This window comes from Anomaloglossus baeobatrachus, chromosome 3 (genome assembly GCF_048569485.1).
Source record: "Anomaloglossus baeobatrachus isolate aAnoBae1 chromosome 3, aAnoBae1.hap1, whole genome shotgun sequence".
NCBI classification, from domain to species: domain Eukaryota; kingdom Metazoa; phylum Chordata; class Amphibia; order Anura; family Aromobatidae; genus Anomaloglossus; species Anomaloglossus baeobatrachus.
The window spans coordinates 351,550,689-351,691,445 of NC_134355.1; the positions used below are offsets into that span (position 1 = coordinate 351,550,689).

General features: G+C 46.2%; 1 protein-coding gene across 1 annotated transcript; it reads right to left on the reverse strand.

Moving 5' to 3' along the window:
- Positions 1-19,585: 19,585 nt before the first annotated feature.
- FHL5 (four and a half LIM domains 5) lies at positions 19,586-121,090 on the reverse strand. Its single transcript, XM_075338398.1, has 6 exons — positions 120,985-121,090; positions 33,395-33,566; positions 31,770-31,944; positions 27,848-28,017; positions 26,298-26,484; positions 19,586-23,029 (listed from the first exon to the last, which is right to left on the reverse strand). The coding sequence occupies exons 2-6, from the start codon at positions 33,551-33,553 to the stop codon at positions 22,878-22,880; spliced, it is 843 nt and encodes a 280-aa protein (XP_075194513.1). The 5' UTR covers positions 33,554-33,566; positions 120,985-121,090; the 3' UTR covers positions 19,586-22,877.
- Between the last annotated feature and the right edge of the window lie 19,667 nt (positions 121,091-140,757).

Sequence of the window (140,757 nt, forward strand, 5' to 3'; positions counted from 1 at the left end):
CGGTCGCTGCGGCTGAGGGGCCCGGCCTGCGCCCGCTCACCCTCCTGCTTCCCCCGCCATCCATACCGGCTGCTGTTGCCCCTCCGCTCGGTCCGCTACCCCCAACACCGGTAGCGGAAGCCAACCCGTCCGCCCTAGAGGACCGGCCTGGGGGCATTGTTCGGGAATGGCCTGTGTCCTTTTCGCTACCGTGGAAGGCCCCGCGGGAAGTAGCCGTCTGCGACAAGGAGCCATCGGCCCCGGAAGTGGCCCCACCTGAAGCCATCCCGGCTCCGGCAGTCCGCCCGACCGTGGAAGAACCGGCCGCTGCTGGCCCGCAGGCTCAACCAGTGAGGTCAGCTAACCCTGAGTCCCCCGCCTCGGCTGAGGCTGCGCCGGGCCACAACTGCAAAGCCGCAGTCCAGGCCATGTCACCGCAGGACCCCCCACGAAAGAGAACCGGTAGTGGCCGGTGTGGGTGCGGTCCAGCGGGGCCCGACCCGGGTGCAGGGGTCTGCCGATGCCCCCTACTGGGATAGGGAACCGAACCCGTTGGGCCGGGAGATTGCCGCCAGAGAGCAGCAGAGGGCCGAAGTGATGGCGAGGGTGATCCGAGAGAAAGATGCACTCCGTCATGCCACCTTTCGGGTGCGGGGCCCGGTCTACGAGGGTCAAGTCCAGCAGTTCGACCAACGGAGGGGGTTTGGCTTCATCTATGAGCTGGGCCTGGAGGCCGAAGTATTCGTGGCCCGCCGTGATGTCAATTCATACCTCCCCACGGGTCACCCAGGTCGTGATCTACTGCCGGGCGACCTAGTGACTTACACCCGCCACTGCGGGGAGAGGGGCTGGTTCTCCCTGGATGTAAAGCAGAGGAAGAGCCGCAGTGAGCAGACACGGCCCCAGCCCCCTCTTCCACCAAGCCGTCTGGATGTGGAGCAAGAAGAGGTCCTGGAGGAGTATGACCTTAAGTAGAGGCAGCGGTCCACCGTTGCAAGCAGTTGTCCCACGTTGGGACCCTCAGCAGTTTGAATAAATGACTTTAATGAACCGTGAACCTTCATCTGATTGTCCATGTGATTACTCCGGCCGTTGCTGGCAAGTTGTCCCCGGAGGGACCCTGTGTGTTTGTACCACCTACATGAAAGACTACTCATGGACATGGCCGAGAACTGGCAGGCCACCCACGAACTGGTGGGCTTGTAAATAGTTTTATGGGATGGAAACCGTTGCCACCTCCGGAGAGGCAGATTGGAGGAAGGGCCCGCAGCAGAGCAGGCTAGGGCCCGGCCACCACCAGGACCGGTGGCCATCCTCCGGGGGTCATGGGTCCCCCAAGGACGTGGGGTCCCCTGAAGTGACAGCCGGGTGCGAGTAACCGTACCCGTTCCTGCTCAGGCAGCCTGAACCTGGACTGGGGTCAAGGGGTGCTGCCCACTTCTTAGGGGCAGCATCAGGGCTAGGTTGCTTGGGTGGGAGAGCGGAAGACATCCGTCCGTCCGTCCGTTATTATTAAGAATGTTTTATATATGTGCAACGTTCAAGTGTCCTAACCAAAAATGTTTGAAGATGTTTACATGTTATTTATAGCTTTACAGTTTTTGAAAAAAAAATAAAACCGATGATGGATGGGCAGCCCGCGGATGGTCTGCATTTCATCAAGGGGGAATGTGGCGCCCTGGCCTAGCCAGGTCGTCACAGAAAACATACAAACACCCCCCACCCCCATTAGACAGGGACACCAGCCAAACAAAAATCCTAGTTGCCTCCCTCCAGGGTCTGATGTCCACACCAGGTGGGGCGGGGCTAAGCGGTTGGCTTCACCCACCGAGGAGTTCACAGTCCTGGAGGCGGGAAAAGTAAGAGTTGAGTTGGAGAGTTCGAAGTGAGAGGAGCAAACACTTGGGTGTCTGGGTTTGTGGCCCAGGCACTGACAGCAAGGTTGGCAGACGGTGGTGGCCGTCTGCAGGAGTGGTGGAGCAACGCGGAACCATAGGACCGGGGATGGGCGACGGCCCGCCGGTACCGACCGGGGAGCGAAGTGAAGCCAGCACACACAGGCAGGGACATCGGACCCCGACCAGGCTTGGAGCTGCCGTCAATAGTCAGATCCGAATGTGACTGGAACCCCAGGGGTTTCACAACAGCAAAAGTCCCGATTGAAGGCAACAGCCCACACCGTGAGGGTAAACAGCTACCGCCTAAGGCTAGAGACCCAAGGGCCAGCGCCTGCGGGCAAACGGGCTCCTCCGGTACCCATACACCGGGGAGCGGACTACCGTTGGGAATCCATAGTAGTCAGCAGAAGAACATCAAGGTGCAGGGAAAGACAGCCACCATCACCTGTCCGGGGAGAGACACTGCAGCCGGCTGCGGGACCCGTCCATCCAGCCGTTTGGTTTGCCGAGGACTTTGTACCTTTCTTGCTGAGAGAGTACACCCGTGCCATCCGTCACCACACCGCGCTGCCCCTGCAACCCTGCACCTCACCGACCCTGCCTCCCCGTCACATCACCGGGCCCTGAGACCACCGACCCCTACCCACGGAGGGGGAAAACAACATCCCAGCTGCTCCCTACCAATGCTCCCGGGATCCCCGTCGCCAGCAGCGGTGGTGCCTATCTTCACCACGACCCGTGGGTGGCGTCATGGACTAAATTCCCCAAACCAACCACCCATTTCACTCACGGGCGAGGAGCGCCGCTCGAGTCCCCGGATCCGGCCCACCGCTCGAGCCACCAAGCAGCCGCAGCAGCGCCGGACCCGAGCGTAAGCGAGAGCGCAGCAGCGACGGCGTCCTCCCCGCCCACAACACCTCACACTAATTGGTTGAAGACAGAGATAGTGACACCTTCTGTCACCAATGTGTTCAGTGCTTTCTGCATCCTGTGGTTACACATGGCGGTGACATTGGGAAGCAGGCGGCGGGGGAGGGTATGGTGGGGCCCACGGGTCACTGTTTTCAGCCCTTCAGTTGTCTCACAGCCAGAGGGCTGAATGTGGCCCGCGAGCTGCAGTTTTTTCCTAGCCCTGCTTTACATTATACGAAATGGAACAGCACATTATTGTTTTTCAATAGACTGGAAATCTGCAATATTTCATTGAAGCCAAGCATCTATTAATTCTTCACCATTGCTGCTACCTAGTGGCCAAAAGCGGAATATTTTATTTCTGGTTTGTGCTTTTGAATTATTATTTTACTGGAGATGAACATATCAGATAAAATTTACATTTACCTGTTTGTGCAGATTTTCTTGGGAAATTCTATGTGTGATCTAAGTACCCGTTAATTAAGTGCATAACACATCTATGTCACATTAAGATGATTATGCTTAAGGACCACTACTTTATCAGTTGAAAGGAGAACTCTGATTTGTCTTTTTTTTCTTTTTGGTAGCAATAATGTACACCATCTGCAGAATTATTAGGCAAGTTGTATTTTAGAGGATTTTTTTTCATTAGTGATCAACAACTATGTTCTCAATCTGCCCAAAATACTCATAAATATCAAAGCTTAATATTCTTGGAAGTTGGAGTGGGTTTTTTTTTAGATTTGGCTATCTTAGGAGGATATCTGTTTGTGCCGGTAACTATTACTGTGCAGAATTATTAGGCAACTTAATAAAAATTTCGATCTCACTTGTTTATTTTAACTAGTAAACACAAAATTTAGAAATAAACATTTCTGACATGCAAAAACAAAACACCAAAAATAGTGACCAATATAGCCATCTTTCTTTATGAGGACACTCAACAGCCTACCATTCATACAGTAGATTCTGTCAGTTGCTTGATCTGTTTACTATCAACATTGCATGCAGCAGCCACCACAGCCTCACAGACACTATTCCGAGAAGTGTACTGTTTTCCCTCCCTGTAGATCTCACATTTTATAAGGGACTAAAGGTTCTCTATGGGGTTCAGATCAGGTGAACAAGGGGGCCATGTCATTATTTTTTCATCTTTTAGTCCTTTACTGGCCAGCCACGCTGTGGAGTAGTTGGATGCATGTGAGTGAGCATTGTCCTGCATGAAAATCATGTTTTTCTTGAACGATACCGACTTCTTCCTGTACCACTGCTTGAAAAAGTGGTCTTCCAGAAACTGTCAGTAGGTCTGGGAGTTGAGCTTCATTCCATCCTCAACCCGAAAAGGTCCCACAAGTTCATCTTTGATGATACCAGCTCATACCAGTACCCCACCTCCACCATGCTGGCGTCTGAGTCGGACGGAGTGGAGCTCTTTGCCCTTTACTGATCCAGCCTCTGGCCCATCCATCTGGCCCATCAAGAGTCACTCTCATTTCATTAGTCCATAAAACCTTTGAAAAATCAGTCTTAAGGTATTTCTTGGCCCAGACTTGACATTTTATCTTATGTTTCTTGTTTAAAGGTGGTTGTTTTTCAGCCTTCCTTACCTTGGCCATGTCCTTGAGCATGGCACACCTTGTGCTTTTTGATACTCCAGTAACGTTGCAGCTCTGAAATATGGACAAACTGGTGGCAAATGGCATCTTGGCAGCTTCACACTTATTCAGTTATTTTGCGCCTTTTTTTCCCAACACACTTCTTACAACCCTGTTGGCTATTTGTCATGAAACGCTTGATTTTTTGGTGATCAAGCTTCAAAAGTTTGGCAATTTCAAGACTGCTGCATCCTTCTGCAAGACATGTCACAATTTTGGACTTTTCAGATCCCATCAAATCTCTCTTCTGACCCATTTTGCCAAAGGAAAGGAAGTTGCCTAATAATTCAGCACACCTTATGTAGGGTGTTGATGTCATTACACCACACCCCTCCTCATTACAGAGATGCACATCACCTGATTTACTTAATTGGTAGTTGGCTCTCAAGCCTAAACAGCTTGGCGTAGGACAACATGTATAAAAAGTATCATGTGAACATAATACTCATTTGCCTAATAATTCTGTACACAGTGTATGTGTGTAATGAGTGCAGTAACATACCTACTGGACTCCATCTTGTACCATTGTCAGTAGCACTCTGGTTGGCTTCAGCGCCATGTGACTGCAGTTGTAACCTGCTGAATTACGCAGTTTCGCTGTGTGGAGCCAAGGTCAGTTTTTACATTTTCTCAATGCAAGTCTATGAGTATCAGGATGAGGCTGTTTTGTTCTTAGTCTCGTAGACTTGCATTGAAAAAATAACTGCCGCACCACAGAGTAGATAGTGTAATCCGGCAGGTTACAAACTGAAAATGGCAGAAGGCGGGTCCGGTGAGCATGTTACTGCACGCGTTACACATACAAGTGCATCTCAATAAATTAGAATATAATCAAATAGTTAATTTATTTCAGTAATTCAATACAAAAAGTGAAACGCATATAATGTATAGAGTCACTACAGAGTGATCTATTTCAAGTGTTTATTTCTGTTAATGTTGATGATTATGGCTTACAGCCAATGAAAACCCCAAAGTCATTATCTCAGAAAATTAGAATATTTTATAAGACCAACTGAAAAAATTATTTTAAACTCAGAAATGTTTACCTATTGAAAAGTCTGTACAGTAAATGCACTCAATACTTGGTCGGGGCTCCTTTTGCATGAATTACTGCATCGATGCGACGTGGCATGGAGGCGATCAGCCTGTGGCACTGCTGAGGTGTTATGGAAGCTCAGGTTGCTTTGATAGCAGCTTTCAGCTCATCTGCATTGTTGGGTTTGTCATCTTTCCTCTTCCTCTTAACAAGGTCAGGCAAGTTTGCTGGCCATTCAAGCCCAGTGATACTGTGGTTAGTAAACTAGGTATTGGTACTTTTGGCAGTGTGGACAGGAGCCAAGTCCTGCTGAAAAATAAAATTTTCATCTCCAAAGAGCTTGTCGGCATGAAGTGCTCTAAAATTTCTTGGTAGACGGCTGCGCTGACTTTGGTCTTGATAAAATACAGTGGACCTACACCAGCAGATGACATGGTTCCCCAAACCATCACTGATTGTGGAAACTTCACACTAGACCTCAAGCAGCTTGGATTGTGGCCTCTCCACTCTTCCTCCACACTCTTGGACCTTGATTTCCAAATGAAATGCAAAATTTACTTTCATCTGAAATCAACACCTTGGACCACTGAGCAACAATCCAGTTCTTTTTCTCCTTGGCCCAGGTAAGACGCTTCTGGCATTGTCTATTGGTCATCAGTGGCTGGACACAAAGAATATGATAGTTGTAGCCCATGTCCTGGATACGTCTGTGTGTGGTGGCTCTTGAAGCACTGACTCCAGCAGCGTCCACTCCTTTTGAATCTCCCCCAAATTTCTGAGTGGCCTATTCTTAACAATCCTATCAAGGCTGCGGTTATCCTGATTGCTTGTGCACCTTTTTCCACCAAACATTTTCCTTCCACTCAACTTTTCATTAATATGCTTGGATACAGCACTCTGTAAACAGCCAACTTCTTTAGCAGTGACCTTTTGTGGCTTACCCTCCTTGTGGAATGTGTCAATGACTGCCTTCTGAACATCTGTCAAGTCAGCAGTCTTCCCCATGATTGTGTAGCCCACGAACAAGACTAAGGGACAATTTTAAACGCTTAGGAAGCCTTTGCAGGTGTTTTGTGGTAATTATTCTAATTTTCTGAGATAATGACTTTTGGGTTTTCATTGGCTGTAAGCCATAATCATCAACATTAACAGCAATAAACACTTGAAATAGATCACTCTGTGTGTAATGACTCTGTATAATATATGTGTTTCCTTTTTTGTATTGAATTACTGAAAAAAATTAACTTTTTGCCGGTATTCTAATTAATTGAGATGCACTTGTATATACATCATTGCTATCAGAGAAATAATATAAAAAATCACCAGAATCCTCATTTAATAAAGTGTAAAACAGAAAATCAGAATAACCATGTGGACTGGTTGATATTTATGTAATAACATTGTTATATCTATATTTGCTCTATTAGTAAAAGGCCTTCATATAACAACACAGATATTACATTGCAAACTGGAGAAATGAAAATGTAAAAAACCTGGAGGGAAAAATTCATAGCCTCCATTCCAGATTCAATGGGACAGTCCTGATTTGAGGGAGCAGACCTGCTCCCAACAGGTCAAGCTGTGTCCCGTCTTCCACTCACTCTCTGAGCTATGGCTCCACTCATTAGCTCCCCCTTCTGGGAGGGCAGATTTTCTGCATTTCCTCCTTATTTGATGCACTTTTGGTGCATAATGAAATCCACATTAAAAATGCTATTTTACGTTTGCACCACAAAAAGTATCAAATACAAGGGAAAAGGCATGAAAAATGCAGCAACAATGCAATAATCATAGAAGATCGTTATTGTTGTATGGCCTCATAGGCACAAAATTGCAAAATGTCATTCAGTGAAACTTACCTAAAAATGAGAAAGTTCTGGCTCCTACAACTATGAATAAATGAACAAAAAATAAATCCACAGGTCCCTGCTAGAGGTGAGCAGCATACACAGATGATGTTGTGCCAGATTAGACTAAGGCCGATTTCAGACGTCCGTTTTTAATCAGGTACAAGTGACAAGCATTGTCATGGTCATACATGTAAACAAGGGGGAGGGGTGCACAGCCTAGGGTAACCAATTGAGTACTGCCCTATGTGTGCTTTTTCTCTTTTTTGTGCATGGTCATACGTGCGTCACACGTTTGACATCCGTGTTTGCATATGTGCCACCCCGGCGCAGACCGGTGTGCTCGGATCTGGGGTGGTCGTGGCTTTGAGGGGTCCAGACCCAGGATCGGCACTTGCTCCGATCCTTGAAAGGGGATTATTTACAGGGGAGAAGTTCGTGACGCCACCTGCGGGTTGCGGTAATGAGAGTACCACCGCTGCTAGAAGAAGTAACGGGGCAGATGGTGGGGAGCAGCAAGGTGTCAGTCCCTCCGCAGGAAGGAAAGGCCCCAGCTTCTGGGGTATTGGTGATTATTTGGGAGCGCAGGGTGCAGGGGACCAGAGTACTCACTGTGGGTAGTCGTGGTGCTGGATGAGTATTATAAAGTAGACACTCACACGGAAGATAAACAATAGTCTCTGAGCATCACAGTCACTACAGGGGAGCCCGTCCAGGTGTCCGCTCCCACCGGTGTCACTTGGTAATCCGGAGCCGCGTCCGTGCACTCTATTGTGGCCCCTTGCCTTGAAGTTGTTGGGGCCCCGCTCACTATATTTTAGTGTAGCTGTGCTCTTGATGGCTGGCACTTGGAATTAGTGGGCCACTTTACTGCAAAGCCCTATCCCACGTGGTGTGCTGTCGCCGTCAATCTCTGAGCTCTTAGGGAAGTTGATAAAGAGACTCTCCCTCCCAGCTTAATTATCAGGACGTTGAACCGGCTCCTGACCTAGGGTCCTGTACCCCGTCGTGCTCGGTACCGGTCAGTTCTTTTGAATTTCTGATGCCGACAGTCCTCCTAGACTATGTCCGTCACACCCTTTCCAATGTCTCTGCCACCGGTCCCCGACTCCTCTGATCCCGGACCACCGTCTGCGACCCAACCTTGGTCTAGCTCCCCGGGAGCTACTACTTCAGCTCCTCATTCCTTGAGGGCTCTCACTACTCTCCTCCTTTCTCTCTCCCACCAGTCTGCCTGACCCCTAGGTGGGTGGCATTATTCCGCTTTACCAACCCACTGGTGTGTCTGACAGATCATAATGTGAGATGTGATTGGGATTTGTGCTGATGGTAGTGACACCTGTTTCTTAGGAACTTGGAACCATGGGAGGTAGGCCCTGCACCCTGGTTATGGATTGCAGTACCCTGTGGCACCCTGATATATTCAGGGGCACCACATATATGTGTGACAGGTACCGGATAAAATACGAGTCTGTGAAATAAAAAGATTTTCCATATTTACCTGCTTTCTTTGGGTCTGCTGCCTCCCACTCCTGACCACAGGTCATTATATTTATTGATTATTCACCTCACTCAGGACCTGGAAACCAGAGCACCGCCGAGGACAGCACAGCGGGGACAGGTGAGTATTCTGCAAGCACAGTGACATCCAGGAGGTCATTGGAGTTCCCAATGAACTCTGATGACATCCTGATGACCCCCCGTGACACCCGCGCTACAGCTTCACGGGTTCATCAGAGTTCATTGGCAACTGTGATGAGTCCCCGATGCTGTCCCCGCGATGCTCCGGCTTCCAGGTTCTCACTACACACACACACACACACACACAAACACACGTACAGTCTGGCCCAGAAATATTTGGACAGTGACACAAGTTTTGTTATTTTAGCTGTTTACAAAAACATGTTCAGAAATACAATTATATATATAATATGGGCTGAAAGTGCACACTCCCAGCTGCAATATGAGAGTTTTCACATCCAAATCGGAGAAAGGGTTTAGGAATCATAGCTCTGTAATGCATAGCCTCCTCTTTTTCAAGGGACCAAAAGTAATTGGACAAGGGACTCTAAGGGCTGCAATTAACTCTGAAGGCGTCTCCCTCGTTAACCTGTAATCAATGAAGTAGTTAAAAGGTCTGGGGTTGATTACAGGTGTGTGGTCTTGCACTTGGAAGCTGTTGCTGTGACCAGACAACATGCGGTCTAAGGAACTCTCAATTGAGGTGAAGCAGAACATCCTGAGGCTGAAAAAAAAGAAAAAATCCATCAGAGAGATAGCAGACATGCTTGGAGTAGCAAAATCAACAGTCGGGTACATTCTGAGAAAACAGGAATTGACTGGTGAGCTTGGGAACTCAAAAAGGCCTGGGCGTCCACGGATGACAACAGTGGTGGATGATCGCCGCATACTTTCTTTGGTGAAGAAGAACCCGTTCACAACATCAACTGAAGTCCAGAACACTCTCAGTGAAGTAGGTGTATCTGTCTCTAAGTCAACAGTAAAGAGAAGACTCCATGAAAGTAAATACAAAGGGTTCACATCTAGATGCAAACCATTCATCAATTCCAAAAATAGACAGGCCAGAGTTAAATTTGCTGAAAAACACCTCATGAAGCCAGCTCAGTTCTGGAAAAGTATTCTATGGACAGATGAGACAAAGATCAACCTGTACCAGAATGATGGGAAGAAAAAAGTTTGGAGAAGAAAGGGAACGGCACATGATTCAAGGCACACCACATCCTCTGTAAAACATGGTGGAGGCAACGTGATGGCATGGGCATGCATGGCTTTCAATGGCACTGGGTCACTTGTGTTTATTGATGACATAACAGCAGACAAGAGTAGCCGGATGAATTCTGAAGTGTACCGGGATATACTTTCAGAACAGATTCAGCCAAATGCCGCAAAGTTGATCGGACGGCGCTTCATAGTACAGATGGACAATGACCCCAAGCATACAGCCAAAGCTACCCAGGAGTTCATGAGTGCAAAAAAGTGGAATATTCTGCAATGGCCAAGTCAATCACCAGATCTTAACCCAATTGAGCATGCATTTCACTTGCTCAAATCCAGACTTAAGACGGAAAGACCCACAAACAAGCAAGACCTGAAGGCTGCGGCTGTAAAGGCCTGGCAAAGCATTAAGAAGGAGGAAACCCAGCGTTTGGTGATGTCCATGGGTTCCAGACTTAAGGCAGTGATTGCCTCCAAAGGATTCGCAACAAAATATTGAAAATAAAAATATTTTGTTTGGATTTGGTTTATTTGTCCAATTACTTTTGACCTCCTAAAATGTGGAGTGTTTGTAAAGAAATGTGTACAATTCCTACAATTTCTATCCGATATTTTTGTTCAAACCTTCAAATTAAACGTTACAATCTGCACTTGAATTCTGTTGTAGAGGTTTCATTTCAAATCTAATGTGGTGGCATGCAGAGCCCAACTCGCGAAAATTGTGTCACTGTCCAAATATTTCTGGACCTAACTGTATACACTGAGCACATATACACACATATGTATACACACATAGCAGACACACAAGGATACACCGAGCATATACATACACATAGCGCACATGCAGGTATACACTGAACATACACGCACACACATACACACTCTGCTGTATACTCACCCAGCGATGCGGTCCCCGACACTGAAGTCCCCAGCGATGCTCCAGCTTTCAGCTCCACAGGGCACTGACTATTCAGTGAGCATAATGAGTGGGGGTCAAGAGTGGGAGACAGCAGAGTCAGGGACAGCACCGCTGGATACAGGTAAATATAGATATGATTTTTATTAAAAAGACCCATGTTTTCTCCGGTACGTGTCACACTGATGTCACACGGATCACATCAGTGTGCGATCCGTGTGACACCCGTGCTGCCGGAGAAAAAACAGACATGTCTCCATGTGTGCGTGCAGGGCCACAAGGGGTCACACGGTCTGTGTAAGTAACAGCAAATAATAACATGGGTACGTGTGGCATCCGTGTTAAAAACGGATGTCACAAGTACCTGAAACACGGACGTCTGTAACCAGCCTAATAGCGTAAAGAGAACTTGACAGCAAAGTCATGCAGCTCTAATCACAGGCAACATGATTTACTGGCAGGTGCCACTCTCCTATCTCCTCCTGCCAAATCCATTTTACTATAGACAATGAGGGTTAATTTTTTGTGGGACTTTTTTTTTGTAATGGCACCATTTCATTTACGAGAAACGGAAAAATATTTTTAAAAAATCATTTTAGGATAGAAGGAAAAAAAAAATTTTAAACTTTTTTTTTTTTTTTAAAGCATCAAGTCAGGTGCAAATGATTATATAAACTGCACTTGCCTGTAACTGCAGCCACCAGAGCTAGTGCTGATTGCCACAGTTTAACCCCATAGGTATTGTAGTTAGTTGTCAACCATGACTTCCAAGCAGAGGTTGATCCCCTTTGTCACTATTATACGCTCCCAGTGATGCAAGCGCAAACTGCCAAGATTGCAAACAGGGGCCTTACAATACACAGCGTTATAGAAGTATTGCTATGTAATAGAAAAACTAAAGCTGAAAAATAGCAGTGGTGGAAAGACTTATGGTTTGGCTGAAAACGGATCCATTGGTACTAACCTCAATTCTGTAGAGCAATACTGGGTAATGGGGAACTAGAACTATTAAAAGTCTGGAATATGTAGTCAAATGAGTCTATGCTTCTGTATGAACAGAATATTAACAAAAACTGTAGAGGACAGAATGCCATAAGGGTTCGCTCACATTAGTGGACTAGCGCAAGTTTAATCTAATAACAAATCACATTGCACTCAGACCTATGTTATTCAATGAGCCAGTGCTCATCGGCAATATTTTCCTCAGCTGTATTCGGCCTGAGGATAAAATTTCAATGTCCTGTTTATGCCGCATAAAACGTCTGAGACTCTCCAATGCAAGTCAATGGGTGCGAGAAAAAAAGGCGTCATACTCACAATTCATATGCCATCTAATTTTTACAGATACATCACATTTTGTAGCACAGAACACTGTAAATGATATAGTAGCATCTGAGGAAGAAAAGCGCATGTCATATGGCCAATATTTGGATGACACTCGTCAAATGTTTCTAGATGAAAATCTGTCCAATTTTTTTAAACACTAGTGTGAGCGCAAATCGAGTACCGAGTATAATGGAAGTCAATGGGGAACTCAAGCATTATGCCAGAAGATGTTCTAGAAAAATTATTGAGTTCCCCATTGGCTTCTATTATACTCAGTACTCGAGTACTGAGTACATCCGAGCATCCAACTGCTCGTTAAGAGTACGGAGCCCGGAGCATGGTAGTCCTCACTCATCACCAAAGGTAACATATCATCTCATTCCAGAAACTCTGTGTGCAGGTGTGTATATATATATATATATATATATATATATTTCATTTTGACTATGACAGAAAATGTTATCACCGTAGTAAACTGGTATGAGATTTACTTCAGGAAAGTTTTATTGTAGCCCTGTCACAGGTGTGTTGCAGGTGACAGACAGTCATGTGGTTTCTCGCAATGCAAGGTCATAGTACAGTGTTTGGCTGCGCAAAATGCTTTTTGCCTTCCATCCAGCTGCTATCAGTATTCTTTTTGTGCATATGTGGCGCCCCTGGGCTTCAGGCGCCACAGGGTATTACAACACTTTTAAGGGGTAATATCCATCCCGGGTTAGGAGGGGGTTAACAGCTGGTGCCTTCACAAAACCACACACAAAACAATAAGGTGCTTTCCCAAAGGGGGGTGGACTAGGGCAGACAGGGTGGTTAGTCATCACGAAGCATGGGACTTCCCCAGTCGCTAGGACAACCACTGGGGGGCGGGCACCACTTGGGGTAAGAAGTAGGCGCAACCACCTCCCCAGAGCAGACTTTCCCGGGCACAGTTTAGGATAACATCTGACGCAGACAACAGGAGTTGAGCGTTCCTCTCTCTACCTGGGCCCGTGGCTTGGAGCTGGAGGCTTGGCCCGGGTTTCAGATAGCAACTGATGAACACTTCACTAGAAAGACTTTCACGGGCATCGGCGGTGACCGTCGACTATCCGGGATCGACTGGAGCCCATCGTGGCAGAGACCAGTACTCTGGGGCAGCGCTTGAACTACCTGTGAGTACCTGGAACCGCAACCCCTGCCTCTGCCTCTCATTTGCCAGCGCCGTCGCCCAGCGCTGCAGCGCCAACGGGGACTACGACCATCCCCGTCCGTCCTCCATCATCCTCCCCAGGGTAACCACGCTCTGCCTGTGGAGAGCAACACCGTCCCAGCTGTGTCCTTCACAATCAGCACCGGAGAGCAGCACCTGCAGCGGCGGCCCATCTCTGGCCGTGGACCACAGGTGGTGTCACGATCGAAAAAGACTTTCCTCACCATCACTACCATCCCAATCCTCTATCCTTCATCCCATCCAGCACCTTCCCTCCCTTCTATACGTCTCGGGGTCACGAAACCGGGCCAGGCCAGCCTGTGATGACGCAGAGGACCTGCACCCCCGGCCCGGCGATGTATCGGGTGAAAACCCCTCGACCCCTGGTGTTACACATAAATACACCCATCTTCCTTGGACTGGTGCTAGTGATATTATTCAGTTCATTCAAGCTATGGGTGCAAGCAGGTGGCTTGTACTCATCTGTGATATCGTTGCTGAAGCCTTGCTGAACTTCTACCTGAGTCATCGGGGGATAAGTAGTTCATGCATTTTTCCCGTTTGTCCTCTTTCTGTCTTCCTTTAGCATTTAGTGGGGTTGATGAAGAGCTCATCCCATCCATTTCCTATTTATGGTCATGCACTATGGATAACTAGGGTCGGGTATCCAGCTCGGAGCATAGATAGTGTGGTGAGGGACCCCAGGGACCAGCGGTAGGTTTGGTCAGGGGTCACCACGTCCCCCTTTTCTAGACACAGGGTTTCTCTTACCTTACCTTTTGTCGCTCACTTGGTACTTCTCCATACCTAGCGTGAGAAGCCCACAAATAATGTGCACCACTGTAATAATATAGTAAAATAACATGATATCAAATAGATACTTACTGAAATTTATTTTATTTGGGGTTTTTTTATATTCAGATATGATTTTAACTGTTTATAACCACCAAAAGATCACATCAAGATTGCACAAAGTGATAAAAAAAATAGATGCAAAAACCAAATACATTTATTCAATGACAGTTGTGGCAAACAGTTTTGAGACACACAAATCTTGTTTTTCACACACTTTGCTGCTCAGAGTTTTTAGATTCTGTAGTCAAATGTTTCAATGGTTATTGAGGTACAGTTATAGCATTGAGAAAAAGAAACAATCTGCTGATGAAGCTCTGTAGCTAAGTAAGGCAGTTATCCTGGTGCAGGAGATCCTGTTGAAAATGACTGGGTGGCAAGGATCCACTATGAGCGATATACAGTTGAAACCAGAAGTTTACATACAGTCCCTGACAGAAGTTCTGTCGCTTATCCATGTTATGTAAATAAAAGCTTATAACCTGACTTTAAATTCATCCATTGGTTTCATAAATTACTCTTTTGAAAGCTGAAACCCTCTCAAATTTAGTTTAGGTTATGAAAAAAAAGTTGCTGCAAAGCTGAAATATTGATCATTTAATGAGCACAGAAAGGTCAGATTTTGGCAAGACAAAAATTTTGTCACCTTGTCATATAATGCACCCAATCCTAGTTTACACCCTCACCTGTGCTCACTGAATGATCGGTTAATTAGCGCGTGTGTATAAAAAGAAACTCAGCACCCCAGACCTTTAGTTGAACTGCAACTTGACCTCTGACAACATTCCAAAACTCCACCCTGTGATCAAAGCCTTGATTCAAGAGGTAGAAGAACAGATCCACTGCAGAGGTGGCTGGCACCTTTAATGTGTCTCAGAGTCAACTACAAAGAATTAAAAAAAGATTTGAAGAGACTGGAGATGTTTTTCACAAACCCAGGTCCGGCAGACCCCACAAAACAACTGCTCAGGAGGAACGTTTGTTGGTTAGAAAATCCAAAGCCAGACCCTCTTCCACTGCAGCAGAGCTCCAAAAGGCCTGGTTACCTCAAGACCCTGTGTCAGCTAGAACAGTTTGTAGGATTCTGTTTCGAAATGGCATTAAAATACATTCATAGGTGTGTCTCTAATTAACTCAGATGTTGCTAATAAACCTATCAGAAGCTTCCAAAGACATGACATCACCATATGGGCTCTCCCATATTATTTAAAGGCATAGCACTCTTAATGATGTAAACTTTTGACTTTGCAGAAAGTGATAAAAATACCCTAAAATATTCTCTCGCTCTTTTTTTTGGCATTTGGCAAATATAAATAATTTTGTTAATCCTAAAACGGGAAAGGTTTATTCTGATTTCATGTCAGATAGTGAGGAAAACAAGCATATGTGTCTTTTTAAATAGTGTATTTAACCTTTGATTTAAATCATAAAAAAAGTATATTATTTATTCTAAAAAATTGAAACATTGAAATGCATAATGTTATTACATGTTTCAACATATTTCCAAGTGCATCAAGTTGTTGTGCACTGAGCACGACATCAGATTACTTTTCCTCTAGTTTCATTCATCTCTGATATCATGATGGGTGATGGCTACTGATGAGTGAGCTCTACCATGTTCGGGTGCTTGGTACTCTTAACGATCATTTTGAAACTCAAGCATTTTTCCCCAAAATCTTCCAAAAAATGCATGAGTTCACAATAGACTTCCATTACACTCGGTAAATGAGTCTAGCCCGTCCGAGCATCAAAATGCTTGTTATGAGAACCAAGCACCTGATCACGGTACTGCTCGCTCATCACTAGTGAGGGGGAATCAGATCAGGACTGGTCAGGAGCAGGGCCAAAAAGGAGACTCAGGAGTATCCCTGAGATTAGGGATAGCATAGGGTCTCATAACTTGAGGGACAGTTTAGGAGCCCTGTTTCCCCGCTATCCCCTAGTCATCGTGACACCCGTTCTATGCTGTAGGTCAGTGCTCTCTGGCTGTGGACAGGAGCTGCGAAAATTTTCTAATCTTCTTGTTTTCCTGGCAAGGCATTTGATTCGCCAAAATGATGTGATCATCATCTCTGCAGCGTGTGGCACACAGGTGACAATTAGTGATGAGCAAGCACTAAAATGCTTGGGTGCTTTTTACCCAAGTCGAGCAGGTCAGGCTTGAGATGAGTAATGAGTATAATGGAAGTCAATGATTGGACAGTCCAGCTCTCTGCCCAAATGCAGCCAGGCATAAATAGAGCACTTCCAGTGGGAGGGTAAGTAGGCTGTGGGGGTTTTTTTTGGGGGGGGGGGTTTACACACTCAGTCAAACACGTTGCTTTTACCCCCAGTGAGAGCCATTTAGAGACTGCAAGTAGCTCTTACTGAGGTGCCAACTCCCATCATTCAGTGAAGGAGCCCGCATTTGGTTTGGATCTTTCATGAATGACACATCCAAGAACCCGCGATACTCGGCTGAGAACCTAGAGTACTCGAGCACCCTGATACTCGATTGAGTATTGATCAGTTGTGAGCACGTTGGCTCTTCACTAGTGACAATGCCCCAGTCCGTAAAAAAAAAACCTTGCGGGTAAGTAAATTTGTGTTGCTCCTGCCCAACGCCAGAGAGTACTGACCTGGACTGTGGTTATGTGAAACGATCCACTCATCTCTACTTCTGCGTGAAATTCTCACTGATGACAACCCATTCTTGCCTCATTAATGCTTAAAATTTAACACAATTTCTGTGTTTCTGTTGTTTATCCACCCACTTTTTGAGGATTGAACACAGGTTCCTACTTAATTATACTACTTATCCATTGAACTATCTTGGGGGTTTAGCAATTCATTGTATTATTTGTGTCACCATTGATTGAGATTTTGCAAACAGATTTGTGTTATATGGTTTTAGTATTTAATAGTTTTTATAACAGTTTATAATTTTTGCAAATTGCTTTTATTAACATAAATATCTTTACAAAAAACTGCAAAGTGAATGAAATTAACAAAAAAAGAAATCTAAATCAATCAATATTTGGTGTGAGCACCCGTAGCCTTCAAAACAGTCTTAAAGCTTCACTTCATCTAGGTACACTTGCACATAGTCTTTGCAGGTAGGTTATTCCAAACCTCTTTGGAGAAATAACCACAGATCATCTTGCACAAATCCTGTCTTTTCATGTAATCACAAAAAGACTTGGTGAAGTTGAGATCAGGGCTCTGTGGGGGCTGTATTGTCACTTTCAGGACTCCATGTAATTATTTACTCTAAAGATCGTTTTAAATGACATTTGCTGTAAGTTTGAGGGCATGATCCTACTGCAGAATAAATTTGAAAGCAATCATGTTTCCCAGATGATGTTACATGATGGCTAAGTATTTGCTTGTTTTGTGCAATATTGAGGACACAAGGAAAAATGCCAATGTAGATGTAGTGGTTGGATAGAAGAGTCAGTAAAGCAAAGGTACTAAACAATTGTGGTCACAATTAAAATGTAACTTTTAATATCTAAGTTAAAAAATTTTCTTATACCACACAACATAAACGGTTGTAGAACCAACCAAAAATTGGAGCTAATGTTTAGGCTCCTATCATTACCCGGTTAAGGACACTGTATATCCGGTAGTAATAACCCTACCGGAATAACACCCGTTGAGACAAAGGAGAAAACTGTCCCATATATGATGTATATGTTAGTGATCCACAGCACGAATATACATTCAGCAGGAGTAATCCCACCAAAATAACAATAATTGAGACCAGAGTGTTACTGTCTCATAAATAGTATGTACAATCTATAATCCACAGCGATAAATAACCATAATAAGGTCTCACTGTAAAGAATGAAGCAAAAAATTAGTTGTCCAGTAACGGGGGGGGGGGGGGACAATCAGCCTCACAATACCCCTTAGCTGGCAACAATCTGACCTGATACTTTCTTAGACCTCCCGACACGTGTCTTAATTTATCTTAATCCTCAGGGGACTGTGGTCAAGAAATTACAGCTGTAAAGATAAACAGTATAATCAGACTAAAACAATGCAAAGATTCACTAAAGAGTTCGCAGAGCATTCTCAAAAGGATCTCCTACCTACCTTCATTAAGAAGACGGACATCCAACATTCTGTGTCCGGGCTGGCATAAAGCACTAGGCTTTCAAACTTGCCGCCCTTAAATATCCTGTGGGCGGAACGCCCCACTTATCATAATTACCACCCCCAGAAGAAGGGCAGCATCCCCCTACCAAGACTGATCGGCCGTGGGCCAATGATCAGAGAGGTGTGACGCCCACCAAGGTGTCTAACCACAACAGGTGGTGGACGTCACACAAGCCTCGCCCTTAGGGACCAATCAGCGCCACAGACGGAGAGCCGTCCCTCAAGGACCGGTCATGTGATACGGAGATGGGCGGTGCCTTAGTGACGTCCTGGTTCGGTGCTGTGTCATGTGCCCGGATGTACGCCGGGTAATTCCGCGCGGTTCCGGTCACGTGGCGCTGTGGTAAAAGACAGGATGGGTGATGCCGGCTTGTTGTCACATGAGCGGATCACATGACCGCTATGTGCGCCGGGTAATTCTGTGTAGTTCCGGTCACATGGCACTATGAGCAATAATGAGATGGGCGGTGCCGACATGATGTCATGGATCACATGATCGCCATATGCGGGGACGTCACTGAGGGACGGCTCTCCGTCTGTGGCGCTGATTTAGTGAATCTTTGCATTGTTTTAGTCTGATTATACTGTTTATCTTTGCAGCTGTAATTTCTTGACCACAGTCCCCTGAGGATTAAGATAAATTAAGAAACGCGTCGGGAGGTCTAAGAAAGTATCAGGTCAGATTGTTCCCAGCTAAGGGGTATTGTGAGGCTGATTGGCCCCCCCCTGTTACTGGACAACTAATTTTTTGCTTCATTCTTTACAGTGAGACCTTATTATGGTTATTTATCGCTGTGGATTATAGATTGTACATACTATTTATGAGACAGTAACACTCTGGTCTCAATTATTGTTATTTTGGTGGGATTACTCCTGCGGAATGTATATTCGTGCTGTGGATCACTAACATATACATCATATATGGGACAGTTTTCTCCTTTGTCTCAACGGGTGTTATTCCGGTAGGGTTATTACTACCGGATATACAGTGTCCTTAACCGGGTAATGATAGGAGCCTAAACATTAGCTCCAATTTTTGGTTGGTTCTACAACCGTTTATGCTGTGTGGTATAAGAAAATTTTTTAACTTAGATATTAAAAGTTACATTTTAATTGTGACCACAATTGTTTAGTACCTTTGCTTTGCTGACTATCTGATTAATTGGTAAGCAACGACACATCCTTATTCTAGATGTAGTGGTTGGCCAACTTAAATTAGTGCAAGAAATAAAGGACACATAATGCTTACTTTGAAATTAAAATGTCCATCAGGACTATCAGTTCAGAACTGGTAGCAACCAGTTTGACACAACTACAACCATCTAGAATTCAATATATTGTGACCATATATGTTTTTCAGGGAAGGATTGTGGCCACTGTAAAAAAAAGGCCAAGTAGAACCATAGAATCACAGAATGTAAGAGTTGGAAGGGACCTACAGGGCAATTTTTTACAACCCTCTGCTCAATGCAGAATTCACTAAATTATCTCAGACAGATGTCTGTTCAGCCTTTGCTTGAAGACTTCCATTGAAGATCTAACCACCCCTTGTGGCAACCTGTTCCACTCATTGATCACGCTCACTGTAAAAAAGTTTTTTCTAATATCTAATCTGTATCTTCTCCCTTTTAGTTTCATTCCATTGCTTCTCATGTTTCCAAGTGGAAATGAGAATAATGATCCCTCTACGCTGTGACATCCTTTCAGATCTTTGTAGAACGCTAGTAAGTCTCCTTTTAGCCTTCTGTTTTGCAAGCTAAACATTCCCAGATCCTTTAACCATTCCTAGTAGGACATAGTTTGCACTCCTCTCACCATCATGGTAGCTCTTCTCTGAATTTGCTCCAGTTTTTCAACATCTTTTTTTAAAATGTGGTGCCCAAAACTGGAGGTGAGGGGGATAATTATTTCACGTGATCTAGACTCTATACTTCTCTTAATACATCCCAGAACTGTATTTGCCTTTTGCTGCTGTTTCACAATGTTGACTCATGTACAGTCTGTGATCTATTAGTATATTAAAGTCTTTTTTCACTTGCTGTTGCTTAGTTTTGTTCCTCCAATTCGCTAGATGTTACTTTTGTTCTTCTTGCCCAGATGAAAAATGTTGCCTTTCTCCCTGTTAGATACCTTTCTATTAGTCGCTGCCCATTGTTCCAGCTTCTCCTGATCTTTCTGAATCTATCTTCTCTACTGTTAGTCATACCTCCTAGCTTTGCGAGTGCTCTTTCTATACTTGACATGAGAACTGTGGGCAGTGGATTCAGTTGAACTTATGAGCTACCATGAGGTCTCATGACACTTGGTGTGAACACCGTGAGCAGTGAACTCAGTTGAACTCATGATGTCACTGCTCATCCCTGCCTACTGTGTGACCCGCTGCTGTAATCTGGGGTGACCTCATGATGTCATCTTAGTTCGCTGAAGTGGTTCTCACACAGATCAGTGGGTGAGGCTGCAGTGGCTGCTCTCCCAGCCTATAAAGGAACGTTCTGTTCTTCATAAGCTGGGACAGGGAGTATGGGATCATTATGGGACCTCCTTATTGAATTATGGCGGACCTAGATTAGGGATTTTGCAGGAAATAAATTTGTGAATGAGAGTATTGTGGCGACCTGGACTAGCCAGGTCGTCAACACACCCCCACCCTGAGACAGGCACATCAGCCAGACACAAAACCCTTGTTGCCTCCCTCTAGGGGCTGATGTCCACACCAGGTGGGGTGGAGCCAGGCGGTTGGCCCCACCCACTGAGGAGTTCACAGTCCTGGAGGCGGGAAAAGGAAGTCAGAGTAGTTGAGGAGAGAGTAGCGTTCAGTTAGGAAAGTGGTAGGAGAGGAGCAAACTGATCGTGTCCGGGTGTGTGGCCCGGGCACTAAGAGCAAGGTTGGCAGACGGTGGTGGCCGTCTGCAGGAGAGGCAGATCGACGCGGAACCGTGGGACCGGGGACGGGCGATGGCCCGCTGGTACCGAACCGGGGAGCGAAGTGAAGCCGGCACACACAGGCAGGGCCTACGGACCCCGGCCAGGCTTGGAGTCGCCATTAGAGGTCAAATCCGTCAGGAAACCCCTGGGGTTCCGGTCACTAACAGCCAAGACCCGATAGAAGGCAACCGTCCGACCAGCAAAAGGAAATACAGCTACCGCCACAGCTAGAGTTCCAAGGGCCAGAGCCTGCGGTCAAAAGGGCTCCTCCGGCATATATACACGCTGGGGAGCGGGTTACCGGTGGGCATCCATCAGAGCCGAACATACACAAAGGTGCAGGGAAAGGCAGCCACCACTAACCGTCCGGGAGAAGTCACAGCAGCCGGCTGCGGGACCCGTCCATCCAGCCGTTTGGTTTACCAGAGACTTTGCGTACATTTGTGGCTGAGTGAGTACCACCGTGCCGTCCCGTGGGTGGCGTCACGGACCAAATCCCCCAACCAAACTACCCCCCTTTCACTCACGGGCGAGGAGCGCCGCTCGAGTCCCTGGATCTGGCCCACCGCTCGAGCCACCGAGCAGCCATCGCAGCAGCGCCGGACCCGAGCGTTAGCGAGCGCAGCGGCGCCCTCCCCGCCCGCGACAGTATCTCTTGTCTTTATTTCTTTACTAGTTTTTACATTTAATGTCTTTCAGGTTCACCTTTGGGGATTGTCATGGGACCTCACTATGGATTACACTGGACCTTTTTTTTGCTAAAATTGTAAATTAATTAGTGAATGAGAGCTGCAGTCAGGGAGTGTTTGTTGAAATTATTTTTTTTCTCTATTTCAAACTACTGGATTAGTAATGCAGGTGTCTTATTGACACTCCCCCATTACTAATACCAGGGCTTGATGCCAGCTGGCAATTCACAGCTGGCATCAACCTGATTTATTACCCCATGTTTTTCATGTTAGGGGACCTATATAATGTTAGACATGTTTTTAATGTTTTGGGACCTATATAATATTAGATGTGTTTTTAATATTATGGCTGATTGGTGTACCTATTACAAGTATTTTCAAAGTAAATATGTCTAAAAATTACTTTCTATGTGAGTTCTAAGCTAGAAAGAACATACTTTATTACTACCAAGGCAGTTACGTAAATCGGCCATGTCACCAGGCTCTAGTATAGATGCTGGCGCATGGCATATGCTGGGTGCATACAGGGCACGAAGAGCAGGCAAATGCCAAATGAGATGCTTTCATTCTTCACTTCAGTGACAACCATGACCTATAGGATCCGACAGCAATAAAACACAAATGTTATGTAATATATATAGATAATAAATGCATTATTTCTTTGCCATACGTTCTCTGCATATCGAGGTTCACATTAAACACATTAAGCCGTGTACAGGATTACTTTTAGCAATATTTCAGGTAAAAAATGCCCTATTAATTGTCGGATCCATCTATCTACATGTCCTGACCACACTCGGTGCAGAATACTTGGCTTTGCTGTGAGAGGAATTTTTGGCCAATAAGGGAAACTTTGCACTTGGAACAGGCGAAGCAATCACTGTGCCACTGACAGTCCTCAAATGAGATGTACTCGCCACCTTCTTGACCTGGGAAGAAAGGAGACAGATGAGAATGTGAGAAAGAACACATTAACACAAGCAAAGTCCCACCTGACATCAGAATAGCTCCTTATCCACATAACAGCATGACGAGGCCTCTATCTTAATTTGTGTGCAAAATAAATAGCTGTTACATAGCAACTACCATAATATTTGGCTCCAGGCTCGTTTTAGCATCGGCACTGAGTCACAAGGAAACATGACCCCCAGCCGTGATAAGAGCCTTCCTTCAATCAAGACTCATGGGCCAAACGTTTTATGGCGATAAGAATACAGGTGTAGCAAAGGCGTTACAGCAGATATTACACATGTGAAGTTTCCACATGCAATTCTCAATTTTTATTAAATGTGAAATTGATCTTATGCAAAAATACAGACTCGGCCCTATATATTATAGCTTATTTACAGTACATGCTAATTTCTGCTATCATTTTCTAGTTATAATAGAATGATTTTTTATGTATGTACATATTATTTATTATTTGAATTGGCCAACAAACCTATCACACGGGGTTTAACTCAAACCGCACCAAATGTCAGGGCAGCATCTGACCCTGTTCACACAGCAGAGTCTGACACTGTAAACTAAGGGGTGCTTCACACACAGCGAGCTCGCTGCCGAGATCGCTGCTGAGTCACGCTTTTTGTGACGCAGCAGTGACCTCATTAGCGATCTCGCTGTGTGTGACAATGAGCAGCGATCTGGCCCCTGCTGCGAGATCGCTGCTCGTTACACACAGCCCTGGTTCGTTTTCTTCAAAGGCGCTCTCCCACTGTGACACACAGATCGCTGTGTGTGACAGCGAGAGAGCGACAAATGAAGCGAGCAGGGGAGCAGGAGCCGGCGTCTGACAGCTGAGGTAAGCTTGTAACCAAGATAAACATCGGGTAACCAAGGTGGTTACCCGATATTTACCTTAGTTACCAGCCTCTGCAGCTCTCACGCTGCCTGTGCTGCCGGCTCTCTGCACATGTAGCTGCTGTACACATCGGGTTAATTAACCCGATGTGTACAGCAGCTAGGAGAGCAAGGAGCCAGCGCTAAGCAGTGTGCGCGGCTCCCTGCTCTCTGCACATGTAGCTGCATTACACATCGGGTTAATTAACCCGATGTGTACTGTAGCTAGGAGAGCAAGGAGCCAGCGCTCAGTGTGCGCGGCTCCCTGCTCCCTGCACACACAGCTAAGCGGTGTGCGCTGGTAACTAATGTAAACATCGGGTAACCATACCCGATGTTTACCTTAGTTACCAGTCTCCGCAGCTTCCAGACGGCAGCTCCGTGCAAGCGCAGCGTCGCTTGCACGTCGCTGCTGGCTGGGGGCTGTTCACTGGTCGCTGGTGGATCTGCCTGTTTGACAGCTCACCAGCGACCATGTAGCGATGCAGCAGCGATGCTGACCAGGTCAGATCGCTGGTCGGATCGCTGCTGCATCGCTAAGTGTGAAGGTACCCTAAGTCTCTTGTTAAGCTATTGAGTTTGTGTGACTGGCTCGGGCATTGACCGAGCTGTGTTCTCTTTGGTTCAAGCTTGCAGGAGTTAAGTTCTGCTAGTCTGGTGATTGTCTCTGGAGTCACATGTTGTGAGAGACCTATCACAGCTACTCACTTCCCTTTTTAAGATGGTGGATTTGATTCTCCGACGCCTATTATAGCTTTTGCGATACCGATCCTTGTGCTGTGGTGTTCCAGTCTCTGAAGATCTTCTGTGCATTTTTTGGTGTGTTGTGGAAATATTCTTGTTGTCTATTTCCTCTCTGTTCTGTATTTGCTCCTGAGCATGTATTATCTGTACATCTGTGTGTGCTTGCTGTGTGACAGACTTTTGGTTTTCCCTGTTTGTCTTTTTGTGTTGGATTAATTATTCTTTTCACAGCTCTCACCAGGGGTAATAAAGCAGGGCTGTCCAGGAGCAGGGCTAAGCTGGTAGTTCAGACCTCTTCACCAATCCCATGATCCCAACATATTATTACTCCTTTATAAATCACTCGTAAGACCACATCTTGAATATAGGATCTAATTTTGGGCTCCACTTTTTAAAAAGGAAATTGGAAACTGGGAGTAAGTTCCAAGGCAGGCAACTAGGTTCTAAAATGTGATGGAAGGTCTCTCCTATGATGAGAGGTTTGAAAAGTTGCACATGTTTAGCTTAGAAAGAACACATCTCAGAAGAGATCTCATTTATATGTATAAATGCATGTGTGGTCAATACAAAAGATTGGTGTCATGATCCAGGCCGGTATCTGCTGCTGTGGTTTTACCCAGCTCAACTTGATAATGTCAGGGGTTAATTACTCCCTGCCTCATTCTGGTTCCAGGACGCTATATCTTGGCGCTGCCCCTCCAGTTTGGCACCAGTGATAGTTTATGCTCTGCAGTGTGTATTACTGTCTTTGGTGAGTTTCCCGATCTGTCCTGCTTCCCTGCTACCTGGTTCTGACCTGTACCCTCCTCCATTCGTCCGTCTGTCCAGGTCCCTGACTACCCACTCCTGTCTACTGTGTATCCTTCCCTGTCATATCCCAGTCCTGACCTGTTTGTCCTCTTCCTTTGTTTATACTTGGACTTCCCGGCATCTGACCTGTATCCACGATCTTGATCCCGACCTCCGTCTCTCCCTTCAGGTGTATCTGTGACTTCTCGGCTTTTGACTCTCGGCTATCACTTGACTACGATTTGTCTATCCCTGTGCTGTTGACGAGATCTCCTGCTGCTGACTCGGTATTATAACTACTCTATTGGCCTCTGGTGATTTACCTGCTAACTGCACTCTGAAGTTACATTGCTTGTAACTTCAGCTTCCCCTAGTGCAGTGTGACAATTGGTACATGACTTGTTTGTTAATAAGTACCAGGGGGAATTCATTACGTGTGGAGAAAAGGGGATTTTGGCAGCTAAATAGGAAGGGGTTCTTTACAGTTAGAGCAGTCAGACTGTTGAATGCCCTAGCACATGAGACAGTAATGGTAGACACTATACCAGCATTCACACAACAAACAGCAGCATGGGTTATAAATAATCTACTAATAGAGATTATATAACTGGTGGAGAAAGATTAACTCGATGGAGCTTTGTCATTTTCAACCTATATAACTATGTAACGATGTATCTATATAATTTTACATAGGTTAAAAAAGACACAGATCTATAATTTTTTGCTCACTAGTCAGTCTTAAATCTTAATATCCTTTTGCTGTACACTGAGATAACCATCATATACCGGTAATTCTGTGCCTAAAGTACACAGTATAACACTTACCAGTGATAGGTTTTGCACAAGCGCTGCATTTTTGTGCAAAAAGATTACCAAAGCAATCCATGCAGTACGGCATATCATCCTGCGATGTGATCTTTTCTCCAGCCAGTTTCTTCTTACATCCGGTACATAAAAAGCATTCTCGGTGAAAAGGCTGTTCTTCAAAGGATATTCCGTCCTTGGTGATGCCCTGTTCAACATTACAGTATGAATGTGGGGTTTGACAAGTATACAATGCAGGTAACTAAAAAATAGTATTAAATAATACAGTACCAAACAGCAAAAAATAAAAACATATTAACAGGAAATAAACGGAAAACCTAACACTCACGTCTTATGTATTGACCTTTGGGGAATTCACAAGAAACCTTCAATTCGATTGACCCCCAAGAAATGACTAACATTTTAAACTCTTTTCCATAAAATCCATTACTTACAATTATATTATATTTTCCGTGACAAGTAGAATTTTTTTTAATTGGCATCCTACTTTCATGATTTAGTGTTTTGTACTTGTATTAGTTAATGGCTGCAACAGGTAGAATAATATCCTTGCATACATCATTTGCAAGAGAGACAGGACAGTGTTACTATCTTTGCATAATTCATTTAAAGGAAAATCCAGAAAGCCAGTATTATCTTTGCATACATCATATACAAGTATTGATAAGAAGCATTCACTTTCTCTGCATATATCAATTACAGAGAGACAGCAAAGCAGTACTATCTGTGTATGCGTATTTTAAAGGAAAAGAGAAGAAGGTTATACTAACTGTGCAAATATCATTTTCAGGGAGAGACAGGAAAAAACTATCATCTGTGCATGCATCATTTTCAGGAAGAGAAAGGAAGACAGTACTATCTTTGCATACATTATTTACAGGGAGAGACAGGAATACTGTACTATCTGTATATACATAATTTGTCATTAGAGAAAAGGAGGTGTTACTATCTGTGTCCACATTTTGTAGTGAGACACTACTACAGTATTTGTGTCTATATTGTGTACAGGGAAAGACAGGCAGTCATCACTATTTGTGTTGCAATATTTTAGAATAGGTAAGCAGGCACTGTTTTTTTGCCTATATCATTATATAGGAAAAGACATATATCTTGCCCTTACATTGCCAAGGCAGAAATATTCAGGCACTTGAGGAGGGAATGGGTGATAATATTCACACAAGCGATAGGAGGGAGTATTTTAAATTACGCTACCTTTTATTTAACCCTCTGCATTCTAAAATATATACATGGTTATATTAATAATTTACTGGCCGATTTGCTCCAAACAGCAAGATCTGTCATATAAACAGTATACAGCAATTTTTAACACTACCTGTCTTATTAACATACTGTATAATAACATGGCAAGACTTAAAATAGATGGAAGGTTATCCTATTATGCTTCATTGCTGTTCCAGAGGAAGGAAGGCTATGAACCTCCGATGTCATGGAACATTCATACTTCAGTATTATTCATTCTTTCATGTATGTAAAGATAAACTGTTAATGGATAATTAGTTAAAATTCTGCATAAATTGTATCTAAAGTACCTTTTTGCAGGCGGCACAGTGCTGTGCAAAGTCTTTCTCATAGCAAGCGACACAATAAAGGCTAGAGTGCTTGGGCACAAATGATTTGGATCCTAAAGGCTGCTGACAACCTTGGCATACAAAGCATGTCTCGTGCCAATTACAGCCCTTATACTCAATTTTACGAGAACCTGTAATATAAAGGAACATGTTGTAGATTTAAGGAGGGTTGGCATTTAACGAAAAAAAACAAAACCTAAAAAATCAAAACCGCTGTAAAAAAGAAATTGTATGTACACATCAATGAGTGAAGACTGGTCTGTATGAAAGAAACTTGTTGGATTTGATGTCTAGAGATTAGTCTGGAGCTCTGAGGCCCCAATTTATGAAAAAATAACCCACACGTGGCACGTTCCATTTTGTCCATCTGTGTTTAGCGTGTGTCATCCATGTGTTTTTAGTCAGTGCTGGAGAGGAAAAGTGGGGTTAATGCCAGCTGCCGCTGAAAGAAGAGATTGTTGATTATTAATAATATTCTTTATTTCATAGGTCTACACGTTTCAGGGCTGAAGGCCTCTTCTTCAGGACCAAATGAAGAAATCCACAATACATGTATGATGTATTGTTGATTCCTCCATTTGTTTCGATTTTTTTGTGTCACTACGCCATTTACCGATTAGAATAATTGATTTTATATTTTGATAGATCGTGCATTTCTAAACACGGCGATACCAAATGTGTGTATATTTTTTATTTTTTTAACCCTTTAATTTTCAATGGGGCAAATGTGGGGTAAGTCATGATAGTGACAGGAGTCATCACATGACTCTGTGCTACCATGACAATCATCGGATCCCTGTGATCGCATTATGGGATCTTCGATGCTGGCGGGGAAAGGCACAATTTAAGGGGTTAACAGACGCAGGTGGATTGCGGATCCACCTTTGCCTGCAAGGCACACATGTCAGCGGTGATCACTTCTTCATGATTTAGGACGTAACGTTATGTCCTAGGTAGTGAAGGGATTAAAGGGTTATTCCCAATATTATTATTATTATAACACCTACTACATATTGGGATAGGATCTTGGAGATGGGAATACCCCTTTAAGCACTTACCGTAAGGTAGCCATACACATTAAAATAGGGTCAGTCAGTCCCACTGACTTTGGGAGGATTGGCGGCCATCTAATGTGTATGGGAGCTTACAGAATCTAGTTTCCTGTGATAAATGATGTCAGAAAAGAGAAGGATTGGGCACTCTGTATTTAAATGCCCCATCTTTCCTGAGAATAAACTGTAAGGTTGCTGACAGTGAGGTACTCCCCTTTCCCCATGCAGAACATTATTCATGCTTGTCTGAATGTGAATGGCATCTTTAAAACACACAAAAGTGAATGAAAATGGAGATCTTCTTACGTAGTAGATAAATCTCTATGGCTAAGGGATTTGTACCACAGAAAAAGCCCCTAGTAAATGCTATAAAGAACGTAAGGCATGACAATTGACAGCACAGCTTAGATGTTCTGTAACCATTTTCTTTGGGTTTCTTTGTGCATTGCTCCCCATTGTGTTAGCAATAGTTGTGTGAGCAAATGAGTGGAGGTAAATGGCCCGAGAGTCAAGTACTGGGTGGAAGATAACAAGCATTGGGCCGTTCAGTCCTGAGATATATTGGTGCGTTGGTATAAAATAGCACCAGAAAGGGTTTTGGTAATTTTTGGTTTTGGTGATCAGTACAGACCAAAGGTTTGGACACACCTTCTCATCTCTAGAACAACTGTTAAGAGGAGACTTTGTGCAGCAGGCCTTCATGGTAAAATAGCTGCTAGGAAACCACTGATAAGGACAGGCAACAAGCAGAAGAGACTTGTTTGGGCTAAAGAACACAAGAAATGGACATTAGACCAGTGAAAATCTATGCTTTGGTCTGATGAGTCTGTCGCGGGCGGAGGAGGGGACGCCGCGCTCTCCCACTGCTCGGGTCCGGCTGCCGCGGCTGTTGCGGCCTGCTGCTGCTCGGTAGCTCGAGCGATGGGCCGGATCCCGGGGACTCTAGCGGCGCTCCTCGCCCGTAAGTGAAAGGGGGTTTGGTTGTGGGGATTGTTTATTGTCCGTGACGCCACCCACGGTTGTGGTGATTGAGTGTACACCACCGCTGCTCTGGCTGGGGATCCCGGGAGTGATGGTGTGGAGCAGCCAGTTGTTGTGTTGCCCCTCCGTGGGTAGGGGTTGGTGATCCCAGGGCCCAGTGATGGGGTTGGGATGGTGGACAGACGGGCTATGGGGCCTGTGGAGGTGCAGGGGCGCAGGGGCAGCGCTGTGCCGCACGGCACGAAGGTACTCACTCAGCCAGTAAACACGACACAGTTCTCGGTAAACAAACGGCTGGTTGGACGGGTCCCTCAGACGGTTGCGCTGCTGATATCCCCTGCAGTTGATGGTGACGGTCTCTTCCCTGCACCTATGTGTTGTTGTTTGGTAGCGATGGGTTCCCACCGGTAACCCGCTCCCCAGCTTAGATATGAGCCGGAGGAGCTTCACACTTGCCCGCAGGCGCTGGCCCTGGGAAACTGGTGCCTTGGCGGTGGCGGTGTCTCCCCTTAACGGTCGGACTGTTGCCTTCAATCGGGACTTGGTTGTTGGGAGACAGTCGTCCCCTTCACTGACGGATTTGGCAAATTATGGCGACTCCTAGCCTTGCCGGGATCCGAAAGGCCCCTGCCCTGGTGCTGACTAATCTTCGTATACCGCTCCGGTACCGCCGGGTCACCACCCGTCCACGGTCCTTTCGGCAACCTCCAATCAGTCTCGCCTGCAGACGGTCACCGCCGTCTGCCAACCTTGCTGTCTCAGTCCGGGGCACACACCCGGACTAACTTCAGGCTTCTTGCTGTCACTACTCCTACTTTCCTCCTTTACCACTTCACCAGCTTCACTTCACTTCCTTTCACTTTCCACTCTCAAGCTAATCCACTTGTTTACTCCTTCACTTCCCTAGCTTAACTGCCTGGTTTTCCCGCCTCCAGAGCTGTGAACTCCTCGGTGGGTGGAGCCAACCGCCTGGCCCACCCCCTGGTGTGGACACCAGCCCCTGGAGGAAGGCAACAAGGATTTGTGTTTTGACTTTGGTGTACCTGCAGGGAATGTGGGGTGCGTGTAGTGTTGTGACCTGTGACCCCTGGCTTGCCCAGGGCGTCACAAGTCCAAATTTGAGATCTTTGGATCCAACCACCGTGTCTTTCTAGAAAAGGTGAACAGATGGACTCTACATGGCTGGTTCCCACCGTGAAGCATGGAGGAGGAGGTGTGATGGTGTGGAGGTGCTTTGCTGGTGACACTGTTGGGGATTTATTCAAAATTTAAGGCATACAGAACCAGCATGGCTACCACAGCATCTTGCAGTGGCATGCTATTCCATCCAGTTTGCATTTAGTTGGACCATCATTTATTTTTCAACAGGACAATGACCCCAAACACACCCCCAGGCTGTGTAAGGGCTGTTTGACTAAGAAGGAGAGTGATGGGGTGCTACACCAGATGACCTGGTCTGCACAGTCATCAGACCTGAACCTAATCAAGATGGTTTTGGGTGAGCTGGACCGCAGAGTGAAGGCAAAAGGGCCAAGAAGTGCTAAGCATCTCTGGGAACTCCTTCAAGACTGTTGGAAAACCATTTCTGGTGACTACCTCTTGAAGCCCAGAATGCCAAGAGTGTGCAAAGTAGTAATGGAAAGCAAAAGGTGGCTACTTTGAAGAACCTAGAATATAAGACATGTTTTCAGTTGTTTCACACTTTTTTGACTATTTCATTCCACATGTGTTAATTCATAGATTTGAATCTACAATTTTCAGAGTCCTGATAATAAAGAAAACTCTTTGAATGAGAAGGTGTGTACTGTATATGGTTCTGCTTTAGTGATCGGCAGTCAGATGAGTCTTACCAGGCATTATGGAGGCTTTGCAGTTGAAACACTTTGCAGAATACTCATTAGAGTAGCAGTCAATACACAACAGGAGCTCATCCTTGGCAGCAAAAGGCTTCTCCACCAAAGAACACGTGCACTTGGCACATTTAAAGCAAGCTTCATGCCAGTGACTGTCTTTATAGGAGAGATCCTGGAAGAAAAATAATCCTTCATTAGGATATGTGCACACGTTGAGTATTTGCAGCAGATTTTCCTGCAGCAACCACTAAAGTGTTGGTAGGTAAAATGCTTTGTAAAATATACACATATTTGCGTGTATTTTTCTTGATTTTTTCGTGTGTGTGTTTTTTTCCCCTTACATTTCAATGAGTGAAAAAAACCACTGCAAAAACACTGATATAATTGATATGCTGCAGATTTGCAAAAAAAAACCCCTATTTGATAGTTCAAATCTGCAAGGAAACAGTAAGCAGAAATCTCATTCACATGTTTTTCAGTGGTAAAAATGTGCTGAAAAAAGCAGGAAAAACAGTGTGTGAATAAGCATAAACATTTCAAATAATATGACAAATGGAAACATTTCTGTTAAATACAATGCCATTGTCCAGAAGACATCACTGATACAGTAGACAGTGTTGATAAAGAAATGGTCCCCAAGTATTATATATTTCTTTATTTAAATACTTAAAAAGAAAGCCTCATGCAGTTCCTCTTAGTTTGATACATAGTCAAGATAAGCACACGGCTGGGGGCTGCAGCCGGTAGCTGTATGCTTTATCTGTGCTGAATATCATAATATCTGGGGACTCTACGCCAATTTTTTTTCTTTCTTTCTTTATTTTTACACCACTAGAGATGCACACACAGCGCCTCTGATTGCATTCAGATATGCAGGGATTGCCAGTGGGTGGGGGAAGTAGTGCATATGTATGAGGTTAATGAGCGGCCCCGGAAGTAGTATGAGGGGACCCAGAAGCAATGTACATCCATGAAAGAGACTCAACAAGTATAATGCACCTGCTTTCCTCTTTTTTATATTTTTCCTTTATTTTTTTAATTACTTAAGTTGCCAGATCCGGATCATTACCCAGACCTGGGGTTGGTGTATGGGTACTTTTGAACTGGCGCGGATCTGGACTTTTACAGTCTGAGTCTGCCCATCACTAACGATGTTATGTCTATAGTATTCTTACAAAAACACACTAAGGGCTCTTACACACAACCAATTGCAAACTATGGTATGGATTGATAGCACTTGGACCTATATGATAATCCATGGGGCTATGCAAGTGTGATTATTTCCTCGGACCAAGGCCATTGCTGCTTGCCACATGCCTGTCCATACAAATGCAGTATGGAACCACTGGGTACTTTATATCCAGGGTACTCAGAGTACTGAAATGTAAAGAAGCCATACCATATACTTCTTACAAATTCATAGAACATTAGTCCCCATCTCAGCTGTGGAAAAATTCACACTGAAAATCCCAATATTAAAAAAAAATAATAATAATAATTCCTTTACATGGATCAATATCTCAAATAAGTGGTCTTTTGGAGGGGTTTCACTGTGAACTGAACTACAACATTAAGAAACCCAAGGACTAATATCTCAATATCACTGGATTATCCCAATTTACCTTGGAATCACATTCAATGGGGTTTTTACATCCTTCACATCTATTTGCAAAAATGCTTTCAAAGCATGTGACACAGTATGGATCTTCTTCTCTCACAGTATATTTTTGACCATAAAGCGATTTCTTACAATGGCAGCAGTCAAAAGCTTTTTCATCCATGACAATAATTCAACTGAAAGACAAGAAAACAGAAAATTATCAAAAAAAATTAATGATGATGAAATGTTAGTAGAAGAACGGTAATCAACCGATACATTAAAATATTGAAATATTAACGCATACAAAGAAAAACCCATTTGATTTTCAAATTAAATTCTTGAAGAACCTTATGCGGAAAACCATATGAATGAAGGAGCACCCATAAGGCATACTGTGATAATGTACAGTAGATAAATAACTCCTATTAACATAAAATGCATACTGCGGGGTGAGACAAAGTGAAATAGATGAGGCCATTAAGTTCTGATCTACATACTGAACACCATTATAGAAATCCTCATAGACGAAACCACACAATCAATATTTACTGCGGAAACCCAATTTACAATACTTCTAGCCTTTATCTTTACCCTAACTCGTATTAACATACTAATGCTGCTGAATCTGTATCATATGATAAACCTATAATGCTGGAGGAAAAGTATATAAATCATTTCATTAATCAAAGGGCAGCCAAATACTCCACTGGATCACGAGCAGATTTGGATCAAGGCTGAGCAGGGAATGAATGAAGTGTAAAGGAATAATCCCTTCTTTACCCTTAACCTTGGCAAATTTCTATGTCTGTCCTCCTGACTGTTGCGAAAAGTGACTAGGAACCAGATATCCCAGAATGATGTATGGTGGGAGACTAATTAAACCTGGGGAAAACAGATATTCTTTAGGATAAAGAATATTTAGCAAGCCCTAATGTATTAGCATTGGGACTCAAGAGCAAAGCAGCGAGCAGAAGGAGAACATTGGGCACCGGAGAGTTGAGTTGGTCAGTTACCGTACATGTCTTGTTGTATCATGTGGCCAATAAATGCCCCCTCCTAGCATTAGTCTTGGAAGAAGAATGGAAGAAAATAAAAATTGGAAGAAATGGAAGAAAATTAAAAAATGGTGAATTAGTTAAAAATTTGATAAGACATGTTATAAATTCTTTTTTATTATAGTTTTGGAAATCTTTTCACTAGTCCAACAATAGTTGCCCTTCAGTAGAAGTACATCTTGTCTATGTCATTTTGTAGATGTAACATGATTTTTTTCATTGACTTCTATTACAATATGACTCACAAGAAGAGAAGCTGAATATGTAGGCCATTTCACATCAAGAAAATGGCCTACACCTGAAATATAATTGCCAATGTCTTCATCTGGCTCTGGTCCTAAGCTCCTACAGATTTATTCACAAATTATTGCTCACCCACAAAAAAGTGTCTGATCGCTGGATTTTCACCAACCACAAGAGGGTCCCGTGATTCCTGTTTGAGCAAAGCAGAACTTGTGTTTGCGTGCTGATGATCAGTTCACTGTCTGTAGAAATTATAGAATGAAGGTCCTCAAACACATTAGACAAATGTTGGCCAGACCCATCAATATTGATGGGTTCAGCTGACACTCTATTTATGGGAGCTCCGAAACAGTTACTGCCAGGAAAGATATTGATCTTGCATGCCGATCCTTTTGTTCTACCAGAGATAAACTGTCAATAGCTTTGTCATAGAGAGCACAGGAGCACTTGGACGACCTATTTGTGGGAGAACCAGCTGAGACAGCTGCCAGCCAAATGATCTGCCAAAGCATTGTTAGACTGAAGCCGTCTGATGTGTATGGTGGGCTGTGGCCAAGTCATTGCTTTGGTATCTCCGTCAGTTCCAGAGAACTTATATCTATAAGTGTGGCGCCCTAGGACCTGGTCGCCACAACGGCATTGCCCTCCTGAGGGTTAATGCTGAGCCTGGAGGTAATGGGGAAATCTACTGGCCAGTAAGTTAACATCCACCGCAGTTTCTCCCTCAGGCCAGTAGGGGGAGCTCTGAACCTGAAGTTTCAGGGAGCTTCCTTAAGCCTGACCTGGGGGAGGAGTTAGTTAGTCTGTAGGGAGCAGCAGAAGTGAACAGACACAGAGTGAGCTGTCCTGTGAATCTGGGGCCTAGAGCTGGAGCAGTTTGGCCCAGAGAAGCAGGAGTAGCTGAGAGGCAGCAGAGAGACTCGGACATCGGAGTCTGTGGTTGCCAGGGTATAAAATCCGTCCCTGGTAGCCGAATCCGAAGGGCAGGGGAGCTGCAAGCCCCTGGCCCAGACACATCCAAGGTACAGCTGCAGCATCAGGGCCCGGTGTGGACCCCAGCGGAGAAGCACCAGGGAGTGGGCCTGCGCAGCCACCTACAGAGGGAAGGGACGTGCTATTGGTCCCAGCAGCGAAGAGGGCCATTGCTGGATTTAGAGAAGCAGGGTCCTATCATCACCAAGAAAGGTACAGGAGTAGGCCTCATACTCAGCTGGCCAGAAAGATCACCCCAAGTACTTCCAGGCCGACCGGATCCCCATCACCACCTGTAACGGTCTCCCAGGACTGGACTGTTCCCAGAGTAAAAGAGGAAAAGGTAAAGAGACTGTTGTTTGTGCCTGGTTCTTTCCTCGCCTGTCGGCCCTGCACCGTGTTAGTCACACAGCACCATAGACTTTCACAAGCACCAACTGTGCCCCGGGCATTGCTCCACCTGTGGGGAGCAGTACCACCATAGCTGCCATCACATCATCCCGGTGGCCTCACACAGCAGCGGCGGCTTATTAGCCGCATACCACAGGTGGCGTCACGAACACAAACTTTAACTTAAGCCACATACTCTACTGACACCCACCAGGGCCACGGAGCCGGGCCCAGCCACCACTGACTACCACCGGACTAGTCCGGCCCGGCACCGGGTGTCCCATAGCCCTGGGGTGGGCGAGTCAACTTTGGCGTCACGAACAGGATTTCGTGCCCGGTCCCACCGGGTACTGTGCGCCTGCCGGAATTGTGCTTAAAAGACTGTGTACTGGCTGCAGACCACCGCCGCCATTAGCCTCGCCGAGCGCAGGAAGAAGGGGGGCGTGCCTGACAAAGAGCGCGAAGGGAGCGCGCCATCAGAGCAGAGCGCTGTTAACCCCGCGCGACCCGGAAGAAAATTTGAAAAGTGAACGGAGCCTGGTAAGGTTCACTAAGGGGGAGGAAGATGTCCGACTCAGAGGGAGGGCAGGTGGCTGCCATAGCCCGAGACGCCGCAGCACCAGCAGAAGCAATCCCAGTCGCCGTCGCCCCGGCCCCCACTGTAGCGCCGGTAATGCCGATCACCATGCCATACATACCGGGAGCAGAATGGCTGCCGCAATACTCCGGGGAGTCCCATACCTTGAGTGACTTCAGAGAAAGCCTGCACAGCTTATTCCGGGTGTATCCGCTGACTGAGAGCCAGAAGGTGGGCATATTAATGGGACAGCTAGCCGGCGCAGCCCAGCGTGAAGCGAAGTCATGGCCTGATACAGATAAAGGGACAGCAGCCCAGATACTGGCCAAGCTAAAGAGTACGTTTGACACTCGCACCGCAGCAGAGATAAAGATGAGATTCTTTGGGTGCAAGCAGCGGGCCACAGACAGCATAAGGGACTATGCCCTAAACCTGCAAGAGGCCCTGAAAGCAGTTAAACAGGTGGACCCAGAGAGTGTACGTGAAGAAGACAAACTCCTAACTGAGCAGTTCATAGAGGGGCTCCTGTCAGATGCCCACAGGACCCAGCTGCGTATCCTGGTCCTGCAGAACCCTGCTCTGGACTTTGCCAAGTTTAAGGACCAGGCCATCAGGGTACTGAGAGAATCTACACCGAATGACCCAGTACCCCTCCGGCCTCTTGCTATCACGTACCCCGGGGTGGTGCCTGCAACACGAGCCACTGCAGGGGCTGAGGCGCAGTCCCTGGATAAGGATCCCACTGCGGAGCTCAGACAACAGGTCCAGGAGCTGACCAAGACTGTGGCTGCCCTTGCCAAGACCGTGCAGTCTCTACAAATGACCCCCTCGCCTGCGAAAATCGAGTTGGCCTCCAGCCCAGAGGACGTCCCATGGATGCGACAGAGAAGGATTCCGCCGACCCGAGGCAGAGACACAGACCGGTACGATTCAACAGGACAACCGATCTGCCGCCGCTGCAGCCAGGCGGGCCACATTGCACGACGCTGTCCTTTAAATGGGCCGAGCCTGGGGCCAGGAGCCGACCCCCAGGTGTAAGGAAGCCCGGCTCAACCCCCAGCCGCAGCAAGTATGTGGGAGGACGACCGGTCCTTCCTATTGTGCTGGATGGAATCCCTTTGAATGCCCTCCTGGATACGGGGTCCCAGGTAACAACCATCCCCCACAAACTGTACAAAAGATATTGGGCCGATTCAGACATTGACCACGGCCCAGATGATGATTTAACAATTGTGGCCAGTAATGGTCAGCCCTTACCTCAGATTGGGTACAAAGAAGTAACCATTAAAGTGGGGCGGGTGGAATTGCCATGTCAGGGGATGATAATTGTAGATATTGATCGCAAAGAATCTGACCCACTGCTAACCCTTGGTACAAATGTGATAGAAAATTGTATTGCCGAAGTGATAATTTTGTTACAGCAGGCGTCTGAAACTGCCAGCTCCGGACAGCAGCGTGTCCTACAGAGGGAGATCCGAGCCCTGATGAGGAGGCAGCAGGTAGAGCTGGCCGGAGGAGAAATTGGCAGTGTGAGGGTAAGTGACCCCCTCCCCATTGTAATACCCCCAAGAAGTGAAATGTTGATATGGTGTCGGGCAGCAATAGGCCTCAAGGGTCAGGATTACCATGCCTTGGTAGAACCAATGTATTCAGACAGTAGGCCTGGAGTCCTGATAGCCAGAGGGGTAGCGGACGTCCGCAAGGGGAGAGTGCCCGTCCGTGTCCTGAATTGTGGGGAGGAGGAGGCCAAATTGCCCCGGTATGCCACTGTGGCAAAATTGTACACTGTCAGCAACAATACCATTAAAGCAGTGGAACCCTTGATCCCGTCCGACCAGGCGGAAGACAATGGCTCCAAGGGGCAGCCGGAAGACTGGTGCCAAAAATTACATGTGGGCACCGACTCCACCCCCTCACACCAAAAGCATGGGGTTTACCGGGTGGTACAGGAGTATGAGCGGGTCTTCAGCAAACACCCCCTAGATTTTGGGCAGGTGAAAGGGGTTCAACATCAAATCCCCACGGGTGATCATCATCCCATTAAAGAAAGATACCGCCCTGTACCCCCCGCACAGTATCAGTGTGCCAAGGAAATGTTACGGGAAATGAAGGAGGCTGGGGTTATCAGAGATAGTTGTAGCCCCTGGGCAGCTCCACTAGTGCTCGTAAAGAAAAAAGATGGTACAATGAGAATGTGTGTAGATTACAGGCAAATTAACCGCATTACACATAAAGATGCCTATCCACTACCCAGAATAGAGGAGTCACTAACAGCCTTAAAGTCAGCTAACTATTTCTCCACCTTGGATCTCACCAGTGGGTATTGGCAGGTTCCCGTGGCAGAGGCGGACAAGGAGAAGACTGCATTCACGACACCAATGGGTCTCTGTGAGTTCAATTGTATGCCATTCGGGCTCTGCAACGCCCCAGGGACATTCCAACGGTTGATGGAGTGCTGCTTGGGCCACCACAACTTCGAAACCGTGCTGCTGTACCTGGATGACGTAATAGTCTACTCCAAGACTTATGAGGACCACCTGAAGCACTTAGCAGAAGTGTTTGAGTCCTTGTCGAAATATGGCCTGAAGATCAAGCCGTCCAAATGTCACCTCTTGAAGCCAAAGGTACAGTACCTGGGTCATGTGGTCAGCGCAGAAGGCGTGGCACCTGATCCGGAGAAAGTCACGGTAATTAAGGACTGGCCAAGACCCACCACGGTGAAGGAGGTGCGGCAGTTCCTTGGACTGGTGGGCTACTACCGAAGGTTCATTGATGGGTTCACCAAGATAGCAGCGCCCCTTCAAGATCTCCTGGTGGGCCAGCCGAAGCAGGCTAAGAAGCAGAGCCCTCCATTTGAATGGGGCAGCCAACTGGAAACATCCTTTGTCCGGCTGAAAGGGGCTCTCACGGGAGAAGAAATTCTGGCCTACCCTGACTACAGCCAACCGTTTATACTGTACACAGACGCCAGCAACGTGGGACTGGGAGCAGTTCTGTCCCAGGTACAGGGAGGCAGAGAGAGGGTAATAGCGTACGCCAGTAGGAAGCTTCGGCCCACGGAAAGGAATCCAGAAAACTACAGTTCCTTCAAGCTGGAGTTCCTCGCTATTGTGTGGGCAGTGACTGAACGCTTCAAGCACTATCTGGCATCGGCCAAGTTTACCATCTTCACGGACAACAATCCGTTGACACACCTGGCAACAGCCAAGTTAGGTGCGATGGAACAGCGATGGATGGCCCGGCTGTCTAACTTTGACTTTACCATCAAGTATCGGGCTGGCAAGAAGAATAACAATGCTGATGCGCTGTCCAGAATGCCTCACTTACCCGAGTCTGGAGAAGACCTGGATGAACTCGAAGAGATAGAGTTACCGGCTTTCCATCACCAGGGTGTTTCACAGTGTGAGCATGCTGTGGGAGTGAAGCGCTTAAACCAGCACGAGGTCTCGGTCAATCCATTACTCCACCATAATTGGGAAGAAACACAGAATGGTGACCCGGCCGTGCGATTGGTCAAAGAGAAGTTAGCGCAAGCTGAGACCCATCTTGGCCCAGACGCTCCAGAGGAAGCCCAGCAGCTGTGGAAGGAGAGGGGACGACTGTTCACCTACCAGGGCAAGCTCTGCAAGAGATATGTCAACTATCGAACAAATGAACTTGTCTGGCAGATAGTGGTTCCGCAGAGGGATGCTCCAATGGTCCTAGCAGCGTATCATGATAACGCCGGGCACTTCGGGTGGAAGAAGTTGGAGGCCTTACTCCGTGATCGGTTCTACTGGGTGCACATGAGAAAGATGATCGAGAAATGGTGCCGAGACTGTGGCCCGTGTAACTTGAGGCGGAAGGATGATGCCAGCCAAAGGTCTCCCCTACAGCCAATTGTCACGAAGCAGCCCCTGGAGTTGGTGGCCCTGGACCACGTGAAGTTAACACCAAGCCGGTCAGGCTATGTGTACGCCCTCACCATTGTGGACCATTACTCTCGTTTCCTGGTAGTAGTGCCTGTGAAGGACCAGACAGCCAGGACGGCAGCTAGAGCGTTCCAGGCATCCTTTTGTCGACCGCACGGCTATCCGGAAAGGGTACTGACGGATCAGGGTCCTGCATTCGAGGCTGAAGTGTTCCAAGAGTTCTGTAACATGTACGGTTGTAAGAAAATTCGAACCACACCGTACCACCCCCAGACCAATGGACTGTGCGAGAAAATGAACCATGTGGTTATTGATATGCTGAAGACCCTCCCGCTGGAAGAGAGGAACCAATGGCCAGAAAAGTTGCCAGATCTGGTAGACTTGTACAACCACATCCCAGTGAATTCGACCAACTGCAGCCCCGCTTACCTGATGCGAGCCAGACCAGGCAAGTTGCCTGTAGACTTTGAGATGGGGACTGTGTCGCCTGAGGCGGTTCAAGAAATAGAGGATTGGGATGCAGAACGGCAGCAGCGGTACCGTAAGGTCCAGGAGTGCGTGGAAAGGAGCCTGTCTCAAGCAAGAACGAGACAAGAACAGCATTACAATCAAACAGCCCCAGCAACTCCCTTAGCACCTGGAGAACAAGTCCTCAAGAAGAAGCGGAAGACGCATAAGTTGGATGATCAGTGGGAAAACGAGCCCTACACCATTATCCCCTCCAACTTTGACAATAGTAAGGTATGCCTCATAAGCAAAGATGAAGGCAAGACCTGTCAAGCAATTTCCCGAGACCGCCTGAAAGCGTGCCCTGAACGGTGCCGAATCCAAAGAGAAATGGAAGGAGTACAAGGAAGTCCCCAAAGTCAAGAGAAAGAAGGGGAGATGATTCAAACCATCCTTGGGAAGTTCCCCAAAACTTGGACCCGAATCAACAATGCCATAGTGGTACCAGTTTTGGCGTTTCCGCAGTTGGTCGATCCAGAAACAGAAAAGGTTCCGGATCCACCTAAAGAATCGTCCGCTCCAGCACGAGATGACACGCCAGCAGTGGAACAGGAGGATCAACCCCCTGTCAGTGGTGAACCTGTCATACCCTTGGCGACTCCTGGACCACAAAGGCAACCATCACGCTTACCTATTGGGGTTAGGCCCACCTGTAGTGCTGAGATAGAAGACGTACCACGTAGTCAGGGGCAAACACCAGAGCTACGTAGGTCCCAGCGCAGCACTCGGGGACAACCCCCTCTAAGGTATAGGGAGTCTACTGTATAAAGTAAAGAGTACTTATTAGAGTGTAAATAGTTATGCAAAATGTCTGTCATGTTGTGCACAAAATGTTTTCTTTTTCTTTGATTGCGAAAATGGACAATTGGGCCACTGGACTATGGGTGGCCAACACCTAAATTGTTCATAGTTAGCACCAGTGTGCTCAAACACCCCTGAAGAAAAACCCGTCCGGCGTGCATAGAGTGGGGTCAACAATGCTCTGACGCACGCCCAGAGCCTACGTTGGGGGTTTGATCGCGGCGGGTCCCCCATGGAGCAGTGTAATGGACACCCGGCAGGGAGCCACACTGGACTCTTATAGAAATGTTTAAGATTGTAACGTTAAAGAGAATGTGCCTCCCATATTGGGATGAAATGTATGACATGTTATGTTTTGTTTCTTCAGTCCGGGAGTACTGAATTTAACTAAGGGGGAGTGTGGCGCCCTAGGACCTGGTCGCCACAACGGCATTGCCCTCCTGAGGGTTAATGCTGAGCCTGGAGGTAATGGGGAAATCTACTGGCCAGTAAGTTAACATCCACCGCAGTTTCTCCCTCAGGCCAGTAGGGGGAGCTCTGAACCTGAAGTTTCAGGGAGCTTCCTTAAGCCTGACCTGGGGGAGGAGTTAGTTAGTCTGTAGGGAGCAGCAGAAGTGAACAGACACAGAGTGAGCTGTCCTGTGAATCTGGGGCCTAGAGCTGGAGCAGTTTGGCCCAGAGAAGCAGGAGTAGCTGAGAGGCAGCAGAGAGACTCGGACATCGGAGTCTGTGGTTGCCAGGGTATAAAATCCGTCCCTGGTAGCCGAATCCGAAGGGCAGGGGAGCTGCAAGCCCCTGGCCCAGACACATCCAAGGTACAGCTGCAGCATCAGGGCCCGGTGTGGACCCCAGCGGAGAAGCACCAGGGAGTGGGCCTGCGCAGCCACCTACAGAGGGAAGGGACGTGCTATTGGTCCCAGCAGCGAAGAGGGCCATTGCTGGATTTAGAGAAGCAGGGTCCTATCATCACCAAGAAAGGTACAGGAGTAGGCCTCATACTCAGCTGGCCAGAAAGATCACCCCAAGTACTTCCAGGCCGACCGGATCCCCATCACCACCTGTAACGGTCTCCCAGGACTGGACTGTTCCCAGAGTAAAAGAGGAAAAGGTAAAGAGACTGTTGTTTGTGCCTGGTTCTTTCCTCGCCTGTCGGCCCTGCACCGTGTTAGTCACACAGCACCATAGACTTTCACAAGCACCAACTGTGCCCCGGGCATTGCTCCACCTGTGGGGAGCAGTACCACCATAGCTGCCATCACATCATCCCGGTGGCCTCACACAGCAGCGGCGGCTTATTAGCCGCATACCACAGGTGGCGTCACGAACACAAACTTTAACTTAAGCCACATACTCTACTGACACCCACCAGGGCCACGGAGCCGGGCCCAGCCACCACTGACTACCACCGGACTAGTCCGGCCCGGCACCGGGTGTCCCATAGCCCTGGGGTGGGCGAGTCATAAGCCATTCTTCCAAAGTGGTAACAAAGCCAACAGAATCACCAAGACCCCCTGAATATGGCCCTGATAAAAAATGGCAGTACTATAGGTACTAAAAACTGAAACATTATATGTGGTATTTATCTATCAAAGCCATAACTTATGATACTACATGGATTATATAAATTCTGCCAACAGTGGTGAAGGCTACATAAAATTTGAGGTGTCCTTTGTGAATGTGTAGTTGACATGTGGAATATGATAATGGATCCAGAACACAGCATACTTTCTCTTCTACATCAGATGTTTTTTTTCGTCCAAGGTGAATATACAATGGCACCGATTTGTCATTGCCTTTGCATCTGTTTTTGTCTAGTTTTGTGTGTGTTGCGCCTATTTTTTATTTGCACACAATTCATTATTCTACGTATTTTATAGGTGCTAGCCTGTTTTATTTTTTGTTATTGTATGTTTGGGGTTTTTTTGCTCTGTGGGTGGAGTGAAGTCAGATGTTTTCACCTGATTCATTAATTACATCTTTTTGAAAAGTTTCAAAATTTGGTGCATCTCCACTATCTCCCTCTTCTGCTCGATTTTTGGGTACTTCAATATTTCGTCATATTTTTTGTGACTTTTGGCACCCAAAATTTTAACACAGGAAAAAACTAAACTAAATCCACAAATCAATGTATTTTTTTTATGCTATTTGGTGACAAATACAGCAACGAATACCCCAAGGCAAAAATGGATAGTGACTTAAAAAACGGAAACGATTAATCAAAGACAATATATCTAATGTAGCCCTTATTAAAGGGGTTGTCAAGTTTAGAAAACCTATTTTCACATCCTCAGTACATAGAGATGGATCTTCAGTTTAGGAGACTAGAGAGAAGCTTCAAGAACATATCTCATTGTGAAGGACCTTTGCTGGCCTACAGTACACTGACAACTCAAAGATTACAATAGGAAATTTGCAAAGTGCTATTTGTCCTGTGGTGTCACTCAAGAAAAAGTGAACACTTGCTGCCCTCATTCTAAGATAACCCAAGCAAGAACACAATAATACTTATGCCTCAAGTCACCACTCATCAAAGTGATTTTTTTAAAAAAAAAAAGCTTAACGTGAACCTATCAGATACAATATGCACCCAGAACCACAAGCAGTTCTGGGTGCATATTGCTAATCCGTGTCTAATTGTCCCAGTATCTAGTAGCATAGATAAAGAGATCTTTTGAAAAAGATCTTTTATCATATGCTAATGAGGCCAGGGACTAGTCGCAAGGGCATTTCTTCCCTTGGCTAGTCGGCTCCCTTAGCAGATAAGTACACCCATAGTGGCATGCTAACATGCTAATAAATGCGCAGCATCAGAGGCATGGCCGTGCTCACCTTTGCTGCCACCTCTGGTTTTTGGCTCAGTGCACATGATCATAACATCCCCGGACTTCCAGTCATGCGCACTCCACCAGTTGGAAGCTAGGACGTCTACACCCGGATTTTTGATCATGCGCACTGAGCCGAAAACCAACATTCGCAGCGGAGGTGAGCGCGTCCATGCCTCTGATGCTGTGCATTCATTAGCATGTTAGCACGCCCCTGTGGATGTACTAGTGTGGCACCCCAGTGATCTGGTTGCCACAGTAGTGTTGCCCCACAAGGGTTAATACTAAGCCTGGAAGCAAACGGGGGAGTGCCTTGGCCAGTAGTACCTACATTCAACACAGTTCCTACTCCGGGCCAGCAAGGGGAGCTCTAAACCTGGTGTACTGAGGAGTTTCCCGGAAGCTCTGACCTGGGGGAGGAGTTAGAGGAGTGACAGTTGGAAGCTGACCGTTGAAGAGAAAGGAGCTCGAGTGAGGAGCTGGAGTAGTGCGGACAAGAGAGCTGGGGTCGGGGGCTAAGATAGCCAAGCCCAGAAAAGCAAGATCTGCAGAGAGGCACAGGAGGAAGATTCTGAGGAGTGGAGCTGATCCTTCTCACCTCAGAAGAAACGCTAAAGACAGGACATCGGAGTCTGTGGTTGCCCGGGGTACTCAAGTCCCGGTAACCAAATCCGAAGGGCAGGAGGACTGGAAGTCTCCTGGCCCCACAACAACCCGAAGGTACAGCTGCATATCAGGGACCTGGAGCTGCTGCCAGCAGAACGACACCTGAGAAGGCCCACGCAGCCTACTATACGGGTAAAGGGTAGTACCACAAGTCCCAGCAGAAAAGGCCTCCATTTGATTAACGCAGTGGGGTCCTGTAGGAGAGAAGAAGAGCGTGGTGAGAAGGCCTCAATATTCCCCTGGCCGGGCAGATACCCCCCAAACTGCTTCCAGGCCACCCAGATTGCTACCATCACCTGTACCGGTCTCCCAGGATTTCACCGGTTGTGGCGGAGTTAAAGGAAGAAGGTAAAGAAACTGCTGTCTTTGTCCATTATTATCCTTAACCCGACCCTGCACCCTGAAGTCCACCGGGTGCCCAAAATAGACTTTCCAACGGTTGCCCCGAGGTCCCGCTCCACCTGTGCGGAGCAAGAACACCTCAGCTGCACCATCACCACCTGCCCCAGGGAATATGCAGCGCAGCGGCAGCTCATATAGCCACAAAACTACAGGTGGCGTCACGAATTTTATTTTATCTAATATATAAAGCTGAGTGTATGTATCTGTGTATGTATTTATGTGTGTATCTATGTATGTATGTATATGAGTGTGTGTGTATGTCCGCTAAAGGAATCCGCACCGTCGCATTTACAATCACGAAATTTTGCACAGATGCCTCATGTGACTCAGGGAACGTCATAGAATATGTTTTGACGGGAAAATTTAACCCCGCGCTTTACAGTTACTCTCCAAAATCCTGCCTCCATTAAACTGAATAAAGGTGGGAGGTACAGGCTATTAATAGCAACTGTCAGTGGTTGCTATAGGAACAAAATAAACTAAAATAAAAATAAATTAAAGAGACAGCTGGGCAAAAAGACAGCCAGGAAAAGAGACAGCCAGGAAAAGAGACAGCCCTGGAAAGAGACAGCCCGGCAAAGAGATAGACGGGCAAATAGACAGACGGGCAAAGAGACAGACGGGCAAAGAGACAGCCGGGCAAAGAGACAGACCTGGAAAGAGACAGCCGGGCAAAGAGACAGCCGGGCAAAGAGACAGCCGGACAAAGAGACAGCCGGACAAAGAGACAGCCGGGCAAAGAGACAGCCTGGCAAAGAGACAGCCGGACAAAGAGACAGCAGGACAAAGAGACAGATGGGCAAAGAGACAGACGGGCAAAGAGACAGACAGACACACACATAGAGACAGACACAGAGATAGAGAGAGACAGACAGACATAGAGATGGCAACAGATAGACTGATACAAATACAGACAGAGAGATGCAAACAGACAGACAAGGAAAGAGACAGACAGAGAGACAGACAGCGATACACAGAGAGAGACTGGGAGACAGACAGAGAGACAGTTACTATTCTGGGCAACGCCCGGGAACTACAGCTAGTTGTAAATATAACTCCCATCATCATCCCCTTTGTTGAAGAAAGACACCGCCTGGGACGGTTAGGCAGGGATTAGCAATGCACCGAGAACTGCTCGTGGTGGACCTGACAGGTTCCCTTTAATCTTTTACTTATCTCGTGACTCTAGTCCAATATTAGAACAGTCACTAAAGTTGTCATTAATATTCCATATATCCAGCTAGCAAAATGCCTGTGTAATATGAGAATCCAGCACATGTTTTCTTCCTCAGTTTTGGAGCACTAACCTAATATATTTCTCTGGCAAGAGAAATAATCTGAAAAAAAAATATTTTCGACTAAGCGTAGTTTGACAAGAACCTTTAGAAGACACTAATATATCAAAGAAATCCACTAATGACATTTGCATATTTGTTAAATGTATGATGGAATAATTACTGTTTAAATAGCCAATTATAGCTGTCAGTGAGTGCAAAGCTTTCTTACCAGTAAGATGGGGTTAAATACAGTTAATTAATATTTTGTGGAAAAGTTAAAGGTGTTAAAATGCATTAAGCTCAGAAAACCCAATTAATCAGGAACTTATGTATTTAGTCAAACTCTAATATGGTGATTACTAGAAGCTTATGTTATTATGATACTAATAGCCGAAAGGTTTTTGCCAAGTATGGCCACCTACTGTAGCTTTCTGGATAAGTCATGTTTCTGGTGACCTTATAGTCATGAGAATATGGTACCACTGAGGATTGACATATATTAAGACCCGCTAATAAGTATTGCCAAAATTACATATAAGTAGAGGTCCCTAATCCACATGTGGACTTTTTCGAAGAGCGAAACAGCTTTTTGGAATAAGCTATAGAATTGTGGCTCTTTTATGATATTCAATCTGGCGCAGAATTCTACTTCTAATTATCCAAGATAGAGCATGTCTAAAGTCACCCGTAAACTTTAGATAGCTGCCATGTGGCCAAGTATATAGCGGACAGTTATCTTTCTCTTATGGCCGGCCGTAGTTACGTTCAATCGTGCGGTCGAATAGGGCGCTGGTAGCCAGCCTACAGGAGAGTCAGGAGTAAACTACTCTCTGTGCGCTGATCGCTGCCGCCCCATGGCTGTGACTTGTATTTCTTTAGCACGTGGTTTATCCCCCAACCTGTGCTGTGAGGAAGGGGGAGTCAACACCCCTGAACACGACTTAGAAAAAAAAGAGTGTAGATTCTTTGCTCGCAGCATGCTCCTCTTCTTTCTCAGTGTTCTTAAGTTCTTAACCCCTTCACTACATAGCAATTTTCCTTTATTAGTTTTTTCCTCTTCTTCTTTTTCCAAAAGCCATAACTGTTTTAATTTTCTGTCAATATAGCCATATAAGGGCTTGTTTTTTGCTGGAGGAGTTGTCATTTTGAATGACACCATTCATTCTGCCACATATTGTACTGAAAAATGTTAAGTGCGGTGAAAATGCAAACAAAGTGCAATTCCACTATTGTTTTTTTGTTTTATTATTTACCACTTTCACTATATGGTAAAACTGAACAGGCATTTTTATTCAACAGGTTTTTTGCATCCTGAGCAATTGTACCATTTGGGGTAGTTGTTTTGATCGCCTCATTATATTTTTTTTGTGAAGCAACTATTATAACATAATGTGACAGAGAGTTTCATAGTCTTACTTCTCACATTGTAAAGAATCACCGTCTGCGATAGTAATTATTACCTCTATTCTTTTCTCTAGTCATCATTGTAGTGTAGGTGTAAAAAGCTCATTAGAAAGGTCCCTTAACTGTCCATTCATATACAGCGGGTGAAATAAGTATTGAACATGATATCAATTTTCTAAGGAAATATATTTCTAAAGGGACTTTTGATATGAATTTTTACTAGATGTCGGTAACAACCTATCCAATCCATACGGGAAAGAAATCAAACTATAGATATCCAAAATCTAGTGATGCGTAAAAATCAGACATGACATAGGAAAAAGTATTGAACACACTTACTGAAATGTATTTATTACTTGCAGAAAAGTCTTTCTTGCTGATGACAGCTTCATGATGCCTCCTCTATGGAGAAACTAGTCGCATGGATTACTCAGGTGGGATTTTGGCCCATTTTTTTACACAAAAATTCTTCAAATCCAGAAGGTTTCATGGGCTCCTTCTATGTACTCTGCACTTTAGTTCCTTCCATAAATTTTCTATTGGATTCAGGTCAGGTGATTGGCTTGGCCATTCTAACAGCTTTATTTTCTTTCTCTTTAACCAATTGATTGTTTCCTTGGCTGTGTGTTTGGGATCATTGTCGAGCTGAAATGTCCTCCCTCATTTAATTTTCATCATCCTGGTAGATAGCAGCAGATTTGTATAAAAAAAAGTCTCGGTACATATTTCCATTCATATTTGCTTCAATTATATGAAGTTTGCCAGTGGCATATGCTGAAAAACAGCCACACGTCATGATTTTTCCACCTACAAACTTCACTGTTGGTTTGGTGTTTTGGGGGTGATTTGCAGTGCATTTTGTCTGCCAAACGTGGTATGTGTTATAGTTCCAAAGAGTTCAACTTTGGTATCATCTGACTAGACAATGTTCTCCCAGTATTTCACAGGTTTGTCTAAATGTTGTTGTAGAAACTTCAAACGCTCTTGAACATGCTTTATGTTCAGCAATGGAGTCTTGTGTGGTCAGCACATGCAAACAGGCCATGCAGATTGAGTAGATTACTAATTGTTTTCTTTGAAACAATTGAATATACTAATTCCAGGTCTTTATGTAGCTCTCAACAAGTGGTTCTTCGCTCTCAAACAATTCTTTTTACTCCTGTGTCTGAAATCTTGCATGGAGCACCTGGTTGTGGCCAGTTTATGGTGAAATTATGTTCCACTTCCAGATTGTGGCCCCAACAATGCTGACTGGAACCTTCAGTAGTATAGAAATGCTTATGTAACCACTGCCATCTATATGTTTTGCAACAATAAGGTTGCAAAGGTCTTGAGACAACTCGCTGATTTTACGCATCATGAAATGTTTCTTGTGTGGCAGCTTGGTAATGAGGCATCATTTTATAGGACATTAGTTTCAACCAATTGATATTATTTCTCACAAAGTGGTAGGATTGCTATCTAATTACTGATAGCTTTCAGCTGGTGTCATGAATTTCCATGGCTTTCTGCACCTGTCTTTCTTCATGTGTTCAAAACTTGTTCCCGTCTCATTTCTCTTAAATTTATGGACATTTATGGTTTTATTTCTTTGCCTGTGTTGATTGCATGGGTTGTTCCTGGCATCTGGTGAGAAATTCATGTCTATAGCACCTTTAGAAACATATTTTCTTAAAAAAAATTGGTCACATGTTCAATACATATTTCACCCTTTGTATTCTATAGTGCAGTAATATTGCCTCAAACTGAATAACTGAAAATTTGATTTATCTTAGTAATACAGTCCATCCAATCCCTTAATAACATTGGTTGCTCTTCTAACTTGATCTAATTCATTTATGCCTTTCTTATACACTACAGCCCAAAATTGTACACCAATAATTCATCTCTGGTGTGATGATTAACTTGTATAGAGACAAAACTCTGTCCTTATCATGAGCATCTATGTCTCTTTTAATGCATCCCTTGATTTTAGTTGGTTATCAGAAGCTGCCTGATACTGGTCACTAAAGTTGAGTATTCTTATCTTTCATACACCCAAGTGTTTATTAGTGATCGTTTATCCTCTGTTTAAAAAATAATGTATTAAAATGAAGAGAACCCAATACTGACCCATGTGAAGCCGCACTGTTTACTGTCACCCAAGCAGAGTGTTCCATTCATATTAACCATTTGTTTCATATCACAAAGCTAGTTGTTAATTCCATTATACATATATTCCCGATTGTTCTCATTTTATGTACCAACCTTAGATGTCTATTTGCTTTATGAGTAGATTTTATGCTGCTTCCATTTTACTTGGCGACTTATAGCAAACCCCTATAATTTTTATATTATTCGTTCTCATTCCCCTTATCTCCACCCTTAAGGATTCTAAATTTCCTTTGGCCTCACTTATATTGTCATGCAAGATAGACTTTACAGAAGATTTTGCATGTAATCAAACTCTTCCCCCTTGTTCATTTGTGTGGTCATTCATGAACAAACTGTAGTCCTGTAAATTAACCTCCCACTTTTAGCTGTCATCCAGCGATGTCTGTTATTCCCCATAATATAATAATGTTCTTCCATCATTATCAATTCTAATTACACTATATTGTTGGTGAGGCCTCTGGCATCAGTATAAATGCATTTTGTCTACTGCTCTTCCTCTATCACCTCAAAACGCGTTTCGCCTTGCTTCCTCGGGGGCGTCGGTGTTGAGGTACACAGTGCACTAACATTATCATTAATCTTTCCTTCCTATATGTTAACATGTTATGCTCTTGGTCCTGACTTTCATTTATTCTTATCCAGGTTCAGACCATGTCCCTATCTGTGAGCCATCTACTGTTATAATTATCTTTTAACTATGTCATGCAAACACAGTATTTCATAGTTCTCTTCTTCTTCGTTGAGATCTTACCCAAGTCTCCATGTTTGTTTGTTCTATCCTACCTGCATATACCTGACACTTACATGCAGCCTACGTGCATACTCAACATTGTAGAAGGGAAGGGAAAGGCAGAGAACATAGGTGACAGAAAAGAGAGAAAGAACAGGAACAAGACATAGAGAGGGAGAAGTAGAAAAATGATAGAAAAAAATAATGAGACCATGACAGGGACAGAGATTACAATAAGGACAGAGACCATGGGAGCAATCAGAGCAAAGATCACAGTCGATCAAGTTACATCTATGCATATTATATCTTAAAGACGACCAACCACCAGGATTTTCATATATAAACTAAAGTCAGGGCTATACTGGCACTATCATACTGATTCTATACACACCTATAGTTGTGAGATCAGATGTATACTTTCTGAAATACACGCAAGTAAAGTTTGTGAAATTCACTGTTACTTGATTGATAGATGCTACAGAATATCTAATAGGTGGATCGAGTTTTGCTACTTATTCCTACCCCTGTCTGTCCTTCTTCCCCCCTGTTCTTCCTCCTTCCTTCCTGCCCAGATAGTAACAGAGACAGGAGGAGGAAGGACAGGCAGGCAGACAGGGGTGGGAATAACTAGCAAAACCCAATCTACCTAATAGATATTCTGCAGCACCTATCAATTAAGTAACAGTGCATTTCAGAAACTTTACTTACTTATATTTCAGAAACTATACATCCAGTCTCACAGCTAAAGGTAGGTTTAGAATCAGCATGACAGCGCCAGCAAAGCACTGGCTTTAATTTATATATGAAAATCCTGGTGGTTGATCCTCTAAGGCTAAGGACACATGGCGAGTAAAACGAAGCAAGTGGAATTCGATAAAAAAATTGCATTCCACTCAGACCAATGTTACTCTTTGTGGTTGCTCCCACGTGCAATTTTTTTTTCTTCTCAGTCCTAATCGGACCAAGAAAATAATCACAGCATGCTGTGGTGGAATCCGATTCATTTTCACTCGCTTCCGTACAAGTCTATAGGTGCGAAAGAAAGATCACACTGCACTCGCATTACACCGAAGTGCAGTGCGATAATCGCATCAGCTTATAATAGAGAAGATAGGAAGGTTAGTCCCTCCCTCTCCTCCACAGCTGTGCTCCAATTGCAGGATCGCATCACAGTGTAATGACACTGTCGGGGGTCATTAGCATAACACATCCGATGCTCTTGCATCGCCTGCTTAATACCTGTGTGCCCTTAGCATTAGTTAAAAAATAAGAGCAGTATAATTTACTGCTTATGATAAACATTATAGAAAGCAGTAAATTATATAGTTTTGGTTTCCTTCTGCAGGTAAGAGTACATCTTACAGTAAGCCCTGTTAGCAGAAGCCGCAAGTCAACATACTTAATTCTGCTCAATACAAAGCGATAAATTGAATATTGATCAGATTTAAGTATGGCATTCTGTATGATCTCACCTCTGCGACACTCAGCAGTCTCTTGTGTGGCCCTTTGGGAAGATTAATTACCCACCTGTGTATCTTGTATATTTTACCATTTGGAGACATTTATTCCCCTGTAAAGCATATTTTGGTGGATATGGTGTATGGTAGGCTATATTGTATTATACATGAGATTAGACTATAACCTTCATGCACCTTTAACAAAATTAGAAACAGTGTATTTGTGTTCTTTAGAAACAGTTTTCTTCACAATTACACTAAAATCCAGTCTATTAGGCTGCTTTCCTCTTTCATGGTAAAATTCATTAGTTTCCTTCTTTCCCCTGCTTATTAATCTAAGTAATACTGACATATACTGATTACAAGTCTGGCTGATTAAGTTAAATTATAATTATCCTGACATACTTCATACAGCATATCTAGGGCATAGAGTTCATACTGGCTGACATCTACTGGAGATTAAGCTTTTAAATCCAATATTTATTTATGTTTCAGGAATATATTGCTCTTTATCTACATAAATTTTAAGGAAATGGTCAAAATAAGTATATATAATTATTTATTTTACTCACTTATACAATGTTAGAAACTCAACATCACTTTACAGATATCATTATTAGGCTGGGGCCACACGGTCATTAATGCAAGTGAATCGCATGACACTGGATTCCCGCTCTGCTGGAGTGTAAGCCGAGTGTCATGCGAGTGTCAAGCCACTGTGATGAGATACTGCGATTGCAGGAGAAATAATATGACGTGAACTGTGATGTGAAATAATGTGATACTGTATAATGTACAGTAAGCCTATATGTTATAATGTATATTGCTTTGCACGTGTGAATGTAGTTACCAAACTATAGGGTAAGAGATACTTAGGCATTGGGAGTAGCCCACGATGGGAGGGGTTAGCTGATAGGGAAAGAGATGGATCCTTCGGGAAAGTTAGTAATGACCTAGTGTGTGATAGATAGCGATGGAAAGTCTGTGGATTGTTGAGGTCACATGCAGTGGATGATGTGTGGCGGAGGCAGGAGAATGGAGACCGGAGGCGAGAGAGTGCCATCCTTAAGTACTGAGATGGACGTGAGAGAAGGCTCTACTCTGGGATTACTGGCTATCCCCTATACCCCTTTTTTACAAGGACAGGAGACATGGATTCATGTGGGAGCACAAGGCTCTATTCTGGCCAAGGTGGCAAAACCCCTACCCCCCTCCTCTACAAGGAGAAGAGACAGGGAGCCATGGAGAGGGAAAGTGACTGTCAAGAATTGGACTATAGTGTTTGTTTGGGTTATGCAGGAACTCACAGGACCAGTAAGTACAGAAACAACCCAGCAGGAACTGCAAATGTGTCTGATTATGCATTGTACAACTGAAATTTGCTGGAAGACGAGTACCCGCTATCTCATCTGTAAAGTTATTAAAGATTAAATGTTAAGTAAAGAGTAGTAGTTTAAATTGAACTGGTGGTCTTTTTGTGGAAGCGAGTTGTCATTTGGCCTAGGTCAGCTGATGCCAACTGCAACATGCAGCCTGTATGAGTGTACAGTCCACATGACACAAGTCCACATACCCAGCCAGGACCATGTCTTGTATATAGCTTGTAGGGGCATGCAAAGTCAATCCGTCACCCATGACAACTGTCCTGCACCACTCTACACTTAGCAGGATTCTACTTTGCCATCAGAAGATCCGAGTGTTACAGGGAAGACCTGAGTTACTTTGAAGACAGCAGCTGCTGCATGGTCAAAGTTAGCTCTGAGCATAGGCTCTAAGATGGCGCAGCCCAAAAGAATATGGGCATTGGAGAAACTAAAGGGTGCGGAGATCATATTCCATGAGCTTTACTGGTATATTAGTTGATGTTCTGCAACTAAATAGTATTTGCCGATACCCACTTTTCTAATTGCCAACTTGTACATTTTGATTATGCATTGAAAAAACCCAAAGAAGAATAAACACAAGCCAACAGTAAATACTTATTTACTTTCCATCTTTTTTTTTTAATTAGGACAGATTTACACATCTGTGTTTCGCAGTCCATGTCAGGAGACCCATCAGCAGCATATGCGTTGCCATTCTACTAGTGACTGAAACAAGTGTGAGTGAATCTGGACTTATTCTATCAATTTTTACTGTCTTGCATTTGATAGAGAAATAGAACTACTATTAGGCTATAACCATTCTCTCTGACCCAACTAGAGTACTAAACTACTGAACTGAGTGTCCTGTCTTCTCACATAAAGGTTAAGACAGCTGCAGGATTAAAATGATCTGCCCTTGATCTTGTTCTGTATGTATTTCTTCACAGGTTAGCGGAGACATAATTAGGCACTGATTGTACCCATGTATCTTTATTTAAATCGTGAGTATGATATGTTGACTATAATAGAGCTATATGAGACATTTTCACTAGAAATATTTTAAAAATTAGTTCAAATCGTAAAAGATTATTGCTAGCCATCTCATTTAGTTCCTAGCCATCTGATCGTAACTCGTCATTCTGTGTGCACTTCATCAATGCCATGATCTAGATCTAGGTTTTAGTCTGGTTATTTACTTATATATCGACATCATATTCCGCAGCACTTTACAGATAACATCATCACTATCTCATTGCTGTTCACAAGCTAAATTCTCTATCAGTATGTCTTTAAAGTTTGGGAGGAAAACAGAGAACTCAAACGAAACCCACGTGAACATGGGGAGAACATACAAACTCCTTACAATTTCTTAATGTTTTTCTGCTAGGCTTCACCAGCCAGAATAGGATCATGGTTTGGGCTCACCATTGGTCATAGTGGAGGCTAACAAAATTCCACTATTTTTTGCTTTACACATTAATTTGCGTAATCACCCTGTCACAAAACGGGGGGTAGGAAGTGGACGTTACAGCCCCCCTTTCCACCACCCGACTGACCGAGCACGTAACACGCTCTCTAGCGCCCCTTTTATAGTCAGGCAAATTATGGAATTGCCCGACAATAAGCAAGGCGGCCGCTATTCTACTATGCCGATGATTGAAGGGTTCCCTGTGAGAGTAAGGTATATATTTCCCCGATCTCTGTGGACGGAATATACCTAAACCTCCCTCAGATCTCACTGGTTGCCCCACAATGATCCTTGGCATAAACTCGCTGCTACCAATTGATTATGATAAATATTAAGCCAAGCACACAGACGTGGAATTCAGGATCGAGATAACAGAACAACCCAAGATTAAATTATATATTTTAATCGGCCTAAGGCACACTATAAACTACAATATATACAATATGGAATTTACAGAATATATACATAGGTCAGAGTACATCTACAAATAAGACATAGTTACAAACAGAGGCAAATCAGGCAGGTACCTTATTACCAAGAATAAAGCTCTGCGGAATATGTTGGCGCTATAGAAATAAAGATTATTATTAATTTATCATTAGGCCCATTTTTGTACATGCAATCAAGAGCTGTAAAAAATGTCCTCGCTTGGAAAATTCAAGTAATTTTTGCACCTTTTTTGTGATACATGGGACTTCCTTTTTTATGTCACTGTGATATGCTCTCTTTTCTTTTTTTTGCTGATATCAGGTGAGGTCAGTAGGAAAATAAGGAAGATAACTAATGATGAGCCCAAAAATTTGAGTGGAATTGAATTCTAATAGAATTTGAAAAATATCCATAATTGTCAAAATGCTAATTTTTTGTAATTTTCTTTTACGCAGATTCAGCAAAATAGAAGCCACAGACCACCATTTTTCTAAATCATAGAAGACCATCAATATGTTGTTATAAATGTAAGATATCCTTATATTCACCTTACCGCTCATCCCTCCAGCCTATACTTTCCACATCTTTGAAATCCAGGAGCCTCTCAAACTGGCCCAGGATATCTGACTTTGATGAGACCATGGAAGGATTCTGTGTAAGCGCATGAGAAGATATGGCATGATGATGTCAATGCATGTGCCATGACTTTACGCACCTCTGTGCAGATCCCTCATTAGCCACATTAAAGCCTTTTTATGCCTTGTTGTCAGTTCTGCAGTCAATTAGTGGCAAATAATGGGCTACAGCATTCACAACTTCTTCGGATATCAAAGTTTCACTCAAGGAAAGCGCTAGTAAAGTGGCCATTGAAGGCCGCTAATTGACTGCAGTGCTGAAGTAGCACAACAAGGTTAAGTTAGTGCCAGAACATCTAGCACAGACAATTCTGGAACACTGTCGATATGGATGGTACCTGTTGTTACTTTACAAAGTGGATTATGAAGGGTTTGTCCAAGCAGTGGACAGGCCCTTTAAGATCTAGGTACAGTGAAGGCTAAGGTAGTAAAGAAACTCAGAGTCATATTGCTTGGATCAATACATGACCCTACCTCCCTTGTATCATGGAACATTGCCGGCACTTATGCATTTACATTAATGAATATATATGTATTCCTGAATGTAACTCATGTAGTTATCCTTGATTATAAGGTAAAACTCTTTTAGCTTTTCGATTATATATGTTTATAGCTGGCCCTTCCTCTTGGTCTACCATGTAGGTTCGCTTCTGTCATACATGAAAAAAATAGATTTTTGAATAAGAAGTGCATTTTGTTGAATTTAGTGCATATAAAAGAGTATAAAAGTTGCACCCAAATTCACATCAAATGGCACATTGGGACCAGACAAAATTGGATCTGTGGACATTTTCTACCCAATATCTCTGGAATTTAAGCTGCAACTTCTCTTTATTACCTGCTGCTTTTTAGAAGCAGTTTGTATCAGTGGATAAGTTGTATGTGTTTTGGGGGACTTATTGATATTTATTGCATAAGTAGTGGAAGAATTAATGTTCTTGGATTTGTGCCCTGTTTGGGGTATGTCAGGGTCAATTAATACCCAAATGAGGGGGAAATGTAACTGCAAACTGGGGGTATGTACTCTTTATAGTCACACCCATATTGTGGCAATAAAAAGAGTCTTCTGTGACACATAGAAGAGATTTTGCAGTTGTAATAATTCCTGATCACTTCTGATCTCCTCAGCTGTGCTTCACCAAGAACTAGGAGGTGTTGACCAATTTGAGAAACACTGTCTGATGCCCCCTTCACACGTCCGTGAAAAACACGCACGTGTGTTACGGGCCGCTTTTCGGGTCCGTGTCCTGTTTTTGTGTCCATTTTTATGGTCCGTGTGGCACCTGTGTGAATTGCGTATGCTAGCCGTGTTTGTGTGTAGAACGTCCGTGTGTGCATGTGGAATTAACGTGTATGTGTACGTGGAATGTCCGTGTGTAATGTCCGTGTGTGTGATGCACAATGTCGTTTATAAATGTCGGCTGACAGCAGACAGAGTTGCGCGATGAGAATGAACTCGGGTGAACTTCACCCGACTTCATCCTCATACCGCGGCTCTGTCTGTGTCGAGTACTGATTAGCGGTCACCTGTGAAGGATTCACCGGTGACCGCTAATCCCCCGAGTGACTGAAGTTTCCCCCCCTCTCTCATACTCACCGTTCCTCGATCCCCGGCGCGGCGCTGCACGGCATTCACACTGCTGCGGCGGCTTTTACTATTTTGAAAAAGCCGGCCGCTCATTAAACAATCTCCTATTCCCTGCTTTCCCCGCCCACCGGCGCCTATGATTGGTTGCAGTGAGACACGCCCCCACACTGAGTGACAGGTGCCTCACTGCACCCAATCACAGCAGCCGGTGGGCGTGTCTATACTGTGCAGTAAAATAAATAAATAAATAATTAAAAAAAAAACGGCGTGCGGTCCCCCCCAATTTTAATGCCAGCCAGATAAAGCCATACGGCTGAAGGCTGGTATTCTCAGGATGGGGAGCTCCACGTTATGGGGAGCCCCCCACCCTAACAATATCAGTCAGCAGCCGCCCAGAATTGCCGCATACATTATATGCGACAATTCTGGGGCTGTACCCGACTCTTCCCGATTTGCCCTGGTGCTTTGGCAAATCGGGGTAATAAGGAGTTATTGGCAGCCCATAGCTGCCAATAAGTCCTAGATTAATCATGTCAGGCGTCTCCCCGAGATTCCTTTCATGATTAATCTGTAAATTACAGTAAATAAACACACACACACCAGAAAAAATCCTTTATTAGAAATAAAAAACACACACATATACCCTGGTTCAACAATTTAATCAGCCCGAAAAAGCCCTCCATGTCCGGCGTCATCCAGGATGGTCCAGCGTCGCATCCAGCTCTGCTCCATGGAGGTGACAGGAGCTGCAGAAATTGGGGGTGACCGCACGCCGTTTTTTTTAAATTATTTATTTATTTTACTGCACAGTATAGACCCGCCCACCGGCTGCTGTGATTGGGTGCAGTGTGACACCTGTCACTCAGTGTGGGGGCGTGTCTCACTGCAACCAATCATAGGCGCCGGTGGGCGGGGAAAGCAGGGAATAGGAGATTGTTTTATGAGCGGCTGGCTTTTTCAAAATAGTAAAAGCTGCCGCAGCAGTGTGAATGCCGTGCAGCGCCGCGCCGGTGATCGGGGAACGGTAAGTATGAGAGAGGGGGGGAAACTGACCGACAGACTGTGAGAGAGGGACAGAGAGACCGACAGAGAGACCGACCGACGGACTCAGGGAGATTGACCGACATACACAGAAATAGAAAGAATGGCCGACATCACTAGAAATAAAAACACCAAATGGACACGGACTATAGGTAGATGCATACGTGTTTACTAACGTGTGTGCAGATACCCATAGACTTTCGGATCACGGACACGCACACAAGGACATAATGAAATAACGCACGTGTGACCACAATCATAGATTAACATTGGTGCACGTTTGGCCGTGTCTCCGGTATATACGGAAACGGACCAAACACGCACGTGTATCACGGACGTGTGAAGGGGGCCTTACAGAATAGATCCACGACTTTCTAGAAAGGTATATATCCTTGTTTGAACATGAGGCAAAGGATATAAGTAGTTTACAATTTTGAGGAGACATCCTACAAAACTGTAGAGAATGAACTTTAATAAGGCAAGAAGCTGCACATTATTTTTAAAGTTGAAGATCTTTCTATGCAGAACAAATCTGGCAATATAATGTCATGCCACTTTAGTAAATGCAATTAAGTCAACTGATTTTCATTACTATTATAATTAGATTATAGACAATTCCATTTCTTTATTAAACTGAAGAAAGCCGCGCTTGTCTTTTTCCCAGTCATGAAGTTAAAGAAAAGTTCTGGAGGGCCTTTGATAAAATATAGTAAATTGTTAATCCAGTGAGACACAGAGAGTGCACAATATGTCCAAGGGTTTAAAAGGAGTCTGTCGACCCCAAAATGCATTTTATAGCACTACTCCAGTGTTTGTTTTTTTTAGGAGTGGTGCTTTAAATCTAAGTCCCCTGACCTCTGTTTCATACTGACTAGAGATGAGCGAACCGGTCCCGGTTCGGCTCGAGGCGGTTCGCCGAACGGGGGGTCTGGCTCGAGTTCGGCTCGTCGAACGTTCGACGAACCGAACTCGAGCCCATAGGAAACAATGGCAGGCAATCACAAACACAGTAAAACACCTAGAAAACACCCTGAAAGGTGTCCAAAAGGTGACAAACAACTCACAACATAACACAAACACATGGGAAAGTGACAAGGACATATACTCATGTGAAAACAAAACAGCTGGACAAGGAAAAAGAGGGAGACACACAGATATATGAGTATATGCAAAGAAACATCGATTCCATTATTGTGCAACTTGAGCCCTGCTCATTTTAGGCTTCCAATCTGGATAAATTGCCTGAGCTCGCCACGTACGCCTTGAGGATCTTGTCGTGTCCTGCAGCCAGCGTTCTCTCGGAACCTGTCTTCAGTGCTGCTGGGGGTCTGCTGGCAGATAAGCACACGTGTCTGTCCACTGACAATGTGGACCTGGCTCTCAGAGGACTTTTCTTCCCCTGGGTCAGCCAGGGGAGGCGAAAGGCACGCGTATTTTTGAGAGTGCTTCATGCAAAGCATCTTTTTCTTTGTCAAAAGGGGGGCTCAACCGATGCCAGTCAAGTGGGGTGTGTGTGGCCCAGTTAGTGGCAACGAGGGAGACTGTGGTTGGAGTCCCCTCGCTGTGTCTCTAAAAGAACCAAGATGAACAAGTCATGGCTCTCAAGGGACTTTTCTTCCCCTGGGTCAGCCAGGGGACGGGAAAGGCACGCGTATTTTTGAGAGTGCTTCATGCAAAGCATCTTTTTCTTTTTCAAAAGGGGGCTCAACCGATGCCAGTCAAGTGGGGTGTGTGTGGCCCAGTTAGTGGCAACGAGGGAGACTGTGGTTGGAGTCCCCTCGCTGTGTCTCTAAAAGAACCAAGATGAACAAGTCATGGCTCTCAGAGGACTTTTCTTCCCCTGGGTCAGCCAGGGGACGGGAAAGGCACGCGTATTTTTGAGAGTGCTTCATGCAAAGCATCTTTTTCTTTTTCAAAAGGGGGCTCAACCGATGCCAGTCAAGTGGGGTGTGTGTGGCCCAGTTAGTGGCAACGAGGGAGACTGTGGTTGGAGTCCCCTCGCTGTGTCTCTAAAAGAACCAAGATGAACAAGTCATGGCTCTCAGAGGACTTTTCTTCCCCTGGGTCAGCCAGGGGACGGGAAAGGCACGCGTATTTTTGAGAGTGCTTCATGCAAAGCATCTTTTTCTTTGTCAAAAGGGGGGGTCAACCGATGCCAGTCAAGTGGGGTGTGTGTGGCCCAGTTAGTGGCAACGAGGGAGACTGTGGTTGGAGTCCCCTCGCTGTGTCTCTAAAAGAACCAAGATGAACAAGTCATGGCTCTCAGAGGACTTTTCTTCCCCTGGGTCAGCCAGGGGACGGGAAAGGCACGCGTATTTTTGAGAGTGCTTCATGCAAAGCATCTTTTTCTTTGTCAAAAGGGGGGGTCAACCGATGCCAGTCAAGTGGGGTGTGTGTGGCCCAGTTAGTGGCAACGAGGGAGACTGTGGTTGGAGTCCCCTCGCTGTGTCTCTAAAAGAACCAAGATGAACAAGTCATGGCTCTCAGAGGACTTTTCTTCCCCTGGGTCAGCCAGGGGACGGGAAAGGCACGCGTATTTTTGAGAGTGCTTCATGCAAAGCATCTTTTTCTTTTTCAAAAGGGGGCTCAACCGATGCCAGTCAAGTGGGGTGTGTGTGGCCCAGTTAGTGGCAACGAGGGAGACTGTGGTTGGAGTCCCCTCGCTGTGTCTCTAAAAGAACCAAGATGAACAAGTCATGGCTCTCAGAGGACTTTTCTTCCCCTGGGTCAGCCAGGGGACGGGAAAGGCACGCGTATTTTTGAGAGTGCTTCATGCAAAGCATCTTTTTCTTTGTCAAAAGGGGGGGTCAACCGATGCCAGTCAAGTGGGGTGTGTGTGGCCCAGTTAGTGGCAACGAGGGAGACTGTGGTTGGAGTCCCCTCGCTGTGTCTCTAAAAGAACCAAGATGAACAAGTCATGGCTCTCAGAGGACTTTTCTTCCCCTGGGTCAGCCAGGGGACGGGAAAGGCACGCGTATTTTTGAGAGTGCTTCATGCAAAGCATCTTTTTCTTTTTCAAAAGGGGGCTCAACCGATGCCAGTCAAGTGGGGTGTGTGTGGCCCAGTTAGTGGCAACGAGGGAGACTGTGGTTGGAGTCCCCTCGCTGTGTTTTACATGCTTTTAGAAGGGCATGAAATGGCTTGGAGGTTGACTTTCATCATATGCAAACTGTTGGCTACCAAAATGCTGCCTTTCCAACAACTGTGGTTATAGGCAATGAGGAACATACTGATGAAGATGAGACGCAGATACCCGATTGGGATGACAACTTAAATATTCGGTCAGGGCAAGAAGAAACTCGGTCTGAGGGGTAGGGGAGTGCAAACACAACAATTGATGATTAAGTTCTAGATCACACCTACTGTCAACCCACAGTCAGACACTCGAGGAGGTCAACAGAGGCGGTGGAGGAGGATGCAACCGACGTCGAAGTAACCTGGCGCCTTCCTGGACACAGTCGGAGCACTGGTAGCACGTCTACAACTGCATCCTCAGCCACCACTCTGCCTCTGAGCATTATTCGGGGTGGATCAACAGGTCGCATGGCCTCTAAGCCTTGCCTAGCCAGGTCCTTTTTTGACATAGAAAAAGATCGCCCAAATTATGTGATCTGTAAAATTTGTCATGGTTCTCTTAGTAGAGGTCAAAACCTCAGCAGTTTGACAACTTCTTCCATGAATCGTCACATGAATAAATATCATATGGCCCGATGGGAAGCTCACCGTGCTTCAATGCGGCCTAGCGGAGCGAACCATCCACCGCCTGCCCCTTCCAGTGCATCCGCGCGCTCGTCATCTTCTAGGACTGTGGGGACAGCTGTCACACCTGTTTTTCCACCCACAACTTCCACCACTGTAACCGCAACAGGCAGTTTGCTTGGTAGGTCGTCAGTTGGTTTGGAAGGGGAAACAAGTGAGTGTGTACAGCTCTCTCAGACATCGATAGCACCAACTTTGGATGAAGGCAACATCATGTCTCCGCCTGCACTTTCCTCACAAAGCTGCATTTTTCCAGGGACACCCGACTCAACACCGTCTACACACAGCAGCCAGATCTCTGTCCCTCAGATGTGGTCAAATAAAAGGCCACTTCCTGCGACCCATGACAAAGCGAAGAGGTTGACTCTATCCCTCTGTAAGCTGTTGACTACAGAAATGCTGCCTTTCCGCCTAGTGGACACACAGGATTTTAGAGACCTTATGTCTGTCGCTGTGCCCCAGTACCAGATGCCTAGTCGCCACTACTTCTCTAAGAAAGGTGTGCCCGCGCTACACCAGCATGTCGCACACAACATCACCGCTTCCTTGAGAAACTCTGTGTGTGAACGGGTGCATTTCACCACCGATACTTGGACCAGTAAGCATGGACAGGGACGTTACATGTCGCTGACTGGCCACTGGGTAACTATGGTGATAGATGGTGAAGGGTCTGCTGCACAAGTCTTGCCGTCCCCACGACTTGTGTGTCAATCCTCTGTCTGTCCAAGTTCCGCCACTGCTTCTGCATCCTCCACCTCATCTGGGTCCTCCACCTCCGCCCCAAGCCTGCCTGGTCAGGCCACCAGCGTTCTCACTGCGCAGAAGGAATCACGCACCCCTCATTACTATGCTGGTAGCAGAGCGCAACGGCATCAGGCGGTCTTTAGCTTGACATGTCTTTGAAATAGGAGTCACACAGCGACTGAGTTGTGGGCAGCTCTGGAGACTGATTTTGATAAATGGTTGTCTCCACTCAACCTGCAGCCTGGTAAGGCCGTGTGCGACAATGCTGCAAACCTGGGTGCGGCCCTTCGCCTGGGCAAGGTGACACACGTGCCTTGTATGGCTCACGTGTTTAACCTTGTTGTCCAGCAATTTTTAACACACTATCCCGGCCTAGATGGCCTTCTGACCAGGGCACGGAAACTGTCTGCAGTGCTCACTTCCGCCGTTCAACCGCCGCACCTGAGCGACTTGCATCGCTCCAGAAGTCTTTCGGCCTGCCGGTTCATCGCCTGAAATGCGATGTGGCGACACGCTGGAATTCAACTCTCCACATGTTACAGCGACTGTGGCAGCACCGGCGAGCCCTGGTGCAATACGTCATGATGTATAGCCTGGGCCAACGAGATGCAGAAGTGGGGCAGATCACCCTGATGGAGTGATCTCAGATCAAGGACCTATGCACCCTTCTGCACAGTTTCGACATGGCGACGAATATGTTTAGCGCTGACAATGCCATTATCAGCATGACGATTACAGTCATTTACATGCTGGAGCACACGCTAAACACTATTCGTAGTCAGGGGGTGGGACAACAGGAAGGGGAGGAACTACAGGAGGATTCATATGCGCAAGACACAACAACATCACCAAGGTCCAGACGTTCATCATCACCAACGCGGCAGGCATGGGACCATGGGGGACAGGGATCAACAAGGGCGCATGGTAGCAGGTGAGATGTTGAGGAAGGTGCAGGAGGACATGAAGATATGGAGGACGAACTGTCCATGGACATGGAAGACTCAGCAGATGAGGGGGACCTTGGTCAAATTTCAGTTGAAAGAGGTTGGGGGGAGATGACAGAGGAAGAAAGAACGGTTAGCACCTCTATGCCACAAACACAGCGTGGACTTGGTGCGCATGGCTGCGCAAGACACATGAGTGCCTTCTTGTTGCACTACCTCCAACATGACCCTCGTATTGTCAAAATTAGAAGTGATGATGACTACTGGCTTGCCACACTATTAGATCCCCGGGACAAGTCCAAATTTTGTGACATAATTCCACCCATAGAAAGGGACGCACGTATGCAGGAGTATCAGCAGAAGCTGTTACTCGATCTTAGCTCGGCTTTTCCACCAAACAACCGTGCAGGTGAAGGGAGTGATTCTCCCAGTTGTAACTTGACAAACATGGGACGGCCTCGTCATCTTCAACAGTCTACCCGTACCAGTAGGACCGTATCTGGTGCTGGTAACAGCAATTTTATGGAATCTTTTCATAATTTTTTTAGACCCTCCTTTGCAAGGCCACCAGAGACAACAAGTCTGACACATAGTCAACGGATGGAGAGGATGATACAGGAGTATCTCCAAATGAACATCGATGCAATGACTTTGCAAATGGAGCCTTGCTCCTTTTGTGCTTCAAATCTAGAAAAATGTCAAGAGCTCTCCAGTTACGCCTCGAAGATTTTGTCGTGTCCAGCTGCCAGCGTTGTCTCTGAACGTGTCTTCAGTGCTGCTGGGTGTGTGCTGACAGATAAGCGCACGCGTCTGTCCAGTGACAATGTGGACAGACTGACGTTCATCAAAATGAACAAGTCATGGATCCAGAAGGAATTTACTACCCCTGTGTCATCCTGGGGAGAGTAAATGCTTGTGGATTTGGAATGTGCTTGATGCAAATCAAAACATCCTGTTTGCAACTAGGGCACAAGTGCTGCCACTGATAAGGTGTCTGTGTGGGGCCCAATTTTTGGAAAAAAAGGGAGACTCCGCTTGGAGTAACCCTTGCTTGCTGTGTTTTTTAAAAATGATACAAGATGAACAGATCTGAAGGCAAGATGAAGCCAACATCATGTCTCCGCCTGCACTTTTCTCACAAACCTGCATTTTTCCAGGGACACCCTACTCAACACCGTCTACAGACAGCAGCCAGATCTCTGTCCCTCAGATGTGGTCAAATAAAAGGCCACTTACTGCGAGCCATGACAAAGCTAAGTGGTTGACTCTATCCCTCTGTAAGCTGTTGGCTACCGAAATGCTGCCTTTACGCGTAGTGGACACACAGGATTTTACAGACCTTATGTCTGTCGCTGTGCCCCAGTACCAGATGCCCAATCACCACTGCTTCTCCAAGAAAAGCATGCCCGCGCTACACCGGCATGTCGCACACAACATCACCACTTCCTTGAGAAAATCTGTGTGCGACAGGGTGCATTTCAACACAGATACTTGGACCAGTAAGCATAGACAGGGTCATTACATGTCACTGACTGGGCACTGGCAAACTATGGTGAGAGATGGAGAAGGGTCTGCTGTACAAGTCTTGCCGTCCCCACGAGTTGTTTCAATCCTTGTTCTGTATGTAGAAGTTAATACACTGCTTCTGCCTCTTCAACCTCGTGTGGGTCCTCTACCTTTGCGCAAACCCTGTGTGGTCAGGCCACCCTTCCTTGCAACTGCGCACAAGGACTACCACACACCTCCTTACTATGCTGGCAGCAGAGCTCAATGCCATCAGGCGGTCAAAGTTTTACTTTGAAATGTATGGGAAATGTGAGTCACACCGCTATTACAGAGAATAGTAGTCAGGCAGGGTCAAAACATTAATTGAGGAACAGGAACAGAATGGGACGGCCAGGACTTAATCAGAAAACAAGCAGAGGTGAAATGCGTATCGGCCAACAAGGTACATAAACAGCAAGCAGGAAAAGTAGTCAGGTAACAAGCACACAAAATCATAAAACTGAACTGGGGGTAAAATTAACCAGAGGTTCATAGCTATGTCTGGCAGTGGTCTGCAGACAGGATGGGCATAAAAAAGGGTGTGGTGTCTTCCCATTGGTTGTAGCTGAATGATGGTATTTCATCTGTGAGATACCCACCAGCTACATTCAGCCAGAGATTCTGCATCTGTCAAGGTAATGCAGCCCAGTGGGTGAGCATAACCTGCGTCCACCTGCGCCGCTGGCATCGACTACTCTCCCATCATCAGCACTATTCATGAAAGGAACACGTTGTCACCTGGCGACCGGAGTACAAATTGACGGAGCGGACTCCGTTGGTGACTTAACAGCCGTGTGCGGCAATGATGCAAACCTGGCTGCGGGCCATCCTCAGGGCAATGTGACACACGTGCCTTTTATGGCTCACGTGTTGATCCGAATTCTCCAGCAATTTTTAAAACACCATCACGGCCTACATGGCCTTGTGCAGCGGGCACGCTCGCTATGTGCTCACTTCCATCGTGCGCACACAGCAGCTCAACAACTTTCATCACTCCGGAAGTCTTAGGGTCTGGCAGTTAAACGCCGGAAATGCGATGTTCCGACACGCAGGAATTGGAATCTGCACATGTTGCAGCGTGTGTGGCAGCACCGCAGAGCCCTGCTGAAATACGGTAAGACATATAGCCTGGGATAAGTTGATCCAGAGGTGGTGCAGATCACGCTGCTGGAGTGGTGTCAGATCAAGGACCTATGCACCCTGCTACACAGTTTTGAAATGTCGACGAAGATGTTTAGCACTGGCAATGTCATTCTCAGCGTGACAATTCTGGTCATCTACATGATGGAGCACACTGTAATTATTATTCGGAGTCAGGTGTTGGGACAAGAGGAAGGGGAGGAAGTACAGGAGGAGTCATATGCGGAAGGGATAACAAGATCTACGAGGTCCAGATGGTCAGCGGCACCTATGCGGCAGTCATGGTGAGGGAGAGGGATTAACAAGGGCGCATAGTATCAGCAAAAAGTGTTGATGAAAGTGCAGGAGCCCATGAAGAAATGGAGGACGAACTGGCGATGGGCATGGAAGACTCAGCAGATGAGTGAGAGCTTGCTCACATTTCGGTTGTGCGAGGTTGTGGGTAGAGGGCAGAGGAAGGATGCACGATTCTCACCTCTCTGCCACCAACACACCAAGGACTTGGTCCTCCTGGATGCACAAGACACATGAGCGCCTTCTTGCTGCACTACCTACATGACCCTCGGATTGTATGAATTTGAAGTAATCCTGAATACTGGGTTGCCACACTGTTAGATCCCCGGTACAAGACAAAATTTGGCGAACTAATTCCTGCCATAGAAATAGACGCACGTATACAGGAGTATCTGCAGAATGTGGTACGCAATCTTAGATCTACTTTTCCACTAAACACCAGTGCTGCACAGAGTGAATCTCAACACTTTGTCATGGATAGGAGGAAATGGTCTTTTACTTGTCCACATCGGAGGGACCGAGGGATGGCTGCTGTGCTGAGATGGCGTTGAGTACGGTGTCCCTGCACAGTTGCACTTTTGGTCATATCCCAAAATGAGTTGAAAAAGGACAGATGCTGTTGGAAAGGGGAACAGGTGTGTTGGAAAGGGGAAAAAAATTTTGGTCCGTGGATTTGGTGGTTAAACAACTGTAACATTTGCTGAAGAAACAACATCTGTTACAGTGGGACTGGCAGATTTGGATAAAGTGGTATATAATCTGTGACCGCTATATAACAAAAATTAATAAGAAAAGAAAGAGAAAGGTATATATCACCTTCAGCAGTCAGTGTCCACCGTGCTCCCAGTTGGAAAAGGAGAGGTTGGCAACTTGAAGGTTTGGTGGAGGATACAGAGCTGTGTGGCTATGAAACTAATAGTAGCCTGAACCGAGTTAGACGCCATTCGGATCTGGAGACTGTGAGCCCTGTTAGCGTCACAGGGTCCACATGCCCACCCAGCCCAGGAACTCCCTGTTAACAACACAGGGGCCATTGAGTACGCTGACCGTGTGCGTAGGGGCCACACCTGTGGACAGCAGGCGCATCAGCAGCAGCAGGCCTGTTAATGCCACTGGGCTGCACAAGCAGGACTGTTAGGACAGGAGCTGGTCTTAACCGTTCTGCGTTACCAACTGTGGTGGTGGCCTGCATCCACCACCCTATCCCTGCCTACCTCTGGCCTAAAGCCGCAATGGGTTCAACACATGGAGGTGTGCTCTTTCGGAGCATAATAGAAGACTGCGCACCTCCTTGTTGGCTCCAGCCCCTTTTATAACCTGGGTCCGCCCCAAACCAGGGTGAACCACAATGCACCTCCTGGAGACAAAAGCAGAGTGACACGTCATGAGTGGCATAACTAGCGTCCTATTTGGAAACGCAACTTCAATGATGACCTCATGGCTGCCATGACCCAAACACCTCACCAGTCATCGTCTGACCATCAATAATGCGGTGACAAGTCATAGGTGTGGGCCTCTGCAAGCCATTTGGGAGGACACCTGATGCCCTGTGGTCTATATGGGACCCCCACATCAGGGCCAGGGCCAAAGAGTTCATTACCGGACCTAGTCTCTGATGCAGGAAGTGCCTGAGCATGCTCAGTAGCATGAAATACAGTCTCTGAAAAAAGACTATCAGCTTTAGCATGGTGTCTAGGCACAAAACAGGACTTAGACCCGGCACAGAATGCAAGCACCTGTGCAAAGAGGCTTTTCACACTTAGTGTGGGAGCATGCGCTGTATCCCGAAATGAAGACTTAGCGTCAGGAATGGCACAGTCAGGCTGAGCATACTCACTAGGCGAAACACTGTAATTATGCTGCAGCTGGGGTACATCGGCACACGCATGCGCACTAGCTGCCTCTCCACACTTAGACGTGGAGGGGAAATTTGTCTTGGAGATGCTGTCTATGAACAGAAGGAAAAGCTAAAGGAAGCCTGACTTTCTATCCCTCCGAATTATGAAATGCAGCAATGAATTCCATGAGTTTGCTATAACATTAGCGTAGCTAAATGTGCATGAGGGTGTGATGTAGAGGTGCTAGAAATAGCTTGTCACCAGTGGGGCACTAATGGAATACAACAGCCAGTTCTATGATGCCACAAAATGGCAGTATTTTGTGCTATCATTATAGCTTATTAAAAACAGAGCACGAGGTTGTCATGCAGAGGTGCTGCACATAGATTTGCAGTAGTGTGAATAGACAAAAGTACAATAGCCACGTTTAGGATACAACTAGGTACAGTGAGTGTTTGCTAGTATAATGGCTGAGTTTAAAAAAGTTTGAGTGTGCAATGCAGGCAGACGTGCTGCAAATATCGTTCCAATACTGTGAATAGACAAAAGTACAATAGCCACGTTTAGGATACAACTAGGTACACTGAGTGTTTGCTACTATAAATGGCTGAGTTTAAAAAAGTTTGAGTGTGCAATGCAGGCAGACGTGCTGCAAATAACGTTCCAATACTGTGAATTGACAAAAGTACAATAGCCACGTTTAGGATACAACTAGGTACACTGAGTGTTTGCTAGTATAATGGCTGAGTTTAAAAAAGTTAGAGTGTGCAATGCAGGCAGACGTGCTGCAAATAACGTTCCAATACTGTGAATAGACAAAAGTACAATAGCCACGTTTAGGATACAACTAGGTACACTGAGTGTTTGCTACTATAAATGGCTGAGTTTAAAAAAGTTTGAGTGTGCAATGCAGGCAGACGTGCTGCAAATAACGTTCCAATACTGTGAATAGACAAAAGTAAAATAGCCACGTTTAGGATACAACTAGGTACAGTGAGTGTTTGCTAGTATAATGGCTGAGTTTAAAAAAGTTTGAGTGTGCAATGCAGGCAGACGTGCTGCAAATAACGTTCCAATACTGTGAATTGACAAAAGTACAATAGCCACGTTTAGGATACAACTAGGTACAGTGAGTGTTTGCTAGTATAATGGCTGAGTTTAAAAAAGTTAGAGTGTGCAATGCAGGCAGACGTGCTGCAAATAACGTTCCAATACTGTGAATAGACAAAAGTACAATAGCCACGTTTAGGATACAACTAGGTACACTGAGTGTTTGCTACTATAAATGGCTGAGTTTAAAAAAGTTTGAGTGTGCAATGCAGGCAGACGTGCTGCAAATAACGTTCCAATACTGTGAATTGACAAAAGTACAATAGCCACGTTTAGGATACAACTAGGTACACTGAGTGTTTGCTACTATAAATGGCTGAGTTTAAAAAAGTTTGAGTGTGCAATGCAGGCAGACGTGCTGCAAATAACGTTCCAATACTGTGAATTGACAAAAGTACAATAGCCACGTTTAGGATACAACTAGGTACACTGAGTGTTTGCTAGTATAATGGCTGAGTTTAAAAAAGTTAGAGTGTGCAATGCAGGCAGACGTGCTGCAAATATCGTTCCAATACTGTGAATAGACAAAAGTACAATAGCCACGTTTAGGATACAACTAGGTACACTGAGTGTTTGCTACTATAAATGGCTGAGTTTAAAAAAGTTAGAGTGTGCAATGCAGGCAGACGTGCTGCAAATATCGTTCCAATACTGTGAATAGACAAAAGTACAATAGCCACGTTTAGGATACAACTAGGTACACTGAGTGTTTGCTAGTATAATGGCTTAGTAACAATGAGTTGTAGTGTGCAATGCAGGCAGACGTGCTCTGCAAATGTCTTTGCACTAGTGGGACTATAGCAAAGTCCAATAGCCACGTTTAGGATGCCACTAGGTACACTGAGTGTTTGCTAGTAAAATTGCTTAGTTTAAAAAAGTTGTAGTGTGCAATGCAGGCAGATGTGCTCTGCTAATATCTTTGCACTAGTGGGACTATAGCAAAGTCCAATAGCCACGTATAGGATGCCACTAGGTACACTGAGTGTTTGCTAGTATAATGGCTTAGTTAAAATGAGTTTGAGTGTGCAATGCCGGCAGACGCGCTATGCAAATGTCTTTGCACTAGTGGGACTATAGCAAAGTCCAATAGCCACGTATAGGATGCCACTAGGTACACTGAGTGTTTGCTAGTATAATGGCTTGGTTTTAATGAGTTGGAGTGTGCAATGCAGGCAGACGCGCTCTGCAAATGTCTTTGCACTAGTGGGACTATAGCAAAGTCCAATAGCCACGTATAGGATGCCACTAGGTACACTGAGTGTTTGCTAGTATAATGGCTTGGTTAGAATGAGTTGTAGTGTGCAATGCAGGCAGACGCGCTCTGCAAATGTCTTTGCACTAGTGGGACTATAGCAAAGTCCAATAGCCACGTATAGGATGCCACTAGGTACACTGAGTGTTTGCTAGTATAATGGCTTGGTTAGAATGAGTTGTAGTGTGCAATGCAGGCAGACGCGCTCTGCAAATGTCTTTGCACTAGTGGGACTATAGCAAAGTCCAATAGCCACGTATAGGATGCCACTAGGTACACTGAGTGTTTGCTAGTATAATGGCTTAGTTATCAGTTGGAGTGTGCAGAGGACAAGAGGGTACAGTGGCAGGATTGTGGTGCTCTGGGTAGAGGAATGGAAGCCTGCCTTTCTATTCCCTCCTAATGGTGAAATGCAGGTAGGAAATCCCTGACCTGGGCTACACAGACGCTGTTGCTGTTTGCAGGACCTGTCACCTATGGCTCTCTGACCCTGCCGGTTTGAGCCCTTAAAAGGACTGCTATAAAGTGCTCTCCCTAAGCTGTCTAACGCTGTGTATGCAGCGCATACAGCTGTATCGGCTATAGGACTCAGGAAGACGGAGCTGCGACAGTGATGTCTGACACCAAAGACGCAGAAGGCAGATAATGGCGTCCGTGAAGAAAATGTCCGGTTTTATAATGCAGGGACATGTGACATGCAGATCCTATCACACATGCCGTTGCTTCTCTGGCTCAAAGTCCACTTAGCTGTGTGTGTGTCTGGGATTGGCTGACATGCTGGCCCGCCCCACAAGACGCGCGCGCTTAGGGAAGGAAGACAAGAAAAAAAAAAAAAAAAAATGGCGATCGCCATTATAGAAACAGCAGTGATCTGAAGGCGCTGTTCACGCACACTATACACTGAAATGTGATAATAGTTTGATTCACAGAGTGACTTACACTATTACAGCAGAAACCAAGCTATGATTTAGCTGTTTTTTGGCTGCTAGAACCGTTCTCGAACGTTTCTAGAACTACCGAGCTTTTGCAAAAAGCTCGAGTTCTAGTTCGATCTAGAACATGCCCCAAAATCACTCGAGCCGCGAACTGGAGAACCACGAACCACGAACCGCGCTCAACTCTAATACTGACCTGCCGGTAGATCTGTTTGCTGGAGCACGGCAGAGGTCACAACTCAATGATTCTCTATGAGATCATTGTTCTTGCCTTGTTGGACTTTCATTGGTAGTTGCAACTAATGACTTCCGGCCAGTAAAAAGTTAAAGTCAGAAGATGGTGTTGTAAGGGGGTGTAAGGCTCGGTCACCCCGAACCTGTGTGTATGATGTATATGTAAAATGTGTAATGTAATGTGTTCAAATGACCACTGGGTGGCAGCAGTGTGTGGGCTGTTTCCCTGGTGCTCCTGGGCTAGAGGCAGACAGTGAGGGGGAGGAGTGTAATGTGAAAAAAATCGGTTAGAAATTAGTTGGTGAGGAGAGTCCCTGAGGAGAATGAATACACTGCGTCTGTGAGAGGCGTAGTGAAGGAAAAGCCCAACAAGATTAATTTGGTGTGGTCTTTTGGGCCGAATCCGGTTATTTTCGGACACAAAGAGCTGTCCGGAAAAGGATGGCTATTACCTGGTGAGATCTTACAAATCCTATCAGTGAGAAAAGAGTCAGTGGGCCTCTAGAGGGAAGAGTGGTCCTGACTGACTGAAAAGACGGTCAAGTATTCTATGGCTAGTGTAATTGGGTACCCCAATGTGAGCCCGAATACCAGGGAAACAGTCAGCCGGAATACATGTGTAACAAAAATGAAATTTTGTGGAGAAGATAAAGACATTCCCTGTAACCTTCAAGCAATGCGCCCACCTAAGGCGAGAAAAAGAAATGTATATAGGTTGACAAGTAAAGAAATTTGATTAAAAGATCCTGTGAGTGTGTCAGTGTCTGTGACAAATGAACAAAGGATGAGCTTGATGCTGTATTGTACTAAAGTGGCGGTTGGGGTACAGAGGAAGAGCATTGGGCTGCGCGGCAGACGAACAGCAAACTCTGCCACGGCTATAATGGCCCCCGATCGCCTCTTTAACAGTGTCACAGGACAGGAGCAACACTAAAAAAGCATGAAAACACCAGAGGGTGAGTATAATACTAAGAACAGGGGGCTTAGATTTAAAATGTCACTCCAGCACTGAAAAAAACCCCTAAATGCTGGAGTGGTGCTTTAAATTAGCTATATTGTATTTTAGGAGACTTAACCCCAATAAAAGTAATATTTTAAAACACTATTAGCTATTATAATTGGAGGCAGTGAGGATAATCAGCTATTCAGTGATTAGATAAATTCAGGAGCCTCACGTCATTGCTCTCCACCCCCTCCCCTTCTCTGAAGTGGCTCTCTACACTTCTGGCAGGGGTGTAACTACAATAGGTGCAGGGGTTGCAATCGGCAGGGGCCTGGAGCTTAGGGGACCCAAACAAGTCTCTTTGGCTCATATGAAAAGTCAATGCTATTAAAGACTTTCAATAATTGGGGACCCACTGCATCTTTTGATTTGGGGCCCATGAGCTTCACATTACACCACTGACGTCTGGTGTATTAGTGCTGAGAGTGTCAACATACAGAAGACATGGAAGAGAACGTGCCTCGTCACTATGTGCTCATGCGGCCAGGCACAGGCAGTGTCAGTGCACATGCCCAAACATGCTGACCGCATTCAGACATTGCTCACTCTGGGATGCCACTGCTGTCAATCAGAAGCATAGAAAGGCCACTATATGCAAATAAGGAGGCGTAATGGTACACCAATCACTTGGCCACCCTAAAGGCGCTCCAAAGACCCCTCATTTGCAGACAAGTGAAAAGTTATTTTCTGTACTAGTAACAGGTACAGTGGTAGTATGATTTATATAGGGACTGAGTCCCCTATAATACTGTATAGTTCATTGAAAATGCATTTTAGGGATGACAGACTCCTTTTAATATAGAAACTGAGTTACTGTGGACTGGAAAACATATCAGCCAAAATTCATTGCAATCCTATAGAGATGACTGACTTCCCAGAATGCTTGTAGAGATCTATCCAGAAAATGTGCATGGGCCACAGTTCTAGAACAAGGACAGTTCTGCAATTGGCTGAAACATAAGCCTATTATTTACCAATAAACCATTTGATATCAGCTTTACCAAGGTAAAGCTGTTATCAAATTTTTTTTGCAACACTCTTTAATGGGAACCTATTACCAGGTTTTTCCTTATAAGCTGTGGCCACGACCAGTCAGCCCTTATATACAGCATTTTAGCATACTGTATATAAGAGCCCACGCCACTCTGTGTAACATAAAAAACACCTTTATATTACTCACCTAGGGGGTGGTCCTGTCCAATGGATGTCACTGTTCTCAGTCCGGCGCCTCCTCCATTTTGTGTTATCGCCGTCCTCCTTGCCCAGCCCATGTGGATGAGGCAGGGCAGATCAAAGTGCATGTCAGGCTGCCAGCAGGGGGAACTGGAGTCCTGCAGGGAAAGACACTACACGGAGCTTAATGAGCAAGGAGGGGAACTCCCAGTGTGTTCTAATGCAGTGTCTGCTAGCATCAGCCGGACAGCTGAAGCTGTGGAGCATGCGGGGGATGGTCAGACGTGTCCGGGTCATACACAGTACGGGCAGCAGGAAGACCGGAGGAATTAGTGTGGCGCCCCTGACCTGGTCAGGCACCACTGAGTACTGCACCCATGCTGGGTCAGTACAAACAGGTAATCCCAAAGGCTGAGTAGGGTGTGTACACACAGGCACCCTTTGACCAGGACACATGCACACAGATTAGAGGGGACCCCTGGGCAGACCCAGGAGGGGGCGGAGCCTCCACATCTCAGTTATTGTGGTGCTGTAGTGAAGCTGGAAGAGAGTTTTGCAGTGGCAGTCACAGGAGAAGGAGTGGAGCAGCCGTGTCTGAAGTGTAGGGCTGAAGAGCAGAACACTGTCAGACCCTGCACGTGCAGTGGCTGCTGGCGGGGGAGAACATTACCACCAAGTCAGACTGAAAGACACCCGAAGAAAGAGAGCAGTATGGAGTTGAGTACGTGGACTCCTGGTAATGAATGCACACACGGGGTACAGGTCCCTAGAGCCAGACATCCATTTAGTGGTCTGCTAAATCCTGCAGGTGGTGGGACTAGAGGTTCCACGCCAATCAACACAGAACCCCACAGCATCAACAGCAATGAGGGGGCCCATAAGGAGGATCGAGCCTGGAGCCATCTTATCCTTAGTCCACGCTGTCAGCAAACAGGTCAGAAAGGGGAGAAAGGCAGCAGCGACTTACCTGAATGCATTCCACGGTACTTTAAATCTGGGGTGGTCTGAAGCAAAGGTTCTAGGAAGGCAAGTCAGCAGTCACGCATATATCAGCCTGAAGGATACCTGGTTCCACCTGGTTCATCATAGTATCGCTCGGGTGGCCTCACAACTACCAACTGAACATGAGTAAAAACCCTGAAAGACATTTCTGGACTGTGTGTGAGTTCTTCTGTGACCTGTGGTTCTACACCCACCTACACTCGAGCCCCTGGAGCCAGCCTCACTCTCGGGAGGCCATAACACCAAACTGCACAGACCATCAGCCCCAGACGCTTGTTAAACTGCAGTGACGGTCACCCCCTGCCCGCAAAACCGAGAGTTGCGTCACGATTCCTATTGAAGTTAACCTGACATACCTGTTGCCAGAAGATTCCCAACACGTGAAGACCCTGTGGCGTCCCTGGAGGTGGAGAGAAGTCCCTGAGGTCCCGGAGGCAATCACTGCAGGTGAGGGGCTTAACATTAGCAGTGGAGGAGTCGAGATCAGGCTGTGCTGTTTCTATTTGTTTTAGTTAACACTGTTATTTAATGTTTTTCATGCTTGTCTCTGCTGCCATCTACTGGTCAGACCTTTCAGCTCCTCTGTTTCTTTTGTCCAGCCCATGGGAGTGTCTGATGACCCTCTTGCATCACATCCTGGCATGTTCATTCCAAACCAGAGTTTGTGAGAACAACATCCCTTATTGGATTGGAGCTACTAGGAGCAAAGTCTTCTGACCACGTAGTAGCTACAGAGGCAAGCATCACTGGAGAATTACAATGCCAAGTACTTGGATTACTGCACTCTGCATGTCCTAACCTTTGGAGAAAATAAACCACCATTGTTTCATCTCAGCATGTGCCTGTTTCACTCTGGAGCGCTCTGGTCCTGTCTGCCCCACCTATAGGAAAAACGAAGGTAAGATTCTCACAACCTCTCACAACTACGCACCTTCCATCGCCTTTAAGTGGGGACAGAACACAGGCCAAGGTCAGTACCAGAGGAAACAACCGAATGGGTAGGTAGGAGAGGGGGAAACAACCGGGGCTATTGTGGGAAGGAAGGAGGGGAGACAGCGGAGTGGCAGAATGACTAGGGGACAGAACACAGACAGAGGCTTAGGGCACAGAGAGGGAACGGATCAGGATCACACTTACAGGGACCAGGACTCACAGGCAAAGCAGTGCTAAGCTTATAGCCGGAGCTGGTTCAATGGAAATGTCACCTTTAAAGGCATCCAGGCTCCAGAAGTGAGGCCCGGGAGAAGGCTCCGCCCCCTAGCCATGTGGACGGGGAGGCGAATCATGACAGTGCACATGTCCAGAAATGTAATGGAGGCCTCTATGTGGATGACATAGGACGCATCATCCACATGGGGTTAGGCAAGGAGAACACCGATCGCACAAGATGGAGGAGGTGCCAGACCAAGAGCAGCGACACTCATAATTCCGGATTGCTCCCTAGGTGAAAATTCTAAAGGTATTTTTTATATTCTACAGATCAGCCTGGGCTCTTATATACAGTATTTTGGAATGCTGTATATAAGAGCTCACTGTTGGTGGCCACAGCTTATAAGGGAAAATCCTGGTGACAGGTTCCCTTTAAGTTGTGATGGTAAACTCAATTTCTGTGCCAAGTTCAAGTTAAGTACAATACTGTTCCTGTTTCAGTTTTGTGTGTGTTTAAAAAGTTGTCTTGAAGACATGAGGCCTGACTCAACTATTCTTGTGACTTTCTAGCATGAAACATTGATGCTTTCATAAAAAGTCACAAAAATGTCTGACATACATGAACAAAACTTCACTGTGGGGATTGAATTGCATGTAAGACAAATTTTGCTACTTTTCTAAAAGTCGCTACTGAAGAATTAGGCGAAAACATCTGAGGAACTCTAAACCATACGTGAAATTAAAACAAAAAACAAAAATAGGCTGACATAAAATAGACTTAAAAAAGTTCAAAAGGGATGATGAATTTAGTGCAAACCACAAAAAAAAGATGCAAAACATCAAAAACTCGACCCCCAAAAAGGCGCAAATGGAATAATGAATGGCAAATATGGCTTGTACAACCCCTGGCAAAAAATATGGACTCACCTGGCTCTGAGGATGTTCATTCAGTTGTTTACGTTTGTTTAAAAAAATGCAGATCACAGACATGGCACAAAGCTAAAGTCATTTCAAATGACAACTTTCTGGCTTTAAGAAACACTAAAAAAATCATGAAAACAATGTGCTAGCCGGTAACGGTTACTTTTTAAGACCAAACGGGGAAAATTTATGGAATCACTCAATTATGAGAAAAAAATTATGGAATCATGAAAAACAAACAAACAAAAGAACACTTCAATACATCACTAGTATTTTGTTGCACCACCTCTGGCTTTTATGACAGCTTGCAGTCTCTGAGGCATGGACTTAGTGGCAAATAAGTCCATGCCACTTGAGTGGCAAACAGTACTCTTCATCAATCTGGCTCCAACTTTCTCTGATTGCTGTTGCCAGATCAGCTTTGCAGGTTGGAGCCTTGTCATGGACCATTTTCTTCAACTTCCTCCAAAGATTTTCAATTGGATTGAGATACGGACTATTTGCAGGCCATGTCATTGACCTTATGTGTCCTCTTTCAAGGAATGTTTTCACAGTTTTTGCTCTATGGCAGGATGCATTGTCATCTTGATAAATTATTTCATAATCCCCAAACATCCTTTCAATTGATGAGATTAGAAATGTGTCCAAAATTTCAATGTACACTTGGGCATTTATTGAAAATGTAATGACAACCATTTCCCCAGTGCCTTCACCTGACATGCAGTCCCATGTCAATGACTGTGGAAATTTACATGTTCTCTTCAGGCAGTTATCTTTTATTGTTTAGCTTTTCTGTTTGTAAATCCCATTTCCTTCAGGCGGTTTGTTACAGTTTGGTCACAGACATTGACTCCAGTTTCCTCCGATTCGTTCCTCATTTGTTTTGTTGTGCATTTCCTGTTTTGGAGACATATTGCTTTAAGTTTCCTGTCTTGATGCTTTGTTGTCTTCCTTGTTCTACCAGTATGTTTGCCTTTAACAACCTTTCCATGTTGTTTGTATTTGGTCCAGATTTTAGACACAGCTGACTGTGAACAACCAACATCTTTTGCAACATTGCGTGATGATGTACCCTTTTTTAAGAGTTTGGTAATCCTCTCCTTTGTTTCAATTGACATCTCTTGCGTTGAAGCCATGATTCCTGTCAGTCCACTTGGTGCAACAGCTCTCCAAGATGTGATCACTCCTTTTTAGATGCAGACTAACGAGCAGATCTTATTTGATGCAGTTGTTAGTTTTGGGAATGAAAATTTACAGGGTGATTCCATAATTTTTTCCTCATAATTGAGTGATTCCATAATTTTTTCCCCTGTTTGGTCTTGAAAAGTAACCGTTATTGGCTAGCACATTATTTTTTCATGATTTTTTAGTGTTTCTTAAAGACAAAAAGTTCACATTTGAAATGACTTTAGTTTTGTGCCATGTCTTTAATCTGCTTTTTTTAAACCAAAAGTTAACAACTGAATGAACATCCTCAGAGCCAGGTGATTCCAGAATTTTTGTCAGGGGTTGTATAATGGTCCTTCAGACCCTGGTAAGAGACCAAAGTAATGTTGGTTCTGTTCAAGCCAAGGTCCTTCCAAGTATTCAGCTAACCATTAACAATTTTTTTGCACAATAATAAAACCATTTGTTGACTAAAAAGCACATGCAAAATTCCAGAGAGGTGCTGTCATGATGTATGTAGTTTTCTCCATCCCATATTTTTGTATAAGATGCCATGTGATGTATTTTACCTTCTCACTGTATTTGCTGTAAGACTATGTCAGGATGTGATGTAACTTTCCTTTGGTTGTACTTACTGAACACTTTGAAATGTCTTGGGATGTAAGTGACCATACCTTCCCCCCAGCCTGTATCATATTGCAATCAGGCTTCAGCAGTAGCTATTGTCATTGATTTGGTGGGGGTTGCATATATATATTGTTCTTCTCAGCATGGGACTTCTCCAATCTACAACTTGGTAAACAGAACAGAGCCAGCAGTCTAAAGTCCATTCAAGCATCAAATGGCCAGGGGGAGGTGTGCCCACCTAAGGGGCTGATCCCAGGAGAGAAGAACATGTTAGTTCAGTTAGTTGGATCTCGGCTGGAGACGTACTAGGATCTATAGCTGAGGCTGGATCCTGGGGTCTGTGTGTGTGGACTGTTACAGACTGGAGATCCGCGGCCACGTGGGATTGTGTTTTGTTGTTCACCCTGTTGGACTCAAGGAACTCATATAAGGACCATTGCCCTAATTTCCCTGGCATCGGAATACCAGGCGGTGCCCCTGGATCTTTTGTTTTTTTTGTTGTGGACTCCTTGCAGATTTGAAGGATTTATATTTGTTTGGTGCTTGATCTTTGTGGTTCCAATAAAGCCCTTTGGATTGTTCCTTGGCCTGGCGTCCCTCACTGCTCTGTTGCATACCCCGTCACAGGTGCCTGCTTATTACAAGCAATTTCCTAATATTTTATATTCACAAAATATCTCCCACTTCACTAATGTGATTCAATGGTGCAAGAAACAGGGCAGCCACACATTTTCCCTGGGAAATCATCAACAGAGTGCAGACAACTAATTATGGCAGCCTATTGCCTGTACATAGGGAACAGGCTGCAATGTTGTGCAAAACTTGAAAAACACCCATTAATGATTTCCCTTTAATGTATTAGCTAATTCAGTAGCAAACACAATAGTTTAAGGGTTCAGCCTTCAATAGCACCAGGAGCTCAAAGCCCCAAACTAGTGGCATCAAAAGACCCAAATCTCAAACCCTGATCACCACAGTCAGTTATATTCTGTGTCCATATGTGGCAATCTACAATGGCCCTGTCTGAAAATCTGATAAGTTCACGGAGCTGTTACACAAGGACATTAAGGCATGTAGATGTCATTGATATTTTTGTCCACCATATAATACTACACTTCCTAACTAGTTGGATGTGGCCTGACCCATGATTATGGCTGATCACCACGGCTTAGTGTACCTGGACCTGCTATAACTTCCCAATCATGCTTCCTTTTAAAACTATTTTATTATGTACAAAATATACTGTATATATAATATTCTACTGTACATAGAAATGTGTTTCTTATAGGGATGAGAGAGTATACTCATTACTACTTGGTACTCGCCGAGTAGTATGGTATTCGGGCTACTCGTTACTCCGCGAGTATCCTTGTGATTACTCGTTAGGAGTAGCGAGTAGGGATGGGCGATCCCGAACTATAAAGATAGATAAAGCACATTATTAAAAAACATTTTGATCATACTTATAGGTCCCGCAACGCGTCCTGCAGACTCTTGTCTCCCACCACTTCTGCTTCCGAGTCCATCCGATCATTGCTGTGCCACCCGGTAACCAACACTGGACTACTACAGGACCTTAAATAATGTCATAGCCATGTGACCCAGTCACATGTGAATGTTGTATTACTTCATTGGCTACAAACTGGTCACATGACTATGAGGTCTCGAAAGTCCTGGTAACTGACCTTTGACTAGTGTCGTATCGGCATGACCCGGTACGGCGGCACACTCACCTGACAGGAGCGGTTGGCGCTCATGTCCGGGGAGTGTCAGTCCATTCGGGGAGATGCCCATGCGAGACTGCACGAGTCACACGTAAGTGGAACTCTGGCCTCAGTGTCAGCCTGCATCTTACTCTGTATAGCCGCTGCTGTACGGAGTGATGTAGCAGAGTTGGCATTAGGCATTGCTCTCTCTGCTTCTCACACTGTATAGACTGTCTGTACAGAGTGATGAAGCAGATGTGACATTGCTGTACCTGTGGACTACGGATTTTTTTATAATAAAGATGGAGTCTCTAAATATTTTTTTTGTTTTATTTCTAATAAAAAATGTTTTCTCTGTGTTGTGTTTTTCTTTTACTGTTTACTAGAAATTCATGGTGGCCATGTCTAATTTGGTGTGATACCATGAATTTCGGGCTTAATACCATCTGAGAATACAAAGCTGCTATTAACCTCTTTATTACCCAGTGTGCTGTCACGCTCTCCGGGTCCCCTGCCCTGCTCCCCGGCTCACCTGCCACGCTCCCCGGCTTCCCTGCTTCTCTCCCCGGCCTCCAGCCTCCATTGCCCGCAGTCTCCAGCCGTCCCGGTCCCCGCTCCCGGCGCCCGTCGGTTACACAGCCCCAGCCCGGCTCTCCTGCTTCTTCCTCACCGCTCCCTGCCCTAGCTTCTGGCACCCGGGCCGCGCGCATGCGCATTAGGTCGCGCGCGCGGTCATTGACCCTTTCTTAAAGGGCCAGCGTCCACTGACAGGAAATTGAGCACACAGGTACAGGGTATAAAGGGGTTTAGTGTCCAAGTAGGCGGGGCCTGTTCTTCGTGTTTCCTAAGCTAGGAGTCAGGTCTCCTTGTGTTCCTGTGATATACTCACCTCTCTCTCTACTAGAGCCGATCCTGCCTCGCCATCCGGTCCTGCCGAATCCCGAACCCCGAACGCTGACTATCTGCCATCCTGACAGTCCGTTCCATCTCTGATCCCTGCGGTGACCCGTCCTCTCGCTCCATCGGTTCCGGACTCCGCCTGACAACATCTCGGCTTCCGAACCTGAGCTCCGTCACCCGGACTACCATCAGTGACTCCGTGGTCCCAGGGACTTCTCCATTCTACTCTTGTGCACGGACTGTCCTGCTACCCGTAGTGCTCCAGCTACCGGACCCCTTACCTTCACCAAGGAGTTCGGCCCAGTGGATCCACCTCCTGGGTCTGCCCGTCCACCTGGCCCTAACAGTAAGAACAGGCCATGGATCCCGCCGAAGCACTAGCGGCCTTGCAGGAGGAACTCACACGCCAGCGTGAGACTCAGACCCGCATGCTGCAATTCATGTCTTCTGTGGACGCCCGCCTGAACACGCTACAAGCGTCAGTTACATCTTCAGCATCTCGGGCTTCCACTAGACAATCCACGGCTCCAGCTCCCGTGGCAGCCTCTTCGGATGCTTCCAGACTTCGTTTGGCCTCACCACCCCGGTACGCCGGAGATCCCAAGACCTGCAGGGGATTCATAAACCAATGCTCCCTCCATTTCACGCAGCTGCCGCATTTGTTTGCCTCCGACCAAGCCAAGGTCGCGTTCATCATGTCCCATCTAGAGGGTGAGGCACTGGCGTGGATGAACCCCTTGTGGGAAAAGGAGGATCCTGTGACCACGAACATCCAGGAGTTCCTGCAGGCATTTCGTGGCACCTTTGACGAGCCCGGACGCGCCTCCGCGTCTGCCTCATCTCTTCTTCGGTTACGTCAGGGGACTCTGACGGTGGGTCAATATGCCATCCGTTTCCGCACCTTGGCTTCGGAACTCGGGTGGAACAACGAGGCTCTAACCGCCGCCTTCTGGGAAGGACTCTCGGGTCGAATTAAAGATGAGCTGGCTGGTCGTGACGTACCGTCCACCCTGGACGCCCTGATTACCCTAGCGACTCGAGTGGACATTCGCTTTCAGGAGCGATCCAAAGAGGTGTCCCGTGAGAGACGTCCGGTACGGCATTCCTCTCCTCCGCAGAAGCCCGCCGTACTTCAGTCAACGGCATCTGGTGTCTCCGTCTACGAGCCCATGCAGATCGACCGTGTGCGGCAGTCTGAACAACGCCGAGCAGAGCGGCTCGCCAAGGGCCTCTGCTTCTACTGCGGAGAAGGCACACACCTGCTACGCTCCTGTCCAGAGAGGCCGGGAAACTCCAAAGCCTAGGGTTGGTAGGAGAGGCCACCCTAAGTGCTGGGACTCTCTCAGACCCGGTTATGTGGACAGTTCAAGTGACAACGGGAGAGACGCGGTTCACGGCTGAGGCGTACCTCGATTCTGGGGCAGCAGGCAATTTCATCCAGCAGGCCACGGTGGACAAGTACCAGGTGCCTGTTACTCCACTCGACAAACCCCTCGTGATTTCCTCTGTGGATGGGAGACCCCTCTCTGACACCATCTCCTGGATCACCAGACCGGTCGAACTGCGTATCGGTGCCCTGCACACCGAGAACATCACTCTCTACGTCCTCCCACACATGTCCCAACAAATCCTGCTGGGACTTCCCTGGTTACGGACACACGAACCGTCAGTCAGCTGGGGCACTGGTGAAATCACCCGATGGGGCTCTTCTTGCCATGAGAACTGTCTGAAGACCATACAACCCATCCGACGACCTCCGGTTCCAGAGTCCCTACCGGGACTGCCCTCGGCCTATTGGTCCTTCGCGGACGTCTTTGACAAAAAGGAATCAGAGGTACTTTCGCCACATCGTCCTTACGATTGTGCCATCGACCTGCTCCCGGGAACTACACCACCTCGAGGACGGATATATCCGCTGTCTCCAGCCGAAACAAGGGCTATGTCTACTTACATCACAGAGAGCCTGGCAAGGGGATTCATTCGGAGATCCTCCTCTCCTGCTGGAGCAGGCTTCTTCTTCGTTAAGAAGAAAGAAGGTGACCTACGCCCATGCATAGACTACCGGGGATTGAACCAAATCACCGTGAAAAACAAGTACTCCCTGCCGCTCATCCCCGAATTGTTTGATCGGCTTAGAGGAGCTCGTGTGTTCACCAAGTTGGATCTTCGGGGTGCCTACAACCTGGTCCGCATCCGCTCTGGGGACGAATGGAAGACCGCGTTCAATACTCGCGATGGGCACTATGAATACTGTGTGATGCCCTTCGGCCTGTGTAACGCACCAGCAGTCTTTCAGGAATTGGTGAACGACGTGTTCCGGGACCTTCTCTACATCTGTGTGGTGGTGTATCTTGATGACATCCTGGTCTTTTCTCCGGACCTCCAGACCCACAGAGAGAACGTGCAGCTGGTACTACGACGACTGAGGGAGAATCGTCTGTACGCCAAGTACGAGAAGTGTGTCTTTGAGCAGTCTTCTCTTCCCTTCCTGGGTTACATCATCTCCGATACCGGACTGCAGATGGATCCAAAGAAGGTCTCCTCCATTCTCAACTGGCCTCCTCCTTCTGGACTGAAGGCAATCCAACGCTTTCTGGGATTCGCCAACTACTACCGCCAGTTCATCCCTCACTTCTCTGCTCTGACTGCTCCTCTCTCCGCCTTGACCAAGAAGGGGGCTAATCCAAAGGACTGGTCACCTGCGGCCGATGCCGTGTTTGGCTCTCTGAAGCAGGCATTTGCCTCCTCTCCTGTGCTCCACCGTCCGGAGTTAAACCGACAGTTCACCTTGGAGGTAGATGCCTCCTCCTTGGGAGCCGGAGCAGTGCTCATGCAGAAGTCCTCCTCCGGGAAGATGGTGACTTGCGGTTTCTTCTCCAAGAGCTTCTCAGCACCTGAACGCAACTACACCATCGGTGACCGAGAGCTATTGGCAGTCAAACTAGCTCTGGAGGAATGGCGCTACCTTCTGGAAGGAGCAGTGTACCCCGTTATTATTTACACGGACCACAAGAACCTGGAATACCTGCGGTCTGCTCAGCGACTGAACCCACGGCAAGCCAGGTGGTCCTTGTTCTTTGCCAGATTCGATTTCCAGCTCCATTTCCGACCCGCGGACAAGAATGTACGCGCAGATGCCTTGTCCAGGTCTTTCATGCCCATGGAGCAGGAGGAGGGGACATCCAAGCCCATCATCTGCCCTAGTAAAATCATTCCGGTAACTCCTGTCACCCTGGCCCAGATACCGCCCGGGAAGACCTATGTCTCTGAGACTGACAGGCAAAAAGTGTTGCACTGGGGCCATGCCTCGAAAATAGCCGGTCATGCTGGTCAGAAGAGAACATGGAGTACGATTGTACGTCATTACTGGTGGCCATCCCTTCGCACGGACGTCGCTTCCTTTGTCTCAGCCTGCTCCTCTTGTGCCAGGAACAAGACGCCCAAACACCTGCCATATGGCCGTCTTCTGCCTCTGCCTATACCCTCAGTTCCGTGGCAACACATTGCGATGGACTTTATTACGGACTTGCCATTGTCCTCCGGACACACAGTCATATGGGTCGTGGTGGATCGGTTCTCTAAAATGGCTCATTTCGTCCCTATGGCTGGACTGCCCTCTGCCCAGGAACTCGCTGACGCCTATATACAACACATCTTCCGCTTGCATGGCTTTCCATCACACATTGTGTCCGACAGAGGAACTCAGTTCACCTCCCGCTTCTGGAGGGCTCTCTGCAAACATCTGGGAGTGACTCTGGACTTTTCTTCAGCCTACCATCCTCAGTCGAACGGCCAAGTGGAACGGGTCAATCAGATCTTGACCTCCTTCTTACGTCACTACGTCAACGCCCATCATGACGACTGGTCCGCGCTTCTTCCTTGGGCTGAATTCTCCCATAACCACCACGTCAGTGAGTCCTCCTCCAGCTCTCCCTTCCATGTCGTTTACGGACTTCAGCCTTCCGTCCCATTGCCTGTATCCTCTTCCTCGGATGTCCCTGCTGCTGATACTGTAGCCTGTGACTTTGCAACCATTTGGGACTCTGTTAAGGCGTCCCTTGGACGTGCTTCCCTGCGGATGAAGAGACACGCAGACAAGAGGCGTCTGGACCCTCCGTGTTTCTCTCCAGGAGATCTCGTCTGGCTTGCTTCCAAGTACGTCCGATTGAAGCTACCATCCTACAAGCTGGGTCCTCGCTACATCGGGCCGTGTAAAGTCCTCAGCAAGATCAATGAGGTCTCCTACAAGCTGCAGCTCCCGGCCACGATGAGGATACCCAACTCCTTCCACGTCTCCCTGCTCAAGCCGGTTGTCCTTGGTCCCTTCTCCGCTGCTGCCAGTTCGGCTCCTCCTCCTATTGCCGATGATGACATCTATGCGGTAAGGGATGTCGTGGCCATGAAAACCGTACGGGGCCGACAGTTCTTCCTGGTAGACTGGGCAGGGTATGGTCCTGAGGATAGGTCCTGGGAGCCCCGGGAGAATGTGGGTACTCCTCTGATCCGTGCCTTCCTGTCCCGGTTGCGGGGAGGGGGGCGTGGGGGGGGGTACTGTCACGCTCTCCGGGTCCCCTGCCCTGCTCCCCGGCTCACCTGCCACGCTCCCCGGCTTCCCTGCTTCTCTCCCCGGCCTCCAGCCTCCATTGCCCGCAGTCTCCAGCCGTCCCGGTCCCCGCTCCCGGCGCCCGTCGGTTACACAGCCCCAGCCCGGCTCTCCTGCTTCTTCCTCACCGCTCCCTGCCCTGGCTTCTGGCACCTGGACCGCGCGCATGCGCATTAGGGCGCGCGCGCGGTCATTGACCCTTTCTTAAAGGGCCAGCGTCCACTGACAGGAAATTGAGCACACAGGTACAGGGTATAAAGGGGTTTAGTGTCCAAGTGGGCGGGGCCTGTTCTTCGTGTTTCCCAAGCTAGGAGTCAGGTCTCCTTGTCTTCCTGTGATATACTCACCTCTCTCTCTTCTAGAGCCGATCCTGCCTCGCCATCCGGTCCTGCCGAATCCCGAACCCCGAACGCTGACTATCTGCCATCCTGACAGTCCGTTCCATCTCTGATCCCTGCGGTGACCCGTCCTCTCGCTCCATCGGTTCCGGACTCCGCCTGACAACATCTCGGCTTCCGAACCTGAGCTCCGTCACCCGGACTACCATCAGTGACTCCGTGGTCCCAGGGACTTCTCCATTCTACTCTTGTGCACGGACTGTCCTGCTACCCGTAGTGCTCCAGCTACCGGACCCCTTACCTTCACCAAGGAGTTCGGCCCAGTGGATCCACCTCCTGGGTCTGCCCGTCCACCTGGCCCTAACATGTGCCACCACCATCAGGGCCACTGGAAGAGCCGGGTAAAGCGCCTGGAAATGGCGCTAAGACACAATGTGCCATTTCCAGGAGCGGCTGCGGGCCACTGAGAATCCCAGCCCCCAGCTGCCTGGCTTTACCTGACTGGCGATCAAAATACGACAGGAGCCCACACACTTTTTTTAATTATTTTTTTAAATAAAAAAAAAAAAAAAATGAGCTTCCCTGTATTTTAATTGCCAGCTAAGGTACAGCCAGGCAGCTGTGGGTGAGGGTGACAGCCCATAGCCGTCCGCTTTATCTGCGCTGAGATTCAAAAATACGCGTTTTTTTTTTTTTAAATTATTGATTTTTATACAATATATTGTGTGCATATCTCTCTCTCTCTCTCTCATATATATATATATATATATATATATATATATATGAGAATACATATATATATTTATACAGTATATATATATAAATATAAATTGTAAGAACAATTTACATATCACTCAAACATATAAAGAGAAAAATCAGAAAAACTGATTGGTCTCTTAATTTTTGCCAGAGCCGTATACACACACGCACACACAGGAAACAAAAATATAGGGAAGCCCTTTTTTTAATTATTTAATGAAATAATTACAAAAAAACCCAACATGGGCTTCGCCCAATTTATGTGTCCAGCCAGGTACAAGTAGGCAGCTGAGGACTGGAATCCGCAGCGCAGGGTGGCCCAAGCTTTCTGAGCCCCCCTGCTGCAGACTGCAGCCGCCCTAGAAAATAGCGCTTCCATAGAAGCGCCATCTTCTGGCGCTGTGTCCAACTCTTCCAGCGGCCCTGGTGTCGGGTGGCACACTGGTTAATAAGGGTTTAATACCAGCTATGTTTTACCAGCTGGTATAAAGCCCGAGATTCCTAATGTCAGGCCAAGTTTGACCCGACCATTAAGAATCTCCAATAAAGGGTTAAAAAAAAAGACACCACACAGAGAAAAAATACTTTATTAGAAATAAATACACAGACACACTTAGGGACTCCATGTTTATTACTTTCTCTCACCCCTCCACGATCCTGGTCTTCTGTCTTCTTCAACCCATCTAGCTCTTCTATATCAGAATGCACGGGGAGGAAGACGCTGCTCCTACCCATGCAGTCTAATAACTCAATGAGTGAGCAAAGGCTGCGGGTTGGTAAGCGGTGAGATCACCGCTGCCACCCTTGCCATAGTATCATAAAGAGCGGGTTACTGTAGCACCCAGGGATATGGGGTACTCGGTTCTGGGCAGTGACTCTATTGGGTATGTCACGATGGTGGCCGTTACCCGGTTCCGTGCCCTGGGCCCTTTTTGTAATGGGGATAGTTACAGGGGATTGGTGAATAAAGTTTATTTGTGACGCCACTTGCGGTGTTGCGGCTATATGTAGGGAGTCGCCGCTGCAAAATGTCTCTACTGGGGTAGATGGTATAAGCAGCTAGTATGGTAGTCCCTCCACAAGTAGGGTATTGCCCCAGCGGGTGCGGTGGGCGTTGTAAGAAGGAGTCCAGACAGGTATTCAGTGCAACTGGTTTACTCACTTTGGATGTTAACTGGTTGTCCGAGGCCGGCTGGTTTTGCCTCCAGGTCCCCGTTGTCCCAGTGCCAGTCTGGTTCTCTGGTACCTTCTTCCCCTCCACCTGTCTCTGGTAAGTGGGTCCCCGTGGTATGTTACAGTGGGGTTCCCCGGTCTGTGGTTTGTCCACTTCAGTCCGTCTGACAGTAGCGTGAACCCTGTGGGGATGGAGTCTCTGGTCCTGTCCCCGGCTCTCCCTTTGCTACTGAGTATTCAGATTCTTCAGGGTCAGCAAGGTCCTTGACTGTGCAGGTGTTAACAGGTTGGCTTGAAGCTCTTTCCTGTCCTAGGGTCCTGTACCCCGTCGGTGCGTAGTTCTAGGAGTACTCCACCATACTCCACCGGCAACCACTTCTCCTGGGTACCAGGTCACCATCAACCTGAGTCAGGGAGCCACTTCACTTTCACCTTTACACCTCAGCTGTGAAGTCTAGACTGACTTCCTGTCTTCCCGACTAGTCTCCACAGTCTGCCCTTCCCACCTGCTCCACTAGTCGACTGGAGTGGCTCCACCTCTAGGCGGCCATCCATGGTCCCACCTTAACTAGGTACCATTATATGGTGGATTGTTGGGGAAAACTGGGACTACCTGGGTTTTTGGTGTTACCTGCACTGGGGTTCTGGATGCCTAAGGGGGTAGGCCCTGCATCTTGGAGAACCTTGTAGCACCCTGATGGCTTTGGGGCGCTACATTACTATAGCAACGATGATCTTGGATCACCTGATCCCCGGCGCCGCTATTCACCGGCTGTGGCAGCTAATCCCTGCATGTGGGCTGACTTTGTAGAGAACGCGGACATGCAGGGACGGGGAGCCGAGCATATGCCCGAGCATCTCGCCGGTACTCGGCGCTTGCCAAGTATACCGAGAGTACGGAGATGCTCGGATGAGCACCAAGTACCAGCGAGCATGCTGACACTACAGGACCTTAGATGATGTCATAGTCATGTGACCAGTCTGTAGCCAATGAGATTATACAACATTCACACGTGACTAGTCATATGCTATGACATCACGGAAGGTCCTTTGTTTACCGTGCGGCACAGTGATGAACGGACTCTGAAGCAGAAGCGGCGGGAGGCACAATCTGCAGGAAGCGTCGCGGGACCTGTAAGTATAATGACAATGTTTATTATTAACTGTATTCTTTATTTTACAGCCGCCCTGTGGCCTTTTACTCAGCCCCCAGACAATTACTCACATTTCCCATTGACTTGCATTGGACTCACTACTCATAACGACTACCCGAGTCTTAGGACCTACTCGTTATGAGTATAGCGAGTCCGAGTATTTCACTACTCGTTCATCCCTAGTTTCTTACCATTAGTGATGTGGATAGATACCAAAGAGTTCTATGTATTCTTCTTTTGTTAGAAAATCACACAGCTCACACTTCATATGTGACTATAATTTTTTTCTGTAAGTGATTTCAAGAGAACCAGTCAGTAGGTTTTTAGAGAGCAAAGTAATGCCATCACAGTAAAGTACCTGTAATGATTCATTCTGTGCCCTTAAATTACAACTTATGTAGTAAGCTCAGTTCTGGTACAGTATTTATGGAGTAAACTTGGTTCTGTTCCCGTATAAATGTACTTAGCTTGGTTCTGTTTCTATATCTATGTAGTATGCTCAGTTTTGGTACTTTATTTATTTAGTAAGTTTAGTTCTGTTCCTGTATTAATGTAGTAAGCTTGGTTCTGTTCCCATATCTGTGCCTTAAGTTCAGTTCTGGTATTGTATTTATGTAGGTAGTAAGCTCGGTTTTGTTCCCATATCTGTATAGCTAGCTCAGTTCTGGTACTGTATTTATGTAGTAAGCTCAGTTTAATTCCAATATCTAACTATATATTTGTACCATTAAAAGGTATCAACCACTGAGGACTCTCAGTTCTTTTAAACAATATCTAACTAGTAAGCTCAGTTTTGGTATTGTGTTTATGTGGTAAGCTCAGTTCTGTTCCCATATTTATGTAGTTATCTCAGTTCTGTTCTCATATCTATCTAGTAAGCTCAGTTCTGGTACTGTATTTGTCACGCTCCCGATGTCCCAGCAGCGCTCCTTACCCACTGATCTGGCTGCACCATCCCGGCACCACTCTGTACCCACTGGTCTGGTCTCGCTGTCGCTGCACTGCTCTGTACCCACTGGTCCGGTCTCGCCGTCACGGCACCGCTCCTTAATGACTGAGCCAGTCCACGTGTCCTCCGGTCATGGCTGCCGCTCCCGCTCGTGCTCTCCTGCATCCTGCTCCTGATCTCATGAGTCTGACTCTGAGTCTTAGACTCATGCCTCTGTATAGTACCGGGCCGCGCCCACTCTCCTGGTCTTATTGGCCCAGCACACCTGAAGCAGGATATGATATAGGGCTCTGCTGGGTATATAAGACTGGCCTTTCCATGTGGGCGGGGCCTGATCAACGTATCTTGAAGTTTAGTCTTGTGAGCTAGGTGCTCAGGTCCCCTTGTGCCATGTCCCGTTACCAGTACCATTGCCTGACGTTCCTACCCGACACGTGTACCGAAATCCTGTACTGTCTCCGTTTTCAGGAACTCTGAGGCCCCAGTGACTTTGTCCTACCCGTTCCCTGTGGGACGCTGTCCCTGCCCCGTTAGTGCTCCAGCTACCATGCATCCAGGCCTCCGGTGGGGAGTACGATCCAGTGGATCCACCTCCTGGACCTAACAGTTTGATCAGGCCATGGATTCCGCCGGAGCACAACCGTCCGAACTGGGCGAACTGCGCCAGGAACTGGTGCGACAGGGAGAGACCCTGACCCGTATATTGAATTTCTTGACGTCTGTGGACCACCGTTTGTTTACGCTACAGACCGTCGCCTCAACCACGTGGATGCAGCGAACAGCGACTATGTCCGAACCCGTTGTCTCCCCGGCCTCGCAACTCCACCTCGCTGTACCGCCTTGCTATGCGGGAGATCCCAAGACCTGCAGAGGCTTCTTGAACCAGTGCTCCCTGCATTTCCAGTTGCTCACGCACCTGTTTGTTTCGGACCAAGCAAAAGTGGCATTTCTGATGTCCCACCTGGAAGGCGAAGCATTGGACTGGATAAATCCGTTGTGGGAGAACGAGGATCCGATAACGACCGACATCCAGGAATTCCTTCAGGCTTTTCAAAGTACCTTTGATGAACCGGGACGCACTACCGCGGTTACCTCCTCGCTCCTCCGGCTACGCCAAGGAACCCTGACGGTGGGCCAGTACACCATCCAGTTCTGCACGCTTGCCTCCGAGCTAGGCTGGAACAACGAGGCATTGACTGCCGCCTTCTGGGAGGGGCTCTCCGATCGCATCAAGGACGAATTAGCCGGTCGTGATGTTCCCCGTACCTTGGATGCTTTGGTATCCCTAGCCACCCGGATTGATCTCCGTTTTCAAGAGCGAACCAAGGAAGTATCCCGGGAGAAATGACCAATCTGTCACATTTCCATTCCGCAGAGGTCTCCCGTTCCCCTGCCACTGCCGTCCTGCGATTCTATTCCCGAACCCATGCAAATCGACCGACTGAGCCAAGCTGAACAACGCCGACCCCAAGTCCAAGGGATGGTGGGAATCGCCACCCTTGGTACCGGAATCCCCTCAGTCCCGGTTACACAGACTATCCAGGTAACGACTGAGAAGACCCGGTTCACGGCAGAGGCTCACATTGATTCGGGGGCAGCGGGTAATTTCATCCTACAAGCTACAGTGGACCGATATCGGATACCGGTCATCCCGCTTGCTAAACCCCTCTGGTTCGCCTCCGTGGACAGAAAACCGTTATACGAACCCGTCTGGTATACAACCAAACCCGTGAGACTCCGTGTTGGTGCTCTGCACACTGAGACTATTGCTTTCTATGTCATCCCAAGAATGGCTCCCGTGCTCCTGCTGGGTCTGCCCTGGCTACAACTCCATGACCCTGACATCAGTTGGCGCTCTGGCGCAATCACTCGTTGGGCTCCCTTGTGCCATGATAACTGTCTACAGCCCGTTCCTCGGCCCCTAGCACCTGAGCCCGTCAAGCCGCCGGAAGAAGAAGAGACGACGCAGTCCAGTATCGTTCCACAGTCCCTAGCATTAGAGTCTTTGATACCACCAAATCCGGAAGATGGGACAAACCAGTCTGGCGTTGGTCACAATGAAGTTGTTCCGGTGACTACGTTTCCCCTGGCACAGGCTCCTCCTGGGAAGTCCTTAATTGCAGAGTCTGACAGACCTGAGGTCCTTCAGTGGGGGCATTCATCGGAGACGACCGAACACGCCAGTCAGGAGGACACCCTGAGTGCTATTGCTCGGGGCCATTGGTGGCCATCTCTTCCTCAGGATGTTGCCTCTTTTGTCTCTGATTGTCCGTCCTGTGCCCAGTCTGAGACACCCGAGCCGGTCGTTCTCGATACCCTTTCTTCTGCCGCCTGTACTGCCGAGCCGGTCATCCAGGATTCCCCCTCTCCTTCTGCCAGTACTCTCTCTCTCCCCGTTGCTGCTGACCAGGGTTCTCTTGTACGGGATATTGTGGCCATGAAAACGGTACAGGGTAGGCAGTCCTTCCTTGTCGATTGGGTGGGTTGCGGTCCTGAGGCCCGGTCCTGGCTTCCCCGGAAGTACATTGCTGCTCCCCTCTCCTGCGCGACTTCATGTCCCGGCCGCGGAGAAGGGGGCATAAAAGGGGGGGTACTGTCATGCTCCCGGTGTGCCAGCAGCGCTCCTTACCCACTGATCCGGCCACACCATCCCGGCACCACTCTGTACCCACTGGTCTGGTCTCACCGTCGCTGCACCGCTCTGTACCCACTGGTCCGGTCTCGCCGTCGCGGCACTGCTCCTTAACCACTGAGCCAGTCCACGTGTCCTCCGGTCATGGCTGCCGCTCCCGCTCGTGCTCTCCTGCATCCTGCTCCTGGTCTCATGAGTCTGACTCTGAGTCTCAGGGCGGCTTTGCACATTGCAACATCACACGTGCGATGTCGGTGGGGTCAAATCGAAAGTGACGCACTTCCGGCGTCACTTTCGACATCGTAGTGTGTAAATGCTAGATGATACGATTAACGAGCGCAAAAGTGTCGTTATAGTATCATCGTTGCAGGCTCCGACTTTTTCATAATTATGCTGCCGCGACAGGTACGATGTTGTTCCTCGCTCCTGTGGCTGCACACATCGCTGTGTATAACGCCTCAGGAGCGAGGAATATCAGGTTACCTGCCGCCAGCGGCTATGCGGAAGGAAGGAGGTGGGTGGGATGTTTACATCCTGCTCATCTCCGCCCCTCCGCCGCTATTGGCCGCCTACCGTGTGACGTCGCTATGACGCCGCACGACCTGCCCCCTTAGGAAGGAGGCAGGTCGCCGGCCAGAGCGACGGTCGCAGGGCAGGTGAGTGCATGTGAAGCTGGCGTAGCGATAATTTTCGCTACGCCAGCTATCACAAGATATCGTACCTGCGACGGGGGCGGGGACTATCGCGTGCGACATCGCAGCATCGGCTTGCGATGTCACAACGTGCAAAGCCCGCCTTAGACTCATGCCTCTGTATAGGACTGGGCCGCGCCCACTCTCCTGGTCTTATGGGCCCAGCACACCTGAAGCAGGATATGACATAGGGCTGTGCTGGGTATATAAGACTGGCCTTTCCATATGGGCGGGGCTTGATCAACCTGTCTTGAAGTTTAGTCTTGTGAGCTAGGTGCTCAGGTCCCCTTGTGCTGTGTCCCGTTACCAGTACCATTGCCTGACGTTCCTACCCGACACGTGTACTGAAATCCTGTACGGTCTCCGTTTTCAGGAACTCTGAGGCCCCAGTGACTTTGTCCTACCCGTTCCCTGTGGGACGCTGTCTCTGCCCCGTTAGTGCTCCGGCTACCGTACATCCAGGCCTCCGGTGGGGTGCACGGTCCAGTGGATCCACTTCCTGGACCTAACAGTATTTAGGTAGTACACTTGGGTCTGTTCCCATATCTATGTAATTTTCTCAGTTCTGGTACTGTATTTATGTGGTAAGCTCAGTTCTGTTCCCATTTCTATGCAGTAGGCTCAGTTCTGGTTCTATATTTATGTAGTAGGCTCAGTTCTGCTTTTTTAGCTATGTAGTAAGCTCAGTTCTGTTCCCATATATATGCGGTAAGCTTGGTTCTGTTCATGTATATATGTATGTAATAAGCTCTGTTCTGTTCCCATATCTGTGTCCCAGCCACCGTTATTTTGAAAACCTTTTACTTCTGCTACTTTAATGTAGCAGCCATAGATAAGCAGGCTTAAGGTAGGGTGCCGTAGCTCGAGGGCCACTGCTTTGGGATTGCCCCTAGGCCAAAATTTGTCAGCCAGTCCCTGACTTATTTTGGGTTCTAAAAACCAGCTGACAGGTTACCTTGAAATAGACATGAACAATGTAGTCAGGTGGAGAGCATATTTCATCCCAAGTCATCATAGATAAAATACTGTTATATGAAAACAATTGGTCTCCATTTTATAAAGTATATTCATTTTAAATAGCATTCAACAGACTGTTCTTCTATAACATTGATCTGAATGGTCTGGTGTTCTCGACTAAATCACCCAGTGCAATAAAGCTTGGACATTCTTATTAGCTGTCTGCAATGTTAAATGTTTCCCTTGTAGAGGTCAAACTGCAACTTTCCCAAGACACAAAGCCGAGCAATGAAGTCTTGGGACATAGAATAGATGCCTATATTATGTTTTCTAGCTATTTATTCCTAGAACATGTTGGATTAGGTTGTAAAAATCTATGAGAGAAATAACCTGCAGTAATAGGAAAACCCACATAACACGAATCATTAAATTAGGTTATTTTAGATATAGAAATTATTGTAGCTAGTGAAAGCAGGTTGAACCCATAAAAGAAAAATTTAGATAATTTTAGAGACTACTGGTAAAGTGGTATTTGTTGTAGTTAAAGGGGTTGTCCAGTCTAAAAAAATAAGTATGCAGTCACTCTATATGACTGCAGACTTATGAATCCTCCCGATGCACTCCGGCGATCATGTGACCACAATTGTGAGATATGCATGTTCTCGTCCAAACCCCGACTAGTGGGCGCAGCCTCGCTCAATACAAGTGTATGGAGTGGGTGCGTCATACTAGTAGGTGCAGCCATCCAGTGGGTACCGTACGGCCTTGCCCAATACACTTTTATCAATATACTTGTATCTTGTATTGAGTGAGCCAGTGCCCACTAGTTGGGTTCTGGCCAGGAACATGCATATCGCACAATTGCAGTCATGTGACTGCCATTCCCAGATCAGAAATCAGCGAATCCTTGCAGCACGTTGTCTGTGCATGGGGAGGACTTCAGGCACATTGAGTGACTATAAACTTATACAAATTGTCTCTCCAGTAAAGGAGACAAACTCTAGCACAGCGCCACCTATTGGAAGTAGCGATCCTAAAAGTCACAAGTGGATTTTCTACAATCCTTTGCAATATGACTCAGGATATATAAGCCAGATCAGAATCCCAATTTGCAGACACGGTGTTTCGGGGTGCTTGCCCCTCGTCAGTGCAAAGTATGGGGGTGTCTGATCTGGCTCATGAGAAAGCTATGTGGGGACCACGGGGGAACACTATTCTCCTTAAGGAGACTTTGCAAGCCAGTCTGGCTGCCAGGTAAGGGGACTTATAGCTGCAATGCCCCTCTGGGAAATATTCAAATTGTCTCTCCAGTAAAGGAGACAAACTCTAGCACAGCGCCACCTATTGGAAGTAGCGATCCTAAAAGTCACAAGTGGATTTTCTACAATCCTTTGCAATATGACTCAGGATATATAAGCCAGATCAGAATCCCAATTTGCAGACACGGTGTTTGGGGTGCTTGCCCCTCGTCAGTGCAAAGTATGGGGGTGTCTGATCTGGCTCATGAGAAAGCTATGTGGGGACCACGGGGGAACACTATTCTCCTTAAGGAGACTTTGCAAGCCAGTCTGGCTGCCAGGTAAGGGGACTTATAGCTGCAATGCCCCTCTGGGAAATATTCAAATTGTCTCTCCAGTAAAGGAGACAAACTCTAGCACAGCGCCACCTATTGGAAGTAGCGATCCTAAAAGTCACAAGTGGATTTTCTACAATCCTTTGCAATATGACTCAGGATATATAAGCCAGATCAGAATCCCAATTTGCAGACACGGTGTTTCGGGGTGCTTGCCCCTCGTCAGTGCAAAGTATGGGGGTGTCTGATCTGGCTCATGAGAAAGCTATGTGGGGACCACGGGGGAACACTATTCTCCTTAAGGAGACTTTGCAAGCCAGTCTGGCTGCCAGGTAAGGGGACTTATAGCTGCAATGCCCCTCTGGGAAATAAACTTATAATTATAGAGTCGACAACACCTTTAAGAATGTAGATTAATTTGCAGTTACAATGCGCTCTCGAACCTCAGTCTCCCCATCCACGCATATAGTATGTCACAAAAAGAACCACCTCCATTAAAGTTAACCTTTCACCTGTAAAAATGCTATGGGCTTATGTAGCGCCCTGGAAAACCAGGTAGATGTACATGTAGGCCCCGCACAACACCTATCCCATGAAGGGTTAAATCAGACGACCTGAAACCCTAGTCACCCCCCTCAGGGAAGGACGGACACACCAGTGGGCGGGACCAGGCGAATAGGGAATGCCCACCTAGGGGTCAGGAGAGCCCGGGGCGGGAAAACAGCAGGGAGTCTTAGGTTCAAGTTCAAGTGGAGTGGAGGAGCAAGCTGACAGGTGCCAGGGTCGGAGCTCTGACACCTTGGCTAGGTGGCAGTCGGTAGCCAGAGTCTGCAGGAGACGGGAAGACGGCTGCCAGAGATCCGAGGTGGACCGGGGCAGGGTTGGAGGCCGCCGGTACCGACACCGGAGAATTGACCCGGAAACCGTGTGCACAGAGGGGGTACTCGGACCCTGAAGCCAGGACCTGAACTGTCGACCTAGCTTATTAACCGATTGAGGGCAGGATTTTAGGTCCTGTCCCAACCTAAGTCCCGAAAAGTAGACAACCACCCACAGAGAGGGATAGGGCAACCACCAGGGCCCGTAGATCCCAAGGGTCAGCGTCAGACAGGCACGGCTCCCAACCAAAGGACCGGGAGCGGACTCCCGCGTTTCACACCGGGAAGTCCTACCTACAACACACTGAGTGCAGAGGAGAGAGACTTTGACTACCAACCCGGGTGTGGGATCAGATACACCCGTCTGCGGCAGCTGGCCACCATCACCTTGGTTTACTATGGGACTTGTGTGCTTTATTCGACCGCGAGTACCATCCCCGGCCTGGCCGGGTGCGCCAGCCCCTGCACTCACTATCCTCAGCATAGAGACACTGGGCCCCAGGACATCCATCCCTACCCACGGAGGGGTTAACATCCAGCTGCCAGCCCAACGTCCCCGGGAGCCCCGCAACGGCAGCGGTGGTGCTACATCTCACCACACACCGTGGGTGGCGTCACAGACATCTTACAACCAATCCCGTATAAATACGTCCCCTTTTATTCGGAGTGTCTGCGCGACCCCCGGGTCCGGAGACCCCTCGAACCGCCTGTAGATCCGGATCCGAGCAGCATTGGCTGCTGGCACGGGGGTGGCACACTTAATCTGCAGGTTAATAGCGTTTTAAGACCTAACCAGTGCCTCCACATTATTAAATCCTGCTGCCAAGAGGAAATTAACTTTAATCCTCCCAACATTATTCCAGTTTAAGTCATGGGGGCTACGTCTGTTTGGGTTCAGTCACCACTCTGTGTATGGAGAGTGGTGGCTGTAACCCTGCCCTCCACACAGACTGACAGCAGGCTCTAATGCAGAGCTTTCAGAACAGCAGAAATGCTGATCTTCTGTGACTGCTGGTGCTTAGTTGGCGTTCACAGGAACTATGTCATAACAGCAGTAACAGGAGTTATCAGCTGACCCCCTCCCCCCGCTGTCATGACAACCCATTGGCACCCCTTGATCATGTCACGGGCTGTCGATGGGGGCTGGTAATGACGTGCTCCTTGTCGGTACATGTTAGATTACGCTGTCAGAGTTTGACAGCACAATCTAACTAGTTAACAGGCATGGTCGGATATCTGATCCACCCACATCTGTTAGCTGCACATGTCGGTTGATCAGATCAGCCAACCTGCGCAGGGAAAGATGCAGGATCAGCGCGTGAGCTCGCATCAAAGTCAGGCACATGACCAAGGATACACCGGTATGTCCTTAGGCCGGTTTCACACATCCGGCTTTTCGCTTGTTTGCCGGATCCGGCGCTCTCCCATACAGTGACTACAGTACAGTGACAGCGCAACAAGCGCCGGTCACATGCTGTCATGTGACCGGTGCATGTGACCCGGAAGTTACAGCGCTGTCACTGTACTGTATTGTCTGTACGGGAGAGCGCCGGATCCGGCAAACAAGCGAAAAGCCGGATGTGTGAAACCGGCCTTAGTCAACAAAGCGGTTACCACTGATGAGTCAATAAAGAGACGCCACTGTTTTTTAGCTAATGTTCACAACCCAAAACTGCGAACAACACATGAATGTCGGTGCACAAACATAGGTTCTCAACTTCAATAAAATTAAATGAATTTGCTTGCCTATAAATTACATAACAGTACATATATTGTAAACAATACATGGACAACTGAAAATATATAAAAAAAATTCTCAAACAGAAGATTTCAGAAAAATGATATGTGACAAAAAAGTTCAAGGTGATTTTCGCAATCAGCAGCTCAAATTATATAAGATACACCCAAAAGAGTTCAGGAAGCAAAAGTGTATCATTTGACCCGATTTGTTCTTTAGTACAGTGATCAAACCACTAAGCTATTGCCTATTGGAAGGCAGTAGTGTTTTTAGACAATGCCCTGCTAACACCTTCGCGATCACAAGATTCACAGTTTGGCATGGTGGTGCCACTGGGCTGAATTATGTGCTCTCTGATGATGTACGCAGAGTCTGGTTTGCCTCTGCAGCATATGAGGCTCACATGGATACTGAGCCAAATCCAATGATCCAGTCAATGCTTGCAGGCCACCTCTGAGAAACCACAGAAGTGGCTGTTAACCGAGGCAATGAGCAGTAAACTATTAGAATTAAAAGACTCTTTATTCATGAGATCAAAGAGGATTTTTAATACCAGTTTTTAGAAGCATTTTGTCACTTTAACCATGTAACAAATGAGCCTACCTCTTTAAATCTCTGAGCCTCCCATGTAGGGCTTAGTTCTGCCATTTCCCCCAAAAGTGAGAGAGACAGTGTCTGCAGCTGGTTTCATTTATTCATTCCATATTCATATTATTTATGTGCCGCCCACGTGGGAGCAGCCAAGCTGCTCGGATCTGGGTTCGCTGTGGTTCAAGGGTCTCCGGACCCGGGGTCGTGCGGCCACTCAAATGAAAGGGGCTATTTGCAGGGGAGTTGATGTATAGTTTGTGATGACACCCGTGGTGTACGGTAATTTGGGAGTACTGCCACTGCCGTTGGGAATACCCGTGGTGATGAAGTGGGGCAGCAAGGTGTCGTAGCCCTCCATGGGTAGGGGAATGCCCCGTGACTCGGTGTGGGGTGCCGTGGGATGCAGGGGTCACTCTCGTACTCACTCAGTTCATAAGCAGACACTGACAACCGGGTAATCCAATTCTCTAGGTACCGCTGCCGCTGAGGGGAGCTCGTCCGGGAACCATCCCCTATAGTGTTGCCTGGAGATCCGTGACCTGCCTGGCACTAAGATTAACTTCAACGTGGTGGCCCAGTAGTATGGAACTTGCCGGGCCCCGCTCCCCACGGCTAGGTGTGGGAGCTTGGACCGTTTTGGGTTGGAAAGTCCTATCTCCCTCGTTGCACCAATGCCCCGATTCTGGAGCGGGTGGGAACGAATCATAAAGGCTCCGTTCTCCTCAGGTGAATTGTCGGGTTGCCTGAAGCTACTCCCCGACCTAGGGTCCGTGTACCCCGTTATGCCTTCAGTCCCGGACCGGTGACAGTGCTAGGCTTCCGGCTGTCCTCCATGACAGGTTCAGACACCTTGCCACAATCCCCTGCGACCGGGGGTCCGACTCCTCTAGGCCCAGACCACCGTCTGCAACCTAGACAGCTTCTCTAGGAGCCACCGCTCCTGTCCTCCTCTGAGCTCCTCACAGCTCGAGGGCTACTCTGACTGACTACACTTCACACCTCCCCTCCCTGACCCCCCCAGGTGGGTGACTCTATTCCATTCAAGCCGTCCACTGGTGTATCTGGTGGGTGTGGTGCAGGGTGATTTGCTGTTGGAGGCAACACTATTAGATAGGGACCCAGAACCATGAGGGACTTGGAATACTGCACGGAAGGGCAGCTTGTGCAGTACCCTGTGACGACCTGATAGTCCAGGGGCGTCACATTTATATTTGACCATTTCAGCTTTCCAGAAGGCGACTAGAAGCATCATTTTCAGAATCTCCATCATAAACCTCCCTCATTACTGTAGAATATTGTGATAAACTTTTCTAAAAAACAAACCCCAAAACCTCAAAATGACCCATTAAACAGTATCTCACAAGTGACTTCATGGTAGTTCAGTGATAATGCTCCTGACAGCGTAAACAATACTTTAGTGTTTAATTTTAAAAAAGACAAAAATAGCAACAATAAGAAACCAAAGAAAATGTAAACCAAGCAATGAAAACTTGGTCTTTCCTTATTGCATCTGTTTTCTTTAAGGAAAGAACAACTTGTTGTACACTGACAAAAACATTTGGCAGAGAATAGTAATGTGTGAAAGACAGAAGTGTTACTATATAAAGACAGTACAGGATATGGAGATCTTTTCTGGGAGTGCTTGATGATGAGCACAGACAGATTACTGCGCAACAGAGCCTAAAGCAATTTCTGTAAGGTACTGTTGTGTGGTTATGAATTGGGAAAATACCTGCACAATCTTCAGAGTTAGATAGTCATCAATGCCAACACAATCTACATTCCCTATAAGTATGTCTTTGGCGTGTGGAAGGAAACCGGAGAACCCGAAAGAAAGCCACGTAAACTACTTGCAGATGTTGTCCTTGGTAGGATTTGAACTCAGGACCCCAGGGTGACACAAACTGTTCACATTATATTATTGTTCTTATCATCATTATTGTGTTAGTTACAAGATTGGAGATTGTTCTATGTATATTCTATCGGTTGTGTGATAGGACTTGAGTTTTATTTCATACCCAATCCAAAGATTTTAGGGGGAATATCACATTATCAAATAATTGTCCCTAATTAGAGATGAGCGAACACTAGATTCAGTGTTCAGTCATACCAAACCCAGACATTAAAAAAAATAGAGTTCGGGTTCAGCGTTCAGGTGTTTTACGTATGCAAACCAATTCTGCACGCATCGGTGTGTTCGGGTACGCTTGCTGCCCAACCCAGTGCGAGCAGCTTGCAGTGTTTGATCGGCTCTCACTGGGGATAACAACAGCGTGATCGGATGTAGTGTGCACCGAACAAAAAAAAAAAAAAAAACCCACTCACCCCCCCCCTGTTTATGGCTGGCTGCATGTGGGCAAAGACCTAAACTGCCAAAATAGTGACTTCCAATGTGATTCCGGTCAAGATCAGGTTCCAAGCCAAACTTTATCTAAACTCCGGCTGAACCCGCCAAACCAAACCTCCACCAGTCCACTCATCTCTATTTGTAATGAATAGTGATGAACAAACTGTTCAGTGCTTGGGTGCTCGGCAGGCATAACGAAGACTTTCATACTCAGGTGCTCAGTACTCATTTACAAAGTATCATGGAAGTCAATGAAAAACTAGAGCATTTTTCCTGAAGATTTTCCACAAAAATGCTTGGAGTTCCCCATTGACTTCCATTATACTCGATAAACACCTGCCTGTTCTGCCATGCGATGATCTTTTCCTGCTCAGAGTAGTCACAGACCACTCCTAGTGGTGATTCTCCTACATCCTGTGATTTCACATAGACACAGCAGTTTTCTCTTCAGCTCTGCTCTGTCGATGGGGTGTCACAGATGATATCCAGTTGATTGCTGACCATCTCAACCTGGCACAGCGGGAAGATGACTGTCAATCAACATGATATTGGCAGTGACGCACTGTTGGTAGAGGAGAGTGGAAGAGAGGAAAATACTCTGTTGAAGGGGATGCCACAGGAAGCAGGAGAATCGCCGTCAGGAGTGATCGTTACGGATCTGAGGCAGGAGAGATGGTCACATGGCAGAACAGACAGGTAGTTAGCAACTGTAAACAAGATTATACAGCTCACCGCTCAGTATAAATGTCCATCCATGGAAGAAGCCAGACGGTGCACGGAAAACAAAGGCTAAGGAACTTGCAGAAAAGGGGGTGGAATCCAGCAACAAAAAACATCTTCAATCAGGGAAAATATCCATCATTAAAATCCCATTTATCAGTGCTAATTAAAATCCATTACACGTACAGACATGGGGACGCGGTTGACGCGTTTCGGAAGAGAGTCTTCCTTAGTCGTGACCATAATAAACATAAATTCAAAATTAACTTAAATAACAAAACAGGGGAGGGAACAGGTAGGAGGAATAATGCAACAACATCTGAGAAGAACCATCCAAAATAGTGCACTTAACTCTATGAGCGGCTAAAAAGAATGCCACGACTTTATATATAACATAGATATGCTTGGTTGTATATGTTAGTGCACATGATTCATAAACTTAGATATAACGATGATATATAACTCTAGATAACCGCACCATATGGGTGGGAAAAAAAAATATCTATAATACTGACAAATACCTATACAGATATAAACACATAAAGGTGTTTGTTATTTAAGTTCATTTTGATTTTATGTTTATTATGGGTACGACTACCGCGTCAACCGCGTCCCCATGTCTGTACGTGTAATGGATTTTAATTAGCACTAATAAACGGGATTTTAATGATGGATGTTTTCCCTGAATGAAGACGTTTTTTGTTGTCAGATTCCACCTCCTTTTCTTCAGGTAGTTAGCAACTGTATGACAATATGTACTTAGTCTCAAAGGGAAATAGAGTTAAAAGGAATCTGTCCGCGGGTTTTTGCTACCTTATCTGAATCCAAGAGACCCTGAATCCAACCATGTATCACTTAGTTTACTGAGTGCAGCAGTTCTGACAAAATCAGAGTTTTTAGATTTAGCATTGCAGCAGAGCTGAGAAAGCTAATCCTGCCCACACTAGACTCTCTATGTACAATGTCTATAGACTCAGAGCTGCTTCTCAGTGGAGTGGGTGTGTTTGACCAGGGCATGATGTAGTCCAAGCAATACTAAGCTCCTGGTGCTAAAACAATCATTGCAAGTAAACAACACAAAGCTTGATAAGAGACGCATTGCTTAAACCTGTGTTTTAACCCCTGCTGTATGCTGTCCTCAGATTACACAGCAAACACCTGATGACAGATTCCCTTTAAGTAGCAGATAATCCCTAACAATATGTTTTTGAAGTGTGGGAGGAAATCAAAGAACTCTGCTCTAACACTCCAGGAACTCAGTGATGCCTCTAATAAATAAATCTTGTTGTTTTTCTGTGTAAACAAGTACTCCCACCAAACTTTTTATTGCTTATGCCTATGTAAATGTATGAGTAGAGCAGAGTAAATGCGGTTATATACTCGCTGATCGCCCCCTTCTCCCGATTCCCAGAGCCCCTCTGGTCCTCTTCTGGGTCAAGTGATGACTATTCTGACTTACTAGATCACACAGGGGACTATTTGTGAACCGGAATTCACTTCTGTAATGTAAGTCTACGGAGCCACGTTCTAACGCACAAATAAAAGTTTGGTGGGAGTGCTTCATTTAGTCATAAAATAAAAGTTGAATAAGCCAACATATTACTTGAAGCTCTATAATAATTACAGAGCCATTCTGCATACATAATATTTAATACGGCCTTAATGGGTTAAGTAAAAAAATCTGTATCAGCTCAGTATATGTAGAATAGTAACTGCAAATCTGTAGATTCTAAGTATGGAGTAGACTAACTTCTTAGCAAAACATTATTGAAATTGCATGAAAAATATTTGAAAAACAAACAAGGAATGAATAGCTAAATAAACCACAAACCTCAAAGGAATAGTCCATCCCCTTCCCCTTTTCTCTCCCTCCTCCAGCTCCGTCCTGTTTTCTAAAGTCTATTTCTGGAAAATCTATAAAAAATGTGCATACTAATCCTCTATCTAGATTTCCCGATAAAAGAAAAATGAATCATCTGGAAGTTATGGAATAAGAATAGTGCAGATTTATTGTGTAAACAATCCCACAATATTTGTGCTTTGTAATATATTCATCCTCAGACCTCTGGTACACAGGAAGGTGAAACATAACCCTATGGTTGGTTGTGGCCAATTTTTTGTCATGTGGACGAAAGGAAATTTCTCACTTATCTAAATGAGGAAATTAACAGTCATCGTAGTAATATTTAGGGGACCAGAATAGTGCATGAAATAGTCTGTGGGTCGTAGACTCATTCGCTGTACAGTAGGCAACACTGCGCTGCATAGAGACCCAGTCACGGCAGCAATATACGGACATGACTGGCCCAATTTGAACAACAGCCAAATTAACTCTGCTTAAAAGGAAGGTGTCGTCCAAAAAAAAAATATTTCAATAACTGAAAAAATGTAAAGTATTAATGTTTTAATGTTTTGTTTAGATATTATTATTTGTTTTTAATTGAGCAAAATATAAAAAAAAAATTAAAAAGTTTGATATTTTCCACCCTTAAACATTAGGGAGAGCGGCTGCTGAAATCCTACAGAAATCCTGTGACGCCCTGTACAAGCCAGGTAGTCACAGATAGGCCCCGCACAACACCGGTCCCCTTACTAGGTAACACCAGCCAACCACATAACACCCTAGTCACCTCCCTCAGGGCTTAATGGACACACCAGGGAGCGGAGCCAGGCGGTTGGACATGCCCACCGAGGAGTTCAGAGAGCCTGAGGCAGGAAAAGTAAACAGATCAGTTTGAGAGTTCAGTTTGACAAGCAGTTGAGTTTTTGAGAGTTCAGTGGAGGAGGTCATGCCTGTAGGTCAGGCCTGTGACAGACTGACAGGTGCCAGGGTTGGAGCCCGGGCACCTCTGGCTAGGAGGCATACGGAGGCCTCTGTCTGCAGGAGCCAGAAAGACGGCTCGGTGGAACCGTGGCGGACCAGGACAGGGTAGTGGCCCACCGGTAACGACCCGGGGAACCGACTCGGAAACCGGAGCACAAGAAGGGGTACTCAGACCCTGAAACGAGGTCTAGCAACTACTGATATGAGTTAATTAACTGATTGTGGTCTGGACTTTAGGTCCTTTCCCACCCAAAGTCAAAAGTCAAAGTCCTTTTATATGATGCATGCCAATTTCAGATTGTGCTGGCTCCTTTTTCCCTCATAGAACAGCCCAACGAGGGGGATAAGCAGCCACCGCCACGGCTCAGAGATCCCACAGGCCAGTGTCTGCGGGCTCTTCCGACATCCACAAGCTGGGAAGTGGACTCCTGACGCTGCAAGCGCAAGTAGCCAACATTTCAAACAGGTGCAGGAGAAAGGCAGAGACCACCAACCGGGTGGAGGAACCCGACTGCAGCCGGCTGCGGGCACCCACCACCATCACCTTGGTTTACCAGAGACTCGAGTGTTTCATTCTAATAGTGAGCACACCAGTGCCCTCCGGCCGCCCATCTCCCTGCACTGCCAAAGCACCACCAACGGGTCCCGGAGCCACCATCCCTGCCCACGGAGGGGTTCACAACTTGATGCATACCATCTCCCTCGGTGCCCCGTAACTGCAGCGGTGGTGTCCACCTTCACCACATCCCGTGGGTGGCGTCCCAAACTTAAAACATGGCCCCGGCCGTACACCTACGTCCCCAAACCACCAGCCCCTTTTTGGTCGGAGTGACCACAGCACCCCCGGGTCAGGAGACCCTCGAGCTACCCACTGAAGGTCCGGACCCGAGCGGCTCGGTTGCAGCAGAGCAAGGTGCGGCACACCCCCACTGTAGAAAAAGCCTGGATTATAGCTGCAGTAAAGTGGGCAGAATCTGCTCTCCTATGTGTGATATCACACCTCCCCCTCCCAATCTGGAGGTTTCCAAGGGATAACAGAGAATGAAATATAGGGACACAGTTCTGAGCCATTTTGTTGTTGACCAGAAATATCTAAAGTGTAACCAAGGACAGCAGGAGTATCACACAGGATAGTATTAGATAACCAGCTCAGCAGACAGTACCACACAGGATAGGATTAAATACACGGCTCAGCAGACAGTATCACACAGGATAGGATTATATACACAGATGAACAGACAGTATCACACAGGAGATGATTAGAAACACGGCTCAGCAGGCAGTATCACACAGGATAGGATTAGATACACAGCTCAGCAGACAGTATCACACAGGAGAGGATTAGATACACAGCTCAAAAGACGGTACTGTGGCGCCCTGGCCTAGCCAGGTCGTCACAGATAACACACAAACACCCCAACCCCACTAGACAGGGACAACAGCCAAACAAAAACCCTTGTTGCCTCCCTCCAGTGACTGATGTCCACACCAGGTGGGGCGGGGCCAAGCGGTTGGCACTACCCACCGAGGAGTTCACAGGCCTGGAGGCGGGAAAAGTGACAGTTGAGTGTTGGAGTTTGAAGTGAGAGGAGCAAGCACTTGGGTGTCTGGGTTTGCGGCCCAGGCACTGACAGCAAGGTTGGCAGACGGTGGTGGCCGTCTGCAGGAGTGGTGGAGCAACGCGGAACCGTAGAACCGGGGACGGGCGACTGCCCGCCTGTACCGACCGGGGAGCGAAGTGAAGCCAGCACACACAGGCAGGGCCATCGGACCCCGACCAGGCTTGGAGCCGCCGACAATAGTCAGATCCGAATGTGACTGGAACCCCAGGGGTTTCACAACAGCAAAAGTCCCGATTGAAGTCAACCGCCCACACCGTGAGGGTATACAGCTACCGCCTAAGGCTAGAGACCCAAGGGCCAGCCTGCGGGCAAACGGGCTCCTCCGGTACCCATACACCGGGGAGCGGACTACCGTTGGGAATCCATAGTAGTCAACAAAAGAACATCGAGGTGCAGGGAAAGACAGCCGCCATCACCTGTCAGGGGAGAAACACTGCAGCCGGCTGCGGGACCCGTCCATCCAGCCGTTTGGTTTACCGAGGACTTTGTACAAACCTTTCTTGCTGAGTGAGTACACCCGTGCCATCCGGCACCGCGCCGTGCTGCCCCTGCAACCCTGCACCTCACCGACCCTGCCTCCCTGTCACAACATCACCGGGCCCCGGGACCACCGACCCCTACCCACGGAGAGGGAAAACAACATCCCAGCTGCTCCCTACCATCGGTCCCGGGATCCTCGTCACCAGCAGCGGTGGTGCCCATCTTCACCACAACCCGTGGGTGGCGTCACGGACTAAATTCCCCAAACCAACCACCCCTTTCACTCACGGGCGAGGAGCGCCGCTCGAGTCCCCGGATCCGGCCCACCGCTCGAGCCACCAAGCAGCCATCGCAGCAGCGCCGGACCCGAGCGTTAGCGAGCACAGTGCAGTGGCGTCCTCCCCGCCCGCGACAGTACCACATAGGACAGGATTAGATACACAGCTCAGCAGACAGTATCACACAGGAGTGGATTAGATACCCAGCTTGGGAGACAGTATCACACACAGGATAGGATTAGATACAGCTCAGCAGATAGTATCACACAGGAGAGGATTAGATACACGACTCAGTAGACAGTATCACACAGGATAGGATTATATACACAGATGAACAGACAGTATCACACAGGAGAGGATTAGATACACGGCTCAGCTGGCAGTATCACACATGATAGGATTAGATACACAGCTCAGCAGACAGTATCACACAGGAGAGGTTTAAATACACTGCTCAGCAGACGGTACCACACAGGACAGGATTAGATACACAGCTCAGCAGACGGTACCACACAGGACAGGACAGGATTAGATACGCTCAGCAGACAGTATCACACAGGATAGGATTAGATACACAGCTCAGCAGACAGTATCACACAGGATAGGATTAGATACACAGCTCAGCAGACGGTATCACACAGGACAGAATTAGATACACAGCTCAGCAAACAGTATCACACAGGAGAGGATTAGACACCCAGCTCTGGAGACAGTATCACACACAGGATAGGATTAGATACAGCTCAGCAAGCAGTATCACACAGGAGAGGATTAGATGCATGGCACGGGGGTGGGGAAGCGGGGGCTGTCATTGGAGATGGTAGCAGTGGAGGAGGGGCGCCGGTACTCACGCACTGCTCTGCATGCACGTCCGCAGCAGCTGCAGCAAGGAGAGTGGAGGGGGTGTCATTGGAGCATTGGAGATGGTAGCAGCGGCAGTGCTGGGGGGGAGGGGCGCCGGTGCTCACACACAGCTCTGCTGCCTGCATACTGTAAGTAGCAGCAGGGGGGAGAGCGGGGCTGGGTAGGGTGGGGGGAGGGGGTGTCATTGGAGATGGTAACAGCGAGGGGAGGGGAGGCGCCCTGTACTCACACATCCCGGCGGTTGACAGGGGTAAAGTGGAGCACACAGCATATGCTGTGAGCTCCACAATGATGGCGCTGATCTCCTCCCTCTGCTGTGATCTGGACAGCCCAGGGGGTGCGTCCAGGTCACAGCAGACGCCTTTTTTAATGTTACTAAATGGGGTCGGAGCCCGACTATCAGAGTCTATGCCCAGGGGGCTGCCATAAAGGAGGTGAGGAATTGTCATTACAAACATCAAATCCAAGATGGCAGCCCCCAATGCCTTCAGTAAAATTAGAATTAAATAAAAACTAAATAAGCAGTGATTTTAATTTTGTATTAAAAATACTTGATTTCATAATCACTATTATTAATACAAAAATAAAAAACCGCGACACCCTTCCTTTAAAACATATTGGTTACAAACTTAAGTCATGTCTTCACTTTATTCCATGTAACTGTAGTCCATGTTTTTAATTTGGGGGAGGAAATAAAACTTAAAGGTGATTTCCACTACTTGGACAAGCCAAACTTATTCCCTTTGTTTGCCCTGTAAAAATAAGTTAACCTATACTCATCTCCGATGCTGCTGCATTTCCAGCAATGTCTAAAGCTGTGTTCCCGGGGCCCACGTGACATTGTTATGACCAAACAGCACCAGTTTCCTCCTCCCTGCCTTTGTACATTTGAGCAGGATTTGAGAGTAGCTCCCCTGACTACATCAGGGTGCTACAGGGAACTGTATCCTGTCCTCCAGGGTGCAGGGCCTACCCCCCATGGTTCCAGGTTCCCATCAACAGTGTCACTAACACCCGCACTACAAATGTCAACCACACCTCACACCAGAACTGTACAGACACACCAGTGGGTTGGTCAGGTTGGAGCAGGGCCGCCCACCTAGGGGTCAGGCAGACTGATGGGATGTGAGACAAGCAGTTCAGTTGTAGCCCTCAAAGAGTGAGGAGCTGGGGAGTTTGATCTCCCAGGGAGGCGACAGGTTGGGTCACAGACGGTGGTCCGGGACCACAGGAGTCGGAAACCCGGTTGCAGGGTATTGGAGGGTGTAACAGACTTAGTTTTGGAGAACGGTCGGCACCAGAAGTCCAGTAACCGGACCGTTCCGAGCACGGCGGGGTACAGGACCCTAGATCAGGGAGTAGCTTCACGCAACCTGATAATTCACCTGTGGAGGATGGTCTCTTTATGAACTTTCCCCAAGAGCTCAGAGATTGAAGGCATCAGCACAACACGGGGGATAGGGTTCTCCAAACTACACAACCCACTGAAATCCCAAGTGCCAGCCATCAAGAGCACAGCTGCCATACACACGGGTAGCGGGGCCCCGAAAGCTTTAAGCCGAGGGGCCACAATGGTCAATCAATTTATGCACGGAGGCAGGGCTCCGGACTTACCAAGTGACACTGGTGGGAGCGGGAAAAGGACAAACTCCCCCTGTAGAGACTGCGGTGCCTAGAGACTTTGGTATACCATCTGTGTGAGTGTCTGATTATTCCACCTAATCCAGCACCACGACTACCGCAGTGAGTAATCTGACCCCTGCACCCTGCTTTCCAAGGCCAAGCCACCCGTTTATCAAATCCCCACTGTCCAGGTCCTTCCCTACCTGCGGAGGGACTGACACCTGGCTGCCCCCACACCATCTACCCCGGTACTCCCTTCGGCAGCGGCAGTACTCCCCTTTACCACAACCCACAAATGGCGTCACGAACATTCATTCCTTGTAAATACCCTCTTTTATATTCGAGTGGCTGCAAGCCCCCGGGTCCGGAGACCCTCGAGCCACAGCAACACCGGATCAGAGCAGTTCGACTGCTGCAGGGGCGGCACATGAGCACTGTGTTGACTTCCTGCTCAAACGTCTAATGAGAGGAGGAATCTGGCCCTGATTGGTCATAACAATGTCACATGGGCTCCGGGAATAGGCTTATTTATTGTTACGGGTGCGAAGAAGGGGAATGAGTAAGGGTTGTCCAAGTAGTGGACATCCCCTTTAAAGAAGATTTAAAGATGCTAGAAAGGAAACAGTAATAAAGAATTCTGTTCTATGGATGTCATTGTCCCGTCTGCATATACAAGGTATTTAATGGAGTTTGATGGCTTCAGAAAACCCATCTTCTGGCTGATTTATTTTTTTAAAAAAAGTGTTTTAGTCATCTTATCGAGGTCCAGTGCTGATTCTCTGTCACTGCTCTATGGTAATAGCTGCAGTGCTGATGTCATGTCAAGAGCACTGAAGCCAATCAGTGAGCTCAACGGCTCTGAGCATTTTGTGCCATCAAGTTGGGCAGAGCTGCTGGGCTCTGTTATTGCTTGCAGCGCTCATGTCACATCGAAAGTACTACAGCCAATCAGTGAGCTCAATAGCTCTGAGCATTTTGTGCCGTGAAGTTAGGCAGCACTGCTGGGCTCAGTAATTGGCTGCAGCGCTGATGTCAGTGTTGCAGATAACAGATTCTGCCAGCAGTATACAAATAGTTTTATTTCTATATAAGATAAACATGCAGTATATCAGAAATATACAGTATATTTAAAGGGAACCAATTACCAGGATTTTTGTATATAACCTAAAGCCAGTGCTATACTGGCACTATCAGGATCATTCTCTACATACAGTCATGGCCAAAAGTTTTGAGAATGACACCAAAATTATTTTTTCACATGATCTGTTGCCCTCTGGTTTTTAATTGTGTTTGTCTGATGTTTACATCACATACAGAAATATAATTGCAATCATATTATGAGTTCCAAAAGGTTATATTGACAGTTAGAATGAGTTAATGCAGCAAGTCAATATTTGCAGTGTTGACCCTTCTTCTTCAGGACCTCTGCAATTCTCCCTGGCATGCTCTCAATCAACTTCTGGACCAAATCCTGACTGATAGCTGTCCATTCTTGCATAAGCAATGCTTGCATTTTGCCAGAATTTGTTGGTTTTTGTTTGTCCACCCGTCTCTTGATGATTGCCCACAAGTTCTCAATGGGATTAAGATCTGGGGAGTTTCCAGGCCATGGACCCAAAATCTCTATGTTTTGTTCCATGAGCCATTTAGTGATCACCTTTGCTTTATGGCAAGGTGCTCCATCATGCTGGAAAAGGCATTGTTGGGCGCCAAACTGCTCTTGGACAGTTGGGAGAAGTTGCTCTTGGAGGATATTCTGGTACCATTCTTTATTCATGGCTGTGTTTTTAGGCAAGACTGTGAGTGAGCCGATTCCCTTGGCTGAGAAGCAACCCCACACATGAATCGTTTCAGGATGCTTAACAGTTGGCATGAGACAAGACTGGTGGTAGCGCTCACCTCTTCTTCTCCTAATAAGCTGTTTTCCAGATGTCCCAAACAATCGAAAAGGGGATTCATCTGAGAAAATGACTTTACCCCAGTCCTCAGCAGTCCACTCCCTGTACATTATGCAGAATATCAGTCGGTCCCTGATGTTTTTTCTGGAGAGAAGTGGCTTCTTTGCTGCCCTCCTTGAAACCAGGCCTTGCTCAAAGAGTCTCCGCCTCACAGTGCGTGCAGAAGCACTCACACCAGCCTGCTGCCATTGTTGAGCTAGCTCGGCACTGCTGGTAGTCCAATCCCGCAGCTGAAACAGTTTTAAGATACGGTCCTGGCGTTTGCTGGTCCTTCTTGGGCGCCCTGGAGCCTTTTTGGTAACAATGGAAGCTCTCTCCTTGAAGTTCTTGATGATGCGATAGATTGTTGACTGAGGTGCAATCTTTGTAGCTGCGAAACTCTTCCCTGTTAGGCCATTTTTGTGCAGAACAATGATGGCTGCACGTGTTTCTTTAGAGATAACCATGGTTAACTGAAGAGAAACAATGATACCAAGCACCAGCCTCCTTTTAAAGTGTCCAGTGGTGTAATTCTTACTTAATCATGACTGATTGATCGCCAGCCCTGTCCTCATCAACACCTACACCTATGTTAATGGAACAATCACTAAAACAATGTTAGCTGCTCCTTTTAAGGCAGGAATGCAATGCTGTTGAAATGTGTTTTGGGGGTTAAAGTTCATTTTCTTAGCCAATATTGACTTTGCAAGTAATTGCTGTTAAGCTGATCACTCTTTATGACATTCTGGAGTATATTCAAATTGCCATTAGAAAAACGTAAGCAGTAGACTTTGTAAAAATTAATATTTGTTGCATTCTCAAAACTTTTGGCCATGACTGTACATGTAGTGGTCAGCTCGGATGCTTAAGTTTTGAAACCCAAGAAAGTAAAGTTTATGAAATTGGCAGCTTCTTGAGCGACAGCAGCTGAGGATCAGATAATATCTGGGGGGGTATTCATACTTACCCCCTCCCCATGTTAGGATTAGCATAAGTGTTATACAATCGATGTAACTTTTCACTTCCAGGACCTGTGGTGAGGTCATACCCATGTGACCAGAAGGGGTGAGGCCTCACCCAACAGAAAAATGTTGCTTTGTGGCATCATCTTTATTGCCTGAGGCCCCGCCCCTTCTGGTCACATGGGTATGACTTCACACAGGTCCTGGAAGTGAAAGAGTGAACTGTTTGTATAATACTTATGCTAATTCTAGCAGGGGGAGGGGATAACTATGAATACCCCCCAGCTATTATCTGATCCTCAGCTGCTGTCACTCAAGAACCTGATGATTTTATAAACTTTACTTTCTTGGATTTCAAAACCTATTCATCCGAGCTGTCCACTACAAGTATGTAGAGAATCAGCCTGATAGTGCCAGTATAGCACTGGCTTTAGGTTATATATAAAAATCCTGGAGATAGGTTCCCTTTAAAGACAGATATAATGATAAATACAGTATGACTCCCAGTATTTAAAAATATAAACACATATAAATACAAACTTACACATTTTCAGATGTAGCAATAGTGCACACAACTTAGAGGCAATCTGGCAGCGGGTTTTTGTTATCTCATCTGAGAGCAGCATAATGTAGGCAAAGATACCCTGAATGCAAAGATCAGAATTTTTAAATTTAGACATGTAGCAGAGCTGAGAAAGCTTTCCTGCCCACACCAGGCTCTCAGTAGAGATTGTACATTGATTAGGGGTGTCAATCAGAGGAGGGGACGTGTCAGATTGCCCTGCGAGTGTGATATTATAGTCTGAGAAATGATAAGAGTCCTGCTGCTTAAACAAATATAGCAAACAAACAAATGATAGGACATTAACAAGACAGGCATCTCTGATTTTTTTTTGTGTTAACCCTTGCAGCATGCTGGCTTCTGCTTACATAGCAAAAAACTGCAGACAAATTCCCTTTATTATACATGTATACTAGCTGCATGCAATAATTGAAGTCGTAGCTTTAACCAACTTTTTTCCTGGCCTTTTTCCCCTAAACTTTCAACTATAAGATAATGCCTATGTGTATGGCTCCACCTAAAAATGAAAAATGCTGTTCATCCGTAGCCTCTACTGATCTACAATATGTTATTTTCTATGCACTGGTACATCTACTTCTCATGTATTAAAGAATTATTGGAAGTACATTCCAAGTGATCTGAAGTCTCCTACGTAAACCATGGGGACCATGTTCTGAATTCAGATTAAAAATGTTTTTGCTGCAAACTATGTCAAGCATGGTTTATACATCTGCAGTCCAGATGGCACAGGTATGATATACCAGGCTTCAGATGCAAAAGTGTCTCATTCAAATATGTTCCGTTTACTATTCTCACAGTGAATAATCTTTTGCCTGAGATATAAAATAGAGCGTGAACATCATAAGGAAGTAAAATGACACAGATCATCACTCTGCTATCGCAGCCAAACATTAAGCTACGAGTGTATGCTGCAATATAATCCTATGGAAAAGCAATCTTAAAGAAATAAACTCAGGCCTGGGACAAGGTATTTTGGTGCCCTAGAGAGATGAAGTGGATGGTGCCCTGAATGAGTCAGAGACTAAGGTGACAGGACTCATAACGTTGCCCCTCCTTTTCCGATGTTTACCTCTTTCACCAAAAAGTACCAGCAAAAGTAAAAATGTACTTCAGGAGTGAGGTTCACCAGGGAGTGCATTTTTATCGTCAGATGTAGAGCTGTAGCACCCACGGGGCAGGAGTAAATTGTACACGTTGCCGGGCCAGTGATATCAGGTTCAAGGGGATGTCACGGGTGGCCCTTGCCCGGTTTCGTGGCCCCAAGGTGTACAATAAAAGGGATGGAGGATGGGATGGTGGGATGATGAGGAGGATGTTATGAGTTGTCTCATGACGCCACCTATGGTATACGGCCAGGGATTAGCCGCTGCTTCGGTCACAGTCCTCTGCGGCGGATGGTGTCACAGCTAGGGTAGTTCAGCTTCCCGCAGGCGAAGCTAGGCCCCAGGGAGGATGAAGGAGGTAGTAGTGGCAGTTGGCGCCGAAGTGCAGGATGAGTGCCTGGCAATGAAGGACAGACACAGCAGTTGCGGTTCCAGGTCTTTACTCAATGTCCTTTGGTTTCCCGGGGGTACTGGTCTCTGCTATGATGGGCTCCAGCTGATCCCGGATAAGTTGGAGGTAGCCACCGGTATTTGAAAGTTTCCTTTCCCAAGGGATGACTCTCCAGAAGTGAGGAACCAGGGCTGAGCTTCCCGCTCCAAGCCTCAGGCTCCGTGAAGAAAAAGAAGGAAGAAAGTGGTGTCATGCTGCCAGAACTGAAGTCCCGACTTGACTGAAGTTTGTGTAAGAGTTGCTCCTACCTCTACCCCAAGTGGTACCCGCCCCCAAAGTGGTTGTCCTAGAAAGTCCCATGCATCATGATGACCACCCCCCAGGCTACCCTAGTCCAGTCCCCAGTAAGAAGGTACCTATGCTGTATTTAAGGTGAAATGTGGAAACACCAGTGGTTAACCCCCTCCTTACCCGAGATGAATATTGCACCTTAAGTGAGGTGCAGTACCCTGTGGCGACTGAAGCCTCAGGGACGCCACAAAACCACCTATTGTTTGTGGACCATTTACACAATATGAGGGACAAAAAGTGATATTCAGTCCTGATGCCCAACCTGGTCTCTTGAAATACAGTATATATAGCAATACCACAGTTTTGGTTGTGTATAGCAAAAATGATGGTCTCCTTTGAAGCCCGGCCACAGAATGGGTTTAAACAGAGCTCCGCGATGACAAGCACAGAGGTCTTCAACAGACCGTCAGCTGTCATATCAACCTACCAACACCCTGCAATCACATCACACAGTGGGAAATTGGCACATAGAATGATGCGCCCCCATGACAGCCTGCTGTTAAAGAGGTTATTCAATATTTTGCTTTATTTTCTCAATATTCTACGTGGCTTCAGACTTCTGAATCCTCACAGCGTGCTCATCACATGCTGTGAGGATTCTTTGGTGTTGGTAGGGAGAGCAGCCCATTATATGACCACAAGTATATGATTTCCATACTTGCAGCCACATTCTTAGTAGACGTTCATGGCCTAGCACACTAGTCGTAATGTGATTGGAATTATATAACGCACATACTTGTGGTCACTTGACCGCCTGCTCTCACTGCCAACATTGCAGAATACTCATAGCATGTGACGTGCATGGATTCAGAAGTCTGCAGTCACATAAAGTGAGTTATATGCCGGGTATAGCGTGAGCTCAACATGTGAGCCAACTCCACACACCTATTCCCAACTTGCATCACACATGTACGGTAGATATTGGGAAGGGATTAATGACCGGTGTTCTACTTTATTTACATACATTACATGTTCTTCATATTACATGCTACCATAAATCCACAAAAACAAATAAACACACATATGGGAAAAAGCACATACACAGTCGTACACACAGAAAAACACTCGTACACACATGTATACACACTCATACACAGAAAAACCCGCTCTATCTCCCCTTCTCTGTTCGATCTGTCATATTGGACAGAGTTTCCCTCTCTTATCCTGTTGTGTCTTCACTGCTCATGATATCCTGTGACTTCTGCACCTCCTCTCTGGAGGATGCCAAGCTCTGCTCCCCACAGCGCAGGTAGAAAAATCCTATGACATAGACATTGATCACAGCAGCAGGCTGAGAGCCATCAGTTCCAGACAGCATAGCGTTCACCTGACTCGCTGTCGCCCCACTGCAGTCTATCAGATGGTGCACTGTGCACCGGTAGCACATAGCTAAGGCTACGTTCACACATCAGTTTTTTGGCATCAGGCACAATCTGGCGTGTGCCTGATGCATCGGATCCGGCGCAGAATATGCAAAAACGGATGCGCCTGATCCTTTTTTTTTATGCATCCGGTATACCTGATCCGTCAAAAAACGGATCTGGCGCATCTGTTTTTTGCATCCGTTTCGTCCGTTTTTTTGCTGGATCCATTTTTTTCAATCAATTGGAGCATGCTGAGTTTAAAAAACGGATCCGGTAGCTGCATCCGTTTTTTGCCGCATCGCCATAGGCTTCCATTGTAAATCATGCCGTATTGCGCCGGATACGGCGCGATACGTTTTTTTTTCAGATACAAAAAACGTTCAATGAGACGTTCCATCCGGCCGCCGCATTAAGTAATTACTCCGGATCCGTCAAAAATCGGATGCAACGCAAGGCCATCAGGCACAATCCGGCGCTAATACAAATCAATGGGGATAAAACGGATCCAGCGCCGGATCAGTTTTATCCGTTTTTTTCTGGATTGTGCCTGATGGAAAAAATCTGATGTGTGAACGTAGCCTAAAGGCCGCTTTACACGCTGTGATATCATGACCGATATCGCTAGCGTGGATACCCGCCCCCATCGGTTGTGCAAAATGGGCAAATTGCTGCCCGTGGCGCACAACAGCGCCCAGACCCGTCACATTACTTACTTGCCCTGCGACGTCGCTGTGACCGGCGAACCGCCTCCTTTCTAAGGGGGCGATTCGTTCAGTGTCACAGCGACGTCACAGCTGCGTCACTGAACCGCCGCCCAATAGAAGCGGAGGGGCGGAGATGAGCGGGTCGAACATCCCGCCCACCTACTTCCTTCCACATTGCGGGCGGGAGGCAGCTAAGGAGAGGTTCCTCGTTCCTGCGGTGTCACACGTACCGATGTGTGCTGCCGCAGGAACGAGGAACAACTTCGTTACTGCTGCAGCAACGATATTAGAGAATGGACCCCCATGTCACCGATGAGCGATTTTGCACGTTTTTGCAATGATGCAAAATCGCTCAAAGGTGTCACACGCAACGGCATCGCTAAAGCGACCGGATGTGTGTCCCAAATTCCGTGACCCCAACGAGATCGCTTGAGCAATGTCGCCGCGTGTAAAGCGGCCTTAAGGCGGCCATGAGTGCAGCGAGGGAGCTCACCTCACTACCTGTGCCCTGGCCCACAGTGTACTGAATGCCTGCAGCCTGAGGAGGTGTGGGGTGGACCCAGGCATTCAGCCATGACAGTTTTTTTTCCTGCCCAAAGTGCTCCCACTTCAGGGACACAGCAGGCAACACCCTAGGCGGGTGCTTACCCTGCCTATTCCTTGTCCCGGCCCTGACTAAACTGTTCTATATATCTGTCAAGATGAATCAGCTCAGTTTAGCTTAAAGGAAATCTGTCATGTTGTACATGTAGTCCGATCTATGGACATCATGGTATAGAGAAGGAGACACTGAGCAGAATGATATATATGTCTGTAGGAAAGCATTCAGTATAACTGGTATTTTATACAGTAAAGACGCTAGCCTTTGAATGCATGAGTCCAGTGGGTGGTCCTACCCAGTGACTGACAGCTACCTCGGCAAGCACACTCATACAGGGAATACTGCCAATCACTGAATAGGACCGCCCACTAGACTCATAGGCATAGCTAAGCATTAAATCTTTTCCCCAAAACATGTCTACCAATCTGATCAAGGTTCTCCTGCTCTATAACATCCTGCCTTACGATCAAATAGTATTTTGCTTTAAAGAGAGCTCTAGCTGTATATGCATGGAATATCTTAGATGTCACCTACAGTGGCTCCTTCTACATGAGCACTGAGTAAGCTCAGTCTATGACCTTGTAGAACAGTAAATAATACATAGTCTACATAGTAAGTAGGATTATCTAGGATTAGTTGTCTAAATATTGACTGGCGCATATTTTATGGTGGGTCACTAAATCAAAAATCTATTTAAACGTAGAGAAAGATCATAAATGTTTCAATAATGCTGAATTCTAGTAATTGCAGCTATTAAAAAAACTTCCTTCTAATTTTCAGGAATCTGTGGCGCTGGCACGTAAGCCTACATAGTGCTACCTACCAACTGGCCAAGAGAGCTCACTGGGGATACGAATGGGAAGGATATACTGACCCTGTATCCCTAGAACAAGTCCTTGGAGAACCTCTAAGTTTCCTCATGGGATTGGCAAGACATCTGTATATGAGGACAAGCCTTATTTGCATCTCATATTGTTACTGAAGAAGCTCATCCTATCCACTATCTTAATGATACTGAGGCTTCTTATATATTGATCATTAAATTCTCAAGAAATAGAACGAAATACAACAAAAAATGTACAAAAGTAGAAGTGCTAATAAAATAGTGAAACATTGTACGTCAAGGAAAATTGGCGTAGAAGTAACATATTTATAACACCTGATTGGACATCTCGGTCCCTGTATGCTGCTGAAAGGGAAGATTGTTTCCCGTAAACTTGACCTTACCAAGACCAAATATGTTACATTACAGGCCAAGTATTGCTGTGTTTCCTACAGCTCATCGCCCCACAGTTTAGATCATTCATCAATATCAAGAAAAACGTTTTACTTCCTAGTTTATTTTAAACAAAGAACCTAAAATATGAATCAGCACAATATAAAATGGTATAGAAGTACATATGGAATATATAGAAGGAATATTAGCCCCAGATCTAGCATCAGTACATCCAGTACATGTTACAGCCATTCTGGACAGATACTTACAGCTTCTTCTCTCCCTCCCAGCTGAGCTACTACTGGCTTCCAGGGTCGGCTCCCAGTTACATACTGGAGTCAATGAGCAATGTTTCAGTAATTCCAGTCTTGTCAGATTTTGGCTCTCAGGCAGATCGGCTTTGTTATTCTTCACATTTATCCTCATGCTTGTCTCTTAAATAGCAATACCGGATGTTTATATTCAGGTCCTAAACTTGCAAATTAAAGAGAGCAGCATAGATTTAATGAAGAATGTAAAGTTCAGCCGGATTCCTTTTAACCACGGCCAGAACCCAATGGGCTATCTTTTGGAATTTCAGTGGCTGGAGAAATGAATGGAATGTGCCTCTGGTAGCGTACTGTTGTAAAGAGGATCTAAAGATGTATAGATACAATTTCAAGGCTGTTTACCGCATCTTTATGGAACTAAAGACACTTCTGTTATACCATGCCTGATGAAGAGACCTGAGTAGTCTCGAAAGCTTGCAATTATTACCATCTTTTCAGTTAGCCATTAAAAGGTATCAACCACTGAGGACTCTGTTCTTTTAAACAATTTTTTTAAGACTGTTTTATTCACTAATTTATAGGGAACCGTCAAATCAAGGGATTTACTGGAAACAAAATAGTACTTTTGTTTGGATGATGGACATATCCTGATGTGTAATTCTATAACCACAGACTGATATTATGTTAGCGTATTGTTTTATTCATATAGTTTAAAGGGAACTTATTAATGATATTCAGTCTGGATTATCAAAAAGAGCCGACTCTTTTGGCTCCTAAATTAATCCCCAGGTGAAGACAGATTTAAGATTGTGTTAATGTGGCCGAAACCCCGCCCACCCACTGTCAAAAACCACACCCACTTACAACTGGCCAATTAAATTGTTGAGTGGGCGCTGTTTTGTTTAGTTGGGCGGAGTTTCATCTGTTGAACACTCAAATTTTACACCCAATGAGAGCCATTAAGAGAATTTAGTGGCTCTCACTGATCGTTCACAGCCGGTAGCCGGCTCTTTGTGTCAGATCGGGCATGATCCGACTTGAACTAATTATCACCATGATATTGCAGTCCAATCTGCAGGTATTATGTAATAGAGCAGGGAGAGCCTAGTAGACTAATAGATTATACTGAATCTTTTCTCACAAAACTGTGTATTAATTACTTTAACCTCTGCTCCTTTCGGGATTTTCAGTCCAGTGAGTGGTCCTATCGGTGATTAACAGCTATCTCTGTATGCAAATTTATATAAAGAAAGCCGTCAATCACTAATAGGACTGCCCACTGGACCAAAACTCTCAGAAAAAGCTGAGGTTTAAATGATTAAATCATGAGATACAGGTGAATCTTTTCTCACAAAACTATATATCAATCTGCTCAGCTCCTCCAGATCTATAACATGGTGCCTATAGATTGGATTGCAGTTTCATGGTGACAAGTTCCCTTTAATGACCACGTCATTGATTCTACCTTGATTAACGCTATCACATTTGACTTAGTGACTCATTAAAATTGAGAAAAAAAATCACCATGTTTCTTTTTTCTACTATAGTTTAAAATGTAGCGGCTGAAGTTATACCAAGCAAACCCTGTGTTGTCTGATGCAACTGTGGCACCCCTGGGGCTTCAGGCACCACAGAGTACTGCACCTCCATTAAGGTGTGGTACTTATCCCGGGTCTAAGGAAGGTGGGTGATGGTTCCACCAACTTACACATACATAAGCAGTGGGTTGCCCTCCCCAATGGGGACCGGGCCAGGGTCGGGTCACAGAAGGAGGTCACCACAGCGCTTGGGTTTACAGTACGCCACCGCACTAAGGGCTCCCGATCGACTGGAACCGGGACTCAGGGTCAGGGAGAAGCAACCACCAGGGGGAGTTAGGAGCACAAAGTGGGAAGAAGCAGGTTGACCTAGTGAGAGTAGTGAACCAGCCAGTGGTAGCAGCTGGGGGCAAGCTTCCAACATACAGCACAACTAAAAAATGGGGAGAACAGCTACAGACGCCGAGCAGAGTGGACATGCCGTGAGGCAGCTCTGTGGGCCAAGGCATTTCAACATGGTCACTGGGGAGAAGCAGGAGGCTGTTTCCACAGGCTCGGCACTGTCGTGGTACAGAACCCTAGGGCAGGCATACTTCAAGTTGTCTACCAACTCTGCAAGGGTCGCGGGAACAGGCTAGAAAAGGTACCGGACCTGTCCCACCATTCCTGGAGCCAAATAGCATATAGGATCCGGGGCTGAAGTCTTCGACCAGCCCCACGGCAGAACCGCGCTATCAGCCTAGAGGACGGGACACTTTACTGACACCGAGATTCCCAAGTGCTTCACGCCACGGGGATCCAATACTTAGCGCATCAAAAGGAAGAAGGGCTTATAGGCTGACACACATCGGACCTGACCTTCCGCGGATTCGGGATCGTCTGGAGCCCACGTGGCGGAGACCGATACTCTGGGTCATCACCTGAACTATCAGTGAGTAAAAGACCTGGAACCGCAGCCCCTGTCTCTGCCTCTTCTTTGCCGGCGCCGGCGCCCAGCACTGAGGCACCAACAGGGACTACCAACACCCCCGTCCGTCCTCCATCATCCTCCCTGGGGTAACCCCGCTCCATCCCGGCTGCGACCTTCACCATCAGCCCCGGAGAGCATCACCCGCAGCGACGGCCCATCTCTGGCCGTGGACCACAGGTGGCATCACGATCTAAAAAGATTTTCCTAACCATCACTACCACCCCCATCCTTCCTCCCATCCTCCCTCCCTTCCGTACGCATCAGGGTCACAAAACCAGGCCAGGCCAGCCCGTGACGATGCAGAGGATCTGCACCCCCGGCTCAGCGACGAGTCAGGTGAAAACCCCTCGACCCCAGGGTGTTACACAGCATTTCCGTTACAACTTTTCACTTGACACTTTGCTTCTTGGTAGCTTGAATACAGTAAAAAATGCACATAGGTATCATAGAATCATAAAATATTAGAGTTTGAATGGACATCCTGGGTCATCTAGTCCAACCCCCTGCTCAAAGCAGGATTTACTAAATCATCCCAGACAGATGTCCGTCCAACCTTTTCTTAAAGACTTCCATTGAAGGAGAACTCACCACCTCTTGTGGTAGCCTGTTCCACTCGATGATCACCCTCACTGTCAAAAGTTTTTTCTAATATCTAATCTGTGTATGCTCATATAATAGTTAATCATGGCAAGGTCTGGCTGCTTACATTTGTAGCGAACGACATAGACATGACTTTTAAAACAGCTTTTTATTACTAAGCATACTACCATAGGGGCACACCCCAAAAATTTAACGTGGGATGTTCCAGAGTCCTGGAGATTTTGATAGGAGTAAAGTATAATGTATCAAGCTGCTTAGGTGTGCAAATAAATGTAATTCATGCATTGCTTCAATAGCTTCTATTTCTATCCTAAGACACTATATAGTATATGAGATCTTGCTTTCGTGGTGTTTGACAGGTCACTATACTTGAGAACTTTGAAGAGGTGCATCCAGAACACACTAAAGAGAACAAATATTAGTGTGAATAGAAAATATGGCATTTCACTTACAAATAGCACAAATGACCCCATTCATTACACCTCAAAATTAAGTCAGACACCACTCTAGATCACCAAAACATATACTAAACACACAAAGTCGATGTATATCATAATAAGGGAGGACACTGTACTAAATATAAAAATGATTCAATGAATAATAAGGTAGAACACTGCACTGTATATGGGGTGTATGAAAGACATCTGAGTGGACCCCCAGCTCATGTTTGGCAAAGACCAATATATACAGGAGGTGAAATAAATATTGAACATGTCACCAATTTTCTAAGTAAATATATTAGGTGCTTTTGACACCAGCTGCATTGGGTAATTCTAACCTTGATTCCAATTCCATTTCATTATGTCTTGCATTACTAGATATTGTCTTGAGAGAGAATTATTTCGTATTTGGTGATGACTTTTACAAACAAATATGTGGTACAGAAATGAGGTCCAACGTGGCCCTGCATATGCAAATCTGTATATGAATGAGTTTGAGGAAGTTCATATTTATGCCAATCCCCTTTACCAACAAAATGTGCCCTGCTGGTATTGTTTTAATGACGATATCTTCTGTATTTGGAAAGGGTGCCAAAATGACTTAGAGAGATTTCTCACAGACTTGAACTCCATTAGACTGGAACTATCCTTTATGTTGACCCACAGTCTACAGTAACATTCCTAGACACCATAAACCATAAAGACAGTAGTGGAAATTTATCATCAGACATTTTTTCCAAACCCACTGATTGCAATGGGTTATTGCTATATGACAGTTGTCATCCCAAATCTACTAAAAATAGTCTTCCCCGCTTTCAATTTAAAAGGGTTACGCATATTGTATCAAACAAAAACATTTTACCAGAACAACTTCAGGAGATGGCAGATAGATTTAAAGAACGTAATTACTCGTCTAATGTTTTGAGGAAAGAATTCAATCACGTTTTTGACCTCCCCAATCCAGTAACTGAATCCAACATGAAAATGGAGAGCGTACCGTTTGTACATTATTACTACCCTATAGTACCCAAAATCTACTCCATTATCAGGAAACATTGGGCTCTGCTTCACAGGGCCTACCCTGATATTACTATGTTCAAGGTCCCCCCTACTCATGTGTATGAAAAGACCTCACAACCTCAGGGATCAACTCGTTAAGGCCGATATAGGCGCCTTAAAAAAGGAACTTACTCAGACACACTTTGGCACTACTAAAGGATAACTGAAGTGAGCACCAATATGTATATATGTATGCAGAGTACAAGCCAAAAAATACATAAATTAATAAAGATGAAGGCTGCACATCCAATACTATGATAATGGTATAATGCTACAAGCATGCTGACAATTATAATGAAAAATGCAATTCACTAACTGGAAAGTGAACATGTGAATCATGAAATACATACCTACCAAGACTATTAGGAAAAAAGAGATATTTAGCAATCGCATTGATCAATGTAACCGAGCCTCAATACCTCTGTATACATATATACATATTGGTGCACACTTCAGTTATTCAGTTATCCTTTAGTATTATGAAGATTTTTTTCTGAATGTGAACACAGCTCTGCCCCTTTCGGCCATGCTTTTTTCCATCATTTTCATTTTCCAAAAGAGTTTATATCGTGATGCCACTTGTTGGTTGCGGTTATGGTGATGGAACCGCCGCTGCACAGTCTGTTACCACTGGCGCTGATGGTGATGGCTGCATGGATGTTATTCCCTGTGTAAGTAGGGCCGAGCCCCAGGAAGTGAATGGCGGGGTCTGGCGCAGAAAGAAGGGAGACCACACGATGGGGATGCGGTGCAACTTCTGTTTTTACTCACGATGGTATTGAGCTGATTGACGGCTGGTTCAGACCCCTGGTCCCTTTTGTCCAGTGCCGGTGTGGTAACCTGGTGGTCTCTTTCCCAGGGACCTCTTACTGGTTAGTGGAACCCCATAACTTGGAGCGTTTGTGGGTCCCTTACTGTCTGTTGGCAGTCTCTCGTTCGTACGGCGGGCAGTGCGAATCCTGTAGGGTCAGTGTTCTGTTACGGTCCTTGGCTCAATCTTTACTGCTGGAGCCACCGGATTCTTGAGTCAGTGAGGTCCTTGAAGGTCTCCTCACTATGCAGATATTTGTCAGGTTGCCTGAAGCTGTCACCTGACCTAGGGCCCTGTGCCCCGTAGGTGCTCTGGTTCCAGGGGTACCTGGCTGTACCCTCTCTGGAAACCACTCTCCTGCACCACCTAGGTCACTACTACACGACCCCATATGGAGACACATCCATCCCCTTCCTCTGTCACTACCGGACTCCTCTGTCGTTCTGTCTGTCTGCCCCCTCCCACCAGGTTGCTGTCTAGTGGACTGGACTGGCTCCACCTCTGGCTCCACCTTTTAAGCCGAAACGTAGAATTGGTTGTATTAAGATCCATGATTTCTCGTATGTAAATAAAAAACCCTGCCACTTGCAAAGAAAATAAGTGTGCAGTGTATCTCTAAAGGCCCAGTCACATACAACGACTTACCAGCGATCCCAAAAACGATGTGACCTGATTGGGATCACTGGTAAGTCGCTGGGAGGTCGCTGGTGAGATGTCACACACTCAGACCCTACCAACGATGCAGGAACGATTCAGGTCACAGTAGCGACCTGTATAACGATCCCAGCAGTCACTGTGACCCTGTCACACAGTGTCAAACACAGCGATGTGTCCTGCCCAGCAGGACATCGCCTTTGAAGAAAATAGCCTGGACCATTCGGCAATGACTAGCGATCTCACAGCAGGGGCCTGATCGCTGGTAAGTGTCACACATAACGAGATCGCTAACGGGATCGCTACTGCGTCACAGACACCGTGACACAGCAGCGATCTCGCTAGCGATCTCGTTATGTGTGACGGTACCTTAAGGACAGTGTTAAAGGACTGGCGTAGTGCCTGTGCCATCTGGGGGCCCCAGATGTGCAGGCTAGCCCCACACTCCCCGATCCCTGGCCGGAACTGTCAATGTTAAAAGGCGCTCGTGGTGCGGGTATGGCCCCGCACTTTAAGCCAAAGTGCTTCAGGTCACCAGAAGTCATACCATGGGAACACGGGTATGAGCTCTAGGGGAACTGAGTGACATCACTGCTGCCAGCTGGGTCTTTTCAGTGTTTCCTGGACCATGGAGAGATCGGACATGTTTTTGGTCTTTCCAGGCTCAGATGTAATAGAGCCAGGACCATCGTGGGATGTCATGTGGATTACAGTGGAACTTCCAGGGTCTTCTTGCAGTTCCTCTTATTTTGATACACAGCCAAGATAAGCGCATGGCTGTGGGCTACAACCTGTAGCTGTATGCTTTATCTGTACTGGGTATCATAATACAGGGGGACCCTATGCCAAGTGTTGTATTTATTTCTTTATTTTTACTCTACTCTAAAGAGACTTTTTCCCTCAGCACAAAACGTTCCCATCCCCTGATTGTATCTTTGTCCCCCACCTTGTATATAGTTCTCCAAATACAACAAATACAATAATGGCCCCCGCATAGCTTTCCAAATAGTATAAAGGGTCCCACATAACCCTTCAATTATCAATTATTAGAATACACTTCCATAGTCCTCCATGTATTATAATGCATTTCCCATAGTTCTCCATGCATTATAATTCACCCCATAGTACTCAATATATAATACTGCACCACATAGTCCTCCTTATATTATAATGCACCCCCATAATCCTCCATGTATAAAGTAGCCCTTCAATTATTATCATGAATTTCTCATAATTCTCCATATATTATAGTTCACCCCATATTTCTCCATATATTATACTGCACCACATAGTCCTCCATATATTATAATGCAGCCCTATAGTCCTCCATGTATAAAGTAGACCTCATAGCCCTCCAATTATTATAATGAATTTCTCAATATATTATAATGCACCCCATAGTACTCCATATATTATACTGCACCACATAGTCACCAATGTTTAATAATGCACCCCCATAGTCCATGTATAAGGTAAGCTCCATAGTCCTCCATATATTATAATGTAGCACCCATAGTCCTATATGTATTATAACGCAACCCCATAAAACTTCATATTGTATTATGCAGCCCCATACTCCTCCATGCATAATGCACCCCTATATTCCATGTATAAGATGTCCTTCATTTTGTATTATGCAGCACCCCCAGACCTCCATATCTAATAATGCAGCCAGCCTTCCCAGTCCTCCATGTATAATAATGCAGCCAGCCTCTCCAGGCCTCCATGTATAATGTAGCAGCCGGCCTCTCCAGGCCTCCATGTATAACAATGCACCCAGGCTCCCCAGGCCTCCATGTATAATATAGCAGCCAGCCTCTCCAGACCTCCATCTATAATAATGCAGCCAGCCTCCCCAGTCCTCCATGTATAATAATGCATCCAGCTTCCCCAGGCTTCCATCTATAGTAATACAGCCAGCCTCCCCAGGCCTCCATGTATAATGCAGCCTCCCCATGCCTCCATGTATAATGCAGCCTCTCCAGGCCACCATGTATAATGCAGCCTCTCCAGGCCACCATATATAATGCAGCCTCCCCAGGCCTCCATGTATAATGCAGCCTCTCCAGGCCTCCATGTATAATGCAGCCTCTCCAGGCCTCCATGTATAATGCAGCCTCTCTAGGCCTCCATGTATAATGCAGCCTCTCTAGGCCTCCATGTATAATGCAGCCTTCCCAAGCCTCTGGCCACCGTGTACTCACCCTCTCTCTTCCTTCCACCGCTGCTGTCCTCACCTCTCTACTCGTTCCCCAGCCGCTGCTCTGTCCTCACCACTTTCCTCTCCTCATTCTCGTTCTCCCCTATCCTCGTTCTCCCGGTGCTGTGGTCGGCATCCTCCCGTCCTGCGCTCTGTGCACTTAGCACAGCAGTCGCACGGGAGTGACGTCACCGCGCAGGCACAGGGGGGAGAATGATGATGCATAGCGCCGCAACGGCCCCGCTATACTTCATCATTACTGTGCGCGGTGATGGGGGAGCCGCCGCAGCTGCTAACACCAGGCAGGGGGCCCCGGTACTGCCGCTGACACCAGGCAGGGGGGTCCGGTGTCGGCGGCGGCACCGGGTCATATAGCATCCGCGTGGTCTGTGACAGATCAGCGCAGCGCCTCTCTCACTGACAGGAGCTGGCTGCTGATCTGCCTGGCGGCCGTCAAGCCCCCAGCCTCCCGGGCCCGGTCGCAATGGCGACCGCGGTAGTTTCGCCCCTGTGACGGACCCTGGAGATCCCCTCACCTGGCAGATTTAACAGTTGACCATAAAGTGTCCCGCTGTCCTAGGGTCTGCACCCCGCCTTGTGCTGAGTCCTGTGCGCCTTGGTTCCGTACTTCCACAGGTGCCCCGCGGTTCCTGGAGTATTATACTTCCACAGGTAACTCACGGTTCCTGGAGTCCCGGTTCCTTACTCCACAGTCCTAGTCTCCTTTACAGCATCCCATTCTTACTTTAGGTGTTTACACCTTTCCTTCTTTACTTCACTCCTCTCACTCTCTCACTCCTAACTCCTTGCTCCTTCACTTCAACTCTCTTCTTTACTTCCTCCTTCCAACTTCCCAACTGACCACTCGCCCCTCCCCTTGCTGGGTCTCTCCCTACAGATTGGGTGGCAATTTGCCAATAAGTGCCTATCCCTTTTACCTGTTGCTAGGCAGTTTCCCAGTTTGGAATTGGGGTTATGTATGTGGCCTGAGGGTGCTGGTGTGTTGACTGGCCCGGATATTCTGGGGTTTGAGTTTCCACAGGTTACAATTTGTGGCACCTGATACATCAGGGGTGCTACATTATGATGGACTCATGAAGATTAACATTAGATAATGTGGGCGAGGCCTTTAGTTGCTTAGAATTTATCTTGGAATTCTTTGTGACCTTGTGGATTATTATATGACTTAAGGTGTTATTAAACAGTAGAATTTTTTAACAATAGCGATTGATGAGCAAATACCTATTGTGTCGTTATCGTGCATAAAAGCTCAATATTACATAAGCAAATTTCCACTCTAAAAATTGCTGCTAAGGTCGATGGAAAGTCTCTAGTCATTCACAAAATCATGTATAAAGGTTTTAGTGACTTATTGCACGGGATAATTTTTAAGCAAATTGAAAGATCTGGTTTCGCGAGAATTGAACGATATTACGATCACTAGCAGCGATTACACAGTGCGAATAGCGCTGTCTTTAGAACAATATTGTGATTCTACAAGCAATTTTTGTCCCATCTAAGGACTTGATCTTTCTCCGTTGAGTACTACTATCCAAGATAATAATGGCCTCCATTTGTACACAATCTGTCTTAGTGTTCATCTTTTTTAGATGGTTTTGTAATCTATTCCAGCCTGATGAGCCTTAAGGTACCATCACCGATTCCACCAGCAACCTGACCTGGCAGAGATCGCTGGAGCGTCGCTACATGGGTTGCTGGTGAGCTGTCAAACAGGCAGATCTCACCAGCAACCAGTGACCAGCCCCCAGCCAGCAGCGACGCGTGGAAGGGATGCTGCGCTTGGTAACTAAGGTAAATATCGGGTAACCAACCCAATATTTACCTTGGTTACCAGCGCACACCGCTTAGCGCTGGCTCCTTGCACTCCTAGCCAGAGTACACATTGGGTTAATTACCCAATGTGTAGTCTGGCTATGTGTGCAGGGAGCATTGAGCCGGCACTGACAGCGTGAGAGCGGCGGACGCTGGTAATGAAGGTAAATATCGGGTAACCAAGGAAAGGGCTTCTTGGTTACCCGATATTTACCTTGGTTACCAGCGTCCGTAGAAGCCGGCTCCCTGCTCACTGCACATTCTGTTGTTGCTCTCTCGCTGTCACACACAATGATGTGTGCTTCACAGCGGGAGAGCAACAACTAAAAAATGGTCCAGGACATTCAGCAACAACCGGCAACCTCACAGCAGGGGCCAGGTTGTTGCTGGATGTCACACACAGCAACATCGCTAGCAACATCGCTGTTGCGTCACAAAAGTCGTTCCTCAGCAGTGATGTTGCTAGCGATGTTGCTTAGTGTGACGTGGCCTTTAACAACTCTTTTTTGAGTTCTTCAGAAACCTCCATTGTTCATATGATACACCGCCACAAACGTGTTCTAAAAATCAGACTGAAAGATCCATGATCTTTATATAAAACAGATTACCCACTCACACCCAATTGTCATCCCATTGAAAACACTCTTCAAATTATGTACTAATTTCAAAGGTTCAGTTACTTTCACCAATCAGAGACAAGTGATAATGGATCATTTTCCTCAATGAAAAAAATGACAAATTTATTAATTTTGATTCTTTTCTCTGACTTGGTTTGTTCTTTTCATCTCATTTTAAGATTTGTGTGAAAATCTAATGAATCATAATGAATCAAAATCATAAAGTTTTATGTTAAATCTATGCAGAACTATTAAAAATATTTAAGGTATCAAAAACTTACAAGCCCCAATGTATACGGATTTGTCTCCCTCACAGTGATCCTCTTGACATATTATCATGCATTATGCCTAATCATGCCCACATTGTCCAAATGAAAGCCACTCCTATGCAAAGCTATTCCTCCCTCTTTTTTGGTGTAACCATTTCTTTTACTTACCTATATAGCACCAATAGTCCCACAGTGCCACTGTTCCCATTGGGTCGCACCTAAATTCCCTATCAGTATGTCATTAGAATGTGGGAGGAAATGAAAGTTCACCCATGCAAATATGGGAAGAACATACCAACTGCTTGCAGATGTTGTTGGTTGGATTTGAACTCAGTACTTCAACACTTCAAAGGTAATAGTACTAATCAATGAGCCACCATTGCTGCCCTTAGTTTGGACAGAGTTGACAGTAGGAGGACAGAGACAGTTGCATGCATTTTAAAGTTAACATGAACTAACAATCTCTGCACAAGCAAAAGTAATGCAGGATAAAGCAGTACAAAATATTATCAACATCAGGAAAAAGAAAAGAAGCAGCCGCACTCACAGTTTATGTCCAAGTGTCCTTTATTGAAGATCTATAAAATCTCCAGGGAACAGGGTGCAGATAAGGGGGAGCGGAAGAAGACCTGTTGAAGCGCAGTTTGACACGCACAAAACGGCCGTTGTCCCGATGCACCTCATTCTCTGGTGATTCTATGGATCTTCAATAAAGGACACTTGGACGTAAACGGCGAGTGCGGCTGCTTCTTTTCTTTTTTTCTGAGGTTATATGGAACTCTGCTATTTGCAGTGCACCAATTCATAGTCCTGAAGAGGAGAAAAGCATCACACAAATTAGATGCGCACACCAATATGAAGACCACTTCATAGTCCTATCCTAAATGCTTCAGTATCATTGTTGCCTAAGTGGAGTTTTCAATAAGCGGGCAACCTCTACATTGTTGCTAGTCATATATAAAATATTATCAAGCATACCAATTACAGCACCAACTGTTTTGCTTCTGGGCTAAAATTTGGCTTTTATTGAAATGCAATTTAGGTGAACAAATGCAAAGATGAGCAGATCAGTGAACTAACAATCTATGGCTCCTGTTCACTTCTAACCCCGCTGCCCCTGTGCTTCTTGATTGATTCCTCCATAGTGTCACCTTTGCTCTCCACTGTCAATCAAAAGATGCGGTAGTCAGAAAATTAGCCATAAACTTTAAGTGCACTGATAGGCTTCTGTGAACCTATTTTACAAATCAATGCATTTCAGTGATGTAATGGATATCATTGATAATGCCTTATAGTGCCCTTTTATCACTACTTTGCTTACTCACTAGTTCCCTTAAATAATCATAGCAATTATGAGTTAGAGATAAATACAATGCAGGGACAAGAGTAGAGGAGTGCTTGTGTATTCACTTACACCTTGTACTACGAGGAGTCAGTGAAAGAGGAGATGCACAGCTCAATGTCACCAATGCTAACTGGAGTTGATAATGATGCAATTCCTATTGAATTATATTAAATACTAATTAATTTTATAATTGTCTGACTTATATATCTTTCACCTCTAGGATCCACACATTTGCGAGATCAGAGGGTCTCCCAAACCTACCTTCATCCAGATGGAAAACTTAATGGAGAAGTGGCTGCAAATGTTCAGTTTTCTCCATTCATATTGAAAAAAATATGTATATATGTGTTCACCTGGCTATCCTGAGGACAACTTCATTCTCTACATACAGTACAGTAGAGTCAGCAGTCCTCAATTAGAGGGAAGCCACTTAGGAAAATGATAATAAATACAGCAAATAAGAGGCTAAAATTTAACTTTTAATCCTATTAGATTAAAAACCCAGATTGAGTACAGCACATGTAACCAATAACTCCCTAGTATTCTGATATCTCAGACAAAACCAATGTTGTTAAATATGGTAACCAGGGAGCCAAAAGATGTATAACAAAAATAACCAGAAAAACACAAACAATAATTGAGTAGATTGTTTTTTAGTACTCATATAGTAGACCACTGTCGCTCTGGGTGAAACAATCAAACAAACTCAAGATACATAAATAAAGAGCTGTGTATTGGTCCTCAGAGGAGAGACTAACAATATATCCTATTACTCAATATGAGAAAAAATGGGAACAATCTCACCCATGTTCAGCAGCCTGGGGCACCTCAGGATTTCCTCCGTGTGGGTCCTCCTTGTATTGTCAGGTTGTCACTGACCCTACACAACCCTAAGGAATATAGCTTATCCTGTTGCCCCAAGCTTCTGCCCGAACAAGGACAGACCACAGCTAGCCCTCTCTTTATACCCCTACACCGTTCCTAGCCACGTCCCGACGCGTTTCATCATGTAAGAATCATCAGGGGACTCCGGTGTTTTGGCAGAGGATAGAGGTCTTGTGCCCAAGCTCCCAGAATAACACAAGGGAACCAGAGCCACAGTGATAGAGGGTATATAAGCAACATCAGACCAATAAGATTTAGAAATCAATTAGGGAACTCACCAGTGGTGATTCAGAAGTACAGGTGAATCCATATCAAGTGTGATGCATAACAAAGCTCCGCTGGTACAGCCCCTTCATATGCCGGTCTCATGGTCTTGTGGAACGCAAACAGCGTGCGTTCCACATTAGGCTCCATCCAGGAAAAGGACACACATCCGGATCTCGCATAGCGATGAACCGGAAGTGCGTCACGCCTAGGGCGGAGCGCTGCTCTGCGATACCACGCAGGCTCCATCTGTGGAGCGCAGACCCAGTGCTCCATTCACAGGCCAGAAGTGATGCAGCGGTGGGAGTGGTAAGTGCCTCACGCGCACGTCAGCTCATTCACCATACAGTCAGTGGGTGTGTTTAACTAATTGAGGCAAGGCGATTCACGTCAGAGTGCCTAGACAGGCACATAGGGAATGGGGCCCCCACAGCCTCTACATTCCCATGCGCTGGATCAATCCACAGTCACATAACCACAACGTGAAGCGCCAGTTTGATTCATGTCAGTCACCAGTAACATGGGGCATTATATGAATCAACAATGCAAACACTCCACAGAGAAGGCAAATCATCACTTCACAGCACTATTTTGCTATTTTACTATACATCATGTTAAAAAGACCATGCCAAACATTCAATAATGAAGGAGAAAGGGGGAGAAAAAGGGAACTCTGCTCCAGGATCCATCTGGTTATATTATCACCACTGTCTTACTGAGAACCGTATTAAAGATGTTGTTCAATGTATTAAGGCTCCATTATACATAGTCTAGAAATAGTTATATTATTGCCCGGATGTTACAAAGGTATATACATGCACGGGTTCCAAATATATAGAGGGATTATATAATTTGTTACCCATCCCTCTAAAACTATATAGGTTACAATTTACTTAGAAGTATGGTCAAGGTTATCATTGACTGGTAATTTTTACTTGGCTCTGGTTCCCTTGTGTTATTCTGGGAGCTTGGGCACAAGACCTCTAAGGCCGGTTTCACACATCCGGCTTTTCGCCGGTTTGCCGGATCCGGCGCTCTCCCATACAGTGACTACAGTACAGTGACAGCGCAACAAGCGCCGGTCACGTGCTGTCATGTGACCGGCACATGTGACCCGGAAGTTACAGCGCTGTCACTGTACTGTATTGTCTGTACGGGAGAGCGCCGGATCCGGCAAACCGGCGAAAAGCCGGATGTGTGAAACCGGCCTTACCTCTGCCAAAACACCGGAGTCCCCTGATGATTCTTACATGATGAAACGTGTCAGGACGTGGCTAGGAACGGTGTAGGGGTATAAAGAGAGGGCTAGCTGTGGTCTATCCTTCTTAGGGCAGAAGCTTGGGGCAACAGGATAAGCTATTTTCCTTAGGGTTGTGTAGGGTCAGTGACAACCTGACAATACAAGGAGGACCCACATGGAGGAAATCCTGAGGTGCCCCAGGCTGTTGAACATGGGTGAGATTGGTCCCATTTTTTCTCATATTGAGTAATAGGATATATTGTTAGTCTCTCCTCTGAGGACCAATACACAACTCTTTATTTATGTATCTTGAGTTTGTTTGATTGTTTTTTAGTACTCATATAGTGGACCACTGTCCCTCTGGGTGAAACAATCTACTCAATTATTGTTTATGTGTTTTTCTGGTTATTTTTGTTATACATCTTTTGGCTCCCTGGTTACCATATTTAACAACATTGGTTTTGTCTGAGATATCAGAATGCTAGGGAGTTATTGGTTACATGTACCCAATCTGGGTTTTAATCTAATAGGATTAAAAGTTAAATTTTAGACTCGTATTTGCTGTATTTATTATCTAGATACAGTACAGACCAAATGTTTGGACACACCTTCTCATTCAAAGAGTTTTCTTTCTTTACATAACTCTAAAAAAATGTAGATTCACATTGAAGGCATCAAAACTATGAATTAAAACATGTGGAATGAAATACTTAAAAAAGTGTGAAACAACTGAAAATATGTCTTATATGCTAGGTTCTTCAAAATAGCCACCTTTTGCTTTGATTACTGCTTTGCACACTCTTGGCATTCTCTTGATGAGCTTCAAGAGGTAGTCACCGGAAATGGTCTTCCAACAGTCTTGAAGGAGTTCCCAGAGATGCTTGTTGGCCCTTTTGCCTTCACTCTGCGGTCCAGCTCACCCCCAAACCATCTCGATTGGGTTCAGGTCTGGTGACTGTGGAGACCAGGTCATCTGGCGTAGCACCCCCATCACTCTCCTTCTTAGTTAAATAGCCCTTACACAGCCTGGAGGTATGTTTGGGGTCATTGTCCTGCTTAAAAATATATTATGGTCCAACTAAACGCAAACCGGATGGAATAGCATGCCGCTGCAAGATGCTGTGGTAGGCATGCTGGTTCTGTATGCCTTCTATTTTGAATAAATCCCCAACAGTGTCACCAGCAAAGCACCCCCCACACCATCACACCTTTTCTTCCATGCTTCACGATGGGAACCAGGCATGTAGAGTCCATCCGTTCACCTTTTCTACAAAGACACGATGGTTGGATCCAAAGATCTCAAATTTGGACTCATCAGACCAAAGCACAGATTTCCACTGGTCTAATGTCCATTCCTTGTGTTCTTTAGCCCAAACAAGTCTCTTCTGCTTGTTGCCTGTCCGTAGCAGTGGTTTCCTAGCAGCTATTTTAACATGAAGGCCTGCTGCACAAAATCTCCGCTTAATAGTTGTTCTAGAGATGAGAAGGTGTGTCCAAACGTTTGGTCTGTACTGTAGGTGCAGAGTTTTTTAGGTTAATTCCTGATTTTAATTTCTTATGACATTTGATGAATAGTTTTTATAATGGTCCTTGCATATTTATTAATCAGGCTTTAGACCATGGCGTCCAGTATGAAACTAGCTGCTGGGAAACATTTCAAGATCCTTAACCCCTTCATGACTGGGCAATTTTCCGGTTTTAATTTTTATTTTTTGCTCCCCTTCCTACACGAGCCTTAACTTTTTTATATTTCCGTCAATCTTGCGATAAGAGGGCTTATTTTTTGCAGGACGAGTTGTAATTCTAAATTAAACCATGAGTTTTACCATATAGCATACTGGAAAACGGCAGAAAAATTCCAAGTGCGGAAAAATTACAAAAAATGCGTGATTGCATGAATGTTTTGGGGGTATTTTATTCACCACGTTCACTATATGGTAAAACTGATGTGTTTTGGGGATGCCTCAGGTTGGTATGAGTTTATAGATACCAAACATGTATAGGTTTACTTTTATCCAAGATCTAAAAGGTGGAAAAAAAAAATTCAGAAGTTTGTCCGAAAAATGTGGCACACTGTTTATGCCATTTCCCATGACCCGTAGTGTTCTCATTTTTTGGGATATGGGGCTCAGTGACAGCTTATTTTTCGTGTCTCGAGCTGACGTTTTAAAGGGTACAATTTTTGCTCAGATGCACCGTTTTGATTGCCTGTTGTTGCATTTTGCACAAAATTTGTGACAACCAAAAAATTGAATTTTGGTGTTTGGAAGTTTACCAATCAGATTAATTGATTTTATATTTTGATAAATCGGACATTTCTGAAACCAGCAATACTAAATATGTGTATATTTTTAATTTTTGTTATTGTTAATTTTCAATGGGGCGAATGGGGAGTGATGGGGGTGATTTGAACTTTTAGGGTTTTTTTTATTTTTTTTAATTTTTTTTTTCATTTTACTAGTCCACCTAGGGGGCTATAAGGATAAGAAGTCTGATTGCTTGTTAATTTTTGTTGATTAGAGTTGCACAACTGTGATTGCAGAAATACAGCATTAAGGCCGCTTTACACGCTACGATATATCTAACGATATGTCGTCGGGGTCACGTCGTTAGTGACGCACATCCGGCCTCGTTTGACATATCGTAGCGTGTGACACAAATGAGCGACTGTGAACGAGCAAAAATACTCACCTCATCATTGCTCGTTGACACGTCGCTCATTTTCAAAAAAATCAAACGTCCTTCTGTGCTCCGGTTGTTCATCGTTCCTGCGGCAGCACACGTCACTCCGTGTGACACCCCGGTAATGATGAACTGCAGCCTACCTGCGGCCGCCGACAATGCAGAAGGAAGAAGGTGGGCGGGATGTTTACGTCCCGCTCATCTCCGCCCCTCCGCTTCTATTGGACGGCTGCCGTGTGACGTTGCTGTGACGCCACACGAACCGCCCCCTTAGAAAGAGCGACGTCACAGGGCAGGTAAGTAGTGTGATGGGGTTAAGCGAGGTTGTGCCCGTGTCTTACAACCGACGGGGGCGGGTACGATCGCTTGCGATCTTGCTAGTGAGATCGCTGCGTGTAAAGCCCGCTTTACTGTTAGAGCCGGCACTCTGTTGTCTCTCATAGCGACAGGATTCATCACATGACCTGTCGCTACCATGGCAACCATCGGCTCCCTGTTATCGCATCACAGAGACTCTAACGGTGCTGGGGGGGTTCCCTGCTGTGGACATTTAAATCGCGCTGTCTAAGGGGGTTGCATGTGATGCTCTAGAAGGGATCTACATACAAATTAGCCGTGTGTGCAGTGGCTGAAGCGACACTGCCGGGGCCCTCTGCTGCGGCTGTGACTGGGGCCTGGTGAAGAGGGGGGCCTGGCTGGGCCCGGGGCTTAATAAACCTAACTAATTACCCCGGGCCCAGCCAAGACCCCCTCTTCACTGGACCCCATACACCAGTCATGGTTATAATGTCCTCAGTCGTGAAGGGGTTAAGGGTATCTTCAGTTATATATGGTCACCAACCACCACTTAAACTTTAAGCCCTTCATGACATTTGATGTGTTTCATGGTAATCATGCAGTCACAGGAGCTGTGCCCGCACCATTGCCACTGGGAGCTTGACATGAGCTATAGCCGAGGTCCGGCTTTCACAGCTGAAGATGGTCCGTGCTCCGCCCATCAATAACAACTACCATCTCCTATCTCAGGAATGGGAAAGTCTTCAATAAATACAGATTTGACCTCAAAATTGAGAATTTTGATAATGACTGATCAATTCTAGCAGAGAAGGAAGCAGATTTATCTGATAAGAAATATTACAAAGTTACTTATTTTCAGTGTGTATGATTGATTTATGAGATAAAACACACTTTAAATATCCCATTGGGGATATGTACCAAGGAGGGAGGACAGATTCTTTATATGAGGCAGCTGAATGACATCATAAACCTTTTCTTAAAAGCTTCATCATAATAGGCCCTTGCATCTTGTTCCTCACATTAATGACCACATCATTTTCCCCCAAAAGGAAATTTAAAGTTTAACCCCTTAAAGACCGCGGGCAGTATCATTACGTCCTAGCGGTCATAGTGTTAATTGCCGCGGGCTGCTGTAAGCAGCCTGCGGTGATCAGCGCACATCTCAGCTGATTGACATGTGTGCCTGGTAGGCACGAGTGGAATCGCGTTTCGCCTGTGCCTTTTAACCCCTTAAATGGCACTGTCAATATGTGACAGCGCCATTATGATCGTGATCGCGCTACAACTTTACTTACAGGCCGATACCGGAAGTTACGTGACGTGATCACGTGGATCCGGTGGTTGTCATGGTAGCACAGGGACATGTAATGACTTCTGTGCTCACATGACTAAGGTCCTGTAAAAAAAACAGCCGAGTGCTGCATGTTACAAGAGATGATAATTTCTCCCGGTCTGATTGGGAGAAATGAATGAGCGATCAGACTGGTGATCGCTATAGTCCCCTAAAAGTTTTAAAAAAAAGTCTTAAAAACTTAAAAAAAAATAAAAAAAATAAAAATTCAAATCACCCCCCTTTCGCCCCATTGAAAATGAAAGGGTTAAAAAAAATATACACACATTTCCTATTGTAGCGTTCAGAAATGCCCGACTATAAAAATATAAAATCAATTAACCTGATCAATAAACGGTGTAGCGTCAAAAAAATTCCAAATGCCAAAATTAAATTTTTTGGTTGCCACAAATTTTGCGCTAAATGCAATAACAGGCGATCAAAGCGTAGCATCTGTGCAAAAATAGTACTGTTATAAACGTCAGCTCGAGATGCAAAAAATAAGCAGTCACTTAGTCATCGATCCCGAAAAATGTAAACACTATGGGTCACGGAATATGGTGCAAAACGTACGCCAAGTTTTTCGAACAAACTTCTGATTTTTTTTTTTTAACTCCTTAGATAAAAATTAACCTATTCAGTTTTGGTGTCTATGAGCTCGCACCGACCTCAGACAGAACACTGACACATCAGTTCTACCATATATTGAACACGGTGAATAAAATATCTTAAAAACAAT

Bases quoted from the DNA above. Each gene is read 5' to 3' on its own strand.
- FHL5 (XM_075338398.1), bottom strand. From the start codon at position 33,553: ATGGATGAAAAAGCTTTTGACTGCTGCCATTGTAAGAAATCGCTTTAT. The intron at 31,945-33,394 runs GTAAATTGGGAT...TTTTTCTTCCAG, and splicing joins CCATTGAATGTGATTCCAAG to GATCTCTCCTATAAAGACAG. The intron at 23,030-26,297 runs GTAAGTGTTATA...CTTTCTTCCCAG, and splicing joins TTGTGCAAAACCTATCACTG to GTCAAGAAGGTGGCGAGTAC.